Source organism: Budorcas taxicolor, chromosome 24 (genome assembly GCF_023091745.1).
Source record: "Budorcas taxicolor isolate Tak-1 chromosome 24, Takin1.1, whole genome shotgun sequence".
In the NCBI taxonomy this organism is placed as follows: domain Eukaryota; kingdom Metazoa; phylum Chordata; class Mammalia; order Artiodactyla; family Bovidae; genus Budorcas; species Budorcas taxicolor.
In genome coordinates, this window is record NC_068933.1 from 24,184,146 (window position 1) to 24,328,324 (window position 144,179).

Genomic DNA, 144,179 nt, shown 5'->3' on the forward strand with positions numbered 1-144,179 from the left:
TTTAAGAAATACTCCTGTTCTAATCAGCATTCTTCTATGATCTTTCATTCAAGTTTTCTAGCAGAAATTTTAAAACTAGGGGAAGTATTTTGTGGTGCAGGGAGGTCCTTCTGATGAACACGGAAACTGCGTGATCTTTCCATGAGCAGCGTTAGACCAGACTGGGTCCCTCCGTTACGTTACCCAGAGGCTCACATATACCATCTTCATTTTTTTTGCCATCTAGTCACCATTTTTTCTATGTTTGTGTACCACCTGCACTTGTTCACTTAATAATTTTCTTTCTCATACATTTGAAGTATTTCTTTCTAAAAGCATTCATTAAAAAAAAAATTATTTGCCTGCAGTGGGTCTCAGTTGTGGCACGTGGGATCATTTAGTTGTGGCATGCGGGATCTAGTTACTGTCATGGGACTGAACCCAAGCCACCTGCATTGGGAACTCGGAATTTTAGCCACTGGACCACCAATTCAGTTCAGTTCAGTCGCTCAGTCACGTCCAACTCTTTGCGACCCCATGAATCGCAGCACGCCAGGCCTCCCTGTCCATCACCATCTCCCGGAGTTTACCTAAACTCACGTCCATCAAGTCGGTGATGCCATCCAGCCATCTCATCCTCTGTTGTCCCCTTCTCCTCCTGCCCCCAATCCCTCCCAGCATCAGGGTCTTTTCCAATGAGTCAACTCTTCCCATGAGGTGACCAAAGTATTGGAGTTTCGGCCTTAGCATCAGTCCTTCCAATGAACACCCAGGACTGATCTCCTTTAGAATTTCCTGGTTGGATCTCCTTGCAGTCCAAGGGACTCTCAAGAGTCTTCTCCAGCACCACAGTTCAAAAGCATCAATTCTTTGGACCACCAGGGAGGTCCCTAAATACATTCATTTGTAAAGCAACTGTTTTATCACTAGTGGGAATAATCAATTAGTAAATATGATGAAGACATAACTGTTAAAAATTCTAGTTAGATACTGTCAAGGACTCAGAGCTTAAGACTAGCTTTCCCAGTAAAAAAAAGAACTCTGTGTGTTGCTAGAATAGGATGAGCTATGTTTGATACCCATACTAAGAGTTGTCCCAAGTCCTTTACACACAGGATCTCGTTGGGTATTCATCACAACTGTGTGAGGTAGATGGTTTGATCCATTTCACATGGGGACACTGAGGCACAGGAAAGTGGCTGGCAGAGCCAGGATTCACACAGAGCAAGTGATCTGGGGGCAGTGCTCTTTGCCTGCTTAGTCCGCTCAGTCATGTCCGACTCTGCAGTGACCCCATGGAATGTAGCCCGCTAGGCTCCTCTGTCCGTGGGATTTCCCAGACAAGAATAATGGAGTGGGTTTCCATTTCCTTCTCCAGGGATCTTCCTGATTTAGGGAAGTCAGGAAACCGGGTCTCCCATGTCTTCTGTATTGCAAGCAGGTTCTTGCTGAGCCATCATGGGTTCTCTTAACCACCCTGCAATCCTGCCTCCAAAGAGAAGTGACTCTCTGTTGGTTGAAGCTACCTCTGCCAAACTGACAAGTGCCCTGGTCTCTGTAAACATCCTGTACCTTGGAAATGATGGATTTAGAGACTGTCCACAGCCACCCCCCTGCCTCCAGCACCTGTGGAAATGCCTTCTAATCCACTTTGGACATTCACAATGTTCCTTGGCATCTAAATGGTTCTGAATCCTGCAGTGATGGTTTGTTTGCTCTGTGCTTAGTCTCTTAGTTGTGTCCAGCTCTTTGTGACCCCATGGACTGTAACTCACCAGGTTCCTCTGTCCATGGGGATTCTCCAGGCAAGAATACTGCAGTGGGTTGCTGTGCCCTCCTCCAGGGGATCTTCCCAACCCAAGGATCGAACCCAGGTCTCGTGCACTGCAGGTGGATTCTTTTTAAGCTTTATTTAATGCACTTTCTCAAACTTAGAACCTCTTAAAAGTAAAATAGAGGAACATGTCTCAGTAATCAGGAATGCTTCATGGAGCAGTTTGGGAAATCCTGAAAGGAGAGTGAAAAAGTTGGTTTAAAACTCAAAATTCAGAAAACTAAGATCATGGCATCTGGTCCCATCACTTCATGGGAAATAGATGGAGAAACAGTGGAAACAGTGGCAAACTTTATTTTTGGGGGCTCCAAAATCACTGGAGATGAAATTAAAAGACACTTGCTCCTTGGAAAAAAAGTTATGACCAACCTAGATAGCATATTAAAAAGCAGAGACATTACTTCGCCAAAAAAGGTTCATCTAGTCAAAGCTATGGTTTTTCCAGTAGTCATGTATGGATGTGAGAGTTGGACTATAAAGAAAGCTTAGCACTGAAGAATTAATGCTTTTGAACTGTGGTGTTGGAGAAGATTCTCGAGAGTCCCTTGGACAGAAAGGAGATCCAACCAGTCCATCCTAAAGGAAATCAGACCTGAATATTCATTGGAAGGACTGATGCTGAGGCTGAAACTCCAATACTTTGGCCACCTGATGCGAAGAAGTGACTGCTTGGAAAAGACCCTGATGCTGGGAAAGATTGAAGGCGGGAGAAGGGGACGACAGAGGATGAGATGGTTGGATGGCATCACCGACTTAATGGACATGAGTTTGAGTAAACTCCAGAAGTTGGTGATGGCCAGGGAGGCCTGGTGTGTTGCAGTCCATGGGGTTGCAAAGAGTCAGACACGACTGGACAACTGAGCGGAACTGAGTTAGTCTTTGTGTTTAGAATGAAATTCACTTCATGCTAAATTATGTCTTGTGTTTAAAGGTGGAGGTTATTTCTTTTTCAAAAAGTTTACTTTTGGCTGAGCTGGGTCTTCACTGTTGCATGCCGGCTTGCTCTAGTTGCAGTGCCTGGGCTTCTTTCTGCAGTGGCTTCCTTTGTTGCAGAGTGCAGGCTCTAGGGTGTTCAGCTTCAGTAGTTGTGGTTCCTGGGCTCTAGAGCACAGGCCTGGTTGCCCTGTGAATCATCCCAGACCAGGGATCGAAACCATGTCTCCTGCATTGGCAGGTGGATTCTTAACCACTGGAGCCTTTGAATAAGATATTTCTTACTTGAGCTTAAATATTCAAATAGGGTTTCTAATACCCAGTGAGTTTTTTCATGTGTTCAAACCCATATTTTAAAGGGTCACGTGCTTTCTAAACCTCTTCCAATAACTCCACACCCCTCCCTACTAGGTGCAACCATGCAGGTTCTGCTAGGCGATATTCTTCCTCCTTCCAGGACTGCTGAGTAACAGTGATGGGCAAGGGAAACCCTGAGCATCTGAACCCACCATTTGTGGGACACTGTACATTCAAAGCAAACTAGGAATCTACTTCAAAAAGCTCACAATTAAACAGGAGAAATAGCCTTGGGAGGGAAGGATACATACATGTGATGGGTAACGCATTTGTAGTCGTCACTGGGGATGTCTGCTGGTCCGTGACGTACTCAGCAAGTGTAAAGAACTCCAAACTTATTGGCAAAGAAAAATGAGGCCTAAAGTGGGGTTTATGCTCCTTGTTTCTTTCCAGTTCAGGAGGGTTAGCAGTGGCACTGAATCTGAGGACTTTGCTTTACCTGGACATGGCTGTAAGAGCCAACCCATCCATGGGGGTCACACCTCATTTCCTTACTCTTTTTAAAAAAAATTATTGGACTATGTTAATTTTCAACATTATGTTAGTTTCAGGTGTACAGAAAATTGAATCAGTTATACACACACACATATATACACACCTCCATTCTTTTTCAGGTTTTTTGTTTTTACCATATATTACAGAATATTGAGTAGAGTTCCCTGTGCTATACAGTAGGTCCTTCTAGTTATTCTATATATAGTAGTATGTGTATGTTAACCCCAGTCTCCTAATTTATCACTTCCCCCATTTCCCCTTTGGTAACCATAGGTTTAGTTTTGAGAGCTGTGAGTCATTTTTAAAAAATTGATTAATCAATCTGGCTTTGTCTGGTCTTAGTTGCCCAGAGCAGGGTCTTTTAGTTGTGGCAGGTGGGATCTAGTTCCCTGATCAAGGATTGAACCCAGGCTCCCTGGCATTTGGGTCACAGAGTATTAGCCACTGGCCTATCAGGGAAAGCCCCGTGAGTCTGTCTGTTTTGTAAGTAAGTCCATTTCTATCGTTTTTCATTAGATTCCACATATTGGTCATATCATTTCTCTTTCTCTGACTTACTTAGTAGGATAATCTCTAGGTCCATTCACGTTACAAATGGCATTATTTCATTCCTTTTTATGGCTGAGTAATATTCCTTTGTAAATATGTACCACATCATATCCATTCCTCTGTTGATGGACATTTAGGTTGCTTTCATGTCTTGGGTATTGTGAAGAGAGCTGCTTTGAAGATTGGCGTGCTTCCCTACTCTTGAAAATTCTGACCAGCACTTGGTTTAAGCTTTTCCACTGGCAGAGGAAGACTTGACTTCAGGGCACCCAGTGATAGCACTTACCTTCTCAGGAGTCTTACAACAAGGCCCTCCTTTCTCCCCTGTGTCCCCAAAGCCCCAGCGCCTCAGGGCCGGGCTTGTGTGCACTGGGTCCGTCCCTAAAGGTTGTTGCTTCTGCAAGAAGCAACCGCATGCATTTCCTTTCTTATCCTTAACTGTCCTTTAAAAAAAAAAACAGGGTGAATAGAAGTCTCTGACCCAGTATCCACGGGTCATCTCCTTCAGGCAGCAAATATAGACCCCCGGGGCAAAGAAAGGCCAGGAAAAGGGAACTTGCACACCTATCATAAGTTTTGGTAGGAACAGAGCAGATCACTGAGAAAAGGCTTTAAGAGACAACTGATATTCCAGCACTGACTCTCCAGCCTGAACACAGATGGGAGAACATGAAAGAGATTCTTTCATTTCCTTCCGCAACTAGAGCCACCACCATCCACCTCCTGTGGCTCAAAGTGACCTAAGACTAAAAACAGAATATAGTGATTTCCTAACTGATAAAACTGAAACAAAGACAGAAATAACTAAACTCTGGAAATATAACTGCTTCGTCATTTCTTTGTATTTTTTATTAAACTTTTTTGAATTAAAAAAAAATCTGCCCGGTTATGGCAATTAAATAGGAAACCACAATTACAATGCACAAACTGTGGCATGAAAAAAGAACACACACTCCATCAGAAATGACACCAAACCCTTTCCATTTTATTCATTCAAAAAGGGTCCAGTGCACAAGTGTCAAATATGAGCACTGGTGGTTTTTTTCTTGGAAGGGGGAAAAAACATTTATTCTGGCAGTGCGTTTACAATTCCAGGAAGTGGTTTTGATACCACAAGATGCAGGAATAGAAACCATAACAAACTTGGAGGGCGTCTGTTTGCAAGGCAGGGACGACTTAGTTGGAAAAGATCCCCCTTTGTGCTTAGTGAATCGCCCATCAGCCAGCCTCCCCAGCTGAGTCTTCCCAGGTGTTGAAAGAGAGAATGGAATTTCCTGCATAGATGAAGAAAATTCCTATAGAGCAGAGTGTTTTCTGTATCTCCAATCTTCCCCCCTGCCCCAAAGCGAGTTCTCAAGCTTTTCTGGAGCTGCTTTTGGTCACATGACCCTCTATCAGGGTGCCGTTTTTTTGCTAAAATACATGTGACACCAAGATTTCTTCTTACACTGCTTCTCTAAGGTTCAGATGACAGCATAAAGCATCACTTGTCCAAAAAGAGCAGTTATTAAGAATGTGGGCATCTATATTCATAATAAGAGCACACACTTTGCAGGGTATGTCACTCAAAGGAACATTTTTTTTTTCTTCAGTTAATATGGTCCCCTGGGGAGTTAGCCTGAAGTCACTTTACCAGCCTTTTTTTTTGGTCAAAGTTGGTTAATTTGACAGTTGAAGAACTGTCTCCTGCCAATTGGAAAACTTTTATGCCCAACAATTCAGTGGTCTGTAAAGCAATTAAATGTTACCATTCAGTTTACACTTACACACACATGCACACACACACACAGGAGAACTGTGACAGAAGGATTAACAAGGTGAATCTTGTGACTGTTCCAAAAGAAAATGAAATTGCAAATTGGAGATGTCATATTCAAGTATTAAATGCAGAACTAGTCTGATCCCATTTGATTTTATGATTGTAAGAAATCATGCTTGTTTGACTAGAGGTTCTGGAGTTCATAAAGTTAATTCCTGGGGCACAAAACAATCTACAGAAATTGATTTCTGGTGTATTTTTTTTTTTTTTGCAATGCAGCCACTTCTTTGTTATTTTTTAAATATGCAGAGACATCGTATACTGTGGCATTCCAAGAGACAATACTTTTATAGAAGTAAACGAATAATACCGCTGACTAGTTTTTCTTGCCTTACACTGGAAAGAAACAGTTTCACACATTTTTCAACCAACATGCAGAGGCGGCAGATGTAAACAGTCATGCACACTTTTCAAAGAATGTGTTACTATTGCAGTAGATGCTGTTGGCCCCGATGAGGAGGAGGAGAGAGCAGTTTGGTTGGTTGGCTTTTTAGGTTTTACATCATGGAGATTTTAAAACCAGGGTTTTACTAGTTCTTGGCAGTAGACCATCCAATCAGAGGTTCTGTATTTATAAATAACCAATGTGGGCTTGTGCTCTCCAATTAAACAACTCACTATCTTAGGGTCTGATACCAGCTTTCAGAGAGCTCTGCTAAATTTCACAGACTCTGTTCTAGGGGGCGGTGGGGGGTGGGAACAGGACCTATTAGCAGAGCTCTTTACATGCTTTGGAACTGATGCCTGACTAAGCTATTGCAAGACTCCACTTTTCCTTGGATATGTGGATCCCTTAATCCCCCTCCCCTGAAGAATCTTAATCACCAGGCCTCCATCAGACTGTCACCCAGTGACCAGGGACCTTTACTGAAAAGGTGAGGAGGGAGCTAGCTATTGCCTGAAACGCATGTTTAAGGTTCTTGATGATTATTGTCAACCTCTATGAACCAACACGGAAGCCATGAGCAAAGAGATAGGTATCTTTTCTTTTTTAAAATCTGTGAAGGCTTAAAGAATAAACAACACGTCTAATACTAAAGTAAGAAATCAGCCCCGTGTTGGCACAGTTCTCATCAGAATATTGCACCCAGTGTCAACTAATGCTAGAAGCTTCAAACTGTATAAATTTAAATGTATTTGTGTATTATAAAAATAAAGATAAACATATACATATTTTACACTAGTTATGGAACAGCAATGAATGGTCAGTCGATCCCTCTTTCACATTTAACAGAACTGAAATCTGAGTGCTCTGAATACTGCCACCTGTACTGGAATTATGGCTTATATGTGCACGGAAAAAAAAAAAAAATCCCTGAGAAGCCATTCGACTTTATTATTTTTTCTTTTCTTCAAGTAGCGCTCTCCTTGGAGGATCACAGTTCTGAGGTTCAGGTTGTCAAACACTTGCTCCATAGTCTCTCCCGTCCTTTTCCCCCCTGCACCCTCCCCGCCTCATCTACAGGCTAGGTGTGCTCCCTCGCTCGAAAGCACCCTGAACACACATGCACGCGAATTCACAGAACACGCCTGGGAGTGTGGAGGGCTTGCTGGGTACAGAAGATGGTCCAGGTGCGTTCTGATGCTATTTTCTCCATGGAAATCCCACAGCCGTAGAAGTCACTGGTTTCTGTGCTTTTCCCCAGCGTTCTTCCTATGTGGGTAGATGAGAAGAAAGCACAGAAATGAACCAGGGAAACGGAATGATGTTCTCAATTATGAGAATAGCAAGCGAAAATTTTTTTTCTGCCACAGATTTTCATGTCTACTTCTAGAGCTCCGTGTAAAATAGTAAATGCAGACAACTAATGTTCCTACAAAGGAAACAGGCTTTTTCACTAGAAACCTAGTCAAACATTTCTGTTCATGACATTAAATTCAGACATAAAGTAAGAACTAGATAAATTAGCCATAACTACCTATTCCACTGTAATTTCACAGCTTAACTAAGAACCCTGAACTCCAAACACAGCACTGTTCCCTTTCAAGAAGCACACGCAGACACACTAAATAACTCTCTACAAGTAGGAATATATACTAAAACATGAGAATGAGTGTCAGTCTGGACTCAAAGCATGATTTTACTTAAAGACTGTCAAACTAAAAGCTGGAGTTAGATGAACAGAAAATGAAGAAGCTGCTGCAGCACCAGCTAATTAAAGTTTAAACTTTAGTCGCTCAGTCGTGTCTGACTCTGCGACCCCATGAACTGTAGCCTACCAGGCTCCTCTGCCCATGGGATTTTCCAGGCAAGAGTACTGGAGTAGGTTGCCATTGCCTTCTCCAGAGGATCTTCCTGACCCAGGGATTGAACCCGGGTCTCCCATACTGTAGGCAGACGCTTTACCGTCTTTAAACAAAGTGGCATTCAATTCAGATAACATGGTTAGATGAAAACGTGTGAGATGCTCCCATCCCTTATTTTAGCTTTCCTGTAATAATGCATGACGTGATGACGCATGACGCATAAGTGCTTGGCAACATTTAATGGATCCGCTTCCCCTACCCTCCACCCTGCATCTCTTTTTCAAAACTATTTATTTGGCTGCATCCAGTCTTAGTGGCAGCAGGTGAGATCTTCGGTCTTTGTGGCAGCATGCAGGATCTTTAGCTGTGGCAGGTGGGATCTCGTTCCCTGACCAGGGATTGAACTTGGGCCCCCTGCACTGGGAGTGTGGAGGCTTAGCTATTGGACCACCAGGGAAGTCGCTGGCATCTCTCTCTCAATGCTGCCTGACTTTCTAGAAACTGATAATTTAGTATCTACCTAACACACAAGAATCGGCTGAGAGCATAGGATCAATAACGTCACCAAAAATAGGCAGCTTCTATTCACTAGGTACTTACTACACGCCAGGAGTGGCCGCCTTCACCATAGTGCGTTATTTGATTAATCCTTAACTCTTAAAGCTCTAGCGGGTAGGCTCTGCCTTAACCGAAAAGGAAGCTAAGTTTCCAAGAGGTTAGATAACTTCCCCAAGGGCACACACCAGTGAACAGCAGGCCTTTAAAGAGGGTCATTTGACTCCGAGGTATGCTTGACAGCAAAAAGCAAGGCTGGAATATGTGGGGCCCTCGGGGTAGTTTCATGTGTCTTTGGCACCAAGCCATGGGGACTTTCAGAAGGCCTGTTAATATAGTCAGCTTCTCAGCAGAGAAGGTTTTGAAAACTGCCTCAAAATCAAGTAACCATACATCGAAGTGTAAAGAGGACAGCAGGGTGAAAACACCACTCCAGCCAAGCAGTTAACTCTGGTGCAGCGAGTTCTGGCTTCATGTGGGGCAGGTGCTACGTCATGTTTTTCTCACTCAATCCAGCAAATCTTGAGAAACACAGACAGTTGTGTCTGGCCGCCTGCTCCCCTGAGCCACGCGTAAGACTGAGAAACACAAGGATACGTAATCAAGGGCACCCAGAGGGAATATTCCAGTGTTCAGAGAAAAAGGAAACCTGGTTTGAACATTTTTCCACATGGACATCATTTTTCTTGTTTGGGTGCTGAGGGAAAGAGAAGAGCTGTCAATCACTAACCACCCCCCCCCCCCCCCACCTCTCTTTGCTCTTCCATCTCAAACTCGGATCTCATTCGACAGGATCCACCTCAAATGCTCCCTCTGGGGTTCTTCCCAATTCTCCAGGCAGGGTTCTTTCTCCTCTGTGTCCACAGGGCTTTGTCGATGCACCTGTCATTGCAGGTATCACATTTTAACTGGAATTAGACATAGGTTTCTCTGGTTGTATCTTTGGTTCCCATTCTCCCCAAGGAGGCTATTATATTCCTGATTTGATTCTTAGATTCTCTGTTATTTTTGTACTGTCAGTACTGTCAACACTTGGCACAGTGCTTGTTATTGTTGTTCAACTGGTAAGTCATGTCTGACTCTTTGCGACCCCATGGACTGCAGCATGCCAGTCCTTCACTATCTTCACTATAGTGAGGTTCTTCACTATAGTCCTTCACTATCTCCCAGCATTTGCTCAAATTCATGTCCATTGAGTCAGTGATGCTATCTAACCATCTCATCCTCTGCCACCCTCTTCTCCTCCTGCCCTCAATCTTTCCCAGCATCAGGGTATTTTCCCAATGAGTTGGCTCTTTGCATCAGGTGGTCCAAGTATTGGAGCTTCAGCATCAGTCCTTCCAAAGAAATCCCAGGGCTGATCTCCTTCAGAATGGACTGGTTGGATCTCCTTGCAGTCCAAGGGACTCTCAACAGGCTTCTCCAACACCACAGTTCAGAAGCATCAATTCTTTGGCACTCAGCTTTCTTTATAGTCCAACTCTCACATCCATACATGACCACTGGAAAAACCACAGCTTTGACAATAACAGACCTTTGTTGGCAAAGTGATGTCTCTGCTTTTTAATATGCTGTCTAGGTTTGTCATAGCTTTCCTTCCAAGAAGCAAACATCTTTTAATTTCATGGCTGCAGTCACTGTCCTCAGTGATTTTGGAGCCCAAGAAAATAAAGTCTGTCACTGTTTCCATATTTTTCCCTTCTATTTGCCATGAAGTGATAGGACCAGATGCCATGGTCTTAGCTTTTTTTTTTAACGTTGAGTTCTAAGTCAACTTTTTCATTGTCCCCTTTCACCCTCATCAAGAAGCTCTTTAGTCCCTCTTCACTTTCTGCCATTAGGCACAGTGGCCTCGTGGAAGGCAAATACTCAACAAACATTTGCTGAATGAAGGAGGAATAGGATGGCATGAGAAAGTCTCAGGCAAAAGACAGCCATGCTATAAAAGGGGTAGATGAGAAGGGTGGAGGAGATGAGAAGGAAAGAGGGGCTGAGCACAGTCTGAAGGACTGATGTTGGCTTCTCAGGGGAGGGGACATGTGGCCTGGGTCACAGGGATGATGGGTGTCATCAGGTAGGAGAGAAGGGGTGGCAGCTGGCCGTGGACTGAGAGCCGGCTGGAGGCCAGGTGTGGCTGACCCTTCACAGTAAGGGAGTGTCACGTGTCAGAAGCGGGGCTGGGGTCGGCTTGGGAAGCCTTGTGGGTCTTGCCCAGGATTTTGAACTTGAACCGTAATCACCAGGAAGCCATTCAAGGTTCTGCAATAGGGAGCAAGGTGATGGGGGTCTGCTGTTGAAAGATTATATTGGTTTTGAGGGACAAAGAGACCAGCAAGGGGGAGGCAGGTTGAGATACCCACAGGGATCTTGGCAGAGACAGGACGACTACAAAGCACGGGCTGAGGATAGAGCTCAATGGCCAGCTTCACTCATTCAAGACACGCTGATGTGCGAAAGTTCTGCACATAAACTTGGGGAGCTGAATAGATGGAAACAATTCCTTAAAAAAATAATATGCACTGACAAGGTGGGGCAACAAGTCACAGTGCACAGCCAAGTATGGGAAGAGGGGGAGAAGAGTGAACAGACCCCCCGACCCCCAGCCTAGCAGCGGGTGCAGGGTGAGGCCATCCCTGGAGAAGGGAGGCACAGACCCTGAGGGCTCTGGGGCGGACACATTGCACACCTATGGAGACGCTGGCACATCCAGGGGAGCTGCCACATAGCTCACAGATCCCACAGAAGAAAGGAGAGGTCAGCGTGGGAGGCTTGACCCCAAATCCTCCCAGGTCACAGAATCTGCCCTTCCTGGGGTGTGACAGCACACTCAGGGTGTTTAGGAGCTTAGGCTGAAGTGATGCCATACCATGTTGTATTAAGCAGCTCTTTTCTGTCCTCTGACGCTTTGCTCACCCCGGAGGGGTGGCCCCTCCCAGCATCAGCTAGTTAGTTCCCAGAGACAGTCAACAACTCAGATGCGAATGTGTGCTTCTCAACTCCACACCAGGGAATCCAGAGTCCACACCCCTGACCACACCCTTTATCGAGAGCCACACTCCGGGCCACTATCCACCTGCTCTAATCATTCCAGGGCCAGGCTCCACATGACTCAGGCGGTCTTTATGCCCCAGAGCCCGAGGGAACCGGCCAACCTTGCACCTGCCCCCTGCCTTGCCCGCACGTTCCCACAGAAACCACAACAGGGGCTCCTCGCACAGCTCCTCCCCCGCCCTTGGCCTCAGCCTCCTGACCCTCCAGCTGCTTCTCCCTGTATCCTTGGGTCCCCCATACCCCGCCTGCCCCCTGCTCTAAGGAACTGTCATAAACTGTCTTCCCCCCAGCAGTCCTTTCCTGATGGGTTGGCCTCACTATATCTCCATTTTTCCATCCCCACAATGTCAATTGTCCAGACATTGAAAATACGAAAGGAAGGATCCCACCTGTCTCTTTATCCCAGGAATGCACGGTTAGGACACTGACGTTACTAACTAGCTGTAGGTGGCCTCATAGAACCGCGTGTACTTCACCTTGACCCCTTCACAGTGGTGGGCAGGAAGGCGGGCCTGCTTGCTCTCTGCACACTCAGCACACATGCTCACCTGCTGTGCACAGTCACCTCATTAATACACTAGACGGTCCTAGGTAAGTCAGTGAGTGGATTTTACTCAAGCATCTATATTTGGATTTTGAAATTTTTAAAATTATTCCCTTTATAGGTCATCCACAGTATGCATACTAATATTTCTAGTAGAAATAACAGCTGAATTTATTGAATGACACTCAGTGTAAGGAATAATGCTAAATGTCTCCCCTGCAAAGGTCTCTCTAAATGCACCGAATGACCCCACGAGATGGTGCTGCTGTGCCCTGCACCTGTCATAGCCCCAACAAATCACAGGATTCAAACTTGGAGGCATAACTCCAGAATCCATCAAACAGGCTTGGGAAAATAAATACCAACACTGCTTTTAAAAAACCTATTTGCTGTGTTAATCAGCTAGAGCTTTTCCTGATGTTATGTTCCTGCATTACACGAGTTTTTTAAAAAATGACTTTTTTCCAAAAAGGATCTAAGGTTACTCATATATGCATTATAGTAAATCAGGCAAAAGAATCAAGCAATTTTCTTATTCTTAAATCTCCAACACACCTTGATTCTGGATAAAAGATCTGTAATCTTAAAGTGTCCAGCTCTTTGGAATCTCTTCATCCCAAACCCATCCTCCCACTATTTCCCCCTAAACTCTCCAAGTCCTTAGGAAGCCCGTATCTATTTAAGAAACCCTCTCTGCTTCCCAGAGACTTACCCTTAAAAATTGGTGCTCCTAAAGTCACAGATTGGGTACAGTAAAAATGATGGCATAAGGGAAAGAAGCACTATCTTTTCCACTTAATTGTCCAAGAAAGTATGGAGATACCTGAGCAGAGAGGGAACAAATTCCAGTATCAATGTGGCGGATGGGAGACTAAATAATCAGAGAAACACTGTTCCTCCCAGCCAGTGACAGCAACAAGGCAGGGAGCTGTCTTACTCCTTACAGAGAACAAAACAAATCAATGCAAATCAGTGTGACACGCCCCACAGGCAACCTCCACATTTCAGCCTCTTTTCCTTGTGAAATATCATCACAATATATTTCATTTTTCAGTGAAAAATTCTCCATTGTGATTAAGTCAAATTCATCCATTCCTTTAAAAAAAAAAGTTTTTAATCAAGTCCATACTAACTGATCTGAGTGCATTTAAACATACTGTGCCCATCTAGTAAGATAAAGACCACAGAATCTTCTTCATCCTACTTTTTACAAAAGCTTATTTGAATCGGTCTTAAATATCCTTGTCTTAACAATGTAACTGCCAAAATTCCTATGCAAAGTAATCATTCTACACTGGAGAATACTTGCAAACAGTAAGTAGCTGGAATCTGACTCAAATTTGAATGCTCCAGTATACACGCAATAATCCAAGTTTGAAATGCAGTCTCAGCCTTGTCTTTTATCATCCGGAGTACCTTATCAGGAGACCACATGGAAGAATGTAAGTTGCACTCCAGTTTTTTTTTAATTAATAGTTTTTATTTTATATTGGACTATAGTTGATTTACAATATTGTGTTAGTTTCAGGTATACAGCAAAGTGATTCAGTTTTACATATACATATACTGATTCTTTTCCTATTTAGGTTATTACAAAACACTAAGTGGAATTCCCTGTGCTCTATATAGTAGGTCCTTGTTGGTTATCTGTTTTAAATATAATAGGGTGTATATGTCAATCCCAAGCTCCCAATTTATTTGTATCCTGCAACCTCACTGAATTCACTGATGGGCTCTAGTAGTTTTCTGGTAGCATCTTTAGGATTTTCTGTGTAATATCATGTTATCTGCAAATAGTGGCAGTTTTATTTCTTCTTCTCCTAGTTGGATTCATTTAATTTCTTCTCTGATTGCTCTGGCTAGCACTTCCAAAACTACGTTGAATAATAGTGGCTTGTCTTATTTCTAATCTTAGAGGAAATGCTTTCAGTTTTTTGGTACCACTGGGTGGCATTGTGAATGGCTGCTGCAAAGCCTTCCTGTTCCATTCTGTTTGAGTCCTGTGCCTCAAAAATTAACCACACCTCTTCAAATAAGGAAAACCCCCTTGTCATTTCCTGTGTGGTGAATCTCTCCAGTTCTTCAATTACTTCTTCTTCCTCTTGTCTCTATTCACCCCTACTCTGGACCTCTAACTCCATCAGGTCCTCATTACTGAGTTCTTCATGTTGTACAGCAAGAAGTTCAATGAAGTCATCCTCTTACAGATCTAACTTGAAATAAAGATGCTGTCCTACCGCACTCTGTACAGTGACCGTGTTAGTCGCTCAGTTGTGTCCAATTCTTTGCGACCCCACGGACTGTAGCCCGCCAGGCTCTTCTGTCCATGGGATTTCCCAGGCAAGAATACTGGAGTAAGTAGCCATCCCCTTCTCCAGGGGATCTTCATGACCCAGGAATCAAACCCACGTCTCCTGCATTGCAGGCAGATGCTTTACCACTGAGCCAACGGGGAAGCCCTGCTCTTAGTTAAACATTCTTGTATCTTCTCTATCTGTTCCTCTATTCTTTTTCCGAGATCTTGGATCATCTTTACTATTACTCTGAATTCATTTTCAGGTAGCTTGCCTATATCTTCTTCACCTTAGCTGTTCCGGGGTCTTCTCTTGTTCCTTCATCTGGGACTTGTTTCTCTGCTATTTGGTCTAACTTTCTGTCACTGTGGTTTCTGTTTTGCAGGACTGTAGTTCTTGCTTCTGCTGTGTGCTTCATGGTGGATGAAGTTGGTCTAAGGGGAGAGGTGGGCAGCTGTGGGCTCAGGAAGACCTTAGGCAGCCTGTCTGCAGATGGGTGGAGCTGTGTGTCCATCTCTTTGGTTGTCTGGCCTGAGTCATCCCAGCCCTTGAACCTATAGGCTGTTGGGTGGGGCCAGGTCTTGGTGAAAAAATGGCAGCCTCCAGGAGGGCTCATGCCAATGAGTACTCCCCAGAACTACTGCTGAGAGTATCTTTGTCCCCACAGTGAGCCACAGTCCCCACCCCACCCCCCACCACCTTCACAGGAAACCCTCCGATAGCAGCAGGCAGGTCTGGCCCCAGCTCTTGTGAGGTCACTGCGTTTTACCCTGGGTCCTGGGGCACACGAGTCTTGTGTTTTCCCTCCAAGAATGGCGTTTCTGTTTGCCCCAGTCCTGTGGAATTCCTACAATCAAACAAAGTCTTCAAAGCCAGATGCTCTCAGGGCTCCTCTTCCCAATGCCAGACCCCCAGGCTGTGGAGTCTGACAGAGGACTCAGAAGTTTCACTCCTATGGGAGAACCTCTGCATTACAATAATTTTCTACTTTTGTGAGTCACCCACCCAGGCGGGAATGGAATTTGATTTGATTGCAATTGTGCCCCTGTTCTACCATCTTGTTGTGGTGTCTATATTTGTCTTTGGAGCTAGGATATCTGTTTTTGGTAGGTTCCAGTATTCTGTTGTTGTTGTTCAGCAGTTAGCTGTGATTTTGGTGTTTTCATGAGATGGAGTGAGCATGTGTCCTTCTACGCTGCTATCTTGTCTCTACCTATTGAATGTATCTCTCGTATGTCTTAAGGTAAAAGACATGTCTTAGCTATATTCATAGCTAACCTTCTAGATCCCGTCTTTTAAATGAAAATCAGTAGACAAATTGAGTTAAACGGCAGTTTTTCAGAATATATACTTTGATAAAGGAAGGAAATCTCTTTGTAAATGAAAAAGAGAAATATTCTAAGGTATCTAAAAATGAAAGGCAAACAGCAAGCTGCCATTTCCCCAGAGAAGTTCACACTTCCCTTCCAAATTGGAATTTTAAGTATTTCAACCTGTAGAGCAATAAAATGGAGACAGGAATTCAGAGATAAAAGTTCTAAAAATAAATTTCTTCTACTTTCTCCTTGCTTTCCCCACTGAAAAAATATTTTTGCCCCCTCTTATCCCTAATGACCAAGGCTCAGTACCCCTTTAATGTCCAGATTAAAGGTCAGTGAGGTTGCCTCTCAGAAATTCTGAAGGGGAAATGTGAGGGATGGATATGTTAATTAACTAGGTAATGGGAATCCTTTCACAGTGCATGTGGATATCAAATCACAATGTACCCTTTAAGTATCTTACAATTTTATTTATCAATTTTACCCTAGTAAAGCTAAAAAAAAAAAAATCACTGGTTGCCAAGGGTTAAAAGTGGAGGCAGGGATAAACAGGGGGAGCACAGAGGATTTTCAGGAGAGTGAAAATATTGTGTGTGATACTGCAATGCGTCATTGCAGTATCACGTCATTCTATATTTGTTCAAACCCATGAAATGTACAACACCAAGTGTGAATCCTAATATAAAAAATGGACTTCAGGTGATAAGGAGGTGTCCATGTAGGTTCATCACCTGGGACAAATGTTCCCCTCTGGTGGGAGATGTGGTTGGTGGGGGAGGCTGTGTGTGTGTGGCTGGGGGATATATGGAATCTTTCTGGATCTTGTGCTCCATTTCACTGTGAACCTGAAACTGCTCTAAAAAACTAAAAGTCGGGGTTTTAAAATATTGTGCCCTATACTTTAAAAGAAAAAGAGTTCTGAAGGAACTCATTTCTCTCCAAGAAACACCATTTCCCTTCTGTCGTTCAGTAAACAGAGGGGGAAGTGGGGGAAGCAAGTCAGTTCACTGCCCTTAGACAGCACTGGGCCAGGGATAACAAGTGTTCATATGAATTTCTTTAAAACTCACAAATCTCTTTAATACCAACACAGCAGGGAGCAAGGCCATTACTGAAAGTGGCAGTAAAAATATTTATTTTCTGCATAGAACCGGGTATTGTATTAGACAGAAGTAACTGCATGTGGGCATGAAATTTCTCTTTGAAATGATGACAATGTTCTAGGATGAGACTGTGACGATAGTTGTCCAACTCTATAGATATATGAACCATTAAATAGGTACCTTTTATGAAAGTATACAGATAAAGCTTTAAAAATGTATCAGAATCCATATTCTTTAGGATGAGAAGTTTTCAAAGCAACCCAGCAAATCTGCTACTAAATGAACTTTCATCTCATCTCGAAGGCAGATATCTTTGAAAATCAGCCCAGGATCACCAGAGTACGGAAATACTCATATTTCTGTCTGATAATCAGCAAAGGCACCAAGGAGGCACTCAGACACTAGGTTTCTCCCTGGAGGGTGAGGTGTAAGAGGACAGGCATTCCATTCAATTCATGTAACCTCTTCCCAATGAAATGCTGGTAGAGATTTCACCATCACCCAAAGTGACTTAATGAGAGTAAGTCACTCTTTTTTTAATCACTACTTACTCTTTATTTTCTCTCTGCAGGGGAACAAAACAGCTAGAAAATTTTAAAAAATGATAAGGAAGATCCAATCAAATAATAGTCGTCAGTGGTTTCTGCTTGTAAAGCTCAGCATAGCACCATTAATTTACATGTGGTCTGAGGCAGGTTGTTAATGACCAGTCTCATTTGACCTATAAGGGAAAGGCACAAAATGGTCAAACAGGGAATTAGTGATGGACAGGGAAGGCTGGCATGCTGCAGTCCATGGGGTCGCAGAGTGGGATACTACTGAGAGACTGAACTGAACTGAACCTGGTCAAAGAGCTTAGAATGCCTCTTTAAAAAATACTAAGATCTAGATCAATGACCTAAGAATCGGGTGATTATTCTGGCTTTCCTGGGATGGTTCTGGTTGGTGCCTGTTGTCCTGGCATGATTACTAAGAATTTCTCCTGAAGATGAGACTTGCTGGCCTCCTACCTGGGAGCCATGGGGCCGGGGGTGGGCGGGAGAACTTCAGTGAGGAGAATGTCCAGCACACACACTCGAGGACCATCTGAGGGACTCCTGTTTCTTAAAGCCTAGTGCCTAGCCCTAGAAATTCTGACACCCATGCCTGATCAAGGAAGTCTGATCTTGACCATCCACCTGCGTTTCAGGGGATGAGAGAGTCATGAAAGGTTACTCTCTAGTGACTTGCCTAAGTTAACTGGGGCTGGAGTTGCAAAACCCAGGCAGTAACTCCAGTCTCCCCATTTCTGCTGCCTGCTGAGACCCCGAGTCTCAGGCTTAGACCCATGCTGTGTGGACCTAAGGACCACCTGCTGGGACAGTTTTCCTCATCGGTTTCCAAATCTCCCACATTTGGTACACTGCTGTCCACGTGTAAATTAGAGCCTACACTGGGGTCGTGCAGGGCCTGTTGGTTTATATTTTGTTCTCCAGAATGTTCCTTTATTTAGAATTGAGAGTTACCCTCTAAACCTACCACCCATTCTATGAGACCCCTTTTAAAAGAACCCATTTCAGAACAAAACTATTCACAGAGCTGGGTCCAAAGCAGGTCAGTCACTAAAGGTATCCCCTCCAGCATCTCGATGTCTCAGGCCATGAGGCTCTGATTACCCAAGACTTTAAAGCTGCTTGTTCATATCAGGTATGAGAAACTGGGTGAGAGGGGAGCTGATAGCATTTCTGCAGGACATCAGGAGCCCATGAAAAGACACCGATAACAGCAGCTCAGGGCCACTGTGGTTTCTGAACAAATGGATATTTTAACTCCGACCTCGATCTTGCCTACTAAATGCCACATAGTTATGACAAACAATACGTTACCATCTCTCCTGCCTCAGGAAAATCTATACCCATGCAGAGTCTATTAAACAGTCGTTTCCCCCCATCCCAGACCTTGCTGTTTCTGTAAGATCCTTTTATCCTCACCCTATCTGTAAGAGAGGGACCAGCGGAGACCAATTCAAAGAATGGTAACATTTTGCTTGCTATGCTCAGGACTGGGGAATGGTCATTAAATAAGAAAAGCTGTAGAATATTCCTGCTTAGGTACTATGTAATCCTAACAAGCACGTCAAGGTCTCACGGGATCAACATACTATTCATATACTAGTGATGAATTAACACTATGTACATGTTAACCTTCAAAAGCATTCTGAAGAGAAGAGCTTGAGAGAAGTTTCCCTTGGGTGTTCAGTGATGTTTTCCAGCAAAGATGGATTAGGGATATTCTGTCTAATGAGTCAGCTGCTTTAGAGAAAAGGGGGCAGCTGCGAATGCATGAGAAAGCCCCTGCAGACCCCCACTCTGCAGACCCTTGGAGGGTCGAGAGACATGAGTTCCTATCACCCAAGCTCTCAGGAATGCAGCCTGATAGCAAGTTTCTCAGGATGCATGACAGGTCACCATTCTCCAGTGTGAACTTTCCAACCTCCCTACACAAAGCTCAGATATGGGGGAAAAAAAAAAATTCTGTATGCTCAACTAAGAAGAAAAATGGAAATTTCCTTCATGAATCCTTTGCTCATATCACCCAGATGACCAGGGATGGCTACTTTTCAAGATTTGCAGTAGAAAGAAAGGTATTTCATCTCAGTGTAAAAGTGGCCTGTTGGGTTCTTAACACTACAGAAAAAGCCAAACAGATTAGTTAACCTAAATTCATCATCTGAGTTTAATGCTAACATTGTATATGAAAGTTCACACAGGTATGTTCTGTGTCTTTAAGTCCATTTTGGGGAGGGTGTGGGCAAACTATACAGCCTCTGATTGTCAGGACTGATAGAGAATCAGAGACCCACAGGCAAAAAAGGGGTCCACTTCAGGTTTCCTACAGCTTTTCTTACTTAATGAGCTCTCACTGTTTTCTGAAGCAATGGCAGAATTAAAAGGAAACACTGCTCTCGTTGGTTGCATTATACCTGCAAGTATACTAAAAAATAGTCATATACTTTAAATGAGTGAGCTGTATAATATGTGGATAATATCTCAAGAAAGCGATTTTAAAATGCTCTAACTTTTATCAGCAAAAGAAAACCACAAGTAACAAAACATGAAAGTTCCTAGTTTGTTGTATAAGCCATGGTTTTGCTATCACCCAGAAAAGTAGGTCTGCCCCGGGAGGCGGGCTTTTCAGAGTTTGAGGAAAGGTACTTTAACTTGGCTTTTTTGTTCTTACAATGACTGAGGCAGGTCCAAGAGTGAGGGACAGGGGCTACGGGATCAGAACTCACTTGGAACACGGGCTGATCACAGTTGGTGTGGGTGGGTAAACCAAGGCAACATTCACTCGCTCGCTGCCGTTCTTGGGGCAGATGATCTCTGCCACTCCTTCTGGTCTGGGCTGACTCAGCAACTCCCCTGCAGGCAGAGAGAGAAATATGCATCAATGAGCGGGGTATACATAGCTTGTATGAAAGTTCTTGTGAAAACCTACTCACAAGGTATCAATCAGCCTAGTAGCTTTTGGTGTTGTGTATGCACGTGTATGTTTGTGTCTGCACACATCCAAATCTGTGCTATGCTTACTCTCTCAGTTGCGGCCAACTCTGCTACAACATGGACTGTAGCCCGCCAGGCTCCTCTGTCCATGGGATCCTCCAGGCAAGAATACTGGAGTGGGTTGCCATGCCCACCTCCAGAGGATCTTTACAACCCAGGGATCAAACCCAGGTCTCCCGAACTGCAGGCGGATTCTTTACCATCTGATCTACCAGGGAAGCCCTAATGAGTGAGACTGCCTTCAAAAAATGGGGCCACCTTGTGACTTCCCTGGTGGTCTAGTGGTTAAGACTCTGCACTTCCACTGCAGGGGACACAGGTTCCATCCCTGGCTGGGGAACTAAGACCCCACATGCTATAGCAATTAATAAATACAGGTTTGAAAAACAAACACAAATGGGACCACGACAGAGAAGAATCCAGCACTTGGGGGTGAGGGGAACAGGGGAGGTAGGAAGGAGAGAGAGTCCGAGAACAATCAATCAATCAGAGCAAAACAGCCTCTGTCCTTAGAACATTCTCCACGGTGAGGCAGACAAGCTGCTAACGGTGGTGGTGGGAAGGCCACCGTTCCAGACAAAGACAGCATCTGCCGCTATTTTCCTCACCTTCCTTTCCACAGACGGGCTCCAGAGATCTGTATCTAGACGTCGCGGCAAACTGACCCAGGGTCCCTGGAGCCCCAGAGAGGCAGAGCTGCCGAGGAGGCATTTGTAATTAGGATCTGGGCAGATGGGAGTCGAGGCAGCCTTGCAACAAAGCCCTGCGTTAATGATCTGGAAGGGCATTCAACTAAAGGTGTGTTATCAAAACAGCCCAGCTTCAAGCTGGCAAGAGGATTTCCTGGGTAGGCAGGTGTGCAGGTTTGAAAGGACCAACACAATGCTTTCTTATGAGTCATGGGAGCTAGTAAAAACAGATAATTCACTTACTGGATTACCACAAGCCCCAAAGGAAATCTGCGTACTTGCCCTGGATACAATCTCTCCAACCAGATCATCAAATCCCCCCTAAGACCCCCAGCGATGCCTTCGGTTTCCTCCCCGCCATCCACTTAACCAGGAGCACCCTGACCTTTCTCTCTTTTCATGGTCAGCATGGTGCTCTTGCTCAGAAAAATTCAAAATATAGATTTTGGTGGACAATGGTGCCAAATCCCCCTACTTAGAAAGTAAATAAACCAAAGAGACAAATCATATGCCAACTGGGGAAAGATGCTACTGCAAATAAAACACTGACTCTGTGACAGCCATCACTTGTATTACTGATTTGAAATTCTAGGGAACCAGAGTGTATGCCAACATGTGAGGATAAAAACCAAAAATCCTTTGCCTCAAAATCCATATCTAAACATCTCACCTTCAGCAGAACTCACATTGATAGAGCATAACCATGTGCCAGCACTGAACAGACAGCTTTAAATATACATCTCATTTCATCTTTACAATGTTACTATAAGGTTTATCCTCATTCTGCAAAAGTGAAAAGTGTGAAAGTGTTAGTTGCTCACTTGTATCTGACTCTTTGAGACCCCATGGACTGTAGCCAGCCAGGCTCCTCTGTCCATGGAATTATCCAGGTAAGAATCTGTAGCCGGTTGCCATGCCCTCTTCCAAGAGATCTTCCCGACCCCGGGATTGAACCCAAGTCTCCCACATTGCAGGCAGATTCTTTACCATCTGAGCCATGGGGAAGGCTGTTTGGAAAAGAGGAAGCTAATATGCAGGGAGGTTATGTGATGTACCTAGAGTCAAGCCTAGGCAGGGACTGACTGGGGAATGTGACCTGGGGAGCCCATCTCTGGGGCTCGTCCCCCGCACCCCCGCAAGGTGGAGACTGCTGCTTTACTCCAGAACACATCTTTCCTAGAAAAGTAGTCCAAAAATGTTATTATTCAGTAGTGAACTATTATTGTGAACAAGTATTGACATATTTGTACTGTTATGAAAGACAACTATTTCCTGATTTGAACATTCTTATATGGCTTTGAACAATATGAATCTAATGTAATTTGAGTTTCTTAACCGAGCTAAGGGCTTGCAGGAGACATAAGGGATGCAGGTTTGATCCCTGGGTCGGGAAGATCCCCTGCAGGAGGGCATAGCAACCCACTCCAGTATTCTTGCCTGGAGAATCCCATGGGCCAAGAAGCCTGGGGGGCTATGGTTCATGGGGTCGTACAGAGGCAGACAATACTAAAATGGCTGAGCACGCACAACCAAACTAATATAAACACCAAATGACTGCAAAAGCTAATTTAGCATCATTAGCTTGTATCATGGATACATGGTATCTGACACCAGCTAGGAAAAGATCTCAAATTATAAAAAGGAAAATTAAAAACATAAACATTAAATGCTCTCGAAGTCATAAAATGAACCAAAGTAAAAGTATGTTACACCAGACTGAGCCTTGGAAGTCATCCAGTCCAAATACCACTTTATGAGTCAGAAGCTCTCTGAATTTAACAGATTTGCTCCAAATCCCACAGAGAGCTTTAAACCAACCAACTGACCGCGTACCATGGGGCTACAACTGTCCCAAGAGGATGTTCTGAACCACTCATGCCTGTTAACATCCCCACTCCTGGGCCGCCCTCCCCTGCTTCCTCACCTGATACTTTCGATTTCTACTTTCTGTCCCAAGGTTACTCCCAAGGCTTGAACCTAGACTGGAGATCTCTGGCTTCCCCTGAGAACTCTCTCCCGGTTAAAATTTTCACACAGGCTTGGCTCCTTCTGCCTGCAGCTGCCTAAGAGCCCAGGATAACAAATGCAGACAGTAAGCCCCCACCCTGGCTTCCCCGATTTCTCAGTGGTGAAGAATCCACCTGTAATATAGGAGATGCGGGTTCGATACCTGGGTCTGGAAGATCCCCTGGAGGAGGAAATGACAACGCATTCCAATATTCTTGCCTGAAAAACCCCACGGTCAGAGGAGCATGGTGGGCTACACTCCTAAGAAAGGGTTGCAAAGAGTCGGACACGACTGAACTTCTGAGCCCACAGGGCACAGACCCCTGCCCCAGGCTGTGGTTCCTGCACGGCTGGCTTCCTTGCTGGGGGTACTGTAGATTTTGGTGAGAAGACCAGCTTGCCAGAGAATTTGAAATAACTTCCAGTTGACTATTAAGCACTGGCTATCAGCTTCTCTAAATCAAGAGCTTTATGCTCCCCGCCCCAGATTTCCAGACTCACAAAGGTCTAGGTAACTGGTTTTGCGTGGGTCCTACCCCAGCAGTGCTCCCAGCCATTGAAACAGTTGGAAAGTTGAAGGCATCAAGAAATTTCACACATATGAAAAAGTCACTTGAACTGTGGAAGACAGAGCAAGAAACAGAATCGCTCACAAGCTCCAGGACACATGTGCACTCAAATAAGCTACTGTACTGGGCCAGGATTCTGAGGATTTAAGAAATGTGCCCAGTTGCTAAATTAAGAAAGTAAGAAAAATAGCCTTTTCCTCCCCGCTAAAAAAACCCCCCAAACTAATCAATAATACAGAGAGTGGTTCCTAATGTTGTTAGCTACTTAAAATAGAAGCTAATCAGCTCAAATTTCCGTAACACAAACTTGATTTTCAAACAAAAGCAGGGCTATTGGTTGAGCATCTAATTAGTGGGGCTTCTCTGATAGCTCAGTTGGTAAAGAATCTGCCTGCAATGCAGGAGACCCAGGTTTGATTCCTGGTCAGAAAGGTCTGCTGGAGAAAGGAAAGGCTACCCACTCCAGTATTCTGGCCTGGACAATTCCATGGACTAATATAGTCCATGGGGTTGCAAAGAATTGGATACGACTGAGCGACTTTCACTTCAGGGAGATCTTACAGTGTGAGGAGGGCAGGGATACAGGAGTCTAATGCCAGGACCTTGAGGGGGCGGGTTCAGGCATTAGAGAGAATCAAGTACCTGAAAAGAAGAACGATGTACTTACTGTGTGTGCCCCAAAGGAAGTTACGAGATGCTAGAGAATGAATGCGAAGGACAGACGAATAAGAAGGACAGAAGGACAGTCCTGATTTGCAGGACTGGAAAAGACCTGGAAGTGTAGCAACTTTAGATTCATGATGCATCTGTTACTGCTAGCAAACGCTAATAAAAAGAAATTCCAAAGTTGGTGGGAACTGCAAAATGACATGTTATATTCACAGAAAATGTGTTACCAATAGAGTAAGGAGAAATATACATGTGACCTGGTATATTTCCATTTTTAGGGATTTGCTTCAAGGAATCGGTCTTTCTTTCTGGCAAAAATTATACAATGACTCTTCATAGCAACACTGTTTATATAACAGTGAAAACCTGGTAACCGTCTCAAATGTTCAACAAAGAGGAAATGATCAAAAATTATGACACAATTCAGCAGACAGAATTCTCTGTAGTCATATGAAACAGTGAAAACTTGGTAACCGTCTCAAATATTCAGTGAAGGGGAGATGATTATGACACAGTTCAGAAGACAGAATTCTCTGTAGTCAATAAAAACAGACTGATATTTCTATGTAGAAAGTAAATTTGAAAGTGCATTCTCATTAGAAACATAAGCTGATAAGGAACACAAATGGATTTGGAGTGCAATGGGTCATTCAGGCCTAAAGGTCCTCAGGTAATTCATTTTTATGCTTGAGTCAATTAAGAAAAAGACTAAGTGTGCTTCACACTGATGGGAGGTGCCAGCTTTAAATGCTGGTGCTTTCTCCTCTGTTGGCAATTTTCTATTCATGTAGGGTCTTCATACAGTCTTCCTGAAGAAGCAAAAATCTGGCCAGATCAGTAGACCACTACATCCACTGAGGCTGAAGTCTACAGTCTCTTAGTGACCATTAAAGTTATGAAAAGCTATTCTTAATTACTCTGTCTCAAGACTTCTGGTGTTAAAATGCTACTGAACTCTCATCAGCTGTTTTTCCCCCATGAAAGGAAAGAAAATCAAGTTTTATTATGACTTACCTTTAAACAACAGGAGATAAGTGAAATGAGCTTGTCTTTTTTCTGCTTATTATCAGAATTCACAAATATTGACACATTAAGCAAAATACTGAAAGTGTATCACTCTGACGACCCAAACCACAATATTTCAAAATGCCCAAACCTGTCTTTTACTGTGCAAATAAAACCCGCTTCCTGATCCAGGAAGTTCTGAGTTATGAACATCCCTCAAAACAGAAAAAGTGGTCTGGAAATTTTAAAATAGGCAATTATATAGGTTCTATTAAACAAGGAATTATCTAGATTTCGAGGCCTCTTTGAGCTGGAATAGTCTAAACTTCACTCCTCCACTGCCCAAAGTCCGCTGCTGTCTTTTAATTAAACGTGACTCTGGATGAGGCGCAATGATACACAAATACATGTTCCCACATCCCCTCAGGGCAAAGGCAGCATCCTCAGAAACTGATGAGCAGGAAGGCTTCCACTCTGCAAGCGCACAGAGTTATCAGAGAAGCAAAAATGGGAGAACTCCACGGTCACTTTTATATGGAAGACGAGAGCCAGAGAAAAATAAAAGGACATCTCGTCTTAAAACAGAATAAAACCTAGAAAGTATATACACAGGAGGAGTAAAAAAGTAAGTTAGTGTAGCCACTATGGAAAACAGTATAGAGGTTCCTCAAAAAATTAAAAATAGAACTACCCTATGATTCCATATTTACACTCCTGGGTATGTATCTGGGAAAACACTAATTTGAAAAGATACATGCGCCTAATTTTCATAGCAGCAATGTTTATAATGGCTAAGATGTGAAAGTAACCCAGGAGCCCATCACCAGCTAACTGGATAAAGAAGATTTAGTGTATACACACAATGGAATGTTAGTTGATTATAAAAAAGAATGGAACGTTGCCATTTGGAGCAACATCAGTGGACCTAGCAAATATTATGCTTCGTGAAATAAGTCAGAGAATGAAAAACAAATACTGTATGATACTACTTATATGTGGAATCTAAAAAATACAAACAAATGTATATAGCAAAACAGAAACACTCCCAGGTTCAGAAAACAAACTAGTGGTTACCAGAGGGAAGAGGGAAGGGGAGGGACAATTTAAGAGTAGGAGATTAATAGATACAAAATAATATACAGAAAATAGATAAGCAACAAGGATATACTGTAAGCCCTGGGAATTATAGCCATTATCTCATAATTACATATAATGGAGTATAATCTAAAAAATGAATCTCTACACTGTATACCTGAAACTAACATAAATTGTAAATCAAGTGCACTTGAATAAAAACATAAAAACATGCCACTGTGCACACTCAAGAGCATGAGAAAAGGGAGCAGAAGCAATCTCTTGATACCTGTTGGTTCCCACTAAACCAGCTTTTGCAGGTCTGGCTGCCTGATTCTGTCTCAGGGGAGGGTCCCCAGGGCTGAGCCTCCTCACAGCACTGTGGCTGGGAGGCTCCAGGTGGGCCGCTGCTCCGAAGAAAGAGAGTTGGTTGTACATTTTGGTAGTCCTGATTTTTTAAAAAATGCATTGTGATGATGAATTAATGACTTTTTAAGAAGAGAAACTGACACATAGGAAGTAACACAGTGAGTCCATGTCAAGAGCAGCAACAGACCTGGTCCCTTTATCCCCAAGCCCAGGACTGGACCCATCACCAGCCAACATCTTTATCACGAGGTAAAAACCAAGCACAGCTATGGAAACATGCTTTTCCCAACTTCTGAAAGTACCTGAAATGGCCATTTTATAATAGCCAATTGGAACAAATGGAAAAAAACGTTTTAAAACCAAGCGATTTAGGTCACAAAATGTCACTGAACGTGGTCTTTTCTATCATATTTAAATGAAAGGTGAAATTTATAAGTAAATTTAAAATTAGAATGAATTAAAGGTAATGTGGCTTTGGAACTGTTTTTGGAAATCCTAACATAACCTTTAAGTATACAGGAGACAAAATAACAGGCAGGAAAGACTTCACTGGCAAAAGAAATCTTGGTATAAATTAGATATGAAACAAAAGAGGAAAATTTATGTCCTAGGTCTGGTTCTGCTACTAAGTTCGCCATTCATTCAACAGGTACACAGCCACCACCAACTAATGCAGGGCAGGCAGCACCAGAGACTCTAAGAGAACAATGGGGAATAAGGTAGACAACGGCCCCTGATTTCATAAAGCTTAGAGTCTAGGAGGAAGACTGGTAAGAAAAAAACTGCGTAACTGCTTAAAACCTCATTACACAGATCATTAAAACAGGGTAATGAGAGAGAGACTGGGTTGCCTGAGATGCCTCTCCGAGTTGGGGACGTTAAAGCTGAAATCTGAATGAGGAGGAGAATCAAACCATGGGAAGAACATTCCAGGCAGAGGAAACCATTAATGCAAAATCATGGAAGTAGGAAGATGCTTGGTTGCCCAGAGAAGAGTCTAGATTGTGGGGTGAAGGAGAAGCATGACAAGAGGAGGAAGGAAGGGAGTGAGGCCCAGACACGGGGGACTCTGCAGACCAGGGGGAAATGTTTGGACTTTATTCTAAGTGGCAAAGAGCCATGGTGAAGGTTTTAAGTGCAAGGAGATCCAACCAGTCCATTCTAAAGGCGATCAGCCCTGGGTGTTCTTTGGAAGGAATGATGCTAAAGCTGAAACTCCAGTACTTTGGCCACCTCGTGTGAAGAGTTGACTCATTGGAAAAGACTCTGATGCTGGGAGGGACTGTGGGCAGGAGGAGAAGGGGACGACAGAGGATGAGACGGCTGCATGGCATCACCGACTCGATGGACGTGAGTTTGAGTGAACTCCGGGAATTGGTGATGGACAGGGAGGCCTGGTGTGCTGCGGTTCATGGGGTCACAAAGAGTCGGACATGACTGAGTGACTGAACTGAACTGAATGGCATCTGATCTGAGAAGATCACTCTGGCTGCTGTGTAAGGACAGCAAAATGAGGGCAGGGGGGCTCAAGGAGGCTCACAGATGAGCCCAGGGGAGAGGTGGTAGAGGCCTGGTCTGGAGAGGAGCCCGCAGAGATGGAGAGGCTGCTGTGTTCTGTAGGCAGTCAGCAGAACTTCCAATGACTTGGATGTGGAGGTAAGAGGCAGAGAATAACCAAGGATAATTCCAAATCTTTGGTCTGGGAAGGTGACAGCTGGTGGTGCTACTTGTGAGACTGAGAGAGAAGTGACTTGTGGGAATGAGAGAAATTAGGAGCTCTCCTTTAGTCCAGTTAGATCTGACTGTTAGGCAAACATGGTAATACATAATAAGTGTACGACTACTTGTTCAACTCTGGACTTTGGGGGAAAGGTTAAGGCTCGAGGTAGAGATTCGGCAGAAATCAGCAAACATGCGATCGGTGAAGGCATGAAAGTGAATGGGGTCACCCAGGAAAGTGAGTAGATAGAGAAGCAAAAGGAACTGGAGACGGAGCCTGGGGTGCTCCTAGCTGATGGCTGAGAGAAGAGAAGCCAGCCAGGAACTGCCACAAAGCAGGAGAACGTGGCTTCACAAAAGAAACCAGACCCCTTCAAGAAAAGGGGGTGACCAGCTGTACCAAATTCTGCTGGGTGGACAAGCAAAGGAACAACAGACATGGGGCCACTGGGTTTGGAGGTGACCGGAGCCTTTGACAGAAGGTGGGGACGGGTGTGTGACTGAAGAGGCCTGGGGAAAGAATGGGAGGTGGAAATGGGGTCCATAGCCAGCAACAGTTTTCTAAGAAGCTGTGAGTTATGTTGTACTTCCCACACCCGAAAAATAGAACTGAGGAGATATCCTTGTTCATCTCTGAGTTTCTTCCAGCTCTAAGGCTCTGTGTCTGACTGCTAAAGTGAACAGGTGCGTAGATGGAGCAGTGAGTGAGCGAATGAAAGATCACAAGGCTTAGAGGACAAAAAAGAGAAAGGAGCCCAGCACAAAGGCCCTGGAGGCCAACGTGATGAACTGCAAACGAAGCAACTGGCAAGGGGTTAGCCTCTAAAATATACAAACGGCTCATGTAGCTCAATATAAAAAACAAACAACCCAATCAAAACATGGTGGCTCAGAGGTTAAAGCGTCTGCCTGCAATGCAGGAGGCCTGGGTTCGATCCTTGGGTCAGGAAGATCCCCTGGAGAAGAAAATGGCAACCCACTCCAATATTCTTGCCTGGAGAATCCCATGGACAGAGGAGCCTGGTGGGCTACAGTCCACGGGGTCGCAAAGAGTCAGACATGACTGAGCGACTTCACTTTCACTTTCTAAGGAGACATCTCAACAAAGAAGACATACAGATGGCCAAAAAGCCCATGAAAAGATACTCAACATCACTAATTATTAGAGCAACGCAAGTCAAAACTATTAATACAATGAGGTATCCCCCTCACATCAGTCAGATTGGCCATCATCAAAAAATCTACAAACAGTAAATGCTAGAAAGGGTGTGGAGAAAAGGGAACCTTTCTTTCTACACTGTTGGTGGGAATGTAAATTGGTATAGCCACTATGGAGAACAGTATGGAATTTCCTTAAAAACTAAAAATAGAACTACCCTATCACCCAGCAGTCCTACTCCTGCACTTACACCCAGATAAAACCATAATTGCAAAAGATAACATGCACCCCAGTGCTTACTGCAGCACTATTTACAACAGCTAAGACATGGAAGCAATTTAAATGTCCACTGACAGAGGAGTAGCTAAAGAAGATGTGGTACATATATACAATGGAATATTACTGCCATAAAAAAATAATGCCATTTGTAGTAACATGCATGGACCTAGAGACTGTCATGCATAGTGAAGTCAGAGTAAGACAATATCATATCACTTATATATATATAATCTAAAAAAAAAATAGTACAAATGAACTTATTCACAAAACAGAGGCAGGGTTACAGATGTAGAAAACAAACTTATGGTTACCAGTGGGGGAGGATAAACTGGAAGTTTGGGATTAACATGTACACTCCATTATTGTATAAAGATAATTAATAAGGACCTACTGTATAGCACAGGGAACTCTACTCAATACTCTAACACTCTATATGGGAAGAGAATATAAAAAAACAGTAAATATATGTATAACTGGTTCACTTTGCTATACACCTGAAACTAACACAACATTGTAAATCAATGATACGCCAATAAAAATTCAAAAAGACAAAAATAAATCAGTCTAAAGCACTTTAATCACAGCAATCACCTCAGTATATATGAAACTGCTGCTCGCAGAGAAATGATACAAAGCAGTTTGGTTCTGGAATTAGCCTTAGTTCCGATCTTGGCTAAGAGTTACTGGCTCTATGGTTCAGCCTACCCAGGAGACAGAAACCACAGACTAAGGTTTAATATAAATAATTATTAACCTATTACAAGGGATTCACTACCAAGGGGAAAGAGAATTCTAAAGAATATGCTAAGGCTGAGGGAGAAGAGCCAAGGAAGAAGGGCTTGGGCATGGGGGAGCCCCCGGCCAGGCCAAGAGTCAGACCTCATGAGCTGGGGTGGGGTGGGGTGCAGCCCCTGGGTCTCCCCTGGGTCGGGGAGAAGACCGCTGGGCTGCCCAGGCCAGACTAGTTCACAGTCAGGCGGCCGAAGCCAGCAGCGGACTGTCCTCTGGGTGCTGACAAAATTCCCCAGGAAGCTGTCTTGTGGGGGAAGGTGGGGAGCATGCTGTTGAAATGAGGCTAGATGGGGGCGCCAACTGGAGTCCCTGAAAAGCTGCCCCCACTGGGTGCTGCTGAGTTAATGAGAAAGCCAGCTAGGCCACCCTCAAAACGCTCTGGGGAGGTCCCCTGGGAGTTACTGCTGAACTCACCAGGAAACTGGGGTACCCCTAGATTCAGCAGGCGTCTTTCTGCTCGGTCACAGGGAAGTCAGCTGGGGTGCCCACAGCTCTTGCCCGGCACCTGGCCATACCGTATACTCTTAGGGCACTCTGAGACTCCAAGAAGGGTTCCCTAAACTTCAGGGATTCTGCGTTCCTCCCGTGAACACTTTGCTTTTGGCTCAATTTGTTCCTCTTGGAAATATGTCAGACTGATCGGACCACTTAATAATCGGACACATCCTAAGTTATGAATTCCGAAGGCAGCTGCAAAAACTCACACCATCACACATGTGAATCTCTTCCAGAACTGTTTTCATTTCACCATTTAGTCATGTCATTCTTCAAAATGTCAAAACCCAATGAGTTCTAGGCAAGTTAACAGTGTAAAGGCATTTCTGTCTCCAAGATCTGTTGCACTCTCAAGTTCAGTTTTGATTCTTAATGCTGGGACTTTGTTTTTAAAAAATCACTCAGAAATGCCCTTCTGTGCCTTGAAGCTTTGGGGACAATTTTAAAGTCTTATCATTAAGAGAGTACAACCTACAACAAGCCTACAGAAGCAGGCCAGCTGGGGTTCTTAGAGATGACCTTGAACTACAGGTACAAACTCAGTACCTACCTGCAGCGAGTTTTCATGTCCTGTCATTAGGCTGCCCTGAACAAACAAAATTTCAACACTTCAGCTTCTTCCCAGCACCCTCCAAGCTGGTAACAGTGGTGACGGTTACAGGCAGGAAGAAAAACAAACACCACGCTGCTGATGCCTTCTTTGACGTATTCAATTCAATAAAAATGATGCTAACCTGTGAAGCCCTCAGACACTCCTGATGAGTAATTCAATGGAAGCCAAGCCTCCCCCTGCAAAGCGGGGCACAGATGACGCACACTTTGAATTTTTCCTTTTTTTTTGCTCAGTGTTCCCCTGGGAGCAGACAAACCCAGCCTTTCCTTGTTTAACCCAATTCGGGACAGAAGATGATTGTCCTCATAGTTATGTTTGCTTTTAATTACATAAAGCTTTTTGTTTGAGGGACAGAAGGAGGTGACTAAGCGTCTTGGGTATGCTCCACTATGAAGAATGGCATTTGGTTCCACTAAGAAGAATGGCATTTGGTCCAAGGCGCCTCCTGGATGGATCATCACACAGGTCTCTCCTGGATCAAAACAGCTGGGACCTCAGATCAAGCATTTGGCAAAAGTTCAACCAAGGAGGGAAAAAAAAAAACTGCTGACAAAATTTCTTTGCAGATCTTCCCTCACATCACAAGCGTACACTTCCTCTTAATATCTTTTTTCCTTCTTCTTCATTTTTATGTTTTTATTTGCACACATGCTACCCTCTGCACCATTCTTCCTCACACTCAGAACTTTGAAATTCCCACTTCTATTCCGCCCCCTGCAATTTCCATTACTTGTAGTGAAACAAGAGACCCCATCCTCTCCTCCTCCTCCAGGATGTTTTTCTGTCTAGACTCTCTCCACCTGCTGATAGCGTCCTAGGGTCCCCAGGGAGTTTTCTTGCCCAAGTGTCCACCCCAGCATTGGGACAAGATGCCTGGGAGAAACTTGGAGAAGGTTCCCTTTGGAAGTGCAAGGCCCCATCAGACACATATTCCTGGGGGCCAGGATAAACATCCTGGGACAGCAGGTGAATGTGGCTCCCATGGCACTTATTAATATGTAGAAAAATTCCTCCAGAGAGGTTGCCAGAATCTGGAGTTTGGAAAGAGCAAAAAATAGTGAAATAAAAGATTGACTTATATCACAGAAAATGGGCCAAAGAACTAAACAGACATTTCTCCAAAGAAGACATACAGATGGCTAACACACATGAAAAGATGCTCAACATCACTCATTATCAGAGAAATGCAAATCAAAACCACAATGAGGTACCATCTCACTCCGGTCAGAATGGCTGCTATCCCAAAGTCTACAAACAATAAATGCTGGAGAGGGTGTGGAGAAAAGGGAACCCTCTTACACTCTTGGTGGGAATGCAAACTAGTAAAGTCACTATGGAGAACAGTGTGGAGATTCCTTAAAAAATTGGAAATAGAACTGCCATATGACTCAGCAATCCCACTGCTGGGCATACACACCAAGGAAACCAGAATTGAAAGATACACATGTACCCCAATGTTCATTGCAGCACTGTTTACAATAGCCAGGACATGGAAGCAACATAGATGTCCATTGGCAGACAAACAGATAAGAAAGCTGTGGTACATATACACAATGGAGTATTACTTAGCCCTTAAAAAGAATACATTTGAATCAGTTCTAATGAGGTGGATGAAACTGGAGCCTATTATACAGAGTGAAGTAAGTCAGAAAGAAAAACACCAAGACAGTATATTAATGCATGTATATGGAATTTAGGAAGATGGTAACGATGACCCTGTATATACGCGAGACAGCAAAAGAGACACAGATGTAAAGAACAGTCTTTTGGACTCTGGGGGGGAAGGCGAGGGTGGGATGATTTGAGAGAACAGCACTGAAACATGTATATTACCATATGTGAAACAGACTGCCAGTCCAGGTTTGATGCATGATACAGGGTGCTCAGGGCTGGTGCACTGGGATGACCCAGAGGGATGGGATGAGGAGGGAGGTGGGAGAGGGGTTCTGGATGGGGAACACATGTACACCCATGGCTGATTTATGTCAACACATGGCAAAAACCACTACAATATTGTAAAGTAATTAGCCTCCAATTAAATAAATTAAAAAAAATTTTTTAAGATAGATTTTTATCAGTGTTCTGTACACTGGCTGTTGTCAATAACTTCATCATGTCCAGACTAGCCCAGACAATGTGCTTCTCTGGTGGCTGAGTGGTAAAGAATCTGCCTGCCAGTGCAGGAGATGGGTTTGATCCCTGGGTTGGGAAGGACTCCTGGAGAAGGAAACAGCAACCCACTCCAGTATTCTTGCCTGGGAAATCCCATGGAGAAGCCTGGTGGGCTAGAGTCCATGAGGTCGCAAGAGTAGGGCACGACTTAGTGACTAAACAACAGTGACAACAGACAAATCATGATATCACAAGAGCAAGGGATGCTGCCTTTAGATTCTGTACAAGATTTCTCTAGAATGTCTGAAAACAAATCATGCTGTAGCCTAGAAACATAGAACCATGAGGCACCACTTGAAGCTTAAAGGAAGTGGTTTTAGGACAAGAAAGCCATCATATCGATGTGAAACATGCCTGAAAAACTCACCACCCTGAAATAAGGTGGAGAAAAACATACTGTCTGATGTCACTCATGGGGAATATAAAAACCTAATAAGCAAAAACAAATGAACAAATCAAACTAAACAAAAACAAACTTATAGATACAGAGAAGAGAACAGTGGCTCTCAGGAGGGAAAGGATGAGGTCGGGGGAGTCAAAAAGGATTTTGAACTGTGGTGTTGGAGAAGACACTTGAGAGTCCCTTGGACTACAAGGAGATCCAACCAGTCCATCCTAAAGGAGATCAGTCGTGGGTGTTCACTGGAAGGACTGATGTTGAAGCTGAAACTCCAATATTTTGGCCACCTGATGCAAAGAGCTGACTCATTTGAAAAGACCCTGATGTTGGGAAAGATTGAAGGCAGGAGGAGAAGGGGACGACAGAAGATGAGATGGTTGGATGGCATCACCGACTCAACAGACATGAGTTTGGGTAAACTCTGGGAGTTGGTGATGGACAGGGAGGCCTGGCGTGCTGCAGTTCATGGCGTTGCAAAGAGTTGGACATGACTGAGTGACCAAACTGAACTGAAATGGATGGTGATGGATGGAAACTGAGTTTTTGGTGCTGAGCACGCTGTAGGGTAGACAGAAGTAGAAATATAATGTTATACACATGAAACTTACATAATGTTACAGATCAGTGTTACCTCAATAAAAAAGCAAAAACTCACTACCCTTGAGAAGTGGCATGGGCTGGTCCAAAAAGGTGTGGACAGATCCATGCAAGTATCAGTAAATCAATAACGGACACACTGTGAAAAGGTCAAGTTTCCGACACTAAAGTTTCAGAGAACAGCTAAGATCTTCCACACCCTATATTCTTAGTGACGACAGAAGAAATAAAGTGAACTAATCATTCACATACATACAGATATCTCACTGGAGTTATGATCTGGAGTTAACTGATCAGCTGCTGGCTCAGCTTGAGCTGCTGTATAAATGGCCTTATGTATAAGCACATCCTCCAGCAAGATGCACGCCAGGACTTACACCATCCTTTCCTGACCTTTGACCCATGTCAAAGCTGACCCAGGGTACAGGGACCCACTGCCCTGCCTGATCCTGCACTCAGTCATTCCGACACCCTGATCCTCAGACTTGTGTGCTGGCCACTTGGCTCCATCAGCATTGCTAAGGGTTTATATAAATACAAATCCACCCAAGAAAGGAAAAATATTTCCCCTTTTCCTGCTTTGGATAAAGTTCTAGCAGACTTGGCTGAGGATTAGACATGCTTCACAGATCAAAGTGCACTAAGGGGAGGAGAGGGAGACGAGGAACGGAGCCCAGACCCAGCTCTGGCCTGCCTGCTCTCAAGATACAAGTCAGGATCATAAAAAGCCCCCACGCTGCTGGGCTGGAGTGCTTTCAAAAGGTGACTCTTTATTTGGATAGCCTGTCACCTACTTCTTCCTGGAAATGGTTCCAGGCTCAGAGGAGTAAATGCAGACAGTTTCATAAAAGCTTCAGACTAAAACGGTTTCCCTCCAACTTGAGTTCTCCCCTCATCTGAAAAGGGGAGGAACCTTTAGGACCTGAACTGAAATTTGAAACAGTGGCCAGGCTGCCTTGTCGAAGTCGACCTGGTTTTGAAGAACAAAGGGAGCAATCTGAAGTTCTGAAGAACAGTCGGAAACTGTATCTTACCTTCACGTCTCTGAAGGAAGATGACAAGAATTCCTGCAAATTCATTTTTTCTTTGGAGAAAGGGAGGGGCAGGCGGAATGAATTTCTCTGGGTGAGGAGGGTGCTGAGAAGCCTCTAAAAGGGCCTGAAAGACCCCACAAACTAGAGTCAGACCCACAGAGCCTAGAAGGAACCTTGAAATTCTTCCACCTCCTTACTTTGCACATGAATATCACCCACTTGTATAAACAAACACTACCAGGAAAGTGGTCCAGCCAGACCCTCTTCCAACATCAGCTTTTCTTTATCTACTCCCCCGACCCAAGATTCATTCCCAGAAGATCCAGCCTGGACTTGAGTCTGTTTTAAACAAACAAAAAGCACCTCTGGCATCGTGAAAAGTGTTACATCACAAGACCAATGGCAGCTGAGCCCTCATCTCTAACCTCTTCAAAGTTGTAACTGTGAGCAAGAAAGAATTCTTATTCAATTAAGTCTATTTTTTCTTATCTTTCAGGTACACCTTCCAGCAGGTAGGTGCAGCCAGCTTCCAAATGAAGCCTCAGTGAAGCCAAAAGAACATAATCATGAAAATGTTAATGTCCATTAGAAAGTAAGGGACCCCCAAACAGGACGGCTTCATCAGGGCCAAGAGCCACTTCCGGGGGCAGCTCAGTCTACGTGGAAACTCCCAGCAACCTGGCCGCTTGCCCAGCCACCGTCTCAGGTCACCTTCAGTCCTGGCTTCTTGCCTGAATATCACACTGAGATCTGACTACCTATTAAACACTGTCACTTGGACACTAATGTGTCTAAAATAAAACTCTTGATTCCCACTGGCCCCATGACCCACCAAGTTACTCCTTTTCCAAGCTTCCCCATGTCTGTGAACGTCCAATCTGTTCTTTGTTTACTTTGGAAAAAGTACATGGACTCCTTTATATCTCTCCTTTTCTCTCACCACCACACACTGAATACATCGGCACATCCCATTGCTCTAGCTTCAAACCCATCTGTCTGACCATTTCATCAGCTCCCTGGTCCACGTCCCCATCAGCCTGCATGTGGGATACTAGCTGAGTTCCTGACCCCACAGTCTGTTCCCCACTGAAGCCAGAGGGATTCCCACACAATGCACATCACACCATGTTACTCATCTGCTCAGACTCTCTGCCCGCTTTGTCATTCACACATCTACAGGGTCCTGCGTCCTCTGCTCCTTTCTCTTGCCCCTCCTCATCCTGTTCTAGCCTCATGGTCTCCTTGCAAAGCACATTCCCACCTCAGGACCCCGTTTTAACCACTTCGGTCCCCAACCAGCCTCCCCACACCCCATACATGCTTCATTCAGGTCTCTGCTCAAAAAGAGACTTCCTGACCACCCTGTACAAACAGCATCATCCCCACTCCCACCACCTCCTGGTCACCCACATCCCATCTCCTGCTTTATTTTCCATATGGTACTTCTGTCCACCTGACATTCTGGTTGATGGTGTGTCTCCTCTACTAGAGTATAGGCATCACTAGAATGTGGGGATTTCTCCTGTTTGTTATTGGATCCAAGCATCCGGAGAAATGCCCAGCCTGCAGCAGGCCTGAGACAGATGATAAATAACTGAATCCATCATTTGATGAGTCCATAAATGGACAGCCTATTCAGGTGGCTACCCAAGCTCCCTCAGGTCTGTGGTTCCGAACCTGACGCTGGTGTGGCACACAAGTCAGGCCACCGGGGCCACAGTCTACACCTTCTTCTTCCCAAGGGAACACAGAGGCCCAGCTGGGCTGGTGTGCAGACTCCTGGGCACATCACTGCCCCCTCCACACGGAGAGTTTGGTGCAGAACCCAGAAGCGCTGCACTCCTCTGGAACTCAGTCTGTTTTTCCATCCTACCTGGTTCTCACATCTTTGACAAACTAAAATCATGCCAAAGTTAAGATCCATTTGGGGAGATTCTAATGCCAACATCTTGAATTGTCTTGTAAATTTGGAGAATTACGACTCAGAGACTCTTTAGGGCAGGGGTCCCCAAACTCGAGGATCTAATGTCTGATGCTCTGAGGTGGAGCTGACATAACAATAATAGAAATAAAGTGCACAATAAATGTAATGCACTTAAGTCATCCTGAAACCACCCCTTGCAACCCCAGTCTGTGGAAAAATTGTCTTGCATGAAACTGGACCCTGATACCAGAAAGGTTGGGGACCATTGCTCTAGGGAAACTGGTGAGGCTAAAAATGCTCTCTTCTGAATTATAGCTGGAAATGGGTTATTTAGAAAGTGGGGGTGGGAAATAGGGAAGTAGACGTGGCACAAGTTATTTAGTGCTCTGAGTGAGGGGTAGGAGGAGACCACAGCAGAAATAAGATCTAAGCACCCCCACTGGTTTCCACAGTCTGAGATCATCTGCTCACACACATGCGCTGATCAGCATCCTGCCTGTTCTCCAGGGAACCCTCAGAGGTCTCTCTCTTCTCTAGTCTTCTGTCCTCTAAACTCTACTCATCCTGTGCTCCTTCATTCAGGGGTTCAGCCTCAGCTCCCCCTCTCTGCACCGCAGCCTGGGCACTCTCAAGGCTCTAGGCTGGAACAATTGTTTGTTCCCCAGGAATCAAGATCATTGTCCTTTGTCACCTGGTGCTCAGGGTCTCGAATATCATAATTTTATACATTTGGGTTGGGTTCTTTTCCAAGTGCAAGAGTAAATACAGTCTCTGTTACTCTACCTTAGCTGCAAGTGAAAGTATGGTTATTAAGTTTGAAAGTGCTTTTGATACCGTAAATAAAATAGTTTGTTTCAAAATGGTAAACGGATCACCAAAGTTAACGACTTATGCTCTTCCAAAGACACTGAATGAAAAGATAAGACACGTGAGGAGGAAAGATTTGCAAAGCATAAATCTAATAAAAGGATTTGTATTCTGAATATATAAAGAACTCTAAAAACACAGTAAGAAGATAACCCAATTTAAAAAGGGGGAGGAAGCAAAAGTCTGAATGACATTTCTCCAGACAAGTTGCACCAATGATAAATAAACACATGGAAAGATGCTCAATGTCATTAATCATTAGGGAAATGCAACCAAACCAGAAGACCACATCTGTGAGGGTGACGAAATGAAAAAGGCTGACCACACCAAGCATTAGTGAGGATATAGAGGAACTGGGACTCTCAGACACTGCTGATGGCATTTCCTGAAAAGCTGAATACACCTACCATGTGATCCAGCTATTCACTCTTAAAGTTTTCCCCAAGAGAAAAGCATAAATCCAATGAAAATTTACATGTAAATGTTCATAGCAGCTTCATCTGAACTAGTCAAAAGCCAGGATCAACCCAAATGTCCATTAAAGGTAAGCACATGATGAACTGTTGTATATCCATACAATGGAATACTGATCAGCTATAAAAAATACTGGATATACTGTGTATGTCCAGCCATACTGGATGGATACACTGCGTATATCCAGCCATACTGGATGGATACACTGCATATATCCAGCTATACTGGATGGATACCCTGCGTATATCCAGCTATACTAGATGGATACACTGCGTATATCCAGCTATACTGGATGGATATACACAACTGGATCATCTATACACAACATAGATGAATCTGAAAATAACTGCTGAGTAAAAGAAGGTGCTTCCCTGGTGGCTCAGCAGTAAAGAATCCACCTGCAATGCAGGAGACTTGGGTTTGATCACTGAGTTAGGAAGATCCTCTGGATAAGAAAATGGCAACCCACTGCAGTATTCTTGCCTGGGAAATCCCATGCACAGAGGAGCCTGGCGGGCCACAGTCCCTGGGGTTGCAGTGTTGGACACGACTGGTGGTTGCCTGGGGTGAGGGTGGAGGTCAGGAAGGGACAGGAGTGAACAAGCGGACACTCCTGAGGAAGGTGGGTTTGTCCATTATCTTGACTGTGGTGATAGTTTAATGGGTACATACACATCTCAAAACTTATCAAATGGTACACTTACAAACTGTGCATTTTACTGTATGCCAATTACATCTCAACTATGTCTCAATTAAAAAAAAAAAAAAAAAAGCAAAAACAAACCCTATGAGTTAACTAAAAACCCAAACCATCACTAAGAAATACCCACTGGTGTTACAGCATAACCACCCTCACCCCCTCAAAAATGAAATGCTCGACAGATTCTGGGAAGGGTAAACTTCATTTAACTGTATCTTCCATGACATTCAAGCTGAAAACCCAGGGAATCTCAGATCAACTCCATAAAAGGTGGAAGTGTTACATAAGCATGCATTTTTTGGCTGAGACTCTTTTTTCAGCTTTTATGATTATTTCACATGTGCCTCACACTGTGATATTTGTAAAATGAAAAAGTATATTCTTTTAGATGAAACTCAGACTGAAGCCATACACAATCACATAGAAAGTTCTAATAGTAATAATAGCAGATACTATCTAATACCTGGTAATAATTGGCAGGTGACACCACCTACCAAAGGCTATTAAGTTAGTAGATCAAAGTAGTTAAACATCATCAATGGTTGCAAACTTTCAGGAAGTAGCAGTAACATGGAAACACCCCAGTGTCAGTTGCAGGGGCATAGACATGTAAGAGCTGACCCTCGTGACAGGGTAAGTCAGGGTAAACCTACCCCCCATCCACCTCTGACCAACTAGAGACCTGTAAGCTTGGCTTCCTCTTCTGTCTCAGGAAGTCACTCTCTGCCTATTGCATGCTTTGGAGTATTATTAGAGGTGAGACATAAGCTTTTGTTCATCCAATGCTATCCCACCAAACTTCCAGAAGACAAGGCTAAGGAGAAGAGGACATCAGGACACTGGATCCTTTCAATCTTATAATTTTTTTTAATGTGGACCATTTTTAAAGTCTTTATATTTGTCACAGTACTGCTTCTGTTGTTTATGTTCTTGTTTTAGGGCCATGAGGCAATGTGGGATCTTAACTCTCTGACCAGGGATCGAACCCACATCACTGGCATTGGAAGGTGAAGTCTTAACCACCGGGCCACCAGGGAAGTCCCTCCTTTCAGTCTGGAAGCACAAAGTAATCTAGTGATTGACTCATACTGCTGCTGCTGCTAAGTCACGTCAGTTGTGTCCGACTCTGTGTGATCCCATAGATGGCAGCCCACCAGGCTCCCCCATCCCTGGGATTCTCCAGGCAAGAACACTGGAGTGGGTTGCCATTTCCTTCTCCAATGCATGAAAGTGAAAAGTGAAAGGGAAGTCGCTCAGTCGTGTCTGACTCCTAGCGTCCCCATGGACTGCAGCCTACCAGGCTCCTCCATAACATTAGCTCAAGAGTACCATCTAATCTTCATCAAGTGGAAATTACACCACTTTTGATAATGAACAGAAAAATGAACAAGTACCACAATAAGCTCTATCACTTACGAGAAAATTTATCCTGTTTTTTATGGGAGGAAAAAATCTCCTTATTTCTTGAGTTGAGAAATTACACCAAATTATATCCAGGCTCTTTAATTGAAGCCCATTTGTATCAGAGGCTATTAGTCTAATAAAGCCATTTGAAACAAAAAGTACAGACAGTTGCCAATCTACATACATTTGACTTTCAAAAATAATACATGGCCCCATTCCGCTTAGCAGTGATGCTTCTAACAATTTCACCTAAGCAAGCTTTCTATTGCCCTGTGTCTTGTGCCAGCCCCGAGCCTCACTGTAGCCATGCCCTCAAACCCCATCCCAGCTCCCAGATGTGGGAGACACTGCCATATTTTCCTTATATTTATATCTCTTACCTATGCGTACATCCTCACCTGTGCATCTTGCTATGCACTGGGAGCGCCAAGACGTTACGGCCACCAGTACCGTTCAGAACACCGTAAGCTTACGTGGGCTTCGTGCTTCAGTCAGAGCATCCCTGCCTCTGGCCGTGTCTTCTCCCTCAGAGTTGAAGAATTTTTGGAACACAGCCCTTTGTACATTAAGGACAATCCATATAATCCAAAAGCAAACTTCCTCTACAACCCACAAATCTATTTGCAGAGCTTCCAAGGCACAAGCAATGGCAGACATTCATATTTCAACTCTAACACCAATCTTCTATACCTAGTTTTTGCTCAGTACAGCCCTACCTTTGCTGCAGTGCTAGAGCTATAGAGATTTCTAATTCTCTAAGAGAGAGAAGGAGAAAGATCAGAAAGAACATAAGTACTCTGACACACTCTGAAACTTAGCTCTGCCACTCACCTACTGTGTGACCTTAGGTAAGTTATCTAGCCTCTCTGAGCCTCACTTTTTTCATCTGTGAACTGTGGATAGTAAATGTCAAATACCTACCTCATATATGTGTGCTACGTGAATTAAAATGATGACATTTGAAACTGACCTAACCCAGCACCTGGCACATAATAGCAGCTCACTATGATCTGACTGATGTTTATTTCTTCCTTGCAACCTTGCCATCTGAAACATAAAACACAAGGTTTGAGCAAAAATAAACTTCTGGAAAGAGAAAAGCCTTAGAGGAGCAGTTGAGAAGGCCCTGACTTTCCTAATGCCTTGTCTAAAATTCCTGTTGCTGCTTTTATACGATACCCATCTCCAAGGCAGCATCGATCTGTGAAGACTGTCTAACACCTTCACACATGTCTGAAAGAAGCATCAGTTTGTACCTCCTCTCTGGAGAGAAATTTGGCAGTTCCACTTCTAGATATTTATTCTATGGATACCCCCATAAATGTCTAAGGATATCCTGGCAGGTGATTACTTCAGCATTGTTTCCAAAGTGAGAGACTGAAAACACCTCAAATGCTTGTTCATCATAATCCTGGTTAAACAAAACCAGTGTAAATAACAGAATATACGTACAACAGATGTAAAGGAGTCAGATGGCTCTGTATGTCCAATAAATATTCTTAACTTAGAAAAGACCCAAGCAGTGTTTAGTGCTACCACTGGGGGCAGGGGCGGGGGAGCGGGGCATGACTTCCTCCTCCCCTATTTTTACATTCAAATGTATATTTGCAAAAACACAGAGCATCTTGAAAGGATACCCAGGGCAGACCACAGGCAAACAACCCCATCTGGCGAAACTGGCTGCCTCCAGAAGGAGAAATAGGTGGCTGTAGGAGAAGACTTCCCTTTCAGAGAGACTTATGTATCTTTCGAATTTTGTACCATTTACGTAGACTACCTGTTAAGCATAAAACTTAAAATAGTCTACCCCAGGGTAAATTTTTTTTCCCCTTTTCCCTCCCTAGAATAGCTTTCTTGTTTTTTTTTTTTTTTTAATATTTTTAAATTGATTTTTTGTAATTATACAAATTACCACGCACTGCTTTTAATAAGAAAATGAACATAAAATGTGTAAAGAAAAGGCTATAATCCCTTCCACCATCTCAAGTATCCAGGGGTGAACTGGTGTGGACCCTTCCTTTTCTTTCTCTTGGCTCAGACATGCAGATAAAACATATACGCACACCAGGGACTTCTGGGGTTGATTTCTTTTCCACCAGGCAGAATCCAATCATAAGCCTAAGTGTAGCATTCCTTTCTTTCATCTGACAGTATATTATAAAAGTCATGTAAGAGTGATAGCTGTATTTGTTCCCAATTTCTTTATTCATTGAATCTTAATGTCTTTCTCTTCCTCGCCCTTCCTTCACTCCCACAAATAATTTTACATAAACGAACTTATATCACACATTCTTTCTTTAATGGAGTCCTTCTGTTTGGGCTCCCACACAGTCCCCACATTTTCTAAACAGTCTTATAGCCCCTTGGAGGGTGGGTCTGTGTGCCCACAAGAGACCCTGTGGTCTCCCCAGGCCCACCCTTGAAGCAGGGTCCTCCGATTCAGGGGAGCCCTGTGGCAAGCCTCAGCCTGCTGGCCTGTTAGAGAATCTGGGCCTGGTCAAGTGTGAGTCCAGACTCCAGTCGAGGTGCCATTTGCATCATGGAATTAAACAGTCTAAAAGGAGAAGACACTGGAAACTCTCACCAACCGAAATCGCACAGTAGCCCAAGCGGCAGAGAAAAGCTCTCCAGCAACTAATGGCCTCTAGTTCCAGCATCCTTCCCTCTCTGTCCTCCCTTGAGGAGATGAGAGAACATGATGAGTCAGGACGGGACCGAACCGGGCACCAGTCACAGGCACCTTCATGCGGCCCGCCCACCGGGTCCGAGGCCATGGCCTGCCTGGCCTTGGCGGAGAGGAAGCAGCTGCCAGATGGAGCCGGAATGCACTGTGAGGGGATTAGCAGCTTCCGTGTAAAGCTCACGGGATGCCTCCAAGGCCCCCATGGCAGGAGGTCAAAGGAACAAGGAGGAGGCGGTGGAAATTGGAAGGTCACTCACCACCAGGCCTATTCCCACGCCGCGCGTTTCACGGATCACAGTGAAGGACTTGCGACCTTTGTTCAGCAAAGAGACTAGGGTAGGAATGATCACCTCGCTCCCAGCTATGCTTACAGTTCTCACGTCCGTGGGAAATCTTTCCTGATGTCAGGCATTATGAAGGGACAAGTCAATGTGATTACTAATTACTCAAAATTTGATTGACAGCAGAGCTTCACAATTTCTTTCAAAAGGGATGCAGGAGCTTTTAAAAATTCCACACACCAGCTAGTAATGTTTAAACCTTACTTGGGTGTTTCTATTTATGAGGACTTGACCTAGATCAAAGAAATCCTCCTGGACCTGAAGCATGGTAGACACCATGAGGGGCTCGAGTGAGATTTTGTATAAGAATCCTGCTGACATCAAGCCTGTACCGATAGCCCAGATGTCTTCAAGGTGATGTCCAGACTCGTGCAAAAGACAGTGGGGTGGCTTAGCATCAGAGCGTTCTGTCTTATTAGGGATCCACTGATTAACTTCACAAAAGCCCAGCATGAGGAGGAGGAGGCTACAGGACTGATTTCGGAGGCTGCCCAACAGTTCAGCCACCTCCTGGCCGTGGGTGCCCAGGCAATGGCTTTACTGGTGCTGGGCCTGAGTCTGCATATCCCTGTGGGGGACGATACATCACAGGGTCCCCAAGGACTCAATAAGGTCATATATGCACAAGTGTTTAGCAAGAGGCTGATTCCCTTCCCCAGAGCCCATGAGGCGCCCCTGGGACCCTGGCCCTGGACCTAGACCAGGGCAGGCCACCTGGCCAGAGGCAGCCAGTTCCTCAGTGAGACAGCATTGCACTGCTGGTGAGAAAAGCTGACGTAGGTAGATCAGATGGCTCCCTGGGAACTGGAAGTTGGGGTGGGAGGTAGAATTGGTCTGTCGGGGTCGGGGGTGGTGACTGAAGCAGGGAGAGGCGGACACAGTCACATGGATCATGTATGAGCTGCAGAGGAAGTTGGTCTGAGGGGAGAAGGGAAAATGGGGCAAGTCCCTGGGGAGAGACAGAGATGACACTGAGGGGTGAGCACACCTGGGGTGGAGGGCAGAGGATGGGAGGGGGCCCAGGAGGGGAGACTGAGATGAGCTAGGGGGGTGGAGACAGGATGACGGATGATTAGAAGGACAAGCCAGGAGGTACCAATGGACTAGGCTGGGGGGAGGGGGAGAACAGGGGATCTGGGACAAGGGACACAGAGAAAGTCTGGGACAGAGGGACTTCCTTTCTGTGGATCCAGGGGAAGGCTCTACTCTTGACATAATCCTGCTTTTTCTTCCCCCCTTAAATTCGCCCAAGAGCTCTGACTAGAATGTAATGATTAATAAATGGCTTTTACTGAGAGTATCCATTTTGTGCATTAGCTGTGTTATTGTTATTTGCCATGAATTATGTAGCTCTAATGAATTATTGTAAAAACCACTTCTGAAACCCTGGCTTTGAGATGAACAACATATCCCTCTGTGTCCAGGGAAAGGTTTTGCAAAAGTCGGGTGAGCATCTCTGCTGGAAGGAAAGGGGCGAGTGGCCTGGCATCCAGTCCTGGGCTCCAATCCTGCAAGTTCCCAACAAACCCCGACTCCTCTGGGCCTCAGGCCTTCAGCCACAAAAAGAAGCTGAACTGGTTTATCTCCAGGGTCTGCTCAGCTTAAAACAGTCTGTTCCAGCTTAAAATACTGTGAAAATGTATTTTCTACTGAATTTTCTAAGCTTCTCGAGTTAAACGCCTCACAAATTTGGCATGAAGTAGAACAATCTCTTAAATTAGGCCAACAGACATGTCCTGGGCTCTCTGTGGCCACTCTCCACCATTCCCTCATTCATCCATGCCCCTGCCTCCACACAAGGTACTAGTACCAAGAAGAGTGTTATCTGTGAGCTCAGTCTCTTGCTTAGCACGGAGAAGAGGAGGGAGGATGAAAGAAATTATATGGCCAGAAAAACCCTCCATTCCAGAGATGTGTCTGCCTCCCTGGGCTTCAAAGAGCTCAGCCGTGGTGGGCATCATATATAGCTGAGCATCTGCATGAAAGGCCTGTTACTCTGTTCTCATCACAGCAAATTTCCCTGGAGTGAGAAAATAATGCTAAATCATAAAAAAGCAGTGAGATTCAATTCTCCATATAAATAAAAGTGCTTTTCATTTCCCACTTAGCAAAAAACCAGTAGAGTATCCCCCAGGCAAACACAATGACATGCCGCTTGGCCAGACCTAAATATTTCTATCTGTGTGGCTCTCTTCTCCCATACCATGGCCTCCATAAGGGGGACACGCTGACCATCCAGGCTGCCCTGACCCACCCATGCTCTGGGCTTCCAGGAGAAGAAACTGGTACATAGGCCGATGAAGACCTCACAAATGAGGCCACCTTCTGAGAGGGCCAGCAGGGAGCAGAGTGCCCTGAGGCCAGCCTCTGCTCAGCTGCAGTCAACTGAGCCCCTGCTAGAAACCAGGCCTGGGTCCCTCCCGCACTGCACCTTGCTGACCCTAGTCACTGCCCACACCAGCTCCAGAAATGGGCCCTCATTTGGCTCCAGGAAAGATAAGAATCTCCCTTTAACTGGAAGACTGTAGGCCATTTCAGAGTCCTATGGCCCTGGTCAAGGTCAAGATCTGGCTTAGACTGAGTGCTGGGCTGGAGAAGGTGTGAGACCCCAAAGGTGTCTGTCTTTCTCTCTCTCTCTCCTCCCTGCTTCATCAGCAATGGAATATACATATTGCCAATAGGTGCTATAAAGTAACTCCTGTAACACAGGATTCCACCTTCAGATCTCACCAGCTGCCCAGGTGCAGATCTTCCCTAAAAGGCAAAACCATTTGTGGTCAAGACAGACTTCTCGGCCAGAGGCCGTGCAAAGAATCAAGAGCACAGGAAAGCATCCATCAGTTCCAAAGGTTGGGGGTAGAAGGTGGAGCAGAAAAGAGGCAAGCAAGCTGGAGGTAGGGCTCCAGGGACCCCAGGAGTAAGGTGTGCATGGCAGTGAGACATGGCGAGAGGCTGGCGCTGGCCTCGGAGTAACAGACACGTGCTTCTTCCTGCCCACGTTTGTTCCATATTTCCAGGTTCCCTGGGGACCAGATTTCATTGGGGACAGGACTAGATGAAGTAGCCAAGTCTAGGGCCATCTCAAGCTATCCTGGAGATGCTGCAAAATACAAAACTATCTCCACAAGAATTTAAAGGGATAGAAGGCTGTATTCCTTTGCCAGGGCTGCCATAACAAAGCACCAGAGACTAGGTGGCTTAGAAAACAGAAAGGAGAAATTATCTGGCAGTGCTGGGGGCCGGAAGCCAGAGATCCAAGTGTCAACAGGGCTGGTTTCTTCTCTGGCTATTTCCTGTGTCTTCACACAGTCGTCCCTCTATGCGTCTGAGTCCCCATCGCCTCTTCTAATAAAGACACACACACTGGATTGGGGCCCACCCTCACGGCCTCATCTAACCTTACCACCTCTCTCCACATACAGTCACATTCTGGGGTACTGTGGGCTAGGACTGCAACATGAATTTGGGGATGAGGGGGGACACAATTCAGCCCCTAACAGAGACTAAATAAGAACCTCATCAAAGTACTAGGTTTCTTTTGTGACTCAAGGAGCCTGACTCTTAATCCCCTTCTCCAGTTCCTGGAGATTGTGAAATTAACTGGAAGAGATTCAGACCAAAGAGTCCAAGATAGGCTCTAATCTAATCTTTCATCTTATAGCTGAAGCTGAAGTCCCCAGGCTCTGAGGAACTGGTCGGACGGCTGTACCCAAGGGGTTCGCCAACTTCCCATCAACTTCCTTCCTTTAAAGTTAACACACATGCATTGTTTTTTCAAAAAAAAAAAAAAAAAATCTCAGCAGGAAACAACATAAAGTGAAAAAAATATGTCTCTCTTCCAACTGCCAGCCTATTCTGAAGAGGTAACCACATCTGTTACCCATTTTTCGAGGCCCTCCCAGAAATATTGAAACGCAGACACAAATGTCCATGTGTGTGAGTGATGTGCGGCACAGGTTTCTGGCTACCTACCCAATATCCCCTCTCCTCCTTGACCATGCTACAGCACCCTCGGTGATGTGTCAGGAAGACTGTGTGCCTCATTAAAATCCTTGCCTTCACAGACCCCCTGAAGGTGTGGGGAGCCCTGGGACAGTTAGTCTAGTCAATGAACCGTAAGCAGAAATCTGCTCAGGGTTTCTGGAAATGTTTTGGCTTTCATGATATAGGAATCATTCCTTCTTTCTACTTTTCTCTGAATATCTTTTCCTACCTGGAAGTGCAGACGGGAGACCTGGTGGGGATCAAGAGAAAAAAGAAACTTGAACAAAACTTGAATAAAACTCAGACTCTTTGTGACCCCATGGACTATAGCCTGCCAGGCTCCTCCGTCTATGGGATTTCCCAGGCAAGAATACTGGAGTGGATTGCCATTTCTTTCTCCAGGGGAATCTTCCAGATCCAGGGATCAAACCCAGGTCTCCTGCATTGCAGGCAGATTCTTTACCGTCTGAGCCACCAGAGAAGCCACAGATGGAACTGACTGTCTCCAATGGGGTTACCCTCAGAGGTGTCCTGAGGCCAGGCGGTCTGGTGGGAAGGCCAGAGATGATGCTCACCATCTAAAGTTGAAAAGCGCTTCTCAACCTTGAAGATACATACCTGCGCACACCTGGTTCAATAGGTCTGGGGTGCAACCTGACATTCTCCATTTCTAACAAAATGATGCCAAGGCTGCTGTTCCAAGGACCACACTTTGAAGATCAGAGGATTAGATAATCTCTAGCTCTCTCTAATCCTGAGATTAGCCCATGACAGGAGAGGTAGCCCCACAGCCTTTGGTCTGTGGAGGCATGAACCAAGAGTTAATAATGAAGAGTTATACACTGGGAAACAACAAGATAAAAGGCCCGAGGAAGGAATGACTGTAAAATCTCCTAAAATAAAAGAGAGAGTCCCATCGGCATCACAATGTTCCTGAAGCACTCCCACTAAAAAGATACTAAGTTATTGGTTAAGTGCCAGGCACCATTTTCATGAAGCTATTTGGTTTTCAGTGTTGGTTGCTTGTGCTTGGCTATTTTAAAACCTGAATCACAGCAAAATGCACAGGTAAAAGAGAAAAGCATTTATGATCTAAAATGACAGATTATTAGGTTTAAATAGGACACTGGGTGGAGACTATTCTAGAGTCAAAATTTCCTCATTGACAGAAAATTGAGGCCCAAGGTCATTTAAAGCTCACACTGAAGCAAGATCATTGTCCTATATGCTTGGTGTACTTCACTTGCCTTTAACATCAGTTTTAAAGCACCTATACTCCAAGAAGAGATAAAGTCAATCTAATGTCTAACTCTTCAGTTTTCAGAAGCAAATAAATAAAATATTTGAGAAAATTTGACAAAATCAAACTTTAAATACATTTTTTCCTTAACTCAACTTGATTTCAAAACTTACTACAAATCTACAATAATCAAGGTATCATGAACAGACAAATTAATGGGACAGAGTTCAGAAACAGACAAGCACTTCCATGGTCAATTGATTTTTTAACAAAAGGGTCTAGTTAATTCCAAAAAGAAAGGGCAGTTTTTTTCAACAAATGGTAGTGAAACAACCAGATATCTGAATGGGAAAAAAAAAAAAAACACCCTCGACATTTATTTCATGAAGTGAAAGTGAAAGTCACCCAGTCGTGTCCAACTCTTTGGGACCCCATGCACTATACAGTCCATGGAATTCTCCAGGCCAGGACACTGGACTGGGTAGCCGTTCCCTTCTCCAGGGGATCTTCCCAATCCAAGGATTGAACCCAGGTCTCCTGCATTGCAGGCAGATTCTTTACCAGCTGAGCCACCAGGGAAGCCCAAGAATACTGGAGTGGGTAGCCTATCCCTTCTCCAGCAGATCTTCCTAACCCAGGGATTGAACCAGAGTCTCCTGCATTAGAGGTGGATTCTTTACCAACTGAGCTATCAGGGAAGCCCTGAATTTATTTATTTCATAGCATACACAAAAAATAGCTTGAAATGGATCCTAGACCACAACATAAAAGTTATAAAACTTCTAGAAGAAAATTAAGGTGAAAATCTTAATCTTGAGATAGCAAAACAAACAAACAAACAAAAAAACAAAAAACCACCACTAATCAGAAAAAAAACCCTGATATATTTGAATTTTAAATTATTGTTCCTCAAAAAATACTGCTAAGAAAATGAAAAGAAGAGCCACTAAAATTCTTACAACTCAGTAAAAAGAAGACAAGCAGCCCAGTTAAAAAAATTGGCAAAAGATCTGAAAAGATACCATGTACAATATACACACACTTGCAAAGATGCTCATCATTAATCTTCAGGGAAATGGAAATTGAAACCATACTAAGATAAACAACATATCCAGTAGACTGGCTAAACTTTTTTAAAACTGACAATACCAACTACTGTGAGTACTGGAGCAACTACGATTTTCATACATTGTTGGTAGGAGTACAATGGTACAATCACTTGGAAACGTTTAGCAGGTTCTCATAAAGATAGACATGTGTTTATCATATGGCCCAATAATTCTATAGTTAGAGAAATGACAATATGGATCTGCCTACACAAAGACTCACACATGCATGTGAACAATGAACATCGTGAATATGGTTCCATTCACAATAGCCAAAAAGTGGAAACACAGGCTCCCATCAAATGAATGAATATACAATGGTATTTTCTGAAATGAACTAGTATTGAGCAATAAAATAAAGAAGCAAACTAGTAACACATCCAACAACATGAATATATCCCCAAAAGTTATGCTGAGTCAAAGAAGCTGGATGTCTGGTTCTCAAACTCTGTTTTACCCTGGAGCACCATGGTGAACTCACAGGTACCAAAGGGTATTTTAAATTTTTGAGGAAAACACAGCAACAACTGAACCATGGTGCCAAGTACTTCTACCAAGTTCTCTGGACCTAAAGGGACCATTAGGTATTGCTGCTGACTTGTGAAAAAAATGACTGATTCTCTAAAGTTGTTATGAGCCAAGAATGTCTAGCGACCTCTGAGCCAGACATGAGAGAGTACATACTCTGTGAATTCTATCACAGGCAATCTCAATCTACAGTGAAAAAAAAGCACATCAATGGTTGTCTGGGGTTCAATGGGGGGAGGACTGCAACACCTTTTGAGAAGATAGAAATGTTTCATATATTGATTAGGATGGTGACTGCATGTCAAAACTCATGGAATTTATCATATGCTTAGAATAGGTACATTTTTTTCTACATGTAAATTATATTTCCAAAAGGTTTATTTTAAAATAAAATATCCCCCAAAAGTTAAAACAAATTTAAAAAAAATATCCTCTCTCGTGGTCTCTGAGCGTCTTTCCCAAGGTGGTAAGTACCTTGGAGCAAAAGTGTGTGATGCCATTCCAGTATTTTAGCTGCCCCCAGGGCCCAGGAAAGTTCATGCTTAGAAAACATGTGCTCATTAATTCTCTAATTTTCCTCACAATGAAGATGTTTCCATAAGGAAATGAAAATTGAAACCAAACTCCAAATCTGCCATATAATGATCTTTTCATGAGAACAAAATTTTAGCTTAGCAGTTTAATTTTTAGCATTCATAAATATTTATAAAGCTTTTCTCTCTTATTCCCTCAGGAGTCTAGTCACTGAATAAGGTTTCAAATGAAAAATTTAAAAGACCATTTAACCTGCTAAGAATATTTTTGGATCCCAATAATACCACGGAGAAGAGTCAACATTTGGAGACAGCTCTCATTAGCCATGTCTTAAGCTTAAACCATGGACCCCTGAGATTAGTCAGAACAGAAATCACCAAAATAGGGTCCACTGCCTGCTCCTGTAAATAAAGTTTTATTGGAATATAACCATGGCCAGTCTTTTAACAATCATCCATGGCTGCTTTCCAAGATGGTACAACTCTGCTTTTCCTCTTCGCTACAACAGCAGAGTTGAACAGTTGCCAGAAACACCCGAGGACCCATAAAGCTGAAAATAATAGCTAGAGCCTGATGCTGGGAAAGACTGAAGACAGAAGCAGAAGGGGGCGGCAGAGGCATGATAGTTCGATAGCACCCCTGACTCAATGGACGTGATTTTGACCAAACTCCAGGAGATAGAAGAAGACAGAAGAGCTTGGCATGCTACAGTCTGTGGGATCGCAGGGAGTCAACACAGGACTCAGCAACTGAACCACAATTAGCTCTTTGCAGAAAAAGGTCTTCTGAATCCTGACCTAAGATGTATCTGATCTAAAACATGTACCATAGAAGCCAGGAAGAGAAAGAGGAGGAAACCAAAACCTTTGACGGACTTCTTTTTAAACAGGATGAAACAGTTCTCTGCAGGCTGTGATGCAGGAGGGAAGTTTATTGTTTCAAATGCAGATTTCAGGCTACTCTGGTTTTTCCCCCACAAAATGTGTAGCTTGAGGAGTACCAGGTTCTGGATTGTCTCTGACTCAAAAAAACCTACGTCTGCAGGCTGTTTCAAGCTGTAATCATCAATGGCTCTAGATGTCTTAGAAAAAAAGTATCCAGCTTTCTATTTTAAACACTTCCTGGGTGTAGTGATTCATCTATCCATGAACTCGACATTTTTATGAGCAAGATTAATTCAGGAGAGAAAAAATAAAGTGGAACTGACTTTCTTTAGTTTCCCTTTCTCCTCACAAAAACCTGACTGCTTTTCTCAGCTAAATTTAATCATTTTTCTCTAAGTTAACCAATCTTTGCCCCGCCCCTGCCCCCGCCCTCCCCCCCCCACCCCCCGCACAAGTAATAGTCATCTCATTGTTTATTTAAACTGGCTTTTTACATATGTATAAGTCAGACACGACTGAGCAACTGAACTGAAGTTTCATTCTGCCTAATGTAGGGACTGAACATAGTTACATGTAAATTTTTAAAAGACATTTTTGTACAAATTTAAGTGAGTTAGGAAGAGCAATTTGGGAAGAGTGGCCTGTGACTGGCAAAATGTAACTACATTCTGTATCTATATTCGTTTAGTATTGTGAAATAGAAACTGTTATCAATATGTAATCAGCAACTAGATGTTTATAACACTGCAGTTCTTAAATGATGATGCAAACACTCTGCTATTTTGAGCAAGTTCTTTATATATTCTTGAAGCAGATGACCAAATAAGTTATCCTGCTAGGCAATCAGGACAAAATATTTTAAGTAGCAATGAAATAAATACTTGATTTTCTCCAAAGAAGATATATAAATAGCCAAGAAGCATATGAAAAGATGTTCAACATCACTAATCAGTAAGGAAATGCAAATATAAACCACCATGAGATACTACTTCACACGATTAGAATAGCTACCATCAAAAAACCAAAAACAAGTACAGATGGGAATGAAAAGTGGTGCAGCTGCTGGGGAAAACACTATGGTGGTTTCTTAAAAAATTAAAAATAGAATTACTGTATGATCCAGCAATTTCACATCTGGGTATGTACTCAAAAGGATGGAAACCAAGATCTCAAAGAACTATTTCTACACTCATGTTGAAAGTGGCATTATTCACAATAGCTAAAACATGGGATTATCCCAAGAGTCCACGGACAGATGAATGGATAAGCAAAATGTGGTATTCAATGGAATACTAGTCAGGAATAAATTCGGACACATTCCACAACATGGATGAATTTTGAGGATATTATATTGAGTGAAATAAGCCAGAAAAATAAAATATGCCCTTCCTTGTTCTCTCTCAACTACCTCTCGTGTGGTTTGGCAATTTGGATTTATAATTTAGCATGTTCTAACCACTGTGAAAACAGAAATAGGTTTGCATATAAGATTGTGAGAGAGAAAAAGAGAGGGGTCTGTATGAGAGAGAACAAATTAAGAGCGAAAGATACTGGGTATAGGTTGGATGGGGCAAGGCAGGGAAGAGGAAGAGAAGAGAGGATAGAGATAAGGCCTTTTCTTCCCTGGACACCACCCTGTGCCCCATCCCCATGAAAGTGAAAGTCACTCAGTGTGCGACTCTGTATGACACCATGGTCTATACAGTCCATGGAATTCTCCAGGCCAGAATACTGGAGCAGGTAGCTGTTCCCTTCTCCGGAGATCTTCCCAACCCAGGGATCGAACCCAGGTCTCCCACATTGCAGACAGATTCTTTACTGTCTGAGGATCCAGGCAAGCCTGCCCCATCCTCATAAACACCAGCAAATACACTCATTTTATAGGCTAGAAACCAGAGACTAGCATTTTGCTTAAATTTAGCTTTTACACTAAGATCAGTGAAAACAAAACAAAACTGGAAAGGTATATAAACTGAAGAACTATTTCTCTATTTTATCATTATCTGGGGGCAGAATTCAGAGAAGGCAATGGCACCCCACTCTAGTACTCTTGCCTGGAAAATCCCATGGATGGAGGAGCCTAGTAGGCTGCAGTCCATGGGGGCGCTAAGTTGGACACGACTGAGCAACTTCACTTTCACTTTTTCACTTTCATGCATTGCAGAAGGAAATGGCAACCCACTCCAGGGTTCTTGCCTGGAGAATCCCAGGGACAGGGGAGCCTGGTGGGCTGCTGTCTATGGGGTCGCACAGAGTCAGACACGACTGAAGCGACTTAGCAGCAGCAGGGGGCAGAATTATGCATAAAGAGGGCAAAATATAAATAGCAGAGACATATTTTATAAGTACTATAGGATCAATTTCACTGGAGAAGGGAATGAGAAACCACTTCAGCATTCTTGCCTAAAAAACAAAGAGATATGACACTGAAAGATGGATTCCCCAGGTCAGTAGGTGCCCAGTATGCTACTGGAGAAGAGCAGAGCAATAGCTCCAAAAGGAATGAAGAGGCTGAGTCAAAGTGGCAACAACGGCCAGATATGGATGTGTCTGGTGGTGAAAGTAAAGCCCATTCTGTAAAGAACAATACTGCATAGGAACTGGGAATGTTGGGTTCATGAATTGGTAAGTTGGAAGTGGCCAAACAGAAAATGGCAAGAGTGAACATTGACATTTTAGGAATCAGTGAGTGAACTAAAATGGACCAGAATGGGTGAATTTAATTCAGATGACTATTATATCTACTACTGTGAACAAGAGTCCCTGAGAACAAATGGAGTAGCCCTCACAGTCAACAAAAGAGTCTGAAATGCAGTATTTGGGTACAATCTCAAAAATGACAGAATGATCTCTGTTTGTTTCCAAGGCAAACCATTCAGCATCACAGTAATCCAAGTCTATGCCCCAACCACTAATGCTGAAGAAGCTGAAGTAGAATGGTTCTATGAGGACCTACAAGACCTTCTAGAACTAGCAAAAATGATGTCCTTTTTGTTATAGGGGACTAGAATGTAGAAGTAGGAAGTCAAGAGATACCTAGAGTAACAGGCAAGTTTGGCCTTGGAGTACAAAACGAAGCAGGGCAAAGGCTAAAAGAGTTTTGCCAAAAGAATGAACTGGTCATAACAAACACCCTCTTCCAACAACACAAGAGACGACTCTACACACGGACATCATCAGATGGTCAATACAAAAATCAGATTGATTATATTCTTTGCAGCTGAAGATGAAGAAGCTCTATACAGTCAATAAAAACAAGACCAGGAGCTGACTGTGGCTCAGATCATGAACTCTTTATTGCAAAATTCAGACTTAAATTGAAGAAAGTAGGGAAAACCATAGGGCATTCAATATGACCTAAATCAAATCCCTCATGATTATACAGTGGAAGTGAGAAACAGATTTAAGGGACTAGATCTGATAGACAGAATGCCTGAAGAACTATGGATGGAGGTTCATAACATTGTACACAAGGTGGTGATCAAAACTATCCCCAAGAAAAAGAAATGCAAAAAGGCATAATGGTTGTCTGCGGAGGCCTTACAAATAGCTAAGAAGAGACATGAAAGGCAAAGGAGAAAAGGAAAAATACACCCATCTGAATGCAGAGTTCCAAAGAATAGCAAAGAGATAAGAAAGACTTCCTAAGTGATCGATGCAAAGCAAAAGAGGAAAACAACAGAATGGGAAAGACTAGAGATCTCTTCAAGAAAATTAGAGATACCAAGGGAACATTTCATGCAAAGATGGGCTCAATAAAGGACAGAAACCCTATGAGCCTAACAGAAGCAGAAGATACTAAGAAGAGGTGGCAAGAATACAGAAGAACTGTACAAATCTTAACAACTCCGATAATTACGATGGTGTGATCACTCACCTAGAGCCAGACATCTTGGAATGTGAAGTCAAGTGGGCCTTAGGAAGCATCACTACAAACAAAGTTAGTGGAAGTGATGGATTCTAGTTAAGCTATTTCAAATCCTAAAAGATGATGCTGTGAAAGTGCTGCACTCAATATGCCAGCAAATTTGGAAAACTCAGCAGTGGCCACAGGACTGGAAAAGGTCAGTTTTCATTCCAATCCCAAAGAAGGGCAATGCCAAAGAATGTTCAAATTACCGCACAACTGCTCTCATTTCACTGATTTTGAACAAAGTAATGCTCAAAATTCTCCAAGCCAGGCTCCAACAAACAGTACATGAACTGAGAAATTCCAGATGGTCAAGCTGGATTTAAAAAAGGCAGAGGAACCAGAGATCAAACTGCCAACATCTGTTGAATCATAGAAAAAGCAAGAGAGTTCCAGAAAAACATCTATTTCTGCTTCACTGACTACACTAAAGCTGTTGCCTGTGTGGATCACAAAAAACTGGGAAATTCTTAAAGAGGTGGGAATACCAGACCATCTCACCTGCCTCCTGAGAAACCTATATGCAGGTCAAGAAGCAACAGTTAGAACTGGATATGGAACAACAGACTGGCTCCAAATAGAAAAAGGAGTACATCAAGGCTATATATTGTCCCCCCTGCTTATTTAACTTCTATGCAGAGTACAACATGCAAAAGAAATGCCAGGCTGGATGAAGCCCAAGCTGAAATCAAGATTGCTGGGAGAAATATCAATAACCTCAGATATGCAAATGACACCACCCTTATGGCAGAAAGCAAAGAGGAACTAAAGAGCCTTCTGATGAAGGTCAAAGAGGAGAGAAAAAGCTGACTTAAAACTCAACATTTAAAAAAAAGATCATGGTATCTGGTCCCATCACTTCATGACAAATAGATGGGGAAGCAATGGAAACAGTGACAGACTTTACTTTCTTGGGCAAGAAAATCACTGCAGATAGTGACTGCAGCCATGAAATTGAAAGATGCTTGTTCCTTGGAAGAAAAGCTATGACCAACCTAGACAGTGTATTAAATAGCAGAGACATTACTTTGCCAACAAAGGTCCGTCTAGTCAAAGCTATGGTTTTTCCAGTAGTCATGTATGGATGTGAGAGCTGGACCATAAAGAAGGCTGAGTGCTGAAGATTTGATGCTTTTGATCTGTGGTGTTGGAGAAGACTCTTGACAGCAAGGAGATTCAACTAGTCAATCCTAAAGGAAATCAATCCTAAATATTCACTGGAAGGACTGATGTTGAAGCTGAAATTCCAATAGTTTGGCCACTTGATGCAAAGAGCCAACTCATTGGAAAAGACCCTGAAGCTGGGAAAGATTGAAGGCAGGAGGAAAAGGGGGTGACAGAGGATGAGATGGTTGGATGGCATCACCGACTCAATGGACATGAGTTTGAGCAAGCTCCTGAAGATGGTGAAGGACAGGGAAGTCTGGTGTGCTGCAGTCCATGGGGTTGCAAAGAGTTGGACACAACTGAGTGAGTGAACAACAAGATGATCAATCTCAAGTAGGGAAAAATCTGCCCTTCTCCGAGACATTGACTGCATGGTTGTCTTGCTGAAAGACACAGAGACAGAGATTCTAATCACACAGAAAAGCATGATAGAGAGGAAAGGAACCCTTGACTATGGTGTCAGCCCCTCCACTGACTAGCAGGGAAACGCAGGGCAGAGCTTGTCCTTTTCAACTTTGTCATTCAAAGAAATGGGAGAGCTCAGACTGAATAGAAATGTTCCTCCCTTCAGCTCTAAAAATGATATGATTCTATGTCATACAGTCATTTGGAGAAAGCAATGGCACCCCACTCCAGTACTCTTGCCTGGAAAATCCCATGGATGGAGGAGCCTGGTAGGCTGCAGTCCATGGGGTCGCTAAGAGTCGGACACGACTAAGCGACTTAACTTTCACTTTTCACTTTCATGCATTGGAGAAGGAAATGGCAACCCACTCCAGTGTTCTTGCCTGGAGAATCCCAGGGACGGGGGAGCCTGGTGGGCTGCTGTCTATGGGGTCGCACAGAGTCAGACACGACTGAAGTGACTTAGCAGCAGCAGCAGCATACAATCATTGTCCCAATATTACTACTTCTCTTAAAAATGGGGAAAATAACCCACGGATGTTCTCAGCAGATGCAAGCTTCAAATGTGCTATTTGTTCCCTTTGGGTAAATAGTACCACTTTCTTCAAATACAACTCTGTTCACACTTAACCAGGTTTCTTTACAAAAACGCAAACATAATACACACAGGCACATACATCACTCCTGTCATTGTTTAAAGTTAACAGTACTCTTGCACCAGCTTCTTATCTGAAAAGATCTAAAACTACACAAGTAAGATGCTTTCATTCTGCAGAGGCAAGACTGGCTTCCATTCGTCTTCTCCGTCATCAACAAGGAGGCTGATGCAAGGTCGATCTCAGCTTCAGATGCCTCCTCAGATAATCCCATGCACTGCCCATCACTCTCTAAACAGATTATAAGGTAAGTGTAAGACTCGCCTTACACTCACTGAAACTTAAGTCGTATATCTGCATACGGGATTACTGATCAGTCACCCATTCCACAGAACACACACACACTAAGCTAGATCTTTCAACTCCTAGACAGATGGGGAGAAAAATATCAATAACCTCAGATACACAGGTGATACCACCCTTATGGCAGAAAGCAAAGAGGAATTAAAGATCCTCTTGATCAAGGTGAAAGAGGAGAGTGAAAAAGCTGGCTTAAAACATTCAAAAAACTAAGATCATGGTGTCTGGTCCCATCACTTCATGGCAAACATATCAGGAAACAATGGGAACAGTGACAGACTTTATTTTCTTGGGCTCCAAAATCACTGTGTAGGTGACTGCGGCCAAGAAATTGAAAGACACTTGCTCCTTGGAAGAAAAACTATGACCAACCTAGATAGCGTATTAAAGGGCAGAGACATTACTTTGCATACAAAGGTCCATATAATCAAAGCTATGGTTTTTCCAGTAGTCATGTACAGATGTGAGAGTTGGACAATAAAAAAGGTTGGGAGCCGAAGAACTGATGCCTTCAAACTGTGGTGCTAGAGAAGACTCTTGAGAGTTCCTTGGACTGCAAGGAGATCAAATCAGTCAACCCTAAAAGATATCAATCCTGAATATTCATTGGAAAGACGGATGCTGAAGCTGAAGCTCCAATACTTTGGCTACCTGATGTAAGGAGCCAACTCATTGGAAAAGACCCTGATGTTGGGAAAGATTGAAGGTGGGAGGAGAAGGGGATGACAGAGGATGAGATGGTTGGATGGCATCACCGACTCAATGGACATGAGTTTGAGCAAACTCCGGGAGACGGTGAAGGAAAGGGAAGCCTAGCGTCCTGTACTCCATGGGGTCACAAAGAGTCAGACACAACTGAGCAACTGAACAACAGATGCATTGGTTGTATTGCAGCACCCCTAGGCACATAAGGATGCTCCGTAAACACTGCTTCAGTAAGCAAATGTAATCCTGGGCACTTAGGTTGTTGCTTTGTTTTTAAAAGAAGGCCCCAATACTATCAGCATTAATAGAACAACTCTTGGATGAATTTATAAATAATAACAATAAAAGATGAAGGGCAAAGGGAAAAAAAATTCACTTGATCTGGAATACGAGAAAGACTATGAGGATATTCCAAATGGAGTAAGCTACAATGTCCCTAGGTATTTTGAATGAGCATATGTTTATTTTTTCCTTTAAAGCTAGAGATTTAAACTGGCTGGCTTTCAGCCATACACAAAGATAATAAAGTGAATTTTGTAAAAAACATTCTGCTTCAAAACTGCCATTCTTTCTCAGGCATGATCAGCTAAACAACTAATGGAGTCTTCTAGTTTAGTTCATGTAAAAGGTAGGAAGAGTTCCATTAAAAAAAATAAGCTGTTTCCACAGTGCAAACCAGTATTGGAAAGGTGATTAGAACTGATCTATCTATGATGCCCAGGAAAAATCCATACTCCTTTTCAGTAATATTAGCCCCATCACACAGCACATCAGGTAGCAAAGTCCAAACCTGGAAACACACCCAGTTAGAGCCAGAAGCATGAACAAAGGATGTTAAAGGGCATGTGTGAGACTGTTTGGAAACCGGTTCTCAGTTAGGCGCCTACAGTTTGATTAAATTGCATTTTACAAGACCTTCCTGCTAGGGCCAACATCAGGCTCCTGGGATTGTCTCTCCTCACTGGCTTTTTCTGATCTTTATCCAGAAGTTTTCTTTCCTTGACTTAAACATTTCCGCACCTTAAGCTTAGTGTTTCTTTGAGATTTATTAATAAAAGCATACATCCCCGTGGAAAAGCACTGGAAAGACTGAAGGAGACAGTTTTGATCAAGTACCATAATAAAAAAACCACATGAGTCCCACACTCAGCTTTTGATTTTTCCCATCAAAATATCCTCCTCTCTTTCCCAGCTTGGTAAGTGGCAACTCCATCATTCTGGTTCTTCAAGACAAAACCCTTCATCTTTATTTACTTCTTTTTTTCATAACCCAGAACCTCTCAACAAACCTTCCAGTTCCATCTTCCCATTAGGTCTAGAATTTGGCCACTGCTCACCAGCTCCACTGCTAGGAAGCATTCCAAGCTACCATCAATTCGTGCCTAAATTACTGCTGCTGCTGCTAAGTCATTCAGTCGTGTCCAACTCTTGCGATCCCATAGATGGCAGCCCACCAGGCTCCCCCATCCCTGGGATTCTCCAGGCAAGAACACTGGAGTGGGTTGCCATTTCCTTCTCCAATGCATGAAAATGAAAAGTGAAAGTGAAGTTGCTCAGTCATGTCTGACTCTCTGCGACCCCATGGACTGCGGCCTACCAGGCTCCTCTGTCCATGGGATTTTCCAGACAAGAGTACTGGAGTGGGTTTGACTCTTCATGACCCCATGGACTGTGGCCTACTGGGCTCCTCCATCCATGGGATTTTCCAGACAAGAGTACTGGAGTGGGTTGCCATTGCCTTCTCCAGCCTACTTCCCCCCTCCCTGCTTTCTCCCTTGTCTATTCACCCACATATCCTTTGTGATCCTTTAAAAATATTTAATTAATTTTTTCTCAGTTCGAAAACCTCCACTGGCTTCCCAGTTGTCAGAGTTGAGGAGATTACAAGTGATTTTTTTTTCCTTTCCACTTTCATGCATTAACAATAAATATATTTTTATTGTCCCTGGAAGGAGCAGCCAGAGTTTTTGCTTCCAATAAACTAGTTACAAATGTCTTGAGAGGGAAAGATTCTCAGAAGTAGATAGGAGACACTTAAACTGAAGAAAGAAAATATGGAATAGAATAGGAATTCATTATTGATAAGGTAGTGGTCATATACAATAAAATAACCTATTTTTTAAAAAATTGTCATGTATTAACTTCCTGAATGAAGACACTTCATGACAAAGTTTTGTAGTAAAATTCCCTGCTCATTCTAGCCTTCAGAAAACATGTGTTGACTCAAGTTCTTCCTGATGATGAATGGTGAAAGGAATATTTCCATTCCCAAGCATTTCAAATGGCAGGCATCTAAAGTGAAATCATCCTTCCATGACATATTCTGCTTATAACCAATACTCAGTATAGCCTGGGTGGCTGAATAACCTCAATTTTCTACTCCGTCGATGCTTTAGAAAAACACCCAGAGATACTGGGGGTGTGTATTATCTGGTGTGGCACACACAGGGAGGATAAAGCAGTTAACAGATACCCCTCCCTATTTTGGGATGTCTTCTCCCAGCCTACAGTAAAAGGTGAGAAAAGACAAAACACAACATAAACACTGATGTAAGGAGAGTGTTTGGACATCCACCCTGGACCCGTGCTTTACCCCCACGCAAGGGCTGCCCTTTCTCCTCAGTGTCTTTGACTGACACAGTGTCCCACCTGCTACCAAAAGGCTTGAAAGGGCCATGTGTGTCCTGCTGGACTGATACCTTTCATCATTTCCAGCACATTTATCAGAATAGCGCTCCCCTTATTCATCAAAGAAAGGACTATAACCCCAATTTATACACAGTTGAACACTTTAGCCATTTTGAGGGAGTGACTCCTCACCCCATTTTATAAAGAGCCAGTCAGGCTGAAGCATGAAAACAGTCATCCAATTTCAACTCCTTCTCCATCTCAAGCAAAAGAACAAAAATGAAAGCCATTAATATAAAAAGACACAAGCGTAACAGCAAATAGAACTCCCAGGGAACTCAAAACCCCCTCATCCTTTAAGCAAAAACGGAGATACTGAAACACTTCAAGAGATGGGAAACCCTCTGACTAGTAACAGAGCTGGAGACTCATTTTTAACCAATAAGTGAAACAATCAACAGAGAACTGATAAAGTTTTATGTCCTAATATTAGGATTTTTTTTTTAAGTTAACAAATGAAAAAATGCAGGCAACTAGACTAAGCTACCACCCTATAGGTAACTTAACACAAAAAATTAAATGTCCACACTACTTTTCTCAAACTGAGTGCCGTGTGCATTTCTCCCTGGTTAGGAAAACTGTGGTTAAATCAAACAATCCTTTTTATTTTTCTGAAAGTGGGAGGGAGACTTACTTCTGATTTCAAAGCACCATTACACTTATTTTCCTCTTAAACTGTGAACTGATTGAACTTAGTATTTCCTTCCTAAATATGGTAAAGATATACAGCTGGAAGAACAGCACTCAGAAACAACTCTGAAAGTCTGCAGGTCACTTTTATTCCTTCTTGCACCTACATGTGTGTGTGTGTATGTATCTATATATGCCTACAGACGTATATGTAATTTTATATCAGTAATATTTATTACTATGACACACCAATATAGTAACATAGTAGATAGTAGTACATATTATCAATATGATATAGTATTTTACATATTTTCTCATTTTTATATTCTAGTTTTACATAGTTAATAAATATATAAGGGATATAATATATAGAGAGGATATCTATATTATACATATATAATATATAAAAGATATATAACATAAAGGATATACACTATATATATAATATACATAAAGGATATAAAATATAATACACATAAAGGGTGTGCCCTGTGCTCAGTCATGTCTGATTCTTTGTGACCCCATGGACTAGGTTGTAGCCCACCAGGCGCCTCTGTCCATGGGATTCTCCAGGAAAGAATACTAGAGTGGGTTGCCATTTCCCCCTCCAGGGATACATAAAGGATATATATATGTGGATGCCTCAGAATTCAGCCCAAATCTGGTACCGAAAGAGTCTTCCATAGACTGTTAAGTGCATCTGTGTCTCTTGGACACAAAATGAGCAGCCGAAGTGCTCTGCTTTATCATGGTCAAGGGCGCTAGGCTTTTGTATAAATGAACTATTTCTTTTTTAAAACTGCAGATAGGTAGGGGCAGATAAGCTTTATTTTGTAGCAAGGGTGAAAGTTCTCTCCTTTCCCTTTCTCTCCAAGGAGGTGGTTTATGGCTCAAAGCCTTGATTGCTTGGTGTGATCCAGGGAAAATTCCATCTTGAGAAAATGCACTTGCCTTAAATACCCTGAGACAGAAAGCAGGCAGGTCTCTGAAGAAGCCACTAGACTTTCTCAGGATGGTAGACACTTTTGGAAAAGCAAAGGAAATTAAATTACTTCAATCTAACAGCAAGTCTGATATCTTTGTCTTGAGCAACACTGAAAAGCTAATCCTGTATGCCTGTGCTTATGAAGATGATTTACATGAATCATCTATTCTTAACTAGGTGTGGGCTACCAAAACTAAAAAATCAGATTGTAAACCTGTAACTTCTGTGGCAACTATCAGCTGGTAAACTAGTTAGCTCTTCAGTTCAGTTCAGTCACTCAGTCGTGTCCGACTCTTTGCAACCCCATGAACCGCAGCACGCCAGGCCTCCCTGTCCATCACCAACTCCCGGAGTTCACTCATACTCACATCCATCGAGTCGGTGATGCCATCTCATCCTCTGTTGTCCCCTTCTCCTCCTGCCCCCAATCCCTTCCACCATCAGAGTCTTTTCCAATGAGTCAACTCTTCGCATGAGGTGGCCAAAGTACTGGAGCTTCAGCTTTAGCATCATTCCTTCCAAATAACACCCAGGGCTGATCTCCTTCAGAATGGACTGGTTGGATCTCCTTGCAGTCCAAGGGACTCTCAAGAGTCTTTTCCAACACCACAGTTCAAAAGCATCTATTCTTCAGCGCTCAGCCTTCTTCACAGTCCAACTCTCACATCCATACATGACCACTGGAAAAACCATAGCCTTGACTAGACGGACCTTAGTTGGCAAAATAATGTCTCTGCTTTTGAATATTCCACCTAGGTTGGTCTTTTAATTTCATGGCTGCAATCACCATCTACAGTGATCTTACAAACTATTAACTCTGAGCAGCACCCCTTGGTAACAGTTAACAGTCACTTAAAGTTCTCTTCCATTAACTGAAACACAAATAGCTAAACCCAGATGTGACAACATACATGAATAATTCCCCACTTTATACTTTTATAAAATATTAACAATAGTAACTTTTGCTGACACTCAACCTCAGTAAAGAATCTGCCACTAACACACACACACACACACTCACACTCATACACACACTCACACATACAACCTGAAAATACTCCCCATATTAGAAAAGTAGACAGCAGTGCCGATATCTTCGCAACAGTATATTTCCAAGTGAGAGCAGAATTTTTAACCTGGAAGGGACTTTAAAGGTCATTTAATCCAGCTGCTCATTTTAAAGATTAGGAGACAGGACTGGAGAGTTGAGATGTCCAAAGTCACAGAGTTTATTAGTAGAAATAACACCAGAAGGCCCTGATTTCCATGCCCTCACACTATACATCCACCCACCAGGCCCTTCACCACTCATGTGATCTCAGCAAACTCTTCTCCTTCCTTGACTGGCTCCCAACTAGCCACCCCTCCTCCAGCAGGTTCCATACACACCCCACAGCTCTATAAAGAGTTTTGTTTTGTTTTTAAATCATCCTTGGAACCAATCACCTCTAGCCAATCACCCTTTCTTTACAGAGAACCTCTGTACTTCAGAGCCCAGAAGTCTCACCCAGAGTTATGTGTGTAAGTTCCTCTCAAGGGGGGAAACTCCAGAACTAAGTACAGTACAGCAAACTGAAAGGCTGTTTTCCTTTTTTTTTTTTTACTAAGCTTTGGTTGTTTTCAGGATGCCCAATTCTGCTGACAAGATTTTGCACTGAAGTCTCCATTTGTGCTAAGATCTTGACTTGGGTGTCCGATTAATAGGAGCTAGATTTATTATCTGATCCCAAATATTGATATGTAGTATTCTTCTGGCACTTAATATTTGACCAGTTTCCGTCCCTGAAGTGAGTAGTACGCTGGTAGCTGAGGACACTGGGCTTCGGGGGACAAGATGAACAGTCAGCAAACAAGCACCCCAAAATACGTAGATGCAGGTGAACCCTCCTAAAAAATGAGGTCAGGATTCCAACAAAGGGCCTCTGCAAACTGTGTGCAGCTGCCACCTGAAGTGTAACCACATTCCTTAAAAAATAATGGAGTTTTAATGCATTCTGAAAGAACCAGGGAATAGAAAGTGGAAAGCACTTAGCCACTGTTGCAAGCATAACTGGAAACAAGACTCTATTCTTTAATAGCAGACCCCTTCCTCCTACCTTATTTTTCTCCTTCCTTCACTTAGTAACACTTTAACCAAAGAATGTGCTTAAGATAAAAACAAATGCAGGAAGTTAATCTGAGTGAAACACTGGCAGTAATGTTAAAACTAAGGTAAATGGAAAATAGGAAGTTTCAAGGCCTCCCATAAAAATGAAGATTCCTGAACCTGTGAGACTTCCAGAATGCCCTGTTCATCCATTCCTGGTTAGGTCCTTGCTGATGGAAAGAAAATGTTTTCTGAGTAAAGTGGAAACTTAAGTGTAAATTCCAGGTCATCAAGACCCCTACCAAGGGCTGAATGTTCTTCAGAAACACCTTCACAGAGCTCAATTTTGGAGATGCAGGCAGTGGGGGTGGGTTGCCAGCTTCCTGTCCAGGACAGCCAGCTCCAGCAACCACGTGACACTCGCCTCCCCTGCCCCTGCCACTATCCTTTCTTCCAGAGAGCTGAGGTTTCAGGAGTGCCTGGTATGTTACATGTGTCATTTGCATGACTACTGAAAACATACCACACACAGTTTTCAATATAGCATCTGTGAGTCTCCATGGCTTCAAAACTAATGGGAGCATTTCGTTTCTTTGCAGATTCTGTGTTCTCAGGACACCATCACCCTTCATTAAGGCTGAGATTCCAACTGCCATGGCCATTTGCCACTGTTGCTTTTAATAACTATACATCGATTTGGTTCTCAAGTCTAGAGAAAAAGCATTCTATTTTTGCTTTCCCTAATAGGGTAGAGCCAACATAGCATCCCCACCAGGCACAGCTCTAATTTGGCTGACAACAGAACAAAGTCTGTTAAACAGTTTCTTAAGTAGGCTATAATTGCTTTCAGCCCTAATGAGTCAAGTTTACAAGCTGCAGCAAGAAGGGCATGAGTCCTCAACTTCCAAATACTTTAGGTCAGAAGATATAACAATTCTATTTCCACAAAAATGTTTATACCCAGACCTATCAGAGTCTTATGTTGTGGATGGGAGGATAACCTAAAAAATTCCATTTAACCAGAGGGAGGCGGCGGCTGCTGCTGCTGCGGCTGCTGCTGCTGCTGCTGCTGCTGCTGCTGCTGCTAAGTCGCTTCAGTTGTGTCCGACTCTGTGCGACCCCATAGACAGCAGCCCACGAGGCTTCCCCATCCCTGGGATTCTCCAGGCAAGAACACTGGAGTGGGTTGCCATTTCCTTCTCCAATGCAAGAAAGTGAAAAGTGAAAGTGAAGTTGCTCAGTTGTGTCCGACTGTTAGTGACATCATGGACTGCAGCCTACCAGGCTCCTCCGTCCATGGGATTTTCCAGGCAAGAGTACTGGAGTGGGTTGCCAAAAGGAGGCAGGAGGTCCTAGTTCTAGCCTCCGCAACAGTAACTGTCTGACTCAGACTATGTATCTGTTCTCAAGGATCCAATTTCACCCATACCTGCTCTTTTTTTTCCTGACTATAAAAATGGGGATTTACCCCAGAAAAACAACTAAATGGAGATAGGCAACCTCCCAGAAAAAGGATTCAGAATACTGATAGTGAAGATGATTCAGGATCTCAGAAAAAGAATGAAGGCAAAGATTGAGAAGATGCAAGACATGTTTACCAAGAACCTAGAAGAACTAAAGAACAAACAAACAGAGATGAACAATACACTCAGTTCAGTTCAGTTGCTCAGTCGTATCCGACTCTTTGCGACCCCAAGAATCGCAGCACGCCAGGCCTCCCTGTCCATCAACAACTCCCAGAGTTCACTCAAACTCATGTCCGTCGAGTCCGTGATGCCATCCAGCCATCTCATCCTCTGTCGTCCCCTTCTCCTCCTGCCCCCAATCCCTCCCAGGATCAGAGTCTTTTCCAATGAGTCAGCTCTTCGCATGAGGTGGCCAAAGTACTGGAGTTTCAGCTTTAGCATCAGTCCTTCCAATGAACACCCAGGACTGATTTCCTTTAGAATGGACTGGTTGGATCTCCTTGCAGTCCAAGGGACTCTCAAGAGTCCTCTCCAACACCACAGTTCAAAAGCATCAATTCTTTGGCACAAGAAGCGAAAAGCAAAGGAGAAAAAGAAAGATATAAGCATCTGAAAGCAGAGTTCCAAAAAATAGCAAGGAGAAATAAGAAAGCCTTCCTCAGCGATCAATGCAAAGAAACAGAGGAAAACAACAGAATGGGAAAGACTAGAGATCTCTTCAAAAACAATACACTAGAAGGAATCAATAGCAAAATAACTGAGGCAGAAGAAGAGATAAGTGACCTGGAAGACAGAATGGTGGAAATCAATGTTGCAAAACAGAATATAGAAAAAAGAATGAAAAGAAATGAAGACAGCCTAAGAGACCTCTGGGACAACATTAAATGCACCAATATTCACATTATAAGGGTCCCAGAAAGAGAAGAGGGAGAGAGAAAGGACCCAAGAAAATATTTTAAGAGATAATAACTGAAAACTTCCCCAGCAGAGGAAAGGAAATAGACAACCACGTCCAGGAAGCACAGAGAGTCCCAGGCAGGATAAATCCAATAAAACCCACTGAGACATACGGTAATCAAACTGACAAAAATTAAAGACAAAGATAAAATTATTAAAAGCAACAAGGGAAAAAAGACAAACATGAAGGGAAAACCCATAAAGTTATTAGCCGATTTCTCAACAGAAACTCTATAAGCCAGCAGGCAATGTATTGATCTATTTCAAGTGATAAAAGGGAAGAACCTGCAACCAAGAATACTCTACCCAGCAAGACTCTTATTCAGATGTGATGGAGAAATCAAAAGCATTCCAGACAAGCAAAATTTAGAATTCAGCACCACTAAACCAGTTTTACAACAAGTGCTAAAGGAACTTCTCTCAGCAGGAAATACAAGAGAAGGAAAAGAGCTACAAAAAATAAACCCTAAAAAATTAACATAGTGGTAATAGGAGCATACATGTTGATAATTAGCTTTAAATGTAAATGGATTAAATGCACCCACCAAAAGACACGGATTGGCTGAGTGGATACAAAAACAAGACCCATATGTATGTTGCCTATAAGAGACCCACTTCATACCTACAGACACTTCAGACTGCAAGTAAGGTGATGGGAGAAGGTATTTCACACAAATGGAAATCATATGAAAGCTGGAGTAGCAATACTCATATCAGACAAAACAGACTTTGAAACAAAGACGGTTATAAGAGACAAAGAGGGACACTACATAATGATCAAGGGTTCAATCCAAGAAGAAACTGTAACAATTATAAATATATATGCACCCAACATAGGAGCACCTCAATATGTAAGGCAAATACTAACAAAGGGGAAAATCGACAGGAACACAATAATAGTGGGGAACTTTAAGACCCCGCTTTCATCAATGAACAGATCATCCACACAGAAAATCAATAAGGAAACACAGGCCTTAAATAACATTTTAAACGAGTTGGACTTAACTCATATTTATAGAGCATTCTATCCAAAAGCAGCAGATTACACATTTTTCTCAAGTGCACATGGAACATTCCAGGACTGACCACATGCTGGATCACAAGGCGAGCCTTAGTAAATTTAAGAAAATCAAAATAACATCAAGCATCTTTTCTGATCACAACACTATGAGTTTAGAAATAAACTACAAGAAAAAAACTCTAAGAAGCACAAACATGTGGTGGCTAAACAATATGCTACTAAACAACCACTGGATCATTGAAGAAATCAAAGGAGAAATTAAAAAATACCCAGAGACAAATGAAAACGAAAGTACAACAGTCCAAAACTTACAGATGCAGCAAAAGCAGTTCTAAGAGAGAAGTTTATAGCAATACAATCTTATCTCAAGAAACAAGAAAAATCTCAAACAATGTAACTTTACACCTAAAACCTCTAGAGAAAGAAGAACAAACAAAACCTAAAGTTAGTAGAAGGAAGGAAATCATAAAGATCAGAGCAGAAATAAATGTTTCTTTCATTGAAATCAATGAAACTAAAAGCTGATTCTTTGCAAAGATAAACAAGATTGATAAACCTTTAGTCAGACTCATCAAGAAAAAAGAGAAAGGATGCAAATCAGTAAAATTAGAAATGAAAAAGGAGAAGTTACAACTGACTCCACAGAAATATCAAGAATCCTAAAAGATTACTAAGAACAACTGTATGCTAATAAAATGGACAACCTGGAAGAAATTGGCGATTTCTTAGAAATGTACAGTCTCCCTACACTGAAGAAGGAAGAAATAGAAAATATTAACAGACCAATCACAAGCACTAAAATGGAAACTGTGATTAGAAACCTCCCAACAAATAAAAGTCCAGAACCTGATGGCTTCACAGGCGAATTTTATCAAACATTTAGAGAAGAGTTAACACCTATCCTTCTGAAACTGTTCCCAAAAAAATCACAGAGGAAGGAAAACTTCAACTCATTTTATGAGGCCACCATCACCCTGATACCAAAACCAAAGATACACAAAAAAAGAAAATTACAGACCAATATCACTGATAAATAAAGGTACAAAAACCCTCAACAAAATACTAGCAATCTGTATCCAACAATACATTAAAAAGATGATCAAGTGGGATTCATCCCAGGCATGCAAGGATTTTTCAACATCTGCAAATCAATCAATGTGATATACCACATCAACAAACTGAAGAATAAAAACCATATGATCATCTGAACAGATACAGGAAAGGCTTTTGACAAAACTCAGCATCCATTTATGATAAAATCCCTCCAGAAAGTGGGCATAGACAGTACTTACCTCAACATAATAAAGGCCATATATGACAAACCTACAGCTAGCATCATCCAGTTCAGTTTAGTCACTCAGTCGTGTCCGACTCTTTGCGATCCCATGAATAGCAGCACGCCAGGCCTCCCTGTCCATCACCATCTCCCAGAGTTCACTCAGACTCACCATCCATCGAGTCAGTGATGCCATCCAGCCATCTCATCCTCTGTCATCCCCTTCTCCTCCTGCCCCCAATCCCTCCCAGTATCAGAGTCTTTTCCAATGAGTCAACTCTTCGCATGAGGTGGCCAAAGTACTGGAGCTTCAGCTTTAGCATCATTCCTTCCAAAGAAATCCCAGGGCTGATCTCCTTCAGAATGGACTGGTTGGATCTCCTTGCAGTCCAAGGGACTCTCAAGAGTCTTCTCCAACACCACAGTTCAAAAGCATCAATTCTTCGGCGCTCAGCCTTCTTCACAGTCCAACTCTCACATCCATACATGACCACTGGAAAAACCATAGCCTTGACTAGATGGACCTTAGTTGGCAAAGTAATGTCTCTGCTTTTGAATATGCTATCTAGGTTGGTCATCACTTTTCTTCCAAGGAGTAAGTGTCCTTTACTTTCATGGCTGCAGTCACCATCTGCAGTGATTTTGGAGCCCAAAAAAATAAAGTCTGACACTGTTTCCACTGTTTCCCCATCTATTTCCCATGAAGTGATGGGACCAGATGCCATGATCTTTGTTTTCTGAATGTTGAGCTTTAAGCCAACTTTTTCACTCTCCACTTTCATCAAGAGGCTTTTTAGCTCCCCTTCACTTTCTGCCATAAGGGTGCTGTCATCTGCATATCTGAGGTGATTGATATTTCTCCCAGCAATCTTGATTCCAGCTTGTGTTTCTTCCAGTCCAGCGTTTCTCATGATGTACTCTGCATATAAGTTAAATAAGCAGGGTGACAATATACAGCCTTGACGCACTCCTTTTCCTATTTGGAACCAGTCTGTTGTTCCATGTCCAGTTCTAACTGTTGCTTCCTGACCTGCATACAGATTTCTCAAGAGGCAGGTCAGGTGGTCTGGTATTCCCATCTCTCGCATCATACTCAATGGCAAAAAGCTGAAAGCATTCCCTCTAAGATCAGGAACAAGAGAAGAATGTCCACTCTCACCATTTTTATTCAATATAGTTTTGGTAGTCCTAGCTACAGCAATCAGAGAACAAAATGAAGGGAATCCTAACTGGAAAAGAAAGAAGTTAAACTGTCACTGTTTGCAGATGACATGATACTATACATAGAAGATCCTAGATGCTTCCGGAAAACTACTAGAACTCATCAATGAATTTGGTAAAGTTGAAGGTTACAAAATTAATACACATAAGTCTGCTGCATTTCTTTCTATACACTAACAACAAAGGATCAGAAACAGAAATTCAGGAAGCAATTCCATTTACCATTGCATCAAAAAGAACAAAATACCTAGAAATAAACCTACCTCAGGAGACCAAAGACCTGTACTCCAAAGACTATAAGATGCTGATAACAGGAATCAAAAAAGACATAAACAGAAGGAAAGATATACCATGTTTGTGGATTGAAAGAATCTATATTGTCAAAATGACTACACTACCCAAGGCAATCTAAAGATTCAGCTCAATCCCTGTCAAATTACCAATGGCATTTTTCACAGAACTAGAACAACAACAACAAAAAATCTCAAAATTTGTATGGAAACACATAAGACCCTGAATAGACAAAGCAATCTTGAAGAAGAAAAATGGAGCTGGAGGAATCAGGCTCCCTGATTTCAGACTATACTACAAAGCTACAGTCATCAAAACAGTATGGTACTGGCACAAAAATAAAAATGTATATCAATGGAAAAGGATAAAAAAAAAACCTGAAATAAGCCCATGCACCTATAGTCAATTAATCTATGACAAAGGAAGCAAGACTACACAATGTTGGAAAGACAGTCTCTTCAACAAATGGTGCTGGGAAAAGTGGACAGCCAGATGTAAAAGAATGAAATTAGATCATTCCTTAACTGCATACACAAAAATAAGCTCAAAATGGATTAAAGACCTAAATGTTAGACCAGACACTATAAAAATCTTAGAGGAAAACAGGCAGAACACTCCCTGACATAAATCACACCAAACTCTTTTTTAACCCATGTCCCAGAATAATGGAAATAAAAGCAAAACTAAACAAATGGGATGTATGTAAACTCAAAAGTTTCTGCACAGCAAAGGAAACAATAAACAAAAGGCAACCCACAGATCGGGAGAAAATATTTGAAAATAACGTGACTGATAAGGGATTAGTCTCCAGAATTTAAAAAACAGCCTATGACACTTTATAGCATCAAAACAAACAACCCACTAAAAAAATGGGCAGAGGACCTAATGGACATTTCTCCATTCAGGACATACAGATGGTCAATAGGCACATGAAAAGATGTTCAAAATCACTAGTTATTAGAGAAATACAAATCAAAACTACAATAAGACATCACCTCATACCAGTCAGAATGGCTATCATCAAAAAATCCACAAACAACAAATGCTGGAGAGGGTGTGGAGAGAAGGGAACCCTCTTGAACTGTCGGTGGGAATGTAAATTGGTACAACCACTACCACTACGGAGAACAGTGTGGAGGTTCCTTAAAAAACCAAAACTAGAGGTACCATGTGACTCTGGAATCCCATTCCTGGGCATGTATCTAGAGAAGAACATGGCCCCAAAAGATGCATGCACCCCAATGTTCATTGCAGTACTGTTTACAATGGCCAAGACACAGAAACAGCCTAAACGTCTGTTGACAGAGAAATAGATTTAAAAGATGTGGTATGTACATACAATGGAATATTACTCAGTCATTAAAAAGAATGAAATAACGCCATTTTCAGCAACATGGATGGACCTAGAGAGTGTCATACTGAGTCAGACAGAGAAGCAGAAATATCATATGACATCCCTTATATGTGGAATCTAAAAAGAAATGATACAAATGAACTTATTTATATAAGACACAGACTCACAGGATCAGATAATTAACTCATGGTTGCCCAGTAGGGAATGAATAGTTAAGGACTTTGGGAAGGTCATGTACACACTGCTATATTTAAAATGGATAACCAACAAAAACCTATTATACAGCACATGGAACTCTGTTCAATGTTATATGTCAACCTGAATGGGAGGGGGGTTTGGGGAAGAATGGATACATGTATATGCATGACTGAATCCCTTTACTGTTCACCTGAAACTATCATATTGTTAATTGGCTATATCCCAATACAAAATGTTTTGGTGTAAAAAAATAAATGAAAACTTAAAAAAAAAAAAAAGAAATCAGCAAATAATAATAATAATAATGGGGGTTTACCATCCACTCATGCTAATTTTTTTTCCAGGAGGCTCACTGGTAAAGAACCCGCCTGCAGGAGACATAAAAGGGGGTTTGATCCCTGTGTTAGGAAGATCCCCTACAGAAGGAAATGGCAATCTACTCCAGTATTCTTGCCTGGAAAATCTCATGGACAGAGGATCCTGGCAGGCTACAGTCCACGGGGTCCCAAAGAGTCAGACATGACTGAGCACGCACACACAACAACACATGCTTATTTAGTTACATCCTGGATACACACCGATCCACACATACACACTCATGAAGCAACTCCATGAAGTTATCTCCCTCCAGCTCAACAGATGACAAGCTCCTGTCCCACCTGGCCCTCCCCCATCTTGTAAGAAGGAAAGGGAGTACTGGTGAGCTTTACCCAGAAGAATAGAAATGGCAGAAGGGGAGAAGGAGGCCAGTACCTCTTAACCACAGTTCCATAAACCAGAAAAATATTTTATTAATTAATATGCACAATGTCCCCAAATGTCTGCTTGTTATTACCACAAAAACCTTAGGCTGGGAGGACCTGGCTCAGAGAAGGCCAGAAGCACTAGCAAATCCATTAATTCAGGTCCTAACTGCCTATTTCTGTTATCAAGGCTATGCAGGTGTTGCAGAAGAAATGGTTCATCTTCGCAAATGCTATTTGTGAAGGAGGGTGATTATTCCTATTTGCAATTCCCATACTACAAACCTTAATTGCCTTAGTTGTGGTCACATTATAGAATTATACTTATTTGGGTTTAAAAAATAGTTCTAAGTAAAGGACATTACATAGGATTGTTTGATTTAGCAAATAAAAATACAGGATGGCCAATTAAGTCTGAATATTCCATGGGGGCATATTTATACTAAAAATTATTTGTTGCATATCTAAAATTCAAATGTAACTATAACTATTCAAATTTAACTATTTAAATTTAACCTACTTAGACTAAAATTTGGTTGTTATTTATCTGAAATTCAAATTTCCCTGAACATCCTACATTTTATCTGGTGATCCTGACATTGCAGTGCTGCTGCTGCTGCTGCTGCTAAGTCACTTCAGTCATGTCTGACTCTGCGACCCCATAGACGGCAGCCCACCAGGCTCCCCTGTCCCTGGGATTCTCCAGGCAAGAACACTGGAGTGGGCTGCCATTTCCTTCTCCAATGCAGGAAAGTGAAAAGTGAAAGTGAAGTCGCTCAGTCGTATTCAATTCTTAGCGACCCCATGGACTGCAGCCCACCAGGCTCCTCTGTCCATAGGATTTTCCAGGCAAGAGTACTGGAGTGAGGTGCCATTGCCTTCTCCATGACATTGCACTAGGGCTTGGAAAAACAAAGATGAATGAGACATGGCATCTGACCCCAAAAAGCTCAAAGTCTGATAAGAACCAAAGCAATACAGGTTACTATAGAGAATTAGGGGCACTTACCAAGTGCTTTGGGGCTTCCCAAGTGGCGCTAGTGGTAAAGAACCCACCTGCCAATGCAGGTTCGATCCTTGGGACAGGCAAATCCCCTGAGGGAGAGCATGGCAACCCACTCCAGTATTCTTGCCTGGAAAATTCCAAGGACAGAGGAGCCTGACTGGCTTCAGTCCATAGGGTTGCAAAGAGGAGACATGACTGAGGTGACTCAGCGTACACACACACACACCAAGCACTTTCAGTAACACAGCAAAGGAGCCATTAAATCCTAATTCAGCACACAAATACCCTGTTCTTCACAATGAAGGTGAATATTATGGAATTTTTAAAACTCTAGAATTCTGTATATCTTACAGATTTCTAATCCTGATACTTGAACTTGCTAAGTGTTCTACACATTGTTCCCTGACTGGCCATCACCTACCACTCCTCTTTCAGGAATAACATCCACAGCAACAAGTAAACTCCAAGCTAAGCTGAAGCTTCCAAAACTTGCAGGAGTGAAGAACTTCGCTCCCTGACCCAGAGCTCTGCTGCTAACCTCACAGGAACACATGAAAGTAGAGAGAACAGTGTGGCTTGCCCGCAGTTGCTCATTAGGGTCATCTGGACGAGGAAACCACAGGTCCCAAATCCACACCATCTCCAAGTGGAAACCCCAAAACATGAACAATCATGAAGATCATTCATTCCTCTTTCTGCTGTTAGTTACATCTGAAGCAAGTTACTGTCGAGCTAATCTGGAGAGAGTTAGAGGATACTGGCCATGAAACAGATTTGAAAAGACCAGAGAACATACTGAGTCATTTCTATCTCCAAATATGTTTCATTCTGAGCCTGGGGGCTCCCGCAGTCTGGGAACGTGTCTGTACAGAATATGGCGCAGAGAACAGTCTTCCCCTTTTCTGCTGAGAGCAGGGATTCCCCACATACTACTCATGAGAACAGCTCTGAAAGGATTTGGGGCCCATATTTGGAAAACCAGCTCTCCTTTTCTGTCTCAAGTTCTCTTAGTGCCAGCAGCCAAGGGAGCTGGGCAAGGCACAGAGTTGACTGGTCAGGCGGGGTCAGGCAAGGACAGTCCAGAGAGACCTGCTCAGCTCACGTCATTCTCAGAGGCACCCAGGAGGTGTGATCAGCGCCACCGGGCACAGAACCGGCTCTGGCCTAGAAGTCTCCTGCAGCTTCTCGTGAAGAACTACTTCATTTCCCCCGGATTCCAAGATGACTGGAGAGAAAGCAAAAGGTGGGTAAGGAGAAAGAAGCTAAGAAATGGGTGATGTGTCCTGCTGGAATTGCCTGTGGGGTTCACTGGTGGGAAATCAAGGACATATATCACACCAAAGGCAATAATTCAAAGACTTAAAATTGGGTAATTAGCTTTGTAGCATTTTACTTACAAGGTCTCATTTAGTTGCTAATTCGTATCCAACTCTTTGTGACCGCATGGACTGGAGCCCACCAGAATCCTCTGTCCATAGGATTCTCCAGGCAAGAATACTGGACTGGGTTGCCATTTCCATCTTCAGGGGATTTTCCCAACCCAGGAATCAAACCCAAGTTTTCTGAACTGGTAGAAGGATTTTTTTTTTACCTCTGAGCCACCAGTGAAGCCCACAAGTCTCACAGTTCAATATTAAAAATATTAATATTTAAAAAATAGGCCTCTTATTCCAAGCCTATTCATCTTTGCATCTCCAGCACTGAACAGTCATGGCATTTACCGTAAACCCTCTAATGTTGATGAGTCACTTGATAGTATCCATGAAGCTTCAACCCTCTGAGCAGGTTCCCTATCACAGGCATTCGTTTGTTTATTACTGTTCTCAGGGAAGCTTGTAGCCACACACTTCTGTTCATACACTTTCCTAATAGCCAACACAAGCCTTTAGGTGCTAAAGAGAAATGAGCAGACCTCAAGTTCTCATCGTTTAAGGTCTGACATTAAAACTTACTCCAAATCAGACACATTTATAAGTCAGAAGAACCCACTCCAATACTCGTGCCTGGGAAATCCCATGGACGGAGGAGCCTGGTAGGCTACAGTCCATGGAGTCGCCAAGAGTTGGACACGACTGAGCGACTTCACTTTCACTTTTCACTTTCATGCACTGGAGAAGGAAATGGCAACCCACTCCAGTATTCTTGCCTGGAGAATCCCAGGGACAGAGGAGCGTGGTGGGCTGGCGTCTATGGGGTCACACAGAGTCGGACACAACTGCTGCGACTTAACAGATAAGTCAGAAGAGAAAACCACTATTTTATACTACATCAAAAGAAGCCAACTTGCTTATAATTTTGTTTTGGAGGCAGTGCAGAAGGAAACACTTTAGAAAGCACTGCCAAATTCTTGGGGGAAAAAAAGAAAATTCAGTAAAAAACAAATACAGCCCATTAAACAAAGAGGGAAAAAACAGCAACTGTATCAATTCAAAGCAATGGAAGCTGAAACAGAAAGTTCATGAAAGATCAATAAATAAATTCCAGATGTGCCCCCACTGTTGTAACTGGTAAACAGTCAACCCAACTTTTATTGGTTAACCAACCCAACCCAGGATAGGCTTGCTTTTAATTTAATATCCCTTTCAGGTCTCTGACTCCATAATGAGATACTGTCCAAACCAACATAGGCCAACTTTTTCTGCCTTAAAGTAAACACATGACGTTTCTGGGCTTAAATACTTTCTTCTTCCTCTTATTCAGCCACAAATGGTCTAGTCACCTCAACCACATTTAGTAATACACATAAGTAACGTATAATTAAAAACACATAATACATATTTATATATACACACATAACTAGTGTATATATGTAAATATAGACAGTATGTATATAAAATTCAAAACAAAAGCAAGTACAGATAACTGTCAAGTGAGATGAATTAAAATGATGAAATTAATTCTAAGAATAATTTTAATTAAAAATGAGTTCAACATTAGTCAATCTTCTGTTTTGAGAACTCAAGAGGTGAATGTGACTTTTAACTATTGGTGACTTATAAAAATGCGTAAAACCCAAGGCAAGTTTTCCTCCACAGTCAGGAAAGTTCCACCTGCTGATCTGCCCCACTGGCTGACATATACACATTGCTATCCATAACCCACCAACACCAACTTGTGGTAAAACATTTTCTAATTGGATTGAGAAAAACCAAGACAATTCCAATACCTGAACTCTGTTGAACAAAATGCTCCAGTACAACGATCTGGGTCATTTCCCAACCTTTGAACCTGACAACCCTTGACCCAAGCTACAGCAATCATCATCTATCTAGCATCTGCACTCAATCCCCAGGAAGCGATGGGAGTGGTTAAAGAACCAGGAAGGGAAGGAAGGAAATCGTTTAGTGCCTACACTGTGCCGGGCATAATTAGGCACTTTTACACTGTTTAGTATCTTCTTTAGTCCTCACAATAGCTCTGTGAAACAGATTTAGCTTTTGCATATAGTGCAGGAAACAGGCTCAGATGGTCCCCATGTCATCTAAATATATCAAAGTACTCTTTTTCACATTTTTTTTTATGCTTTGTTATATAAGAAAATTCTATTAAAATGGCCCATCCAGTTTTGGAGGCTAAGAAGGGTTTAATATTGAGTTATTTATCTTACTAGGACCTAAAACTACAGGCTGTGTTAAACTAAAACTAAAACTACAGGGTCAGCGCTACTTAACATGTTATATGATACTATGATTACAATTACATGAAAAATGCTCATGTCTTTCAGGGTGGATACATTCACTATCTTGATTGTGGTGTTAGTCTCATGGGAAAACACATAGGTAGAAACTTAAATTGTATACTTGAAATACGTGTGATTTATTGTATGTCAATTTCACTTCAATAAAATTGTAGAAAAGAAACCAAAGATATGCTCATGGATCTGACCCAAACAGGTATAATGAAAATGAAAATATCCATAACTGACAAAATATCTTGAGTCAAAAAAGCCACATGATGCATGTAAGCAAGATTTTTCTGCCACCATTTCTCAAAGTATATTCTATATAACATCAACTTTGGGGGATGTACACAAGTGTTTTATACACACATGCACACAGGTTCTGTGGCCACATAAATTGGAAGAATATGTGCTTAAAGTAGGCACACCACATTTCTTAACTCTAGAAATTCTCAGAGGCTTCCTCATATGCTAAGATATGTGGTGTTTTTCAAAAACAGCTCTATAATACACTGTTTTTCTGAAATTAATTTTACCAGAAAACCCTTTTTTTTTTTCAGAGGATCTCCTTGGACTGATAATCTATACAACATACTTTAGGAACCAGGGCTTTAATTCAGACTCCTGGGGTTTGTATTGGCTAGGCATTTAGGGATGAGCGAGTCAGGGGATCTCAGCACTTAGCCCAGAGAGTCACTGTAGCTCTGAACTCATGACCTGTCCCTCCCTTGTCAGCAAGGGTAAGGGGCAGAGCACACTACTCAGAGGCACCAAAGGGCAACAGAGGGTGTTAATAGAGACTGTAAGTGAATCCAAGCTGCAGATGCGCTCCTGACCCTTCCTGTACCGGTGCCCCACAACATCTGCCATAACAAAGGACCGCCAGCTGAGGGGCTTACGCCACAGAAATGTATTGTCCCAATTCTGGAAGCTAGAAGTCCACAATCAAGGTGTCAGCGGGGTTGCTTCCTTCTGATGGCTTCAAAGGAGAATCTGAATCAGGCCCCTCTCCTTGGTTTGAAGACGTCTGTGTTCTTCCCGTTTGCTTGTCTGTGTCCAAATTTCTCCTTTTCAAAATGAGGATGCCAGAGAGACTGAAATAGGCCCATCTAAGGAATTCATCCTAACTTGATCACCTCTGTCAAGACTGTCTCCAAATAAGGTTACATTCTGAAGTAGCTGGACTTAAGACTTTGGGACAGTTGAACCCACAGCGTCCTCCAACAGAGCTCACAGGCCAGAAATTTAAGAGATGTCCAGTTTTCAGGGTCACCCTACCTGGGGAAGTTGGACCTGGTCAATTGTTACTTAGCTTAATGTCCTTATGTATTCTCTAATTTACACCCTGATTTGGCAAGCTGTCTCTATTGTGTTATGTAAATAGACTATAAAATGTTCTCCTTCATCGGATATCTGCATATAGGTGGCTTCTCACTGTGGTCTCTATTAATGATTTACTGAGCCTAGTATATGTCAGACACAGTATTCACCATCCTCACTTGCCTTTGTGAAAGTGAAAGTATCAGTCACTCAGTCCTATCTAACTCTTTGTGACCCCATGAACTGCAGCCTGCCAGGCTCCTCTGTCCATGGAATTCTCCTGGCAAGAATACTGGAATGGGTGGCCATTCCCGTCTCCAAAGGATCTTCCTGATCCAGGCATTGAACCTAGGTCTCCCGCAAGGCAGGGAGATTCTTGACCATCTGAGCCACCAGGGACAAGTAGGTGTTTTTCATATTTAAAGAGAGGGAGTAGGAGGTGACTTTCTCAAGGTCACATAGTTAGCAAGGAGCAAAACGTTGGGATTGGAACACACATCTGACTCCATAGTCCCGACCCTTCCTTTCCACGACGATCTGGGATGGCTGCATTTCCCTTGTACTCTGACTGAGGTTGAACTCACAGAAATAGCTTAGAGAGGGGAGAAAAAAAATCATGAGCTCTGTTTTAGACAGGAGATGCCTATTGGACATTCAAGTGGAGATATAACACAGGGAGCTGAATATGTTAGTCTGAAATTCAAGGGATGGTTAGAGCTGGAAGTATACATTTTGGACTTCTTTGTGGTCCAGTGGTTCAGAATCCACCTGCCAATGCAGGGGACACAGGCTGGATCCTTGGTCTGGGAAGATTCCACATGCCGCTGGGCAACTAAACCCGCGTGTGCCTGCATGCTCTAGAGCCTGGGAGCTGCAACTACTCAAGCCCATGCACCCTGGAGCCTGTGCTGTGCAACAGGAGAAGCCACTGCAATGAGAAGCCCTCGCAGAGCAGAGAGTAGCCTCCACTTGTCACAACTAGAGAAAGCCTGTGATCAGCAACAAAGACCCAGCACAGCCAGAAATAAAGAAAAACGTATAAAAAAGAAAGTATATACTTTTCATTCATCCACATATGTGTGCTATAGTTAGGCCAACATTGGATGACATCACTTAGTGATGGAGAATAGGTATCAGCAAACTACAGCCGATTTTGTATAACCTGTGAGTAAAGAGTGGTTTTTACATTTCTGAAATGGTAAAAAAAAAAAAATAAATAATAATAATAATATTTTTTTATGAAGTTAAAATTGAGTCCAGAAACAGTTTTTACTGGAATACACTGTATGCCACTCATTTATCTAGGGCTGTCTTTGTGCCACATCAAAGTTGAATAACTGAGTATATGGTCCACAAAACTTAAAAGATTTGTTATTTGGCCCTTTCCAGAAAAAGTCTGCCAATCCCTCCTAGAGAAGAGAGAGCAGAAGTCAGGACGGAGGGATCCTTGGTGGCCTGTGACCTTCACTCTGGGATAAGGAAGGACACCAAGCAAAGGGGACTGAGTGGAGCCCCCAGCGAGGGAAGAAGACACCTGGGCAAATAATGTCCTGAAAGCAGCGAAGCAGCAGGAAGCCTGGGGGAAGGCAGTGTCTCCAGAAGGATGGGGGTCAAGTGGGAGGGGGACTGAAAACTGTCCACTGTCCATGTGCAAATCACTGGAGACCAAGGCAAGAGCAGCACTGGGTCAATGGTGGGGACAAAGTCAGACTGAAAGAGATTCAAAGAAAGAACAGGAAGCAAGAAGATAACTATGGAGGGTGAATAACATTTTCAAGAAACTGTACTATAAACAGGGTAGAGACAGCAACCAGAGTGCGCCATAAGGTGAAAAACACATCTTGTTTGCTTTAAGAAAGGAGATGCTAGTCTGATGACTGGCTGACAGGACTGATCAAGTAGAGGGGAAACTGGTAAAGCAGGAGAGAGGGGAGTCACTCACTGCAGGATGAAGGGCTTCCGAGCGCATGAGAGTAGAAGATGACCTGTGAGTAAGTGGCCAGAGCAGAGATAGCTCATCTACCGCAACAGGCAAGGTGGACTAAGCATATGGATGTGTATGCCAGTCAGCTGCTAAATGTAGCGGTGGGAAAATGAGAAAGTTCTCTTCCTATGCTTGCTTTTTCCTTAGTAAAGACATTAGCTGACAGGGGGACATGGAAGGCTGCTGGACATTAAAGAAGACATGATGATAAGAAACTCACCCCAGAGAGGGAGAAAGGGAGCTGACTAGGGTGATGTGGAAAGACTATCTCAGTTCTCAGGGGACACTTGAGCAATGGAGTATCATACTTTTAAGGAAAACCACTCCATGTGGCGATTTTTTTCTGCAGCTGCACTCAAATACATGAACACCAAACTGACTGTGCAGCATGGAAACCCAGCAAAGGGAACTGACATGAATAGTCAGTAATGGACCATGCAATTTAAATTGGGTGAGGAGGTGAGGAAGGACATGAGTGGGGTTGGAAAACAATATAAAATTGGAAAGGGCTGGAGGTCGCAGTGAGGTCAGAGAATTTTTAAGTAGATTATGTTAAATATGCCCTATGAATTTGGATCTTCAAATATCACACTTTTTTAAGAGGAAAAGCAGTCTTGTCTAGAGTTCAGGGGCTGGGTTTGATCCCTGGGTAGGGAAGATCCCTGGAGGAGGGCATGGCAACACACTCCAGTATTCTTGCCTAGAGAATCCCGTGGACAGAGAAGCCTGGCAGGCTGTGGTCCATCAGTTCAGTTCAGTCCAGTCACTCAGTTGTGTCCGACTCTTTGCGACCCCATGAACCACAGCATGCCAGGCCTTCCTGTCCATCACCAACTCCTGGAGTCACCCAAACCCATGTCCATTGAGTCGGTGATGCCATTCAACCATCTCATCCTCTGTCATCCCCTTCTCCTCCTGTCCTCAATCTTTCCCAGCATCAGGGTCTTTTCCAATGAGTCAGCTCTTCGCATCAGATGGCCAAAGTATTGGAGTTTCAGCTTTAGCATCATTCCTTCCAAAGAACACCCAGAAATGATCTCCTTTAGAATGGACTGGTTGGAGCTCCTTGCAGTCCAAGGGACTCTCAAGAGTCTTCTCCAACACCACAGTTCAAAAGCATCAATTCTTTGGTGCTCAGCTTTCTTCACAGTCCAACTCTCACATCCATACATGACCACTGGAAAAACCATAGCCTTGACTAGATGTACCTTTGTTGACAAAGTAATGTCTCTGCTTTTCAATATGCTGTCTAGGTTGGTCATATAGGGTTGCACAGAGTCAGACACCACTGAAGCGACTTAGCACACATCTAGAGGTCAAGCTGGTATCTGACAGGAGTTTTCTTGAACAAAAACATAATCGATTAAGAAGCAGCCACTCCTAACCACCCATTAACCATTAGTTTCCTCCTGTCAAGGGAGAGGACTCGATGAAGTACAATATCATTTGATTCACATCTTCTCTGTGCAGCCATGAGTGAAAAGACATCTAAAGAGAGCAAAAGAGAGGAGGAAGCAGGCTTAGGGGATGCAAGAGAGAAGAACAGGCGTTCACGGGACAGAAAAAGAATTGGGAAGAGAAAGGGAGTGAGATGGGGTTCAGGGAAACAAGGCTGAGAGCTGAAGGTGACAGTAACTATAAAAACCACTTTTTAAAAAGAGTCAAGAAATTAATGAGTTTTACACATGGACATGTCAGCACCAGGAAACATCCATGTCACGTACTGAGCAGTTGTCAGCACCAAGATTCCAAATTTACCAAACACTGGTGTCCTTTCTTCCTACACAGAGAAACTGCCATTTTAAAATATCACTTTTATTAAGGACAGTGTATTAAAGTCCTAGGGCTGCCATAAAAATACCATAAACTGGTGGGTTAAACAACAGAAAAGTATTTTCTCAATAGAAGTTCAAGAGCAAGGTGTTGGCAGCGTGGTTTCTGCTGAGAGTTGTGATAGGGAAGCTGTTCGATGCCTCTCCCCTGGGTTCTGCACTGTGCTGGCAAGCTTGGGCTCTTTGGCATTTCTTAGCTTATAGATAGAGCACCCAGTCTCTGCCTTTCTCTTTACATGGTACTGTCTCCTGTGTGCATGTCTCTGAGTCTGTTCTTCCCCTTTTTATAAAGACATCGAGTCATACTGAACTAGGGCCCACCCTAATGATCTCATTTTTCACTTATTTCTATAATGACTCTATCTCTGGGTAAGGCCACATTCTGAGGTACTGGAGTTAAGACTCCAAAATATCTTTTATGGTGGGGACACAATTCAACTCATAAGAGACAGGAGACTTGTCTTAGTTTTGTCTTTTAAATTAGAATACAAGTAACTTAGGGTGGCTATCATTTTTCAAAGAACTCAGATTGTCTCAAAAGATGGATGGATTTTAAAGACAAAGTACATACTTTACAACTGTGGTTGGAGTTGATATTAAATGTGGTACAAACCACAATTCTGTTAAACTTCATGTCAGTGTATGATTTCATTAGAAAGATTCTCAAAGCAGAGGGCATGGTTTGGGAATTACTCTCCTGGAGTTTAGCTTTTCTGATGTGCAGGACTATCTAAGTGTTTCCTAAGAAAGGGGTGAAGGGAGAAGGAAAAAAAAAATCGCATGTTGCCCTCCCCGCCACGGACACAAGGAGAAAAGTGATTCCTGATATATGCATGTTTTTAATCATAAGCTAAAGATTTTCCTAATTTAGGAGTGATATGACAAATAAATTGAGCATAATTTGTACCCCACAACCTTTTTCAAGAACAAGTCTTTGTGAAGGAGGAAGAAAGAGTATGAGTATAAAGGGTCAGCAGGAGGGTGTTTTGGGAGGAATAGGATTTTTCTGTTCCCTGATTGTGGTGGTGACTACACCAGTCCATACATGAGTTGAAGTTCATAGAACTGTACACTGAAAAAAGTCAATTTTACTATATGGTAATTTTTAAAAGAATATTGGCACTTAGTGTCTATTTTTCAACAATTTTAGGTGATTTCAGTATTAATTCCATTTTTTTCAAATAAGAAAAGTGGCAACTCAAAATGAGATAACATGCTCAGGATTATATACCTTAAGTGGAGGATCTCAGGTTGACCCACGTTTGGCTGGCTCCAAAACGTACTCTCTTCCACTGTCCAAGAATGGCACCAAAAAAACTCCTGCACTACTTAATGTGAGTATGTCTGTTCCCTCTCAGAACTGCAAAGCCTTGATCAAGAGTAAAAGCTACTGTCAGAGGGAACACACACACAGACATGAGATTCCATGAGATTCCACACAGACAGATTCCATTCTGTCTGACAGCACAAAACAAAACGTGGAAATCCATCCCACTTACATAGCACAGAGGACCAAAAACAACTGTCAACTGTGTCAACTATCAACTATAGTCAACATGTGTCAACTGTCAGGCATCTCATCTCTGCTAGTATAGCTTTACTCTACATAAAAATAACAGCCATGTGCCTTCTCAGTTCCTCCCCAACCCCTTATTTAGGAAAAGAGAAGGAAGAATTTCACCAGAGCTGGGAAACATAAAACATGCATTCTATCATTTTCCATTTTGCTCAGATGGGACTCCCGTTTAGACACTTAAGGAAACAGGGCATTGAGCTGACCAACCTGGACACACTGCTGTACTGAATTCTAGGATATGTCTTTAGAAATTTCCCAGCACTCTTCATTTGATGGCCCCTGTCACTCACCACCCCAGCAAACAACGAAATCTAGGATAAAGTGACAGCCACTTTCCCCACATTTTCTGCACAACAAACAAAAGGCCACAAAGACACCCAGAAGCCCGCCTCCTTAAGCAGTGATTACTCATTTATGACCAATGGCTCAATACTGTCCCCTCATAACCAAAGAAAGAGTCAGTGTGAGGTCATCTACTAAGTAACAGCAAACTATACGGACTTTTCTTGAAAAAGGTTAAGAGATGCTCATTCTTGGGAGACTCTAATTTTATGCAAATTGCTGGTCTTGTTTTCATTTTTTCTTCAGGTTCACATGCACACATATTTATATATACACATCCACAACCACTTACTTCTTCAACAAGAAAATCCAATTACCTTCTTATAGTTATCACAACAGAGACAACAATGAGCAAGAGTTGTATTTTACCGCCGTGATTTATAGCAGAGTCTGTACATGTCTTTTAATTTCATCCCCTAAATTCTCCCAGGCAAGGGCAACAAATTGATCTGTATATCCATCCACTGTAATTCCAAGTAGAATGCCCCGAAAGTGGTAGAGACACAAGAAACATCTACTGAGCTGAAAAAGTGAGGGAAAAGAAAATGCGCAACTTAGAGCAAAAATGTAGGCTTTTTGGCTTACAAAACCCTTTATGCTTGACCACTGCCACATAATCTTGAGCTATAACAGCTGCCAAAAGTCTAATAAGTTAGAAAGCAAATTCTTTTCTTAAACTACAGGAAATTGCCACTTCTGCAGATCAAAAACTGGGTATCAGCGATTTTCATATAGTTCAACCTAACAGAATACAACCAATCACCCCAAGGTGGGAAATCTGGAGCTATCCTCATAACGTGCTTTACTTATCAAAATATTAATATACAAAGGGTAGGATCACAAGACACATACCACATTAATTCATGTCTTTGGTAAATATTTTCTCTTGAACTATAAATTGCCTCTTAATTTTCTTAACAGAGCTTTTGAAGACCAAACGTTTTTCATTTTAAGTCCTATACTGTATGACAAAGTTTTTTATATAGTTTCTATGCTTTAAAAAATATATTTGCCTATTCAAAGGTTCCTTTGTAAGATTTTATAGTCTTAGCTCTTACATTTAGGTCTATGACTCATTTCAAGTTGCTTTGAGCATATGGTACAAGGTATAGGTTGAGGTTCATTTTTATAAATACAGATGTATAACTGTTCCAACACTATTTGCTGAAAAATAGTATCCCTCCCTCATTGAATTACTCTTGCACCTTTGTAAAAAATCAATTAACCCATTATATATATATATATATGTAACATATATACATACATCCAGTCTGCTCTACTGACCGATTTATCTATCCTTATACTAATACCACACTGTCCTGATTATTGTAGCTTCAAAGGAAGTCTTGAAACCAGGTAGTATTAATCCCTTGACTTAGAATATGCATGTGTGTGTGCCTGCTCATTCAGTCATGTCTGACTCTCTGAGACCCCCATTGACTGTAGCCCACCAGGCTTCTCTGTCCATGGAATTTTCCAGACAACAACTGGAACAGGTTGCTGCTTCCTACTTCAGGGGATCTTCCTGAACCAGGGATGGGATCAAACCTACATCTATAGTGGCTCCTGTGTTGCAGGCAGATTCTTTCCCCCTGAGCCACCTAGGAAGCCTTCAAATTAAAATAACTATTTTTAAATAGTTTAATAACTGATTGATTCTGCAGGGGACAATTTGCCCCCAACGGACACAACATAAGTCCCGTCCAACTGATGCTGTTGCTCACAGCTCCCCATCCTTTCCACACATACCATAAGCTTCAAAGACATTCATCTGCTTCCTGCTTAGATACAGCACAAAGAATTCCTACTCACTTGACCTTACCAACAACTGGCTCTCACCTAGGTTGTTACCACTCATGCTCTTGTGCCACCAGCCATGATCCCCTAGACTCTTGGTCTCTACTCCTTAAATTTCTCCAGACCACATTACCAAAAGGTTGCTAACTTCTGTGTTGACCATATGACCGCTATCACTTTGGGTGGCCCCAGAGAATGATTTCCTTGGGGTGCTGTGACCTGGTTCATTCTGAGTTTAGATGTTACCCCTAACCAACTATAACCACAAATGAATAATTGAATGAACAGATATTTCCACCTGCAAGCCAACTAAGCCTGTTGCCAAGGACCAAGAGAGCTGTGCAGGGCATGACAACAGGGGCACTGCTCATGCTGCCTGCAGTGAGATTGTGAAAGAATATGGCCCTGCCCTGATTCTGTCTCCTCCCTCTCCCACCCAGACTCACACAGTAGTGACATAACATCTTCATATTAAATATTACAGAGTAAAAATATGTTCAACGTTCCTTGGCCCAAATTCATATCCTAAATATTTTTATGTTGACTTAGGTGTGTTTCAGACATGTCCAAATGCAGAAGACCTCAAATAACTCGGTGAAAGCTCTTTTTACATTTCTTTCCCCTAAAATGTTCAAACATATTTATGTTGTCTTATAGAACTATAATCAGCATAAAGTTATCTATTCCCTTCCTGTAATGTGTACAACTATCTACCCAATACTTTTGAAATTTATCATGAATTTTCCCAGTTACATCCCAAGATAAAACTCACCTATAGGCTCTAGGGTCTGTTAAAAGCAGTAATAAAATAAAATGAAGAAGGGAGGGAGAGAAGGAGGGAAGAAAAACAGGAACTGAGATGAAATATCCTGAAGTTATTAACATAGCTCTGAATTTTTCTCATCTTAGAGATACTCGAGATTTCTTTTGGCTTTATGTATGAATTAAGATCCCCTGGAGAAGGAAATGGCTACCAATTCCAGTATTCTTGCCTGGAGAATTCTATGGATAGAGGAGCCTGGCGGGCTTCAGTCCATGGGGTTGCAGTCTGACATGACTGAGTAACAGTAACTACTAAAAAGGGTATCTAGTTTCCAAACAGGAGAGGGCAATGGCACCCCACTCCAGTACTCTTGCCTGGAGAATCCCATGGACGGAGGAGCCTGGTGGGCTGCAGACCATGGGGTCGCTAGGAGTCGGGCACAACTGAGCGACTTCACTTTCACTTTCCACTTTCAGGCATTGAAGAAGGAAATGGCAACCCACTCCAGTGTTCTTGCCTGGAGAGTCCCAAAGGACGGCGGAGCCTGGTGGGCTGCTGTCTATGGGGTCGCACAGAGTCAGACACGACTGAAGCGACTTAGTGGCAGCAGTTTCCAAACAAATCAATTAAGAGTCTACCTAGGTTTAAAAAAAAAAGTTTCAAAAAATGAGAGGTTTAGAAACTGTTTCTTAGCTCTTCTTGAAGAAACTAAACTCAAAAGGCAAAACTGAAACCTCCTGGGACTTCCCTGGTGGTAAAATATGTAAGAATCTACCTGCCAATGCAGGGGACATGGGGTCAAACCCTGGTCTGGGAAGATTCCACATGCCGAGGGGCAACTAAGCCTGTGTGTCACAACTACCGAGCCTGTGCTGTAGAGCTCGGGAGCCAAGACTACTGAGCCTGCGTGCTGCAACTGCTGAAGCCTGTGCACCTAGAACCTGTGCTCTGTTACAAGAGAAGCTGCCACAGTGAGAAGCTTGTGTGCCACAATGAGGAGCAGACCCTGCTGACTACAACTGGAAAAAGCCTGCATGCAGCAAGGAAGACCTAGTGCAACCAAAAATAAATAGAAAAATGGAAAACTCCTGGATACAATGATTACAAATATACAGGGAGACAAACAGGTAGAAGCTGGTGAAGGCACGGATTACTAGTTACCTTAACTCAGAAGGACTGCTAGCCCAACCAGGGCCGTGGCCCAGGAAAGCCCTGCAGGGGAGAATCATGCCAAAAACCAACAAATGACACCTGATATCAATTACTCTCTGGACGCCTTCTCTTCATTTTAGAAAATGTCTGTTGAGGACAATTTAAAATCACTCAAGTGTCAAATCTTAGGCTGTTCCAAGTGAGTTAACTGCGACTTCTCTGAAACTCCTAGCAACTACATGTTATAAAAATTGAGTCTGGGATAAGGCAAAATGGAAAAGAATAGAAAAAAAAATGTGTATATGTGTGTGTGTATATATATATATATACATATACACACATACATATGTAACTGAGTCACTTTTTTGTACACCAGAAACTAACACAAGATTGTAAACCAACTCTGTATCAATTTAAAAAACTGAGTCACACTATTAAACCATACTTCCCTGAGTGGCTCAGACTGTAAGGGGTCTGCTTCAATGCCAGAGACCTGGGTCAAGATCCCCAGGAGAAGGAAATGGCAACCCACTCCAGTATTCTTGCCTGGAGAATCCCCATGGACACAGGAGCCTAGCAGGCTACAGTCCATGGGGTCGCAAAGAATCAGACACCATTGAGTGAGAAGACTTTCACTTTCATTACACCATACAGCCCCTTAGTCAACTACTTTTTGTTCCCCAAATTGACATTCAGTACCTTAGAAACTTGGAAGAAAAGCTGTGACAAACCTAGACAGCATATTAAAAAGCAAAGACATCACATTGCCAATAAAGGTCTGTATACTCAAAGCTATGGTTTTTCCAGTAGGTATGCATGGATGTGAGAGTTAGACCATAAAGAAAGCTAAGCGCCAAAGAACTGAGGCTTTCAAATTGTAGTGCTGGAGAAGGTTCTTGAGTGTCTGCTGGACAACAGGAGATCAAACCAGTCAATCCAAAAGGAAATCATCCCTGAATATTCACTAGAAGGATTGATGCTGAAGCTCCAATACTTTGGCCACCTGATCCAAAGAGCCAACATATTGGAAAAGACCCTGATGCTGGGAAAGACTGAGGGCCTGAGGAGAAGGGGGCGACAGAGGATGAGATGGTTGGATGGCATTACCAACTCAATGGACATGAGTTTGAGCAAACTCCATGAGATAGTGAAGGACAGAGAAACTTGGTGTGCTGCAGTTCATGGAGTGGAAAAGAGTCAGATACAACAGCCACTGAACAATGAACAATCTTAGAAAAACTAAATTTTCACAGTCTAAAAAGGACATAAAGGTCAGAAACCTGGTTATTATAGGAGAGTTGTGTGCTCCTAGTTTACTGGGGAAGTCAGGATAAGGAGGGACCACTCCCATGGCAGAGCTGGCATGCTCCATGCCTCCCCCGACCTTTCTCCCTCTGCACAGGAAGTACCAATCATGCCAGCCTCAAAAGGAGGAGGTAAGCATGATGCTCCAATGCTGGGTCTCCCAGGACTTGGCTGGGCAACTTGAGGAGAGCTTTACTCCCTGCTGAAGTGGTTTTATTATGCTCTTTTTCAAAGCAGGAAGATAGAGATTCAGGGCACCTGGCACTTTCCTACCTGATCATTGTTTTTTAGAAGATAAAACTCGGGCATTTAAATGGGGATTTAGAAGAGGGTTCTATGGTTATCTAGTAAAGACCACTCTTGGAGCTGGGAAAAAGGAAAAGTGATCCTAAATGACCACAGGTTGATCTACTCTTTCTCTAGTCTCTGACTTAGTGTCACAGGGAATGCTTCATTTATTTTTTGAGGAAGACAGAACTGTCTGAATGTGATGGAAAATGTTCATTCTGTAATTTGGATCTCTCCGATCTTCTGAACCACCCAAATAAGCAATTACCTTGAGGAATCCCCAAATAAAACCACAGTATGAATTCATGAATCAAGAGAGTGCAGCTAATTTGCATAATGAGGCTTTAGAGAATGAGGAGATATATATCTGATACAATTCAAAAAGTATAATCCCATCATTTACTGAGCAAAAACAGGAGAGCGAGCAAAATGGCTTTGTATAATCTACTTTTAGCATACAGTTCAGCTACACAAATATAGTCACAATATTTCCTATACTACTAAGACATATCAGTATAATAGAGAAAAGAAAACAGGACTCAGATGGAAGGAAACCAGACAATAAAGCAGATGGATTGAGCTCAAGTCCACACTAGCATAGGATGCAATTAAACAAAGGCTAATTAAACAAAGAATATGGTTTTATTAAAATCACAATGGTTAATAGCCTAGGTAGACCCACTAAATTCTTCACCGTAAAAACTGTCCCAGGCTTACAGCCCAAATTAAAAATGTAATCTCACACTACCAGAAGTATGCCTTTAAACTGTTTCTAAGATAGCAAAGAAAATAAATGTTCCAAAAATAGCATCAAAATAAAATGAGGTACGTTAGGTTCCTTATGTGCATTGCACACAAAAAATTTTAAAGTAATCAATGTCTCTACTTTTTAATTATTATTTCAACCCCAGGATTTGAAAAGCAAAGCCAAGTACTAATACAAGAGAATGGGCTAATGATAATTCAAAAATTATGGATTACTGCATTATTTTAGCTAACAGGTTAAAAGCCCAAGGATTTAATTGACGATCCTTGAGAAGAAAAAAAAAGGAGGGGGCTTCTTTGCGGCTCAGATGGTAAAGGATCTGCCTGCAGTGCCGGAGACTCGGGTTTGATCCCTGGTCAGGAAGATCCCCTGGAGAAGGAAATGGCAACCCACTCATCAGTATTTTTGCCTGGAGAATTCCATGGACAGAGGAGCCTGGTAGGCTATGGTCCATGGGCTCTCACAGAGCTGGACATGACTGAGCAACTATCACTTTCACTAGAAGAAAAAAAGACCATCTGTGATTTTCTTTGTTCACAACATGCCTTTCCTACCACCTGTAAGCGGAATTCTAGTTTCCCCATGACCTGCTCTGTTGGGCTGAGTCTCTCCACTGAATCCTCAGAACACTGGGTCTAGACTCATTTTACAATGCATCACAGTGGTGCCCAAGCCTCATCTCCTTTCTGGACCAAGGTCCTGGAGGACAGGCTCTGAGGGTGATTCCTGCTGGATGTCCCCTGGTGCCCGGCCCTTGCTGGGAAGCCCAAGTGACCTCCTGCTGAATGAACGCAGGATTAAGTGAACGCGTATCATGACAAATGTCTACCTGGTAGGCACTATCCCATTTCTATACACTGGATGAGCACGGTGTTGTTTCTTTTGGTTAACAATATAGACAAACTGAATTAAGTGATGTTTCCTGCAAAGATTTTTTTAAATTTCAGTTCAGTCGCTCAGTCGTGTCTGACTCTTTGCGACCCCATGAATCGCAGCACTCCAGGCCTCCCTGTCCATCACCATCTCCCGGAGTTCACTCAGACTCACGTCCATCGAGTCCGTGATGCCATCCAGCCATCTCATCCTCTGTCGTCCCCTTCTCCTCCTGCCCCCAATCCCTCCCAGTATCAGAGTCTTTCCCAGTGAGTCTACTCTTCACATGAGGTGGCCAAAGTACTGGAGTTTCAGCTTCAGCATCATTCCCTCCAAAGAAATCCCAGGGCTGATCTCCTTCAGAATGGACTGGTTGGATCTCCTTGCAGTCCAAGGGACTCTCAAGAGTCTTCTCCAACACCACAGTTCAAAAGCATCAATTCTTCGCTGCTTAGATTTCTTCACAGTCCAACTCTCACATCCATACATGACCACTGGAAAAACCATAGCCTTGACTAAATCGACCTTTGTTGACAAAGTAATGTCTCTGCTTTTGCATATGCTATCTAGGTTGGTCATAACTTTTCTTCCAAGGAGTAAGCGTCTTTTAATTTCATGGCTGCAGTTACCATCTGCAGTGATTTTGGAGCCCAAAAAAATAAAGTCTGCCACTGTTTCCACATCTATTTCCCATGAAGTGATGGGACCAGATGCCATGATCTTAGTTTTCTGAATGTTGAGCTTTAAGCCAACTTTTTCACTCTCCACTTTCACTTTCATCAAGAGGCTTTTTAGTTCCTCTTCACTTTCTGCCATAAGGGTGGTATCATCTGCATATCTGAGGTTATTGATATTTCTCCCGGCAATCTTGATTTCGGCTTTTTAAATTTAGTATGAGCTAAAACTGTGATGAATCACTGAGACCAGAGTAGCCACAAAATTATGCAACTGACTATTCTGTGGAGTTCTGATGAATCCGTGGGAGCCAACCCTTGGTAGAGGTGCACTTCCACAGGCAGCCACAGACCTCGGAGCCTCGTCTGCTGCGTGCTCAGTCGTGTCTGACTCTGTGACCCCACGGACTGCAGCCCACCAGGCTCCTCTGTCCATGGGATTTTCCAGGCAAGAACACTGGAGTAGGTTGCCATTTCCTTCTCCAGGGGATTTTCCCCACCCAGGGATCGAACCTGTGTCTCCTGCACTGGCAGGCGGATTCCTTACCACTGAGCCATCAGGGAAGCCCCAGTCTGGAGCCACTGTCAATTATTTAGACATTTGCCTCCTGTCATCCCACCAATGACCATCTTAGGGCTGACAGTACGGCTCACCTAACCACGGTGAAATACACGGGTAGACCCTTTCTAATTGGTTCTAGATGAGCCAGGCCTGACACCTGGGTCTGGGAGACTCCACTTTCATAAAGTAGATAGTATGTTCACTATAGAAAGAAGTTATGAGTGACTAAAAGGGCTAATGTGACCACAAGCTTTCACTTACAGTCATCATTCCTCCACGTATGAAATGTAAACAGTACCTCTGATAGCTTACTCAGATCCTAGAAGAATCTTTGCCAGAGGAGGGGAGGAGAGGGGGAAAGAGTACAAACGAATTTCCTGCTGTGTTCCATGTTTTTTTAATCCTCTCTGATTGCACTGAGAGTCTAGAGAAAATTAACTGGGAGAAAAGATTATGAGCATGTTAATAATTTATTCCAGTTTATTCTGTTTAATTATTATTAGGTTGAAAAGTAGTTAAGGCCTAACCCACTTCTACACAGAGCATAAAGATCTTTGTGGGGCTCGTTGCCTTGAAGAACTGAAAGAAGCTGCAGCTCAGAGGAAGAAGGAGCAGGGAGAGAATTGCTTTAGAGACACAGAGACCAACAAGGAGTGTGCCAGCCCCCTGCTGGGTCATTAGCCTGACCCACAGCTGTTAACTCCACAGGGGGTCCTCTGCCACTGTCCCCAAATCCCACCCTACTGTGGACCAATTTGATAATGAAGAGACAAAGCTCCAACAAAAGCAACTAACAGAATAGGATGGCCCCCCCAAAAAAATCATCCTTCAGCAAACAGATCTCTTCAATGGATTTGCTTTGACCCCTTCTTTTACAAGCAACCCCACTGAAAATAAGCTAGAACAAAGAAGATTCGTTATGCACAGCCATAAAGATCTCCAGGGCACGCCACATCCATAATTCATGATGCAAACCCAGCGCCATCAGCATCGTTTATCCTTTCAATATTTTAAAGTGGTGAAAGGTTGCTGGATATTTATAAAGTCGCTTTATAAATATTTCTTACAGGATTCTTCCAAATTGAGGAACAAACGGGGAACTTTATTCTTCTGCAAATGACATTACTTACAAACCTAAGACTATAAATCTTCTAGAATTCACTTGGTATCCATCACAGGAGGGTGATTAGACAGCCCTCACAAACCAATTAAGCCAGCAGGCAGCATACACATATCAGTTCTGTTGAAATTAATCGTCTCAAATAGCTTCTGCTTTCTCTTTTAAAAATGAACGCCCCAGTTTTCTTCTCATTACAGTTAAAATCCACCCCACCCAATACAACCAGATGAAAGAGACATGCTTTCCTCCTCATAGACTGTAAAAGTGAGGCTCAGAAAGCTACTTAGCTTGTTCAAGATCTCCCAGCCAAGCAGAGAAGCTCTCATTAACGTCCTGGCCTGTTTCCTTCATTCCCAGAGACCTGCCTGAGAGCCTGTATCGCATAACACAGAGTCTGAATGACCTCAAGAGTGATCCCGACTCTATTTCCACTCCATTCAAGTCCATCATCCATGCCGCTGCCCTGAGTGGTCTCACAAAATCTAAATTGACACTTCACCCATTTGACCCTTCAATAGGTCCTTCTCATCCTCGGGGGGAAAAAAATCATCAAATCAAATCAAGATATTTCAGCTTTCTATTAAGCTGCCAAGAATTCTGCAAAGAAGTTTAGCTAATCAGGTAGACAGGCTAAAAAATATTGACATGGCAAGTACATTGGTAAGCAGAAGAGCTGACTCCTCTTCCCCATTCTGACTCCACCGCACTTCAATGGACCTGGTGGTTTGCAGGAAGTCCCGGAGCATCACCTCCACTCAGCTAGAGACCTGCTCCCATCCATCCAACCCTACCCACAAGACGCCTCCCATCCTCAAGCCCCTCCTGGCCCCTGGAGATCTCTCTATCCCAGCATTTACTGCAGCACTGCAACTGTCCGTTTACTGCATGTGCCACTTTCCTAAACCACTGCTGCTTCTTCACCCTGGGCTCCCCGTCACCTGCCTTGTCGTTATGGCAGAGTCCCAGTTAGTGCAGAGAGTCTGACACTGCAGAGCTAGACACACATCTTTCACATACGTTATTTCATTTCTCATTCAACCAACTGCCTGTTTTTGGCAGGTGGGCCTTGCCACGTACTGGGTGCACTTGGCCACATTCTTCAGCACCCCCCCAACCCCTGTGCCTCGGTGCCCCTCCCTGTAAACAGGAATCACTAGTTAACATTTACTGAGCGTTCACTACATGGTAGAAACTACCCTGGACCCTTGGCATGCATGAGGTCATTTAATCCTCATGACATCTGAGGCGGCTGAGCAAATGCTTAGGAAGTGTCAGAATTATTTTTCTTCATTCACAGATGAAGAAACTGAGGTTCAGGGTGGCTTCCCCGAGGTATGGGCTTCTTTCCTTCCTAATCCACTGGCTTTAAAAGGTAAAAGACACAGGCCTCTTTTTTCTCTGATGCTGGTATAGCTTAACATAAGGAAGGTGCATGGCAATATGCATATCTAGCTGTGGCTAAAGGGACATTTTTCCAATGTCACCCTCCAGCAGAAGCTATGTAGACCCCTTGGGATAAAGATCTGTTCCGTTAGAGAAATTAGCTAAGTCGGTGGAGGAGGAAGCAGAAAGATATTTGAAGTAGCACACACCCAGATTCCGAGCATTATCAAATCATCAGCACGATGTGAGTGCCTGCACCCTTAGAAGGCGAGACAGCATGTTTGCCGCATGGATGTGAACAAAGCTACCGACACGCCACCAGATTCTTGAAAAGCAAATATTTATCTACAGCCAGAGAACCAGGATTCTTTTCTAATAAAGAACAATGTACACCATTCTAATTCCAGACTCTTCCTCCTGCTTTACAGTGGGCTCTGATTTCAATGGAGACTTCCCCCCATGAATAAATGTGTCTTGAGTCCCAGATGGCACAATGAATCAGAAGATTTATGGACCGTAAAAAGGGATGACCCAAGTGGTCCAACCTTCATGGAACACCTGGGGCTGTGTATGCAGCAGCTTTTCAGTTCCTGGCAACTGTCACCTGTCTTGCAGGCTCCACAAGAGAATTTAACAGCCCTGGTAATCGACAAGATGCGGCCATCCCTGCTATTTGGACAAGCTTTTAATGCTGTGCCCCATCGCACAGATAAAGCTCAGATGCTTCAACAGTTTTCAAGTAGCGGGTGAGAGGCAAACACAGACTCGATAAGCTCTGTGGGGCTACCAGAACACCTGACCCCAAAGCCAAGTTCTTGAAATGACCAAACAGAACACTAGGGAATTCTCCCTACACCAAGAGAATAAAGATGGAAACAAGGCACCAGCCAGGGAGGATGCACATTACAGTAACCAGAGGGCCAGCACATGTGTTTTTCCTGAGAAGGAGAAAAGGCATACATAGAGGCAGAGGCTTAATAAAAGAAATGAATTTTAAAGAACACCTGCCCCAAGCTAAAGCAGCGCACGACCAGGGCCGTGCCAGTCACTAGCCATCTGAGTGAGGGTGAGTGGTGTCAGCAGAGGGGACACATGCATCCTCCTATGGGGGCCTGGCATATCATTTTTTGTTTCTGTAACCTGGACACAAAATGGCCCAGCTCTCAGCAGACCAGTGAGCTGTTTGGGGGCATCACAGTGTTCTAGAAAATTTCATATCTCGCTTTTTAGCTCTTCCCCAAGTGATTCATAAACTTCAGTCCATGGGGTTGCAAAGTGTTGAACACGACTGAGCGACTGGACAACAAGTGATTCATAATCAAAGCCCCCTAAATCAAAGACACCCCAGCTATACCATGTTGATGTGCAGCTAAGGTGAGCCAAGGTCATCCCAGTGAATACATATGCTTCAATAAGAAAATGTGTCTTCCTTTTCCCCACCATGCTGTCTGCACTGATTTAGACATTTCCTGTAAGAGGGAGGATTTTTAAGACTGAACACTTCAATGAACCCTGTGTACAATCTCCTTTCCCCAAGAACCTGACTGGTGATGATTTTGTTTGCTTTAAGCAAAATGTACAACTAGATAGCTTTTAAACACATAAGCCACTCTACCAGAATTTAATTGTTTACTGTTTTTCCACATCAAACACATTTTAGTGGGCTGGGTTAGACCCATTCTTTATTCATGACATACACAAACAGTTTGGATAATCTCTTAAATTTTGGACCCCTACTAGTCCCAGGATAAAATATCCAGGCACATCTCTGAATAACACACCAAGCTGAGGGCAAGAAAATACAATGGTATGGGACTCTGGGGCTAGTTACAGGGCACAGATGAAAACTGCTCTGCTGGCCTAGGTGCACTGGCCTTTAGATGGTAGTTGGGGTAGAAAAGTAGAAGCAATGTTTTGAGCCAATGAGATATGGTTTATTATTCATTAATTTTCATTAACATCCCCCATCGATGCAGCACTCTTCTTGCTGCCACTGTCTTATTTCGATCAGTGGTATATTTATCTGTAGACATTCAAGATTTGTAATTATTGCAATGTCTAAACATTACATCACGTTATAATGGATGAATTAAGCTGGTAAATGCGTAATTACATTGCAAACAATGGTATTCCAATAGGCATCACAGAAGCCAATTAAAAAGATTACCCTCATTTTAAATCACGGAGTTAAGTTTTTATAATTCCCCAGCCCCCACGTCCCACCATGTGACTGAGAGATTTGTCTTTTTCTAATTGCATCTCAACAGTGTCCTGAGCACAAAGAGGGGTCACCAACCCTGAAGGAAATAAAATTGAGCATTTCCCAAAATTCTGGAAAGGAAGAACTTAGTTTAAAAACTATAAAATAATCTGAAAAGAATCAAAGGTCTGTCAATATAGGACTAACAGTACATCCATTGGTAGAATGTTATGTATACATATACACACAAACACACATAAGCACAATAGGTTTGTAATTGCCCATATGGAAACATGTCCGAAATATATTTTAAGTGACCAAAAGCAAAGTGCAGAACAGTGAATACAGTATGATCTCTTTCAGATTAAAATATATGCAAATACATGTTTTATCTTCCTTGAAAGCAGTAACTAAAAACAGTTTAAAGAAAAGAAAGGGGGCTGAGAGGGGCTTTTGCTTTCAAATATGCCATCCATCTGCAGGTATTACTTTTTTATTGGAAGTAGAGGTTATATAAGAGACTTATGGTTCACTGTGTGGTCCCTCCTATTAATTCTCTGTATTTAAAAAAATAATAATGGTATTTCATTTCATCACAAAAGTGAAAGTGAAGTCGCTCAGTCGTGTCCAGCTCTTTGCGAACCCATGGTCTGTAGCCCACCAGGCTCCTCCATCCATGGATTTTTCCAGGCAGGAATAATGGAGTGGGTTGCCATTTCCTTCTCCAGGGATCGAACTGGGGTCTCCCACATTGCAGGCAGACGCTTTACCATCTGAGCCACCAGGGAAGCACTTAATCACAAAGGAAGTCATCAATTCATTGTATTAAATGAAATTTTTTAAAGATCAAAAAGGCAAACAAGCCAAAAAACAACACCTTAAGTACAATGGGGTTTAGGGCAGGCCACCCCAAAATACCCCAGAGTGACATATAATTTTGAATTAAAGTTACTTAAGAGACAGCCAATGCAAGGACACTCTGACCCTCCTTTGTCCTTCCTGAAAGTAGGCTATAAATCTCCCAGGTGAAAGGTGCCCACCTGTACCGGGAGGTAAAAAGACATTCTGATCACCAGAGATAGGGAACTCAGGGTAAAGAAGGTATATAAACAAACTCTACTTAGTTTCATCATGAATTAGTACCAAAACCTAAGCTTGTCTTGTCAGTTCTTCACAAATTTGTTTCTTTGTCTAAAAAATATATAAACAGCCAGCTTTGGTTACCTCTTGGATTCCATAAGATCTCTGTCCTTACAAAATTTTGTTTTTTTCCTCCTATTAATCTGCCATGTGTCAATTTAACTATTAGACCAGTCAAAGCAACCAAGATGGGTAGAGGGAAATGTTCCCCTCCCTGACAGTTTGATAGACAAAAGGTTACCATCCTTCATATATAAAGAGTTAATATAAACTGAACTCTGTAATTATAAAAAAATCACTGTGATTTTTAAAAAATATAAATTATCAATAAGATGATCCCAAAAGGCATGATCAGACAATCCACAGAGAAAGCAACACAATAGGCAAGATTCATTTGAGAAAATAAGCATGTTCCCTAATTAAAAATCTGATTATCAGTGATATATTGCCTCCCATTCATTGTTAGTGTATTTTTAAGATGATGCCCAATGCTGAGGAAATGCAGTGAAATCAATCTAGCATCCCATACAGGCAGCACAGTATTTCCCAAATGAAAAGCAACATAAGCATGTATCGAACATTAGACATTCTTTGCCTTTGACTCATTGAGTTCGCTTCTAGAATTACTGCCCAAATAAGAGCCTTTATAAAGAAGTACAGTCATCACAGAATTACTCATAACAACAAAACTTGAAACTACTCAAGTGTTTAATGGTTGAATAAACAAAGGTAAAAATCTCCTTGATGTACTATTATGCAAGCATTTATAATTACCATGTAGCTACTAATAATATGAAACCATACTCATGGTAGCTTAAGTTAAGAAAATTGTTATTTACACAATATGATTATCACTATTATCACTAGACATTTTAATGGGCTTCACTGGTGGCTCAGATGGTAAAGAATCTGCCTGCAATGTGGGAGACCTGGGTTCAATCCCTGGGCTGGGAAGATCCCCTGGAGGAGGGCATGGCAAATCACTCCAGTATTCTTGCCTGGAGAGTCTCCATGGACAGAGGAGCCTGGCGGGCGACAGTCCATGAGGTCGCATTGAGTTGGACATGACTGGGCGACTAAGCACAGCACAGACATTTTAATAAACCTAAACTTAAAGGGAAAAAGTTGAAAAGGAATAGAGCAAAATGTGTAATTATGTTAGATACCAACATGACTATATTTTTTCCTCTTCACTCTTGAAGATTGTAAATATTTTAATATTAAGAAAAATGCATTTTGAAATGAGCATGAATATAAATCACACTGTACTATGCTCCTATGAAAAAGAGGAGCTTTATCCATAAGCTGATCTGATTTCCAAATAGATCTTTAGGATTTCCAAGTAGATCTTTCTGGAATAATGGTAGAAACAGCAGAAGCTAATACCTATGGGATTCCTGCCACAAGTCAAGTGTCATTCAAAGCATTTGACTTGTATTAACTCAATCTGCACAGTCAGCCTATGAGACAGAAACTATTGACATCCAAATCACACAGCTAGCAAGTGGTGGACCAAGGATTTGAACCCAGCAGAATCTCAAGAGTCCTTGCAAATAACTGACATAATACGTTCATTTTAAAACACAACACAAAATTCCAAGGGTTTCAAGTCAAGATATTAAGAAAATAAAAACAAAATTAAAAGTTTTTTAACATCTTGCACTTCCTAGGATTTCAATGAAAATGTAACTAAGTATATTTTGATAAATTGAGAGGCACAGGGAGACACACTCCAATGGGGATATGAAGAAAGGTGCAAAAAAATGCCATCACAGAGTGATAAGTGAAATCCGAACAAATGAAGGGCACAAAATATGCTACTCCATCACTGCAAAATTATTTTTAAAAATGATATTTTCAGTCAGTCTGCAGTGTCACAAGAAAGCCTGAAATAAAGACAGGAAACAGTCCACAATAAAATGTTAATTGTGTTACAGCCAAATTTGCCTTTATCGCAAAATCTGTTATGGTAAGATTTCAAGTCAGGAAAATCAATGTTCTGGATACATTCCTAGGGATCACAGAGGCATGTGGCCATCTGGCTGGGGGAACATCCAACGTCTGTGTTTTCTCTGGACTCAGGCACGGAGAAAGGGGCCAGGGGCACACTTAACTGGGGATCACACAGGACAGGTGCTCTATCCGCCCGACAGTGACTGTGAGTCTGAGCAAATCATCTGAAACCACCCTTAGGTCCTCTGAGCCATAAATTCCCTCCATGGTCTCAACAAAGCCCTGTCTGATGGACAAGGAATCAGCTAGGGCTGCTGCTGCTAAGTCGCTTAAGTCGTGTCCAACTCTGTGCAACCCCATAGATGGCAGCCCACCAGGCTCCCCCATCCCTGGGATTCTCCAGGCAAGAACACTGGAGTGGGTTGCCATTTCCTTCTCCAATGCATGAAAGTCAAAAGTGAAAGTGAAGTCGCTCAATCATGTCCGACTCTGCAACCCCATGGACTGCAGCACACCAGGCTCCTTCATCCATGGGATTTTCTAGGCAAGAGTACTGGAGTGGGGTGCCATTGCCTTCTCCATGAGCTAGGATAGTGCTTCCAAAACCCTAGTTCCTGGGCCAGCAGTGGCCACTGGCAAACTCTGACCAGGCCATAAATGAAACTTAACAACAAGAAGCCTCTTCTTTATGACAACTGCTAACTGCTTTTGGGCACACACACCCACCCCAAGGCATTGCCTGCTAATCTATCTGAATGCCCTCCACCTTTTTAAGAGCCTTTCTAATTTAAAATACCCTTTCCCACTTCTGAGGTGGGAAATCTTGCACTGAGCTGCAGTGCAGCCCTTTTAGGAAACCCTCTGAGACCTCACCTGTTCCCAGCACCTGACCGTGACCTCTGCTGACCTCTGGGCAGCAGGTCTATGCCTTATCGGACCCCGTATGTCCAACACTGAGACTGTGGCCAGCATGCAGTAACATAGAATGGACATTTAGGAAAGAGGAGGACAGAGGTGAGTCTGTGGGTCCTGAGGGGCAGTGGGTAATCCAACCTCGAGGAGCAGGGCGGGACAGTGGGTTGAAGCAGAGGTCGAGGCTAAAATCCCAGGGTGTTCTAATTCTAGGAAACCCAACCCTGTGAACCTCAATTTCTCCCCCTGAAAGTCAGGACAATGACAATACCAACCCTCTAGAGCTGCTGGAAAAATTCAATGACATCACCCATAAGAAGTACTTCACATTGTCTCTAGAACATAAGAAGAACTCAAGAGTATTACTGACTCTCATATTTTCTCCCAACTCTGTATCCCCAGAGTGACTGATGTGATGATTAATGTAACAACAACCTCTATGGCATGAAAAATAAGAACCCCCTAGAAACAACAACAAAGTGAGGAACCAAACAACTGTACCTGAGAGAAATATTATTTTTTTTATGTTCCTTCCCCATTAGCTTTTTTAAACTTGCTTGTTTCCAAAAAAAAAAAAAAAAAAAAAAAATAGGAAAGAAAGAAAAGAATGGGAGGCTTGTTCTGCTACCCTCGAGTTCACTGCTACTGTAACACGGTACTAATACAATGTCAAGATCACATGTTTCATTTCGGAAGTGGAGAGGATCTAGGAATGTTAATTCTTTAAATTCTGTCAACATTTAATAGCCTAAGAGTAGAAAACCACCCCAACAAAGCATTCCTTAACAAAGACATCTCTAAGCAGCAGCCATATATTTTTAACATGACAGTATCCAATTTAATTTACACTGTCTTTGGAGGCGGTGTTCATGCAGTCTTTGGGGTTCAGAAATCACTGCAGATGTCAATGTGTCTCAGAACAGATGCAAATCCACAAATGACTCTGAGAAATGTAAAAGATTCCTGAAGAGGAGGCATTTTTCCCTCCTCAAAAAAAGCTGATTCATTTTGGAAGTTTTGAGAAATCCTCAGATACAATGCCTTTTCGTTTTTCAGCATCCTCTCAAGATCTGTCTGAGATTTCTTGCAAACAAGTTACCTAAACCATAAACAACTGCAAAGAATGACTATGTCAAGCAAATTCAAAATTATACCCAAGTTTTCCTCCATATGACATTGCCTTCTAGAAAATAAAAAAGCAGTGTTGTTTAGTCATTCCTCAAACATGCAATGAAATTTCTTCATATACGATCAGATTCCACATGTACAAAAGTCAACAATTACACTAACTGAAATCCCATCTTGATTCTTCATGACTAAGGCCAGGTATTTTTTTATTCTCCTAAAAATCCTAATTTGGCACAGACATCCATATACAGCAGGTACTCAACAGTGATTGATGCCAGCATCCAGCTCACAAATTTATGATACACTTGCCTGTCTTTGGTAATGACCTAATTTTGAATTAATGCAATCCCCATCCCCTTAACCCTCATATAGGCCTACAGCCTTGCCAATTCTGCCAGAGCTCTACTCAAAATCTATGTGGGGGAAAAATCACCATCCAGAAGACAGTAATTACATGGTACTTATGTGTGCTTCTCTCCTACATGTTCTTGTGTGTCAGTCCCCCGTTAAATCACACATGCACAAAACAGACCAGAAGGCTTCTCTAGCATCAACCCTAAGGAAGTGGATTCTCAAGGCAGCCGTATTAAAAGATGTCCATCAGTGTGGCATCTCAAGGCCCAGCTTAAGAATCCCTTCTCAAGTCATGCCTTAGAAAGACAGTTGCCACAAAGAGCCTGGCAAAAGAATCCAACCACTTACCTCAGGAAGGAAGTTACCAACCTCATCGGCTCCTTCCTTCCAGAAACACCTGCCTTACAGTTGTGGCTGCAAGGCACTGTGAATGCACTAAATACTAGGAACTGTTCACTCAAAAACAGTTTATCATCTCAAACGGTATAGGTGCTCTTATTTGCAAAACAGAAATAGAGACGCAGATATAGGGAACGAACATAGGGACACCAAGGGGGGAACGGGGGGTGGGGTGGGGTGGCATGATTTGGGATTGACATATATACACTATTGATACTGTGCATGAAATAGATAACTAATGAGCACAGGGAACTCTACTCAGCTCTGTGGTGACCTAAATGAGAAAGAAATCCAAAAAAGACGGAATATATGTACATGTATAGCTGACTCACTTTGCTGTACAGCAGAAACTAACACATTTAAAGCAACTATACTCCAATAAAAATTAATTTGAAAAATAAAATGGAATATAAGCTATTAAAAAATTGTTCATTTCAAGCCTCCTTCTAGATGCAAACGGGCACTGTTGTTCATGGTGTCCAGATATTATTGATGTGGCCACGCTGAGACATAGGTTTTGCTGTCATCACAGTAATTTGATTGCAGAGGTGACAGGGAGACCTGTGACCTGTTTTGCTAGGCTCATGAGTGAAGGCTGGATGGAACAAAACTTTTCAGTATTAGAAAAGATGAAGGAACAATCTACTTTAGATCATTTGCCAAAATAGCAAGGTACTTCCTACAACTTCCAGGGCCCTAAAGTAAATTGCATAAAGAAACTGGACCCCAAAGATTACAGATGGAGAATTTTGGAAGCAATTCCATGTTCAAGTGGAAATCAAAGAAGCCCAACTCAAAAGAAGTGTGGACGGACTAAAATGGTAACTGTTATCTTAGCAAAAGCTCTCTTTAAAAGGGTTATCTTGAAGACGATGACCCATACATTGAGGAACCAAGGTGATGGGCAGTAGAAGGAATCATAACATGTGAATTCTTTAAATACTTTGAATATTCTTTAAAAGTATTTAAACACTTTAAATACTTTTGCTGGGGTTACTCATGATATTAAAAAAAAAAAAACTATATTGTTTTAAAAAATGATTAATATCACGTATGTGAATTTCACCTCAATAAAAAGGAGATGAAGGAAGAGCAGCAGTACTGGACCCAAAAAAGCAGAAAGACAGGCATGACACAGAGAACCCTCAAAGAGCAACCTTGATACAACTTAAGACAACTTCCTTTCTCCTTCTGGACCTTCTCCCACCCACCCTTGTGCACAGATTTGCAAAAGCAAAGGAAACAGCTGGTACGGGCCCGGGTGTCTAGGACTGCCAGTCCAGAGCAGGAAGTTCCTTCCTGAGGCGGTAAACCAGGCTCCAGGCTTGCAAAGTGAAAGTGAAGTCTCTCAGTCGTGTCCAACTCTTTGCAACCCCGTGGACTGTAGCCCACCAGGCTCCTCTGTCCATGGGATTCTTCAGGCAAGAATACTGGAGTGGGTTGCCATTTCCTTCTCCAGGGATCGAACCCAGGTCTCCCACATTGCAGGCAGACGCTTTAACCTCTGAGCCACCAGGCAAACCTCTGCAGGATCTCACCAGGACCTGAGGGCCTCTCGCCTGCTCCTGTGCTCCCCGCTCTGGCTTTCTTTCTCCTTCTGTATTCTCTACATTTTTGTAAACAGACAGCTAAAGAGAGAGAAGTTTACGGATGGCTTTTCACTAATTTACCCTTGGAGAAACAAGGCATCATTATTTGCATCTAAGAGATTAGGTTAAGGAAGGACAGACGAGAAAATGTTTTCTTGCATTCAGAGCCAAATATAAAAATAACTTTAAAAATTTTCTCCTCCCTTTCCACAAATAAGTCAGCCCTGTTGGCAATGGTGTCTGGGAGTCGTTACCATAGCCTGTAGCATGTGGGAACCAGAGCTGCCTTTGTTACAGCCAGCAACTCTTCCATGGTCTCCTCTGAACTTAAACCAGCAAGAATGCTGGAAGGAGCTTCTGGAAATCAACAGCACTCCGAAGAAGGCAAAACAGTGGGTACCCACCATGGCAAACCCCTTCTTTCCTGCATCACCACCATCACACCTTCATTCTCCTTAAATTTATACTTTCCCACATCTACAGGACAATGTCAAGGGAGGGTCAGGGGCTAGTTAGAAAGGAAGAGCTATGATACTGGAGGGAGGGAAGCACCTATTGCCTCAGAGAGTGACTCCAAGATCAGGTGGTAGAAACTTTCTGAGGCCAACGTCCACGCTTCTGTCACTTTTGCATCCTGACAAGCTGCCCCTTGACTGCCCTTCCACCATCTCTGTAAGGATCAGGAGGATGGACACAGAGGGCAAGGACTGATGTGCCAAAAAAATCCCATGGGAAAACTATACACATTTCTGCAAGTACACACTTTGAGAACAAGAACATCACAAGCAACCTACAAAAAGCACTTGGCTGAGGAACCAATTAAGAAACACTAGAATTTCTTGAGTTTTTGAAAAATAACCAATCTGCTTTGAGTCCCTTCTACCTGCTCATCCCCATGCCAGGCACCACCTGGGGAGCAATGTGCCATCACATGAACCATCAGAAAAGTGAGGGTATAACCACAGAGCAAACTGCCATGCTGTACACAGAGAGGGCCTTGACGGCTTGACAAAACGTGTCATCCAGTCATAGAGAACGAATATATGGATATCAAGGGGGAAAGGTGGGGAGGAAAGACCTGGGAGACTGGGATAGACATATATACACTATGACACTGTGTATAAAATAGATAACTGATGAGAACCTACACTAGAGCCCAGGGAACTCTACTTAACATACTGTGTTGACCCGAATGGGAAAGAAATCCTAATGGGAGGGATATATGTATATGTACAGTTGATTCACTTTGTTGTACAGCAGAAATATAACATTTTAAAGCAATACACTTCAGTAAAAAGTAATTTAAAAAAAAAGACAGGTCATCATATATATTTGGAGGCTATCTGAGATGCCTGTCAATCACTCTCGGTTCCCAAGGCCATACGGACTTGAGGCATAAGCCAGATGGGAGGGTCAGCTTCATGAGTGCTGGAGCAGGACTGGAGAAGGCAGCCAAAATGGAGTCTCCCAGCCCTCCCCTCTGAAGTGAAGGCAGCCAGCTCAAGAGGACGGGAAAACCGACAGCAACCCGGCACTGGTTTTGCAATCAGAGCAGCTGGGCCAGGGGGAACAAAGTCCTGGCTGAGCCTGCCCCCAGCAGAGCCTGAAACACAAACCACCCTCCTCTCCAGCCCTGGGCTCAGGCGGGCCATGGCTGCAGCAGACAAGAGAGGGCTAGAGATGAGGCCAGCACAGGTCCCCTGCTTAAAAATAAAAAACCCTCCCTGATGGATGGATGGTCAGATCCTTAACTAAAACTTCCATGGAGAGAAGCAAGTTAGCAGGTGAAGAAATCAACCAGAAATTCTTACTCCAATATCAGCAACCACCCTCCCCCCACCCCCACCCTCACATTCCCTACCCCCAGTACATGGAGCAGAAGCCCCTCACTTCCTCCAGATGCTGGAAAACAACTACTTTCCCAGTCTCTCTCCTGATGCTCAAAACGACCCTGTTAAGTAGACCCTATACATTTTCTAGGTGTCCAGATAAAGTGAATGAGTGAGAACTAAAATAGGTGAGGTTTGGGACATGTACCCACTGCTGTATTTAAAATGGATAACCAGCCAGGACCTAGCATAGAGCAAGGGAACTCTGCTCAATGTGATGTGGCAGCCTGGAAGGGAGGGGAGTTTGGGGGAGAATGGATACCTGTATATGTATGGCTGAGTCCCTTTGCTGTCCACCTGAAACTATCACAACATTGTTAATTGGCTATAGCCCAATACAAAATAAGTTTAAATAAAACAGGTTGGATTTCCTGGGGAATAAGATGAACAGGTGGTAGAGGATACACAAAACATCTGTTAACAAATTAAAAAATACTTTCTCTAGGCAATTCTAAACTGCTTGTGCAAAGATGGACTTGAGAGTTGATTCTAGAGTTTGAAGGAGAGGCCTCGAATATTTACAATAATTTGAACACTCCAGTGGCTTTTCAAGTCTTTGAACTCTGTTATTCAAGGAGTTTCTTTCTTCCACTGCAAGATGAAGAGTTTGATTTTTATGTGAAACAAAGTCCAAGAGAGTTCAAAGAGGACTCACCACAAAAACAAAAGCCAAGCAGCATCAGTATTAATAATGCCAAACTAAAGAGATATTTAATAACCTTTGTAAAATTAAAAACAATGACTAATTCAATCCAAGCAACTAGGTCATGCTCAAATTCCAGTAAATCTAAAAGTGAGATAGAATAAGGCAAGAATTTTGCTTTGCTTCAGTAGTCAAAGTGAAGGGCCCATTCAAGGGCAAGGCTGGAAATACAGTCACAATGAGAACACCAGAGGGACAAGTGTGGGGCTGGGGAGGGACACTGGGACACAGGACAAAGGGAAATGACCACAAGAGTACCACCTGGGAATCTGACAGAGCATCTGAGTATCAAAGGGGAAAAAAACTTCTCATAAAAACCAGTCATCTAGCAGACAGCTCAGAGGTTCTTAAAGAAGCCGCAGAGCCTCTGGTGTGTTTCCTGCTTGGAGAAAACCAGTGAACAAGCTAACCAAAGAGATATTAGAACCTCCACAAACAGCCACAGAACAAGGCAAAACTGAGGGCTTCAGAGAGGTACAGAGTGTGTAAGAAATTAAACAGGGACAAAAGGCACTTGACTAGGGAGAGGCAGCAAGGTACTGAGCCACCAAGTGAATCAAAGGGATCAAATATATAAACGATCATCTACCAGTTCTCTGCCTACCGCTTTGGGTGGCTTTCCAATTATTAAGAACGGCCTTGAATAATTAGGAGAGTAGGATACGTCAGGCAAAATCATACGTGGCCCAAGTTCAACTCACCAAGATACATTCTTCCAATTGCAAAACACACAGCATGCTTTCAAACACTGAAGTGAATAGCAAAGCACTAGAATCTCACATAGGTAAATATCCCACAAGAAGCAGCTTACTCTAGGCCAAGAACATTCCACCGAGTTCCCTTGTTAAAGAGGCTGTCAGGGCTGGCAGTCAAGTCAGTATCTGCAGAAGGCAGGTAAGGACTCACACCTGACACGCAGGCTGCACCCTGGGCCTCCTTTCAATTTGCAAAAGCCTCTCTTCACTCAACCATGTATTTCCAATGAAACCAACAGGTGATTTCTCTGACAACATGATTAGATCTTTTTTACAAGAACTTTTAAAAACAAGCGGCCTGGAGACTAAGGACTTTCCAGAATACTGCCATTTCTTTTGTAAATCAAAATAAGAAAAGAGAAATCTAGCATTATACTTCCCAAGGCCAACTACCTTAGCTCAGCTCAGGCCAGGAAATTCAGTGTCCTATGGACTGAGGCAGAGCAAAAATGGGCTTTTCACACACAAGAAAGAAAAGGTAAGATAATAATGCAACTTTGTTTCTTCTTCATAATATCAAAGGAAACACTGATTAATTTCCTATTTAATCTTAAAGTCTTGAAGTTGAAAAAACTAAAGAGCCAGTGTTTCTTTCACCATTGTATATAAAATTGTTAGTTTACAAGAGAACTTGACACTTCAATAAAATGCAAAACTAAGTAACCAACTTTTTTAACATCTCTAAAAGCCAAATGACTTCTTAAAGAGAGGAAAGGCTACCGAGAGCTTTCAAAGGTTTCTGCTGAGCTACAATATATTTTAATAAACTAGGGACTCGAGAATATTCTTAAATGTATACATGCCTTCATTAACTGAACACCCAACGTTAGAATTCTGTTCTTATATCACCTTCTAGCTTTTTATTATTTTAGCTCTTCTAAATCTTTCAGAATTGTGACAAATACTAACAAATGATGGCTATCACAGAAAACTATAAAAGAAGAAAATGCTCTTTCCCCTTGTTTTCTTAATGTAATAAATGTATTATAATCATCCTTTCCCCACTACTCTGTACTCTCTGCTACTTTTGGAAGACATATAGTCCTAAACGAAGCAAAAAAGGTCATTTCTTTCTCTGACCATAAATAAGACAGAAATGTTCAGGCCATATAATAAAAACAGCTGATGATTTATTCCTATTCAGTATTTAAGATGTTCTGACAATTTTCAACTATTTAATTGCTTTTTATGTTGAATCCTCTTTTCCCTACAGATGGATTGTAAACCAGGTGAACCTCCTTTGAAAGACAAAAAGGCAAAACAACAATAGGAGAATGGCGGGGCGGGGGGCATCCTTTCTGCATCTGGAGACAAGCTTGTTTGTGGACTTAAAAAATAAAGAGCTGAGGTTAGAAAAAAAATTCAGCCTCATTGTTTACTCTTCAAAGTTCTTGGAATTCCTCTACACAGATCCTTACTTGTTCGATAATTTCTGTCTTTCCCTTTGTTGTTAATAACATCAGTTTTATTAATGTTCCATCTTTGCATTAAGAACTGCCTTTAAGTAGCTCTTTCAATAATCTCTGTGAATATGTAACCCTCAACCTCTTTCTTCAATTTAGTGGCACAATAAAGAAGTATTTTGCTTTCATGCATAAAAGACAATGGCAAACATAAAACTGAAGAGGCCACCAAGTCACGAAACTGATGAGACACTAGATAATACAGAGAATGGAGGTTCAACTGACTGGTAACTGGATATGGTAGCTTTTTTCAAGCCGAAGAATTACACTCAGCCTAGATCTAGGGCAACAGGGAGATGTTACCTTTGGAAATATTGGTGTCCAGTTCCTTCCCGATACTATCATAAGCAGCATTCAGACTAGAACAAAGATGACAGCGGCATGCAGTCTTCCCTTTCTTCACTGCCTCCATGTACTCTGGGGTGGGGGGCCGAGGGGAGACACTGGCAATGATGCTATCATCGGGTTTGTCCTTAGGACACTTAGAATGCTGTTAACCAAGCCAGCACCACAAAAATCTGAGCTGTTTAGAGAAGAATTCCAAATAAATGGACCCATTCCCAGACACTTAGTATACCAATTAACCAGGCTCAAAAAATCCCCCTAGTTTTGGAATTCTTCCACTCACCTAAAACATTAGGGGAAAAAGAAAAAAGTCTTCTGGAAAACACTCCCCAAAGAGAGGGGGAAAAAAAACCCCAAAACTTGTCAGTTGTTTTTTTTTGTTTCCTTGTCAGTTTCTTATCCATTCCATTTCTTACAAAGCACTTCCATAAACCTCCACTCTTTAACACTCAACCAAAACCAGGCTTCAAGATGTCGGTAAAGCACAAAATTACCAGGAAATACTCCCAAAACTCCCCTTAGAGATTTCAGTAATCTCTCTTTCATGCCCCAGAGTGTACTGGGTGAAACAGAGATCCCAGAATTGAGTCACGCCTTACAGACTGAAATTTTTGTCTTTACTAATCATCATTCACCCGGATTACAAAACATTCTTCTCTGGAGTTTCTTAAGAAAAAGGTGCAATAATTTCTACATTATGGTCACAGTCTGAACTTAAACAAAAGAATATGATGACAGATATTTCAAATTTGGAGCACCCCTTGGATATGGGTCTAACAATCATTATAGCCCATGACTCAACATCAGACACCACCCATCTTCTGTGCAACCATTTGAAATTTCCTTCCAGGAAAGGCGGGCTGAACTGGGAAGACAGAAAAGGAGATCCAAAATGTTTGGACCGGAACCCACTTCAGAAGTCTTAGTCTTTCTACTAGAAGAGTAGAATCCTAGGGACTGCATTTCATATTGTTCACATACTGACTGCCTCTTGCTGGTCCCCCAGTCCCCCTCTATTTACCTTGAAAAGCTTTGCTGGGAAGCAGGTGAGATTAAGCACACAGTCTGACACAGGAGAAACAAACATCTTCCCCAAATGCATCTTAAGACACCCTGCAGAAGAACCAGGTCCCTCTGCCCTCCTACCTGGGAAAGCGTGTGGATTGGGCGACCCTCTCTTAAGGCACTTAGAACAGAGAATGTGCACGGTGTAGTGCAGTCCAGGCCATTCCTGAAGTAGGACATTCAGTTCCTCTACCAAGGGGGTTATGGCTTGCCATGCCGTCCATATGTTCGGTAACGATGCGTGGCTGGCAATGGACAGGGTGTCCGGCTGCAGGACCCCCTTGGCAGGTCTGTAGCTCACCACCACCGGGACTTTCCCCCTGTAGGCGAAGATCTGAAGTTTGCCATCCGACCTGTGCACCACGTGGTTGTTGATCTGGACGCTGTAGCGGGCAAACAAGCCGGGTGGAAAGGTGAAGGGAAAACTGTATTCAATCTGCAGCTGCTCAGCCACAAAGGACTGCCCGGCCAGGTTGGTCCCGTTAATCCAGGCTTCCGCGTGCGGCACCTCGTTTTGCACGTAGCAGGGGAACTTGTACCAGGCCGTGGACCCATTCAGGGGCTTGCCCTTCGCTTTGTTGAGGCAGTAACAGAGTCCCATTTTCTCCAGCAGCTCCAGCAGCAGCTGCAAGTCCTGCTGAGCTTGGACATGAGGCTTCAGCAGCAACCGGATGACGTGGGCTGGCAGGAGCCCATGCAGCAGAAAGCCCTCCACGTAGTGATGTAGCTGGGTGGCCCGAAGCGTGTCCTGGCTCGGGGCGGGCGGCGCCATCAGCGGGGAGCTTCCGGCCCGGCCCTCGGCCTCGGCCTCGCCGCTGGTCCCCAGGAGCAGCTTGTGCAGTAGCAAGGAAGGGTCCCTCTGGAAGAAGACGTTGAGAATGTCGATGAGGCGGGAGAGGTTGTGGAAGACGTGCTCCTTGAGGGCAGGGCTGTCCTCGAAGTACAGCAGCTTGCCGCTCTCGTGCAGGTAGGAGAGGGCGCTCTGCAGCCGGTCCTCGGTCAGCCCGGCCTGCAACCCCAGGCGAGCTGAGTCCCACCAGCTGAGCCAGAGCCGCTGCGCCTGCGGGGGCTGGAAGTGCAGCTCCTCCAGCACCTGCCAGGACCGCGGCAGCACGCGGTGTAAGTTGGGGAAGATTTCACGGTGCTCGGCCACCGAGAGCAGTTTGTCGCGCAGGCGCTGTAACTGGCGCGGGTCCCGGCAGCTGACGGGCAGCACTGGCGAGAGGATCTGCAGCCGGTGGTTGAGCAGGTACTGGAAGTGGGCCTTGCGCCGCCGAAGGTTCTTGTCCGACACCCCGTAGTAGGCGGCGTGAGGGCTGGCGGAGCGGAGCTCGAAGTCCCGGGCCAGCGCCTCGTCCACCACCTGGGCCAGACGGCTCAGCCCCTCGGCGTCGTGCTTCTCCTGCAGGGCGATCTGGCGGTGGATGTCCAGACACTTCTCCTCCAGCTCCTGCTCCCCACACAGGTCGGCATGGGTGCCCACGATGCACACCACGGCGTGGGGCACCCGGGCCCCCACCCGATGCAAGAAAGAGCCCACGGTGGTGGGAAAGCGGAGCGGCTCATAGGTGGCCAAGTTCACCACCAGCACGTACAGGGCCCCCGGGGAGAGGAAGAAGGGCTGTATCACCTCGTAGCGTTCGTCCCCGGCTAGGTCATACACGATGAACCGCAGGCCCCGGGACGCATCCGCCGTCCAGCTGGTCACCTCGATGCCCTTGCTCCCAGGCGGAGGTGAAGGCGAGTAGGTCTTCTCCTGGCCCCCTCCCCCAAGCTTCCCCTCCACTCTGTCCTCAGTGAGGCAGTGCCGGAGAAGGGTCTTTCCTGCCGCCTTCTGACCCATCAGAAGCAGCTTGAGGCGCGGCTGGACCGCCGGCTGGGAGTGAGCCAGCTCCTTCTGGTAGGCGGCGATGTACGGGATCCCCTTCATACAGACCTCGTAGGGGGGCTGGATCAGAGGGTTGTCCTTGATCTTCCACAGGCCCACGCGGGAGAGCTGGCCAAAGTTGTCTGGCAGCACAGCGATCTGGTTCCCCTGCAGGACAAGCTCCTCCAGGCCGGTGAGTTCGACGATGGAGTCGGGCAGGTAGCGGATCCGGTTGTTATCCAGCCACAGGGTGAGAAGACGGCCCAGGCCCGAGATCAGGGATGGCACCGAGGTGAGCTGGTTGCGGCTAAGGTAGAGCTCCTCCAGGCCAGCCAGGGGCAGCAGGGCGGCCGGGAACTCCTCCAGGAGGTTGGAGGAGAGATTGAGCATTTTGAGTCGCTGCAGGCGGCTGAACTGGGCGGGCAGAGCCCGCAGCCCGTTGTTGTCCAGCATGAGGCTCTCCAGGCTGGCCAGCTCGCAGAAGCCGCTCGGCAGGGTGCCAAGCTCGGCCCCACTCAGCCAGAGGATCTTGAGGGCGCGCAGGGCACTGATATCCTCGGGGAGGCCCCGCAGCCGGTTGCTGGACACGTCCAGCTCCTCCAGGGCCGCCAGCTGCAGCAGCTGTCGGGGAAAAGCCGTGAGCTGGTTATGGTCCACGTCGAGGGTGCGCAGGCGAGAGAGGCCGGCGAGGGAGTCGGGCAGGTGCGCCAGCCGGTTGAAGCTGACGTCCAGCTCTTCCAGGTGGACCAGCGCACCCAGCTGGGCTGGCAGGGTAGGGAGCTGGTTGTGGCTGAGGTTGAGCTTCCGCAGCTCGCGCAGGGCGCCCACCGCCTCAGCGCCCAGGACGCTCAGCCGGTTGTGGCTCACGTCCAGCTCCGTGAGGTGATGTCCCAGCTCGGCCACTGCCGGAGGTAGCTGGGCGAAGCGGTTCCGGCGCAGGACCAGGACGCGGAGGCTGCCCAGCGCCGAGCCCAGCCCGTCGGGCACCTCCTCCAGGCCGTTGTTCCCCAGGTTCAGCACCTCAATGTCCCCGATGTTGGCCGGGAGCACGAGCTGGGGGGCGTCAGGGGAGTCCAGCTGGTCGGTTCCCGGGCAGCCCCCGGCCGAGCTGAGGGTGAGCTGGCGCAGGTTGCTCCGCAGCTTCCTGGCGCGCAGGGCGGCGTCCCGCCACAGCCTCACCGTCTTCAGGTTCCCGCTGTCCGTCCCTGCCATGGCGGGGCCCCGGGCCGACACCCTCGCGCGGGAACCCGCAGCTACATTCCGCGCTGCGCCCCGGCGGGCGCCAGTCTCCGGGGCCCTTTCGCTCGCGTTTCTCCCTTCCCACCGGCCCTCGGCAGCCCGCGGCAGAGGGTCCTAGCGCAGCCAGCGGCCGGGTGCCCGCAGCTGGGGGGCGGCGGCGACGCGAGCAGCTCCGTTGGGCGCCGGGCGCACGGCGCGGGGAGAGGCGGCGGCAGGCGGCGAGCGCAGCTCGCATTCTCCGGGCTCCCGGGCCAGGGGCGCGCCGGGGCAGCAGGGCCGCCGCCCGCCCGCCGCGCCGCGGAGGATGCCTGCCGCTCCTCCTCCCGCTCCGCCCGCCTCCGGCGCCTCGGGGCCGACTGCCGCCCCGCTACCCTCGCCGCCGCGGCCCGGCGGCCCGCAGCATCGTCGCCTGCGTGAGCTCCATGAGGACGGTGACGCCCGGCTCCGCCGCGGGCATCCTGCGGGCGCAGGGCCGGGCCGCCGCCGCCGCCGCCTCCTCTCCGCTTCCCCGGGCTCGGGCGGGAGCGCGAGCCGCGTCCCCGGCACGGGGAGGGCGAGATCGGGAAGCAGCAGCGCCGCCCGGCGGAGCGGCCCCCACGTGACCGGCGGAGGCGCCGCGTGTTCCCGGCACCGCCCCGGGGGCGGTGGCCACGGACCGGCGCCGGGTGCGGGCTGGGGGCGCCTCGCCGGGGCAGGCCGGCAGCGTGCACAGCGCTGGGAGGGAAGTACCCCGGGTGGGGCCAGTCCCCGCTGCAGACCCGGATCCCCGGGTGCTCCAGCTTGGGTTCGCCTGCGTCTGGCTCTTTGTTGGCCCTGCACCTCCAAGGGATATCTTTCTCTTTTTCCCTCGCGTGTCGGATCCCTGGCCTCCCTTACTCATCCCTCATCTCCCTTACCTCTTCCACTCATCCTACATCCACACCCTAGTAGAACTGGCCCATGCAGGGCCCTGCGATTCATTGTAGGAGGTTAAAAAGAGAGTATGACTAAACAAAAGAAGGAGAAAAGCAGGCAAACATTCATTCACTTGGTAAATATTTATTGAGGCCCTATTTTGTGCCAGATCAGCAGAGACAGACGTTCTCCACTCCCCTGGGGGAGGCCCTGAGCTGGATCCCCGCTGGCCTAATTGGAGGGTGAAGCAAGGGGTGCCATGCATTGTTTTGTCCAGGGTATTCTAGTCATCCTCCCAACAGCCAAATACAGAACAAATACTGTATGTCAACTATACAGTACTCCTCATGCTGTAGGTTCAAGAAAATGAAAGCTGTTTCAAGCAAAATCTGCAGCCCAGTGCTCAACTTGAAGATTTATTTTATTTAGGTGAGGCAGTTTCTTTGAGATCACATCTATACTAAGTGCATAATATCTTCAAAATTTACCCAAACCTTGAAATCTATCAGGCCCGCGAATACCACCTCCATCACTGCCCCCAGCTTAACTAATAATAAAGCAAATAGTTTTCAGAGATGCAAAACCAAATTTCATTGGTTAATTGCACCAGTTAACAGTCATGGCTCTCCTCTACACATGACTTCGCTGTTATCTGGAGACCCAGATTTGGTGGGTATTTAAGTAGTAATCATCTGTCTCTTCAAAGAGAGTGACTGAACATCTGGAGCTGGAAATCTCCCCAAGACGGTTAACAAGCCTGGGGTGGTACAGTCTGTAACTGAAGGATACTCCCAGAGCCAGGTGGATCCCAGAGGCCCCAGGTACCTTAACGGGATGCAGGTGAGCTGTGTTCACCCTGCAGGGCTTCCTGGAAGACCAGATTGCTCAAGAATTCCTCATACCCTCCCACCCGCCCCGGAGGAAGAAAATTCAAGATCACGTAGGCTGACCCTTTTGTTCACAGAGACAGGCCCAAGTAAAGCAACCTCTCAATTGGCCAGCCATGTAAAAGGGAAAAGCCCGGTGTGCTAACTCCCCTTGTGGGGTTATTCCCCTGAGTGTATCACCTTCAAGGTATTCCTAGGGCTTCCCTGGTGGCTCAGTTGGTAAAGAATGCACCTACAATGTGGGAGACCTGGGTTCGATCCCTGGGTTGGGAAGATCCCCTGGAGAAGGGAACAGCTACCTATTCCAGTATTTGGCCTGGAGAATTCCATGGAGTGTATAGTCCAGGGGGTCTTGTAGGGTTATTCCCCTGAGTGTATCACCTTCAAGGTATTCTTAAGTCAGACCCAATTTCTCTGGGCTTTATCTCCTGGGGAAGACAAACTGGAGAAGGCATCAGCTTCCTGTCCAACTTGGGGTAAACTGAAGTGGTTTGGGTGTGTTAATAAACTTCTCCCTTTTAGAAAGCATCAGAAGATTACACTTCCATCTCAAATGTCTTTGAGAAGTCTGTTTTTCCTTTGCCAGGAGATAATATGTAATTTGCTTTATCTAATAAAGCTGGGTAGAACCAGAGAATACCTGTCTGGGGCCTCTCACTGGAGCACCACAGCTTGGTGTGGATGAGTTTGCTCAATGGAACGTTCTTTCTGGGCCCTTTAGCCTACTTGAGCTGTTGCATTCAATACTGTGGCGAGCCTTACTGAAAAGTCTTGTCCATGAGTTCTTTGAAAGTCAGATCAGGAGAATGCAGTGATCAAATAGAACTGGAAAAAAGATAGTGTGTCTAGTATAGTTCTTAAACTCGGGCAAGAAGGATCCTGGCCTTGGCACACAAGTTGGTCCTTCTCTTGTGGCATTCTACCACCTGCTGTAAAGTTTCTGATGGGCGAAGGAGTTGATGGATGTGGTCCATCAGCCTTCTAGAACACACTTGATATGAAGGACCCTGAATGCCCAGTGCAAACACCCTGAAGCCTGCTTGGAGAAGGCAGGCAATATTTCAGTCATTCAGGAGTTGCACATCCTCGTGGTGTGGATGGAGCTTGATTGTCCCTGTGAGCCCAAAGGGCCCTCACTGTGCTGGGTAGAGCCAAACCCAGGTTAGGAGAGAGGGAGGTGGGTGTACCACATTTGTTGGCCTGAGGCAGCTCATTGAAGATTAGGTGTTATGTAGATGGGCCTCCATTGGTACTTTTGCCCCAGACTCTGCCAATACTAGGTGACCCTGCATGTGTTGGGGTTTTCCTAAAAGTTGAGAACAATCTCTGCTTGGAGAAAAGCAACTTTGATTACTTGAAGTTTTCTTGCCTTGGATACTTACCCAACGTCATAGCCTGAAGCTATCAACTTTCTAAAGCCTTTACATTTATCCTGTCTTTCTTATTCTGACAGTGTTTTCATTTTAGCTGCTGCCCTATGACTGCAACTGGCTTGCCCTGAGTCCAGACCCTCTGCGAGGGCACAAGTCATTTAAAGGCACAGGAGACCACATGTGAAGAGGCAGAGTCTTGAGCTGGGCCTTAAAAGATATGGCAAGCCAGAAGGGAGGACCCTGGACAAGGGGCCAGAATCTTCCATTAAAACATTTGTCAGTAACAATCTGAATGGCCCAGGCGGCAGGGGTCCTCTCCTCTTGGTAGCAACGAGCTCCAGGTAAGCTTTCCATCCCTGGTTTCTTTTGTTCTGTTTTTGACACACTTTCCTCCATCTTGACAGATTTTTTCTTGACTGTCTAACCCCCTAGCTACTGGCTCCTTGGTTTACTTCCTTTCCCTGTCATATATCTTACCAAAGGGGTCCCCAGCTGTCTGCAGCCCCTCCCCTGGTCCCTCCTTGGGCCCAGTCACCTGGCTCCCATCACCACCTGTCCACAGCCCTGCTTTCTGGACAGTCACCTCCCCTTTCCTTTCTGTGACTTCCCATCGCTGAAGGTGTTAAGCAATTTCCTTTGGAAACTTTCTCCTGTAGGATATTTGGTGTCGTGTTAAGGTTTGGGATTTCCAAAAGAATGCCCTAAAGGCTAATTATTTCCTTTTAGGAAAAAACGTTTTCCATTAGAGTAAATGCTACCAAATGAACTGCTATAACTGCATGGACAACTGTCCAGGATTCGCCTATATATGGAAAGCTTCCTCGGCAAGTAGTCATTAGGGTTTTTATGGGGTTTTTTTTATATTATTCTATTTATATTAAAGATGCATACTTTGGAAAAATCATCTAAGTACACTTTGCACTGAATTTTAACTTCACCAACCACAACTGAGGTCTTTATTTTAGGGTGACCAAATGTCCCAGGGCACACAAGACTGAGGGGTGTTCCAGGACAGGAGATGTTCTATGCCTAAAACCAGGGCAATCCTAGGGAACTAGTATAGTTACTGAAACTACTTCATCTTTATCTTGCTCTTCCTTTACCTTTCAAGAGTTCAGAAAACACAGCTTAACAGAAATGCAGGATTTTACTTGCTTCAGCTATTTTAGACTTTCAAAATAGTTCTGATTTATTTACTTCTGTATTTACTTAGGCTGACTTCATTTTATTGTACTTTATTGTGCATTGCAGATACTGCATTTTTTACAAATTGAAGATTTGTGGCATCCTTGCCTTGAGCACCATTTTTCCTACAGCATTTGTTCACTTCATGTCTCCGAGTCACATTCTGGTAATCCTTGCACTATTCCAAACTTCATTATTATTGTATTTGTTATGGTGATCAGCATATGCTTGATGTTACTCCTTTAAGTATTTCAGGTCAAGTACTCATATAAGATGGTAAACGTAATAAATGTGCATATTTTGAGTGTTCCAATGACCAGCTCTTTCCCCATCTCCCTCCTTCTCCTCAGGCCTCCCTGAAACACAATAATATTGAAATTATTATTCAATAGCTTTACAATGGCCTCAAAGTGTTAAGTGAAAGGAAGAGTCAGCTGATTTGGCAACCTTCACTGTTGTCTTATTTTAAGAAATTGTCACAGCCACCCCAACCTTCAGCAACCATACCCTGATTAGTCAGCAGCCATCAACACCAGGGCAGGACCCTCCATCAGCAAAAAGATTATGACTTGCTGAAGGCTTGGATGATGGTTAGCATTTTTTAACAATAAAGTATTTTTTTAATTAAGGTATGAGAACGTACTGTATAGCACAGGGAACTTTACTCCATGCCCTATGGCAACCTAAATGGGAAGAAAATCTAAAAAAGAGGGGATATATGTATGTATATGGCTTTCCTTGATGGCTCAACAGTAAAGAATCCACCTGCAATGCAGGAGATGTGAGTCCGATCCCTGGGTCAGGAAGATCCCCTGAGGAGGAAATGGCAACTTTCTCCAGTATTCTTGCCTGGAGAATTCTATGGACAGAGAAGCCTGGAGGTCTATAGTCCATACGGTTGCAAAGAGTCAGATACGACCTAGCACACACACATAATGTATGTATATAACTGGTTCACTTTGCTGTACAGCAGAAACTAACACAACATTGTAAAGCACCCATACGCCAATAAAAATTAGTTTAAAAAAAGACTACAAAACCTTGGTGCTTTATCAAAAAAGAAAAATATTTCAGTGATAGAACAAAATCATACTCCCTAAAAAGTTATTTCAGTCCCAAGTGGCCACTGATGGTTTTCATACCATATAGTACATTGTCTTCCCACCAAAACTGCCTGATTTCCTTCAACACAATGAGTTCCTTGTGCATTGTCTGAATGCTGTCTGGATTTAATATATTTCCCAGCAGTGTAATAAGTATAATTTACATTACTTCCTGTTTCGTCTAAATTCACCAATGAACACCTACACAACCCATTCACTTGAACCACTATTTCTGACATAAATTACATTTTCCTTGTACAGGAGAAGAAAAAATCTGTACACTATTTGTAGACATAATGCTGCTGCTAAGTCACTTCAGTCGTGTCCAACTCTGTGCGACCCCATAGACGCCAGCCCACCAGGCTCCCCCGTCCCTGGGATTCTCCAGGCAAGAACACTGGAGTGGGTTGTCATTTCCTTCTCTGATAGACATAATGCTATTGTACACTTAATAGACTACAGTATAGTGGAAACATAACTTTCATATCCACAGCAAAACCAAAATGTGTGTGACATTTGCTTTACTGCTGTGGTTGGGAACTGAACCCACTGCAGCTCTGAGGCAGGCCTGTAAATGCTTATTAACTCATCAGAAAAGACATTCATGGGCTTGCGGTTCTAACTAAATTAGGACTATCAAACGTACCTATCTAGTCTCAAAAGGAAATGTGGCTACTCCTTAAGACTTTAGTGTAAATGAGACCCAAGGATGGGTGATGAGGGGATTTAACTTAGTTGTCTCCTTGAAGCCTGGAGAGCCCCAGTACGTGCTGTCTTTATCATGCCAAGAGGAAAAGGGCTTCCCACATTTCTCCTTTCCTACAGTTTAGATCCAGTGAATATTTTGCTTTAAATAAACAATAACAAAAATGCTGTCTCCTATCTGGTTAAAGGTCATAAGGGAAAATCCACTTCCATGATTTTCATCAGACTATATCTTTCCTGGGACTTCCCAGTGGCTCAGCCATAAAGAATCCACCTGCAGTGCAGGAGATACAGTTCTATCCCTGGGTTGGGAAGATCCCCTGGAGGAGGAAATGGCAACCCACTCTGGAATTCTTGCCTGGGAAATCCCATGGACAGAGGAGCCTGTGGGCTACAGTCCATGGGATTGCAAAAGTCAGACATGACTTAGTGGCTAAACAACAACAATACCCTTCTTGTCTTAGTTTTGTTAGAGGAAGAAATCAAGGGAAAAAAACAGAGAGGACAAAGGAAGGGATGCCTCTGTAAAAGGTTTTAGGCTTATCCCAAAGAAGAGGGTAGAAATCAAGCCTTAAGAACTGATGTGGGTCAGTTCAGAAAGTGGATCTTCGAGGAGGTGTCAATTAACTCTTTAATACCGGGCATAACTAACTGGCATATCTGAGAATCATCACTGGTAATAATAGCTAACATGAATTCAAGATTTTCTACGTACACAGGCACTGTGCTCTATGCGTTTCACATAGTATTTCATTTAACCTTCACAACAGCCTTCAACAGCAGGTCCCATCATCATCCTCATTTTACAGATGGACAGAATTAATGAGTGGCAGAATTAATGAGTGGCAAAATCGAGACTCAAAACAAGGCAGAGTCCAAGGCTCATGTTTATTCGCTGTTCTGTTTCTTAGGGGATTTGGCAAGGGGAGAGGGGGATGCGTCTTAGTTCACCATCAGCAGACAGTGTATTTAAAGCTGCAGAGAGTGGAACCAGCTGGAGAGCAGGCCTGACACTTCATCTTCAGTAGAAACTGAACTTTGCTCTTATAATATTGAAGAAAGTCATATTGGGCAACCCAAAGCTCTAAACAAATAGTATCCCCAAACTACAAGAACTGGATTGAACATCTGTTATTCAGTGTTACAGAAGGAAACAGAATCTCTACACCATCTGTAGTTAAGTTGTGTTTGATTTGTTTGCTTTTTGTTTTAGAGAGAAAGGATTTAATATAAATGTCCATTAAATCTATACTTCAATTAGAGGGCATTTCAGATTCTGTCTTTTAAGAAGAGCATTAAAAGAAAGAAAACGATGGAAACCTGAATTATCAAGCTAAGATTAGATACAAAGAATCTGACATTTTTGTTTGGGTGGAAAAGAAAAATCAGTTTCCTCACCCCCTCTCTCCCGCTTTCCCCATATTTAATAAATCTGCCTTGGACTCACCATCTGATTTGTATGCAAGCCAGTTTATATCAGCAATGGCTAGGAAGTCTGAGAATGGTCATTTAACTACCAACAGGGAACATAAAAAGTGTGTTCAAGGCACTGTCTCCCCCAGAGAGCAAAAGAAAAATTATATCAATATGGGTGTTGTTTTTCCTTTCCCTTGCTCTCCAGAAAACAAATTTATCTTGGAATAGGCAGCATTAAATTTAACATCAGATCTCTTTGTGTTTCCAGGTCAAGTGGGAACACATATGCTCCCTACTGAGGAAAATAAACTGCAATGTATTTTTAGCATCCGTTGGAAGTACTTTCAGCTGAAGATCGGCTGCAGGATCTAGGCAATTTCACTGAAAGTCAAAGGATTTGCAGCAATGTTACCTAGAATTCCAGAACTTGCCCCAGGGGTCTGTAAACAGCATTCTCCCCGAACCCATCACACTACCCCCAATCCTGGTGCCAACATCCTCTCTATGAGAAAATGAAGGAAAATCATTCCTGTGAAGGATAAATGAAAAACATCTGTGAAGTAGTTACGACAAATGAAACTAACCATAGCTCACTTGGCACTTTGAGCACCAGATGGGGAGGATGGGGAGCAGAGAGTTTGTTCCCCCCAAATTTTGTGCCGCAGGTGGAAGGTAAGCCATGGACAGGGAGCCACCATATGGTGTGCCTTTGTGAAAGGTGGAACAATGCACCACCCCGGTAGACCTAGGAGAATCATGTGGTTTCAGCTTCTGGTCCCTGCCTCCAAGAGTAGTATGTGCAGTGCACAAGCTGCGTAGCCGTGGCAGTGGAGTCTTAGTTACTGGTCTGAAATGTTCGTTCGTGAGATTCAGTGACAGAGACAAATGGCTTCAGATCGTCCTTCTCTCTGCACAGTTTTGCAAAGTATTTCCCATTTAAAAAACATTTAGTTAACCGCTGGCTTTTAAATAAATGACATCTGGGATGTTGCTTCTTCCTTGAGAAACATTATATTTCTAAAATAGAAACAAAGTGTACCATGACATAGTAGAAATAAAGTCTACCATAACACATAACATAAAGCACAGCATAGCATCACAATTCTGAAGTCCTCAAAGAACTGTAATTTTGATGATCATTATAATAAAAGTAATAGTGGAGAGATAGTGAAGGACAGGGAAGCCAGGATGCTGCAGTCCATGGAGTCACAAAGAGTCAGACATGACTTAGCTACTAAGAAACAACATAATAAACTCATGTATTTATTAAAAGACAAGGAAGCCAAGTCACCATTTATATTCTTCCTGATACTTTATTACTCTTGCATTCTAGGAAAAGTTTCTATTTACTCTTCTGTAGAACAATAAAACATGACTCCCTACCTGCTCCACTTCATAACGTGCAATGGTGATGTCCCTAGGAAAAATGGTGCACAAACAATAGAGATGATGGCACGTCATGACACAAGCATCATGGTTGGTCACAACTTCATTATTAATTCAACACATACTCATGTAAGACTGTGCAGTGTGCCTGGATACAAGATAATTTGAGGAGGCTTCTGTCTCTGTTGTCTTTGTCAAGGTATAAAAATAAAGCATCGTCTACTGCTAATTAAGACAGTCTTCAAAAGCCAAGGACCTCTCATCAGTTACAAAGATATTGTCTATTTCAAAATTTTAAGAGCAGATTTGATGGAAGTCTAGCAGATGCCTCAATTTCGTTCCTTTGTCCTTGCACCACAATGGCTCTTCAGAGACAAAGGAGGTGAAAGTCGCTCAGTTGTGCCTGACTCTTTGCAACCCCATGGACTATACAGTCCATGGAATTATCCAGGCCAGAATACTGGAGTGGGTAGCCTTTCCCTTCTCCAAGGGATCTTCCCAATCCAAGTCTCCTGCACTGCAGGTGGATTCTTTACCAGCTCAGCCATAAGGGATGGTCTTGCGGTTCTTGAAGGGAGTTACGTTAACATTTACTTTACATTTTCAAAATGAAGAGTATTAAGTTTATATATTAGGAGTTTGGGTAATGTTCTAGTGCAGAGTATTAAATTTATTTTTCTTACTTTGGTGTTTTAAAAATAAGTTTTTGTTTAAAAAAGTTTAACATGGTGTACAAATTAAATGACATTGTGCCCCAAAGTAAACCAATTAGATTACTGGAGCTTTATCCTACCCGTTTAGCTTTGTAGGGGAGGAAAAACAATTTCCCCTCTACTTCTGTGTTCTTAGCTAAAACCCTGTAATAAAGACAGATTAATAAGAGAAAAGCAAACAGAAGTTTATTAACATATACACCTCATGTATACATGGGAGAGGTCTTCCCTGGTGGCTCAGACGGCAAAGAATCCACCTGCAATATGGGAGACCTGGGTTTGATCCCTGGGTTGGGAAGATCCCCTGGAGGAGGGCATGGCAACCCACTCTAGTATTCTTGCCTAGAGAACCCCCATGGACAGAGGAGCCCTCAGGCTACCGTCCATGGGGTCACAGAGTCGAACACGATGGAGTGACTAAGCATATGCACGCATACATGGGAGAAACCCAAGGGAAAAGGAGTCATTCAAAAGGGTGGCTTTGAACACTGGCTTATACAGCATCTCCAGTTGAAGACATAAGAAAGGTACAGGGCAGACCAGTCTTGTGGGTGATGGGAGGGTGTGTTATGAACATTTAGGTCCATGCCTTCTCCATTGATAAGTGTCTCAAGTTGCCTACAAGGATTAACCTTTGTCCTTCCTGGCAGGGAAGGGACACTTTTGAAAATACGTGTCTTCCTTTTCCTTAGTATTGTCAGCATTTTTGATGAATTAACAAGGGTTCGTTTTGGTCATGTTCAAAAAATATTAAATAGAAAAGAAGCACAGAAAAGACTTTTTTTTTTGAGAACTTCACTGGATGTTGGCAAATCAGGGGAAGACAGATTTTTCTCATATCTGCTTTTCAACTGGCTTCAGCTCAAAATAATAACTATGCCAAAGTGGCATATTCTAGGGTGAGATATTCTGCTATCATTCAGGACCAAAAGTATGAAAGTCAGTCTTTCTGTGGGTCCAGGTGTTACACTGGAAACCTTGAGCTGTTATCTTAGACTATCAGAGAGACTTGGGAACAGAGGAAATCCGGTTCACCAAGAAAGAAAAAGGCAAAAGTGAAAAGACCACAGATATTAGTGAGAGAGCATAATTCTTGGTTTTTCAGCATTTTGATTTCTTGCCTGGCATTCTTGAGTCTGAGCTTTTGCTACAACACCCTTGAATTGGTTTCTCTTCCTTGAAACCAAAGCACTCTTGGCAGAGAAACTGTTTTCTGGAAGTGAGTCTGCAAGTTACAGACCATGCTCAAGGAAACGGTTGTCAAAGCAGATGGGGTGAGAAGTGGGTAGTCCTGGAAACAAAAGAGAAGATGATAAAGTGTGTTCCATTCTTGCAGCCTTTCAAGGAAGTGCAATAAGAGCAAGAAGGAGAGAGGCTTGAGGCCAAGGCTGCCCAGCCGAAAGCAGACAGAAAAGCAGTCATAATTCAAGTGGGTACCAGGATACTTCCTGACCGCAGCCAGCCATCTAACTGCTCAAAGTCAGTTTAAAAAGCATCTAAAAAGACACAGACCAATATAACCAGATTCTGTCTTGTGACTGTTTTCAAAACTAAAATAGGGGTGTTTACTGAGAAAATGTATAATCTCGACAATTAGTGTTGGAATATCTGGAAAAGTCAGGTGTGCTACAGAGTTCAATCCCCAAACTCCAGCTTTAACACCTCAAATCCTCTCTGTGGCCCTGCCACCACTCATCTCAACAGATAAATGTGACAAGACCTGTCCCCACTGTAAAATAGTTCAGCTCAAATCAATTTTGGAGCACAGGTGACATTTCATGATACACTGGAGGAAAAAAGTGCCAACCTAAGCCAAAGAAAATGACAAATAGGAAATATTTTCAACACATAAAACATGGGGTTTTTATTTAAAAAATATAAGGAATTCTTACAGATCAGTTTGCAAACAATGAATAAACTAATTTTTTTTAAGGCAAGGAAAATAGTTTACACTAGAAGAAATACAAATAGGTAATGAATATATTTTAAAAATAGTTTAAACTCCAGAGTAATCAAAGTAATGCAAATTAAAATAGGATACCATATTTAGCCTATAAAATTGGCATACAGTGTGTATATAATTTTTTCAGTTTTGTTGCGATATAATTTATACGTATCACTATATAAATTTAACGTGTATAGCACAACAGTTTGACTTACATATATTATGAATGATTACCACAATAAGTTTAGTTAGCATCCATCATTTCGTGCAGGTATAATAAAAAGTAAAAGCAAAAATAGAAAAAAAAATGTTTTAACATGCAATATTAATAGAAAAAAATGGGATACTCTCAGGTTATTACAGCTAATACAATATTGGTACAATTTCATTCAGGGCATTTAATAATATGCAGAAAAATCCTTAAGAAATATTCTACCCAGGGGAATTGTTCTAAAGGTAGATATGGCCCTCAAATATCCATATCCAAAGATATCCAGTGGGGAAAACTGAAAACATCCTGATTTCCAACAGTTAAGTAAATGTTGGCATGCATAAATAATAGAATCTATGTAGCCATTAGAAATTGCTCTCCAAGAAAATTTAAGAACTTAAAAAATAGCTATGTCATAACATTTGTTGAAAATATACAGTTCTTCATAACATTTGTTGAAAATATACAATTCTTCATATAAGCATTACCTCATGTTAGTGTAAATACTAGGTTGGCCCAAACTTTTGTTCAGGTTTTTCCGTAAGCTGTTATGAACTTTTTGCCCAAATCAATACATTTGTCTCTGTTGTTTAGTTGCTAGGTCATGTCCAGCTCTTCTGCGACCCCATGGACTGTAGCTTGCCAGGCTCCCCTGTCCATGGAATTTCCCAAGCAAGAATACTAGAGTGGGTTACCATTTCCTTCCCCAGGGGATCTTCCTCACCCAGGGATTGAACCTACGTCTCCTGCACTGGCATGAGGATTCCTTACCATTGAGCCACCAGGGAAGCCCTAACCCAATACCTGCACACATACTATTACCAAAACAAATTATGGTCCATTCCCAAGTAAAGTCAACCTACTGACACTGGGTTGTGGTGAAGGAAAGTGCACCATTTACTGTGGGAAACCAAGCAAGGGGTCCAGGCAGCTAGTGCGCACAAGGCCTGAACGTGCTGATGGGTTTCAGGGAAAGGTGTTTAAAGACAGGGTGAGGAAGAGAGCTGTGGGGTATGTGATCAGCTCATGGACATTCTTCTGATAGGTTGGTGGTGAGGTAATTGGAGTCAACATCATCAATTTGCAGGTTTCACATGGTCTGGGGTCTATGCAATTGTGGTCAATAAGCAGTTAACTTCTTCCACTTGGTGGAGGTTTCAGTATCTGTAAAACAGTCCAAAGGATTTGTCTCAAAATATTATCTATAGTCCTTGAGGAGGAATTAAAGGTCCTTAACTTTGTTTAATGGACCTAAACTATTATTATTTTGTCTTGCTTGACTGTTTTCCTTTTTCATTTTCTCATTTCTGTGATTTAATATATTCTTTAGAACTTGGGGAAGGCTTAGGAGGCTAAGTTTTTTCTACAAACATGAGGCAAGCAGAGGAAGACAGGGTTGGGGGCCAGAGATGAGGGGGAGGTGTGGCAGGAAGGCCCCATATGGCTCTGCTCAATTATAGTACCTACATGTATATGTGTGTGTGTTTGGGGTAGGGGGTAGATAGTATAAATGGACCTTTACAGAAAAAAAGCCTGAAAATATCAGAGAAAATACATCAAATTGTCAGTAGCTGTTAACTGAATTGGAAAAAAAAATTTTTTTACCTGGAATTACAAATTTTTTTTTACAAATTTTCTATTATAGGTATTATCTTTGTCATTAGAATAAGTTATATTTCAAAAGAAAGTCATGCAAAAAAGTACATATGTTTTGCTCAGGCAATCACAAAAGTGCTTGCTATATTTAAGTTACAGTTAAGATTATGTTTCTATATTTCAGTTTATGATTTATTTGAGAGCAAGTATGTTCACAAGGAAATACCCCCTCTTTCCAGGAATATGGATCTAAGCTTCCTTCTTGCCGTTTGTGCAACCTTTATTTAGCATGTGCAGTTTCCCCCAGTTAATTGCATGAGACCCATAAAGCTGGTATTTTAAAATACATTTCAAAAATATTGAGAATACATTGCCTAGTAATTCAATACAAAACATTCCCCACCCTCCCCCCACAAAAAAAAAATTTCCAGAACTCTCACTTCTGGCTACAAAAAAATTCGAATCAGTTCAATTTCTAAAAATGCCACCTTCGCTTAACTTTAATCTGGGTAAAGAGAGTTTTCTGCACCACCACCCCCTTTTTGACATCAGATTTCTCTAGCCTCTCTTCTTCCATGTTCTGCAGAGCTGGCCATTAGAAAAGGCAAGTGCATAAAAGCCTCAAAGGCAGCAACAGATTAGGAGTCCAAGAGTCCCAAAGGAGAATTCAGCCTGAGAGAGAGTCTGGGTGAGTGACCCCTGTCATCCTCTGGGTGCCTTAACCTGGCATTTAGATGCAGGGCAGTGCTTAATGTCTTGTCTATGTTAATACAAGTGCAGCCAGGCTTTCCATATCCTGAGATTCCACATCTGAGGATTCAACCAACTGTGTATCAGTAATGTTTTTTGGGGAAAAAATTCCAGAAATTCCCAAAAGCAAAACTTCAATTTGTCATGTACATGTATTTATTTACATTGTGTTAGTTAATATAAGTAATCTAGAGAAGAATTAACGGAGAAAGCGATGGCACCCCATTCCAGTACTCTTGCCTGAAAAATCCCATGGACAGAGGAGCCTGGTAGGCTGCAGTCCATGGGGTCGTGAAGAGTCGGACACGACTGAGTGACTTCACTTTCACTTTTCACTTTCATGCACTGGAGAAGGAAATGGCAACCCACTCCAGTGTTCTTGCCTGGAGAGTCCCAGGGACGGGGGAGCCTGGTGGGCTGGCGTCTATGGGGTCGCACACAGTCGGACACGACTGAAGAGACTTAGCAGCAGCAGCAGAGAAGAATTAAAGTATAAAGGAGAATGTGTGTCTGTAATGTGCAAATGCTTCATTTAATATAAGGGACTTGAGCATCCATGGGTTTCTTATGCATGGGGGTCCTGGAACCAATGCCCCCTCAGATACCAAGGGCTAGGTATTACCTGAAACCCCCCTTCATGCAAAAATTTGAGGCACTGTCAGAAGCTGGGTGGGTGATACCTTGGGCCCAATGAGGCTGCTCACATCAATCATTTGCTTAGGAATTTCATAACCAAGATAGTAAAAATCATTTGGAGTGAACTCTCTGCTGCTGCTGCTGCTGCTAAGTCGCTTCAGTCGTGTCTGACTCTGTGCGACCCCATAGACGGCAGCCCACCAGGCTTCCCCGTCCCTGGGATTCTCCAGGCAAGAACACTGGAGTGGGTTGCTATGTCCTTCTCCAATGCATGAAAGTGAAAAGTGCAGGTGAAGTTGCTCAGTCATGTCCGACTAGTAGTGACCCCATGGACTGCAGCCTACCAGGCTCCTCCGTCCATGGGATTTTCCAGGCAAGAGTACTGGAGTGGGGTGCCATTGCCTTCTCCGGTGAACTCTCTACCTTACTTCAATCTGTAGCTGTGGGCAGGACACTTAGTCACCATGACACTCAATTCCATTAAGCATAAAAGAAAGGAGATGAATTATACCAGATGCTAGAGATGATCCATAAACACATGAAATTATAAGAAAAATTATATGCATTTTTTGAGAGAGAAGATCCATAGCTTTCACTTGATTCTCAATTCATGTATCCAAAGGGATTATAGCTCCCCGAGTTACAGAATCTTCACATTCCATTCAACATTAATATTCCATGATTCTCCATTTAGGCATATTTTGGATACTGTTTTTACCTATCATTATTAGTACAACTAGAGAACTGTATTTTATAACATGCTTGGTTTACTTAGACTTCAAATTGGTAAATATTACTTCCCCCAATAATAATATTAGAAGATCAAGTGAATATTGTTATTTCCTCTCTCATATATAATGCATTTTGTGACAGGAAGGGTCTGTATAGATACATATGTACAAGAGAAAAAAATACAGAAAGGTTATTAAAACAAAAAATGATACAAATTAACATATATAAAACAAATATACCCACAGACATAGTAAACAAATTTATGGTTACCAAAGGGGAAAGTAGTGGGGGGGAGGGATAAATTGGGAGTTTGGGATTAAAGATATACACTACTATATACAAGATAGACAACCAACAAGGACCTACTGTATAGCACAAGGAACTCAAACCAATATTTTATGGTATATATATATAAGGTAAAAGAATATGAATAAGAATATATATGTGTATATATATATATATGACTGAATCACTTTGCTGTACATCTGAAACTAATACAGCACTGTAAATCAAGTATACTTCAAAAAAAAGTTAACTATGAATTATATTTCATGAAATTAAAAGACTCTTGCTCCTTGGAAGGAAAGCTATGACAAACCTATCAGTCAGTTCAGTTCAGTCGCTCAGTCATGTCCGACTCTTTGCGACCCCGTGAATTGCAGCACGCCAGGCCTCCCTGTCCATCACCAACTCCCAGAGTTCACTCAGACTCGTGTCCATCAAGCCAGTGATGCCATCTAGCCATCTCATCCTCTGTCATCCCCTTCTCCTCCTGGCCCCTCTTTTCCAATGAGTCAACTCTTCGCATGAGGTGGCCAAAGTACTGGAGTTTCAGCTTTAGCATCAGTCCTTCCAAAGAAATCCCAGGACTGATCTCCTTCAGAATGGACTGGTTGGATCTCCTTACAGTCCAAGAAACTCTCAAGAGTCTTCTGCAACACCACAGTTCAAAAGCATCAATTCTTCGGCACTCAGCTTTCTTCACAGTCCAACTCTCACATCCATACATGACTACTGGAAAAACATAGCCTTGGCTAGATGGACCTTTGTTGGCAAAGTAATGTCTCTGCTTTTCAATATGCTATCTAGGTTGGTCATAACTTTCCTTCCAAGGAGTAAGCGTCTTTTAATTTCATGGTTGCAGTCACCATCTGCAGTGATTTTGGAGCCCCCAAAAATAAAGTCTGACACTTATTCCACTGTCCCCCCATCTATTTCCCATGAAGTGATGGGACCAGATGCCATGATCTACACAGCATATTAAAAAGCAGAGATATCACTTTGCCAACAAAGGTCCACATAGTCAAAACAATGGTTTTTCCAGTAGTCACGTATGGATGTGAGAGTTGGACCATAAAGAAACTGAGCACCAAAAAATTGATGCTTTTGAATTTCAGTGCTAGAGAAGACTCTTGAGAGTCCCTTGGACTTCAAGGAGATAAAACCAGTCAATCCTAAAGGAAATCAACCCTGAATATTCATTGGAAGAGAGAAAATTGGAAGATGCCAAAGCTGAAGCTCCAATACTTTGGCCACCTGATGCAAAGAGCCAACTGATTGGAAAAGAGTTTGATGCTGGAAAAGATTGAAGGCAAAAGGAGAAGGGGACAACAGAGGCTCAGATGGTTGGATAGCATCACCCACTCAATGGACATGAATCTGAGTAAGCTCCAGGAGATAGTGGAGGACAGAGGAGCCTGCAGCCTGGCTGCAGTCCATGGGGTCACAAAGAATCAGACATGACTTTGTGACTGAACAACAACAATATATTTCAAGTCAATGGTGAAAATTTTGTAACCACACAATTTGTTGGTTTAGTCAATGTAATTAAAATATTTCAAGGACTTCCCTGGAGGTTCAGTAGTTAAGACTCTGTTTTCAATACAAGGGGCTCAGGTTTAAGCTCTGGTCTGGGAACTAATATCCCACATACTGTGTGGCACAACCAAAAAAAAAGGAAAATATATTTTAAATTTCATAAATGTATGATCCTGATGTTGACCTTAGTATAATATTTTTAAAGAGTAGGTTGGAATGAAGTTGGGAAGTCCTAGAATTGTAATTTCAATATTCCAACCCTGTCAATATAGAATTAACTACAATGAGTTCAGAACCTTCAGATTTTCATTCCCTGACATCAATAATGCAAAATATCTATTCCCATTTGACTCTCTGATATTTACATCGTCTTTCAAGAGACTGCGTTAGAAGTGACTTAACGACCACGCAGGCTCACAGCATCTTGTTGCTCTACAAGCTGACTTCAGATGTATTGGGAAATTCTGTGTGGGAACAAACACTAGCAGTGCCCCTGCCAAGGGCACTGAATCAACATGCCAGAGCACAGTCCTCATTCCCAGCCAGCCAAGCTGGGCACACAGAGCCAGGCTCACTGGTTCAGAGCACTCTGCAATGATGTTGGACTGTGGGGCAGATAACCGTATCCACCAAACTGGTCCTGTGGAAGGTAGCGTGTTTTTGGTTTTGTTTTGTTTGTTTCTTTGGCCACGATGCATGGCTTGTGGGATCTTAGTTTGCCAACCAAGGATTGAATCCAGACCCATGGCAGTGAAAGCACTGGGTCCTAACCACTGGACTGCCAGGGATTCCCAAGCAGTCTGTTTTAATTTTTGAAGTGGTTGACTTTGGATTGTTGGAGTTCCTAAAATGATCTTACAAAGCATTTATATTCTGTCAGCTGATTCTTAGATTCCTCGTCTGTTTGGGTTTTGAAAAATATCACTACCACATATTCTATGTAGCCTTTTGCCCCTAAAGAATTCAGTGAATTTCCTAATAAAGAGGGAAATAAAACAGTTAAAAAAGAATTATGAGATAATCAGATAGACAAAACACACACAATGTAATATTATTCAGTCTTAAAAAGAACATTCTGGCACACGCTGCAACATGGTTGAACCTTGAAGACATTATGCTCAGTGAGATAAGCTGGTCACAAAAGGACAAATACTGTGTGATTCCAATTCCATGAGATATACAGAGTTGTCAGACTTACAGTGACAAAAGGTAGAATGCAGGTTGTCATACTACTACTGAAACACTGTTCAGTGTTTTTTGCTTGTTTGTTTGTTTTAAGACTATCTTTTTGAGGTTCCCTGATTGCTGAAGAATTGATGCATTTGAACTGTGGTGTTGGAGAAGACTGGACTGCAAGGAGATCCAACCAGTCCATCCTAAAGGAGATCACTCCTGGAAGTTCATTGGAAGGACTGATGTTGAGGCTGAAACTCCAATACGTTGGCCATCTGATGTGAAGAGCTGACTCATTTGAAAAGACCCTGTTGCTGGGAAAGATTGAGGGCAGGAGGAGAAGAGGACGACAGGAGATGAGATGGTTGGATGGCATCGCTGACTCAGTGGACATGGGTTTGGATGGACTCTGGGAGTTGGTGATGCACAGGGAGGCCTGGTGTGCTGTGGTTCATGGGGTTGCAAAGAGTCAGACACAACTGAGTGACTGAACTGAACCGATAGCTCAGTTGGTAAAGAATCTGCCTGCAATGCAGGAGATCCCAGTTCAGTTCCTGGGTCAGGAAGATCCCTTGGAGAAGGGATAGACTACCCACTCCAGTATTCTTGGGCTTTCCTTGTGGCTCAGCTGGTAAAGAATCTGCCCACAATGCGGGAAACCTGGGTTCTATCCCTGGGGATCCCCTGGAGAAGGGAAAGGCTACCCAGTCTAGTATCCTGGCCTGGAGAATTCCATAGACTGTATAGTGCATGGGGTCGCAAAGAGTCGGACATGACTGAGTGACTTGCACTTTCACTTTTCACTTTCTTTCAAAGTACAGGTTTCTCTGGTGGCTCAGATGGTAAAGAATCTGCCTGCAATGCAGGAGACCCAGGTTTGATCCCTGGTTCAGGAAGATGCCCTGGAGAAGGTAATGGCAACCCACTCCAGTATTCTTGCCTGGAAAATCCCTGGACAGAGTAGCCTGGTGGGCAACAGTCCATGGGGTAGCAGAGTCAGATACGACTGAACAACTAAGCCAATTTTCAAGGTACATAATGTAAAATTTACAGATAAAATGATATGTTATCTGTCATCTGCCTAATACTGGATACAGTTTGGCCATGAGTTATTTAAATTTTTTTAAAAAAAGAGAAAGAGAAAAAAAGACCAAGTTATTTAAGCAGGCATTGCTGTTAATCTTACATAAATGAAATAAAATACAAATTACAGATTATCTTTAACCAAAATGTATTATTCATTACATTATTATCTATACATTTTGGTTTGCCTAAAATATTTAATATCTTTCAGATATTTTCTTATTATTCTGATGATAAACCTGTTAATATGTTTTCCTCTGTCAGTACTATATTCTATAAGATCTAACTTCTAGAAAGCATTCCCTGTGTTCTTCTGAATAATCCTTCAGCCTAATCAGTGGATTGTTTGAGATCATAGAGAAAATTTTAAAAATTAGTCTTTTGGAGTCTAATTCCAGTATCATTATTTTTTAGGAGTCACTTTTTTCTTATTATGTAACTTGGCTAGAATTTTTTTTAAAAGTGTAACATCACCATAGAATCTGTCTAAACACTAGCACAAACTTAATACTAATTTAATTTAGTTTCATCTGAGACCAAACTTTGGTATATAATTCTCTAAACAGTATACTGCTTGAGAACAAAATTTGCTTTTTTAATCTAGGAAATAATGAGTACTAATAAGTATGTGACTAAAGGATTTCCAGCTATAAGATAAATAAATATTAAGGATATAATGTACAACATGATAAATATAATGAACACTGCTGAATATTATATTTGAAAGTTGTTAAAGGGAGTAATTCCTAAGAATTCTCATCACAAGGAAAATATATTTTTTTCTTTTTCTGTTATTTTGTATGTGTGAGATGATGGATGTTCACTAAGCCTATTGTGATCATAATTTCATGATGTATCTATGTCAAATCATTACGTTGTATGCCTTAAACTTATACAGTGCTATATGTCAATTATATTAATATCTGAATAAAACTAGAAGAAAGGAAGAAAGAGAAGGAAGGAGGAAGGAAGGAGAGGAGGAGAGAAAAGAATGTTTAGGTCTATGTTTTGGAGTTCCTATGGTAATCTGTAAACCATCATTGTATAAGAATATTGGAAAAGAAGTATAGTATTACTGTGACTCAGATAATGCATGGATTGATACTAATTTAAAATAGTATCTCCCCACTCACTCCATCCCACTTGTGATGGCCTTTGTATCATTCCTGAAGATCTGGAACCCTGTCCACTAATGAATCCTTCTATTTGGAAATCTCTCTCCTAAGACGTTTGCATGAAATTCCTTCCTGCATTTTTTCTTGTAACCTTCCCTAGAGACCTTCTCTAACCAAACTGGATCCACATTCCTACCATGTTTAACTCTATCTCTTTACCCATCTCCTTCTACCCCTTTCTCAAGCACTTATCTTTACCTGGATATGTTTGGTTGTTTTCTGTTTCCTCATGCAGGACTATAACTTCATGAGGATAGGGGATTTTTTTTCACCCCTGAGTAACCTAAGCCTCGGCACATGGTCGGTCACAATTGAATATTTGTTGAATCAATGAATGGACAAAGAGTTGAAAAGGCATGAATTTAAGAGAGTCTAACTTCCAGCTTGAACAATGAGCTTTAGTCATATCTTCAGCAACTTCTATGGGAACTCTCATGGAAGTTAATTACATATATTTTTCATCTTTAAAGTGCATTATAAATATTTTTTTAATACTTCCATGAAACAGATGCTAGTACCCTGTTTTATAGCTGGGAAAATGAAAGCACAAAAAAACTAAATCCCAAAAGATGAATGAGTGAATCAATGTCAGAGCTAGATTTAGAGAAGAATTTTGGATATTCAGTCTTGAGCAACCGACTCCCCAAAGTCATTTATCTACATGTTATGCTTGTTACAACTCATTTAAAAGCATTTACTATTCCTGAGTTTGAAAGTCTCTCAGGTAAGAAGTCAGTTTGTTGTGACAGCAGGTGACTCAGTTACTGTAAATCTTCTTTCAAGATCTTGTTCCTTAATCCGTAACCAGTAATTCCAACAAAGCAAGCTGCTGCCCTAGCAGAAAATATATGGTCTACAAGTAATTACCAATTAGTTTCATTATGCCCATCCCTCATTTAATTTTAAAATGCTTCCACCACCCCAAATCAATTACAAACACAGGGAAAGCTTTTTATGCACTGTCTGTAAAAGACTTTCTCAAAGTCTAATTTTGCTTTTGATTCTTCAAACATTATTAGAAATGATGGGACCTCAAAATTCTGTATCCTGGAGGACCACACAATCTCATTTTTCATCAAGCAGTTCCTTATTGTTTAGGGACTGCTGCTGCTGCTGCTAAGTCGCTTCAGTCGTGTCCGACTCTGTGCGACTCCATAGACAGCAGCCGACCAGGCTCTTCCATCCCTGGGATTCTCCAGGCAAGAATATCATTTCCTTCTCCAATGCATGCATGCAAGCTAAGTCGCTTCAGTCATGTCCGGCTCTGCAGGACCCTATGGACAGCAGCTTATCAGGTTCCTCTGTCCATGGGATTCTCTAGGCAAGAATACTGGAGTGGGTTGCCATTTCCTTCTCCTTTGTATAGGGACAGTGGTTCTCAAATCTGGTTGTGTTTTAGAATCACCTGAAATTTTTATGAATATTGATAACTGGATCCTACTCTCAGAGATACTGATTTATTTTATCCAAGATGTGGTTTCCTTATAGAAATTTCTGAAGTGCAACCAAATGGAGACTTTTGTAGAAGAGCCTCAGTTCAGGGATCTTCTGATATGACCTAAGAATGGACTCCAGGAAGGAGACAAAGCCAGAGGACTGTGATGTAATGGTTTCTAGATTTCTGTGTAATTCTACATACTTGACCCTGGAAAAGGGAATGGCTACCCACTCCAGTATCCTGGCCTGGAGAATTCCATGGACTGTATAGTCCATGGGGTTGCAAAGAGTCAGACATGACTGAGCGACTTTCACTTTCACACTACATATTTTAAATTATTACAAAATTGTTAACATCTTACAGTATTCTTCATCCGGGGGTTTTTGTTTTGTTTTTTAGAAGGATCTAGTTTTAAATACATTTCTAAGATTTAAGTAACCTTGAGCTAAAATGAAACAAATGTCAAGGTGACACCAACGGCGATGAAGTGTCTGAAACACTTCTTAAACCTGTCAAGTGATGGAAATGTGAGATACAATTAATAGTAGTCAAAATTCTGACATGCTACATGAGCCACACAGGATCAAAACAGCCATTTGTATGATATAAACTGTTTACAAAATCATTCTTAGTAAATACAAAATTCACTCCAAATGTGTTTACTTGTATTTTGAACACATTATGCCTTCATCATCAATCACTCTCACTGGCAGAAAGAAGATGTTTGTTTCATATGTCTGAACGTTCTACCCATTCTAATACCTGTAGCTTCAAGTAAAACAGAACCCTGTTGTAACACACTCATTACATTTAGCAATGAAGGTCCCGCCACCACAAAAGCATATATGGTTTTCATTTGTTTTCTGTCAACTTCTTACACTTGGTACTTATTTGGTTTGCTCGAATATGAATGGAGCAAAGGCAACAGAGAAAAATGGAAACAAATGAGGAAAGAATAAGTGAAAAAGAAATGATTTGTAAAAAAGAAAAGGAATCAGCATGGAAAAGTACATGAGCTTAGCTCCCTAAAAGCTAGGATGAGAAACCCTGTCTCTCTCAGTGGCTCATCTTGCTGGGTGCTTCCAGAACCATCTGGATCTTCAGTCCCTCTGCATCTTGTGTTTCATGTCGCTTGATTACTTAAGCTCCTTCAAAGAGTTGGTTTCCCCCACTTTGCTCCGGGTTGCTGGGCTTGCAATTGGTATAAGTTCTCTGAAGCAATGAGGCTGGTGTCGTCATTCGGCACTCCTGTTTAAATGCTCCGTTAATTCCTCCTGTTTAGTCTGGCTCATTGGGTGTCGCCCATAAAAACAGTATGGCTTTTGTAATCACCATTAGAGCAGAGGAGGGGGTGTGACTAATCAGGACATTGCAACTCTGTTATCTTCTGAGAAGTGAGTCAGTTTCAACATAAGCTTTGTGCTCATATGTCACTCCCTACTCTGTGGTGTCCAAGTCCATATTTGTTCCAGACTCTGGATGCTTTAAAAAAAAAAAAAAGCTGTTTGTTTTCTTTATGAAAACATGTTCTATACACCCTCTCAGGAGAAGAACTAACTCTGCAGGAATTTGGAGAAATTCCAAAAATGCTGTCTCACTATACAGAGTTCCCATGGCAGGGAAGATATTTGCTCCCTCAGTTTGGGGAACTCTACCAATAATACAACAAACTCAGGTCAGCACAAACAACACTAATACTAATAACACTAACAAGATCAGGTCAACACTGACAATAACATCAGATACGCAGATGACACCACTCTAATGGCAGAAAGCGAGGAGGAAGTAAAGAGGCTCTAGATGAAGATGAAAGAGGAGAGTGAAAGAGCTGGCTTAAAACTCACCAGTCAAAGAACTCAGATCATGGCATCTGGTCCCATCACTTCATGGCAAATAGACGGAGAAAAAATGGAAACAATGACACACTTTATTTTCTTGGGCTCCTGAGAGAGTCAATTCCTAGGCAGGTTGATAGAAAGTCTGGGGTACCCGAGGAGGAGAGAGGGGTCTAGGGCTCTCAAGGAGAAAAGGACAAACATGAGTTTTTTTCTCTACATTCCTTAGTCTTAGTCACATAAAATGTTTTTTTTTCTTTAAGCCAGGAACTGATGATTACACAACAGACTACTCAGTTTAAAATATGTACTAAGGCAATGGCTCCCCACTCCAGTACTCTTGCCTGGAGAATCCCATGGACGGAGGAGCCTGGTGGGCTACAGTCCACGGGGTCGCGAAGAGTGGTACATGACTGAGTGACTTCACTTTCACTTTTCACTTTCATGCACTGGAGAAGGAAATGGCAACCCACTCCAGTGTTCTTGCCTGGAGAATCCCAGGGACGGGGGAGCCTGGTGGGCTGCCGTCTATGGGGTCACACAGAGTCGGACACGACTGAAGCAACTTAGCAGCAGCAGCAGCAGCAAGGATTATAAAACAACAATGCATCCTGCTTGAGGACAGTTTCTCCTTCCTGAAAACCTTCTAACTAATCCTGTTATCTTAGAATGTAAATTATAGGAGCTGGTCTAGTAAGATCTTTACAAACTTGAGACATTCTTTTGATTTATTGTAATAACTAATTTAAAAAGTATATAATTCCCTTGCTAACACTAGTGAAGGGGGCACTCTCTGTCCTACTTCTGATGTCAATGTCAGAAGCTTTCTCTGTCCCTTTTCATATTTTAATAAAACTCTGCTATGCAAAAGCTCTTGAGTGATCAAGAATGATCCCTGGTCCTGAAGCTAAATCTTCTTCAGAGATCACAAATCTGACACTGTTCACCATAAGCTATCACTCCCAAATCACTGCAGATGGTGACTGCAGCCATGAAATGAAAAGACTCTTGCTCTTTGGGAGAAAAGCTATGCCAAACCGAGACAGTGTATTAAAAAGCAAAGACATCACATTACCAGTAAGTCTATATAGTTAAAGCTATGGTTTTTCCAGTAGTCCTGTAGGGAAGTGAGAATTGGACAACAGAGAAGACTGAGCCCCAAAGAACTAATGCTCTTGAATTGTGGTACTGGAGAAGACTCTCAAGATTCCCTTGGGCTGCAAGGAGATGAAACTAGTCAATCCTAAAGGAAATTAACCCTGAATATTCATTGGAAAGGCTAATGCTGCAGCTCTAATTCTTTGGCCTCCTGATCCCAAGAGCCAACTCACTGTAAAAGACCCTGATGCTGGGAAAGATTGAGGGCGACAAAGGATGAGATGGCTGGATGGCATCACCAACTCAAAGGACATAAGTCTGAGCAACTCCAGGAGATAGTAAGGACAGGGAAGCCTGGCAAGAGCAGTCCATGGGGTAGCAAAGAGTCTGACACAACTGAGCGACTGAACAACAGGTCAACACACACACACTGAACGCTTACAATGTGCCAAGTACTCTTCATGTATCATTCTCTTCAAAATAAACAGTTTGCTTTAGAGCAGTTTTTAAATTTGTATTTATTTTGGCTGCGCTGAGTCTTCATTACTGCATGCCAGCTCCTCTAGTTGCCAAGATCGAGGGGCTACTCTTGGTTGCGGTGCACGGGCTTCTCATTGCAGCGGCTTCTCTTGCTGAGGGCTTCCCTGATAGCTCAGCTAGTAAAGAATCCACCTGCAATGTGGAAGATCCTGGTTCGATTCCTGTGTTGGGAAGATCCCCTGGAGGAAGGGGAAGGCTACCCACTCCAGTATTCTGGCCTGGAGAATTCCATGGACAGTCCGCGGGGTCGCAAAGAATGGGACAGGACTGAATGACTTGAACTTTCACTCTCACTTTCTTATTGTGGAGCACAGGCTCTAGGGTGCTTGGGCTTCAGTAATTGCGGCTCCTGGGCTCTAGAGCACAGGCTCCACGGTTGCGGCACACAGGCTCAGCTGCCCTGTGGCATGTGGGGTCTTCCCAGGGAAGATCTTCTCAGGGATCGAACCTGTGTCTCCTGCATTGGCAGATGGACTTTTTTTTTTTTTTTTTTTAACCTCTGACCCACCAGGGAAGCCCTGGAGCAGTTTTATTCTTACAGAAAAATTACAAAGAATACAGAGCATTTCCATGTATCCCACACCCAGTCTTCCCTATTACTATTTTACATTAGTATAATTGTTACGATTAGTGTAATGAAATACTATCATGACAATATTGACGTATTATTAATAACTATCATCCCTATTTTTCCTATTTCCTTAGTTTTTACCTATTGTCTTTTTTCTGTTCTAAGACCTTGTTCTGGATACATTTAATCAGCATATCTTCTTAGGCTTCTGTTGACAGTGACAGATTCTCAGACTTTCTTTTTGGTGAACTGGACAGTTTTGAGAAATAAATAGAATGTCCCTCCATTGGGATTTGTCTAATTCTTTTTTTTTTTTTTCTCATTAGAGTGGGGTTTAGTGTTCTTTTTTTAAGGACATTTTAAAAAATATATTTTCATTTATTTATTTGGCTTGACTGGGTCTTAGTTGTGGCATGCAGGATCTTTGATCTTTTTTGTGGCATGTGGGATCTAGTTCCCCAACTAGGGATTGAACCCGGGCCCCCGGCATTGTGATCATGGAGTCTTAGCCACTGGACCACCAAGGAATTCCCCTGGGGCTAAATGTTCTTAAGAGGAAGACCCCAGAGGTAGTAGAATGCCATTTTCATCGTATAGTGTCAAGAACATAAATTATCAGCATGGGTTATCATTGTTAATGTCACCCTTAATCTCTTGGCTGAGGTAACATTTGTCAGATTCTGCTATGGTAACTTTACAATTTGCCCTCTTTTTCCACTTTTCCACTCTGTAGCCTTCACAAGGAAGTCACAATGCATAGTTCACACTTAAGGAGTAGGGAGTTATGATCCATCTAACTAGGGAGTTTATGATTATCTACACAAATTATTTGCAGATCCTATTTATTCAGTCATTTTTTGTATCTGTACAGACTCACAGTTTTTAAAAATACACTTTTAGTTACAATGCAATATTTAAAAAATTTTTTTAAATTGGAGTATAGTTGCTTTATACTGCTGTGTCAGTTTCTGCTGAACAGCAAGGTGAATAGGCCATATGCATACATACATATCTCCCCTCTTTTTTGGATTTCCTTCCCACTTGGGTCATCACAGAGCACCAAGTAGAGTTCCTTGTGCTGCACAGTAGGTTCTCATTAGTCATCAGTTTTATACATAGTAGTGTGTCTATGTTAATCCCAATCTCCCAGTTCATCCCACCCGTCCCCCTTCCCCTTTGGCATCGATGTTTGTTCTCTGTGTCTGTGTCTCTAGTTCTACTTTGCAAATAAGAGTATCTATACCATTTTTCTAGATTCAGCGTACATGGTTAATATGCAGCATCTGATTTCCTTCTTTTGGACTTACTTCACTCTATATGATAGTCTCTGTGTCCATCCACATCTCTATGAATGATGCCATTCCATTCCTTTTTATGACTGAGCAGCATTCTATTGTAGGTATGTACCACATCTTCTTTATCCATTCCTCTGTTGATGTAAACACTTTGAAATTTCTTGCTCAAGATTTTCCAGCTTTGACCACAGAGAACCTTTCAGTTGG

General features: G+C 43.1%; 1 protein-coding gene and 2 non-coding genes across 4 annotated transcripts; 2 read left to right on the forward strand and 1 right to left on the reverse strand.

Annotated features, from left to right (window-relative positions):
• Positions 1–7,289: 7,289 nt before the first annotated feature.
• Positions 7,290–116,387, reverse strand: MFHAS1 (multifunctional ROCO family signaling regulator 1). 2 transcript variants are annotated; one of them, XM_052661445.1, is made up of 4 exons: positions 113,390–116,387; positions 20,354–20,480; positions 13,076–13,186; positions 7,290–7,620 (listed from the first exon to the last, which is right to left on the reverse strand). In XM_052661445.1, exons 1-3 carry the CDS (start codon positions 116,385–116,387, stop codon positions 13,159–13,161), a joined length of 3,153 nt encoding a protein of 1,050 aa, XP_052517405.1. In that variant the 3' UTR covers positions 7,290–7,620; positions 13,076–13,158. The 2 variants fall into 2 exon arrangements, with proteins under 2 accessions (XP_052517405.1, XP_052517404.1); XM_052661444.1 differs by lacking the exon at positions 13,076–13,186.
• TRNAG-UCC (transfer RNA glycine (anticodon UCC)) lies at positions 20,889–20,961 on the forward strand. Its single transcript has one exon. It is a non-coding gene; the product is annotated as a tRNA-Gly (tRNA).
• On the forward strand, positions 105,937–106,071 carry LOC128068429 (small nucleolar RNA SNORA1). Its single transcript, XR_008201491.1, has one exon. It is a non-coding gene; the product is annotated as a small nucleolar RNA SNORA1 (small nucleolar RNA).
• Positions 116,388–144,179: the final 27,792 nt, after the last annotated feature.

Bases quoted from the DNA above. Each gene is read 5' to 3' on its own strand.
- MFHAS1 (XM_052661444.1), bottom strand. From the start codon at position 116,387: ATGGCAGGGACGGACAGCGGGAACCTGAAGACGGTGAGGCTGTGGCGG. The intron at 20,481-113,389 runs GTAGGAGGGCAG...CTCTGCCTGCAG, and splicing joins CAATCCACACGCTTTCCCAG to GGGAGTTGCTGAGTCAGCCC. The intron at 7,621-20,353 runs GTGAGTTCTGAT...CTACCCACATAG, and splicing joins GTGATCAGCCCGTGTTCCAA to GAAGAACGCTGGGGAAAAGC.